The sequence below is a fragment of the Gopherus evgoodei genome, chromosome 1, assembly GCF_007399415.2.
Source record: "Gopherus evgoodei ecotype Sinaloan lineage chromosome 1, rGopEvg1_v1.p, whole genome shotgun sequence".
Classification (NCBI taxonomy): domain Eukaryota; kingdom Metazoa; phylum Chordata; order Testudines; family Testudinidae; genus Gopherus; species Gopherus evgoodei.
This window is the reverse complement of record NC_044322.1, coordinates 210312247-210449094: the sequence shown is the minus strand read 5'-3', so window position 1 is coordinate 210449094 and position 136848 is coordinate 210312247. Positions and strand designations below refer to the sequence as shown.

The 136848-nt window shown below is 46.8% G+C and overlaps 1 protein-coding gene and 1 long non-coding RNA gene across 18 annotated transcripts; one reads left to right on the top strand and one right to left on the bottom strand.

Annotated features, from left to right (window-relative positions):
- The first annotated feature begins 21961 nt into the window (after positions 1–21961).
- On the top strand, positions 21962–89227 carry CD58 (CD58 molecule). 14 transcript variants are annotated; one of them, XM_030533912.1, is made up of 15 exons: positions 21964–22125; positions 43607–43915; positions 51416–51661; positions 53090–53188; positions 54502–54543; positions 57035–57106; positions 58519–58569; positions 61398–61475; positions 70075–70146; positions 71639–71674; positions 73237–73305; positions 74778–74813; positions 76363–76434; positions 79389–79456; positions 88985–89227. In XM_030533912.1, exons 1-14 carry the CDS (start codon positions 22071–22073, stop codon positions 79418–79420), a joined length of 1269 nt encoding a protein of 422 aa, XP_030389772.1. In that variant the 5' UTR covers positions 21964–22070; the 3' UTR covers positions 79421–79456; positions 88985–89227. The 14 variants fall into 14 exon arrangements, with proteins under 14 accessions (XP_030389790.1, XP_030389819.1, XP_030389838.1 ...); XM_030533920.1 differs by lacking the exon at positions 88985–89227 and adding an exon at positions 81289–81328; XM_030533939.1 differs by lacking the exon at positions 79389–79456 and having other exon boundaries at positions 21963–22125.
- On the bottom strand, positions 41696–68090 carry LOC115635390. Of its 4 annotated transcripts, none has more exons than XR_003996582.1 (4): positions 65356–68090; positions 58513–58583; positions 49784–50259; positions 41696–41734 (listed from the first exon to the last, which is right to left on the bottom strand). It is a non-coding gene; the product is annotated as an uncharacterized LOC115635390 (long non-coding RNA). The 4 variants fall into 4 exon arrangements; XR_003996584.1 differs by lacking the exon at positions 41696–41734 and adding an exon at positions 41788–41829; XR_003996583.1 differs by lacking the exon at positions 41696–41734 and adding an exon at positions 54561–54689 and having other exon boundaries at positions 48490–50259.
- Positions 89228–136848: the final 47621 nt, after the last annotated feature.

Genomic DNA, 136848 nt, shown 5'->3' with positions numbered 1-136848 from the left:
TCATGGGCTGATAAGTTCCCTGATGCATCATCTGCCATGTCTGGAAGAAACTACAGAACCAGGGGTGCCAGAGCAAGGTCATGGCTCTGCACTTTTTACCGGTCATAAGGGTGAGCGACAGGTGGGAGGGGTAGAGAGGAGTGAGCAGGGAATGGGGCCTCAGGGGAAGAGATGGTACAAAGGCAGGGCCTGGGAGGGCATGGCGCTGGGGATGAGGCCACAGTTTGGGCATCTGTGCCCCCGCACCCTTTTTAGGGCACTTCTGCCACCTCTGTACAGAACAAACAAAAAAAGTTGTTAATATACGGACTGGGCTCTGGCTAAATGATGATATATGTCTCATCTGGGAGAGTAAATTCTACCCAGGTGATTTGATGGCAAGAGGTTTGGAGACTGGAAAATCCCCAAACAGGGAAACAAAAAACAGGTGGTAGTGCTAGCTTTTAAAAAGAGGCTGAGCGAGGGGGTGGAGAAGGCACAGGCTGTTGGCGGGAGATGTAGGAGCAGCCCACGTCAAAGGAAGCGAAGAGAGACAGCAGACTCCAAAATCCAGACGGGAAGCCCAGAGGAAAGAGCTCCAGGAGAGGGGACTTGGAACCTTGAAAGGACGCTGTCCCACATCTTGAACACTGAAGCAGAAAATGGCATATAGAGGTCTTATTGTCTTGTCTGGATCTGTATATATCTTGTGGTGTCCACAGTAAAGAGTGATTGTTTTTTGGAACCCTTACAAAACCTGTGTGTCTATTTGCTTCAGCTACCAAGTGTTCCTGGAGCTGTAACTGTAAACCAGAGTATGCACAAGCTTGGAGCTCTGGAAATAGGTGTGATACGCTACTGGGGTGTCTGGGCGCGTGTGTGTCAGCACCGGTCCTGGGATTCTAGGACAACTGGGCTACAAGGCCCCACTCCTATGAAGGGGTAACAGTCTGTGTGCCCAGAAAACATGCCAGAGAAGCCAAAGAGACAGCACTGGAGCGTACCTATATTCAGGGAAACTTAAGAGGACACAGGTGTAGCATAGTGGGACCCAAACACAGCAAGTCTGGTGAGTGTTCCATAGGGGGAGTTTGACTGGGGCTGTGATAGTCATATGCTTAAATTTAATCCAGTGGTTCCCAAACTGGGGTTTGTGAACTCCTGGGGGTTCGCAAAATGTTACAGGGGTTCTTGGGGAAAAAAATCCCTAATGGAAGACAGAACTGTCCATAGAGACCACAGGTAGCATGGGGCCATCAGCCCAGAGCCCCTGGACTTCCAAGAGCTAAGCAGATCAAAGCAAGCATCTCTATCACAGTGAGTAGATTTAAAACTTCAAGACTCCTTATAAGAGATTGGAAAGGGAGGTGGATATTTTTTGCTATTTTTTAAATTAAATAGGTAGCTAGCATTGTTTTTAAACTTATTATGAAGAACAAGTTAAAGTTTTGTTATAATGTGCATTGTTTGCCTGGACTGCTCAAGACCTGAATGCTTCTGCAGGAGGAACTCTTTGAGTTGGCTTCTTAAATACCTTCATGCTGTTTCACATCTGATACTCCTTGATGAAATATAGAAGCTTTGTCTTATAACAGGCTTATTCAAAGTGATAGAAGCTACGAAAGTGAGATCTTGGAAGAGTGTTGCTGTTTTCATAATGTAAGAAAAATTCTGCAATAATAAATAATACTTAATAATAAATAGTATATAATAAGCATGTCATAAAAACAAATTTTATATTTCCAAGATCACCGCTTTTATAATTTATGCTCAGGTAAAGGAGAAAATCCCTGGAAATATTCATTTTTAGGAGGGGCTTCATGAGACTTGACATTTTAGTGAAAGGGGTTCACAGGTTGTTAAAGTTTGGGAACCAGTGCTTTAATCTAATTTAACTTCCCCAGGCAATTCTTGATTCTGTCAGCCTAATTGATATCACGGTACCAAGGGCAATCACAGAAAGCCTAGGGCTGCTCTGCACTTACAAATTCTACCAGTAGAACTATTTTGGTTGGAGGTGTGATTTTTTCCTCCCAACATAGAGTAGTAAAAGCTCTCACGTGGACAACATTACATCAGTATAAAGGTGCCTTTATCTGTAGAACTGTCTCCATGTGAGACACTTTTTGCCACTTTATCATTACATTGGTATTGCAAAACTTTCTAGTGTCAATAAACCCTTACAGTGCAACATCACAATGCAAACTCCGACCACCTGAGACCAAGCTAAGGAGTGTATGAAATGCAACCCCCCCCACTTTGGCTTTATGCAGATATTTCATATATAAAAATGTCACACTTGTGCTCTCTAGACACGTGCAAGCAAACTATAAAAATGCATCTAACAGCAGAAAATGTCAATTCCTCACCTGTTAAAAAAACTCATTAGGTGCCCTGAAGAAATATATATCCCCTTGCAATGTGCCCAGCTCAGTATATTGGGGTTCTGTCAGAGTAAGAAGAGGGAAGCAAATAATGTAGTCTGTGGAAATCAGCTAAGATTTGAAAGCTGCTATTTCGTATGGAAACTGCTCATTGGGGAGCTGGAAGAGACTGGTTCTGATCTGAGCAAATTATGACCATTTAAAAATTCTGTACTGTGTGCACCTGAGGGACAGGGCAAGATTCACGCACAGCTAAATTAACTATGCATTTAAGACCTAAATCCTCAAAGGAATTTAGGCTCCTTGTTTCCACTGAAATCAGTGGATTACCTCTGTGGATCTGACCCTAAACTCCTACATCCCCTTCTAGTTTGAAGTGATTCAGGTTCAAATCTTGATGTGCCAGGTACATAAGCTTTTCCACACAAACTGGTTGGAGTCCAGTATCACTTCAACTTTAGGTTCCTGGTGCCTATTTTCTGCATTTGTTGGTTTCAGCTAGAATGCCTTCCCTGCTTCCTGCAGCTTCTCAGCCAGCCTGCCCTGACAGACCTGACTGGCAGAGGTGCTTCACATTCAAACCACTTTGAAAATCACAGTCCTTGTCTAGAAAATGAGTTTCTAAGGAGCCCAAGTGATCCAATTTCTTAGGATTCTTCAGCCTACGTCCCTAGGGCTAAATAGTTGATAGCAGGAAGCAGAAGGGAATTGAAATCTGGGGCTATGGCACTAATGGAGATTCTGAGGGAACATGGGAAAGGGAGGGAGTTACAGGGATGGAGTGAGGAGGATAGTGTAGCCTCTGTTTAAACTGAATGGACAGTTCTGTTTTAAACTACAGTGTCCCCAGAGAGTGAGCTCAGCTCTTGTGTTGCTACAGCCTTAAGATCAACACACTGAAAGTTACTGTTAGTGATTTTCTTAGATTGGGAGACTCTAGGAACACACAAAGAATGAGGGCTGTGACCACACAGTCACAAGTAAGGAATCTTGTTGTATTATAAGTTTTATTAAGCAGATGATCAAAGTTACAGTCACTAACAAATACATAAAATCTAAGAAAGCCCCTGCAATAGCTAATGCAGTATTCATACTCATATCCCCAAAAATAGCGTTGAGTCTGATGGCTCTCTCAACAGGTGGTCAACAACAGAGGAGTGATTCCTGCTACTGTCTTCACACCTATCTGCACCACGGAACTTCTTTTATCCTGTTCTTATGACCAGTCCTAACACCTTATGCATATGCATGAAGACTCCACAACCCTTCTTTTCCTTATCTATACTAACACACTCCAGAAATGCTGGGGCGACCTTCTTGTCAGAGGTGGTTTTCTTAGTTCCCCTTATTCTCATTAGCATCTTATTAATATTCGCTTCAACCTGTTTCCAGGATTACCTGCGATAAGAGCAGAACTTTCCATGATGTTACAATCAGGTGTCTTGTGGTTTAGATGAGTACATTGTGGTCTACTTTTGCAGAACATCAACTGTTGGCACATTCTTTACAGTAATCTTGTAATTTTCCTGGCCCAGGGTTATTCTTAGGCCACCCACTTATGCCAAGCCTAGTGTGACTAAGCCTTCACCTGTAGGCCTTGCATTACAGCCATGCTTTACTTATATACCTAATACACACGTATCACTCCTGAATACTTGTATGCTGCCGTGTCGGTCCCAGGATATCAGAGAGGCCAGATAGGTGAAGTAATATCTTTTATTGGACCAATTTCTGTTGTTGAGAGCATAGGCACTGACTCTGTGGGTGCTCCGGGGCTGGAGCACACATGGGGAAAAAGCGGTGGGTGCTGAGCATCCACCAGCAATCCCCCTATCAGCTCCCTTCTTCCCCACAGCATCTCCTGCCTGTCAGCAGGCCCCGTCAATCAACGCTTCCTCCTCTTTCCTGTGCCTCCCACCTGCTGCGATCAGCTGTTTTGCAGCTTGCAGGAGGCTGTGCGGGGAAAGGGGAGAGAAGTGAGGGCATGGCGCTTTAGGGGGCAGGGGTGGAATAGGGGAGAAAGAGGTGGGGTGGGGGTGGAACGGGGACAGGAAGAGGTGGGATGGGGGTAGGGACTTTGGAGAACGGGTGGGGTGGGGGCGGGAAGAGGGGGAGCAGGGCTGGGGCCTTGCGGAAAGGGGTGGGGTAGGGGAGGGCCTGGGGCAGAGCTAGGGGTCGAGCACCGCCCAGCATATTGTGGGTGAGAGAGACAAGCTGTTGAGATACACAGAGCTCTTCTTCAGGCCTGGGAAAAGTACACAAAGGCTTTGTCTACACTATCACTTTTGTTGGTTGGGGTGTGAAGAAACACCTCCCGAATGACATAAGTTTAATCAACAAAAGCACTGGTGTGGCCAGTGCTATGTCGGCAGGAGAGAACATGTCGACATAGCTAATGTTGCTCGTTGGAGATGGTAATTATGTTGGCAAGAGAGCTCTTGCCTGCTGGCAAAGAGTGGCTATATGGGAGACTTTATAGTGGCACAGCTATAGCATAGTCTGTAGTGTAGACATAGCCTCAGGGCAAGTCTACGCTATGGGGCTAAGTTGACCTAAGTTACGCAACTCCAGCTATGTGAATAACATTGACATATAACTGCAGCCAGGGGTGAAAGTAGGCCGGTACAGGATACGGTAAGAAGCTGGTATTGGCCCATATTCAGCTGTCGTTAAAGCGCTGTGGCGATTTAAAAGGGCCCAGGGCTCCCAGCTGCTGCCACTGCTACTGCAACAGTGGCCAGAGCCCCAGGCCCTTTAAATCGCAGCTGAAGCCCCAGGTGACATGGGCCAGGCAGCATGGATGGGCTGGCTGGGGGAGGCTGACCCCCTGCCCCACCCCTTTTGCCGAAGGCCCCACCACTTTCTAGGGGCCTGGAGCCGGGCCCCCATATGGGTAAGTGTTTAATATTACTTTCACCCCCGGTTGCAGCAGTAATTAAATTTCTTTTGCGTGTCCACTTTACACGCCTTGTATTGGTGATGCATGTCCTCACTTGCAGCACTTGCACTGAGGCAGAAAGCAGTGCACCATGGGTAGCTATCCCACCGTGCAACTCACAACCATCTAGCACAGGGTATTTTGACAAGGTTTGCAACGCCTCTTGGGGCCAAATGAGTCATGCAACGGTGAGTGGGAACATGACTTCAACATCCCATAATGCAGTGTTCTCCATCCCATAATTTCATCTGCATCCCATAATGTTTTCTGTCTCTTCAAAAATCGCTGCAAACCTGCATATCCCTCCTCACTGTCTGCCATCTCTGACAGAAACATGGATTCCCCTGCAGCTCTGCACTGCTGTGATGAGCTTTGCAAGCACGGATCCTGCAGTATCTGCTAAGCAGCTAGAGGAGCCTTGGGGAACATCATGATTCCATGGGGGCTAGATTGCTGTGTGGGATGTAGAAAGAAACAATTCAGTCATTGGCGGTGTTCACAGAGCAGCAGGAAATGGTGGAGTGCTGGGTCTGGGCCTGAGAAACAAGCACTGAGTGGTGGTGTCAGGGACTCTAACCCAGACGGCAAAGTTCGTTGTCTGACCGCGAGAGAGACAGGCAACACCAGCAAGGTCCGATCAAAAGCTCTTTATTGACAAGTGCACGCATCAATAGAGAGCAGCTCGTCTCCAGAGAGAACCAGCCCGCCCTCTACATCTTAGTATAAGCCTATATAGACAGTTCCGTCGCGTCATAAATTATTCACTAGAGCAAACCACCCCCTTCTTCTAACAACTAGAAACTAGACACCTTTAGTATACATGCATGCCTAAAGTTAGAAATGTAGGGGAGTTAAAAACAAACAAAGAACAAAACCAGGGAGTGAAAACAAGGAGGCTGGGAAACTAGGGCTCTTATCAGTTCTTCGAAGGAGCTGCCCGAACACAGCACATCTGGTACCATGCCAGGAATGCAGCTTCTCTCTTATCTCACTTTTTCCCAGCGCTTGTGAGACATGCTGCTGCTTCTCAGTGTTTTCCACTCAGGGATTACCCACAAACCTCTGTTAGCCTGACTTTGGTCAGGTTGGCATACCTGGTTTTGTCTGCTATATCTTTATTCAGGCCTAACAGTGGGAACACATTGTAATGCAGTTTTAGGATGAAGAGCAGTGACTGCAGAACTTTCTGATGTGCAAAGTCACTTCCTGGATCTATGTGCTCAGCTCACCCCAGGCCTCCAGTGCAGGGACACCAAGATAAGATTGGCATTGACTGGAGAAGTGAGTGGTGACAGTTCTGTGGAAACTTGCAACACCCAATTGCTACTCAGCATTTGGGAATCAATTTGGAGTTGGGTTGTGGTGTTGCAGATGTGCAGGGGCGTTAATTGCCTCCTGCTACCCAGCACTGTGACTCTGGGCAGTGTGCAGGACATAGTGGATAGTTTTGCAAGAATAGGGTTCCTGAACTGCAGTGGGGTGACAGATGGCACAGACATCTCTATTTTAGCACCAGACCACCTTGCCACAGAGTCCATCAACAGAAAGGGCTATTTTTCTGCGGTGCTGAAAGCACTGGTAGCTCACTAGAGATGCTTTACCAACATCAGTGTGGGCTGGTCAGGGAAGGCGCATGACACACGCATCTCTAAGAACACAAGGCTGTTCAGCAAGCTGCAAGCTGGGATTTTCTTTCCAGCAGACCTGTGGATTACCACTGGGGATGTTGAAATGTCTTAGAGATCTGAGAGACCCAGCCTTCCCTTTACTCCCATGGCTCAGGAAGCCGTACACCGGCCACCTGGACAGCAGCAAGGAGCACTTCAGCGACAGGCTCATCGCATGCAGAATGGCCATTTGAAAGGTCACTGGCGCTGTCTACTCACAAGACAGGATCTCAGTGAAAAAAATCCCAATGGTGATAGCTGCCCGCTGTGTCCTGCATATCTGCACAGCAAAAAGGGGAAGGTGAAATGACTGTCTTCTGATTTAGAGCAGCTGAATACCAGGGCTATAAAAAAGAGCTCAGCACAGAGCTGCATAGCTCAAGGAGGCTTTGAAAGACCATTTCAATAGTGAGCCACAGTAATATGTGGCTGCAGTGTGCTCTATGAGACATTGCTCTTTTGCACCCGGATATGAACCTTGTAATGAGTGCTGTATGTGTGGTAATGAAACATTTGCAAATGCACCTATTACTGTTATCTGTGAATGATGTCAACCGCAGCCTGCATATGTTGTGAACTCAAATGATTGATTAAATTTCCACACACAAAAAAAGACTTTGATTCCACACTCATGCAGACACATTTATAACCAAATAAAACTTAATACATAAAGAGAAGAAAACTTTTGAAGGGGGGAAAAAACAGTCATTTCCATTTCAGAAACACATACACCAACCGTGTTTTTCACAGGTCATTGTATGTGCAGCTGTGATGGTCTGTACTCTCCTCTGGGGTGGAATGGTAGCGACTCTGGGGGGTTGAGATGTGTGTAGGAAGCGCCCAGAATGCAGTTCTCTGTGGGCTGCAGAAGGAGGCAAGCATGGGATTGTTGAATCTGAAGGTCAACAAGAGTCTGCAGCATGTCTGTGTGCTGCTTGAGAAGCGCTAGCATCTCCTGCTCCATGCATCTGTCCTTTTCATGTGCCTTTCTCATCCCTGCTCTATCCCTGTCCATGAGGGTGTGCCTCCAAGAAGTACTGGGTTTACAGTGGTGCCAATGATGCTGTGCCCCACACTCGGAAGGGGCCCATAATCCCTCCCCTGACACGTAGAGGGTGAGCCCAGCAGGCACTGGCCACCCAAAGGCTGAACAGAGCCACCTGCAGGGAGCAGCCCCCCAGCACTGCACCCTGGGCTCAGTGAAGTGGCTGAAGCTGCCGAGGCATGGAAGCAGGCCAGCCAGGAGCAGCAGCAGCAAGTGTTGCTACAGGGAGGGGACCCCCAGCCTCAGGCATCTGTGCCCCAACTCATGGTGCCGGAGGTGCTTCACTGCAGGGCCCATGGTCCACTCTCCGGGGCACGGCTCCCTTGGGTACTGGCTCCATTTGCAGTTGTGGGGCACAGATCGTGGCTCCGGGCCCCTCCCTCTTTAGCTCAGCCTCCTCCCAGCCTCTAGTGGGGCAGTCATGCCCCCTCCCCTCCCCCGGGTCCCCTCTGCCCTGGGTAGGGGCTGCAGTCCCTTCCCTGGATTAGTCCGAGGTAGGCGTGGGCTGAGCTCAGGCACCCGCTGCGACTGGGGATCCCCACTGCTGGGATCAGCACTAAGCCCAGACACTTGCCCCAACCCTTCCTGCTGCACTGCCCCTGCCAGTGCCGGACAGCCTGGAGGTGAAAGGGGAGCAGCCAGGCCTCCAGCGAGTGGAGTCACAGCCCCCTGGGCACCGGGGATGAGTCTGGTGAATGCAGCTGTACCAGGCTAAGCTGCAGCCAGATGAGGTCTGGCCTGATTTGGAGAACAGGGGTGGATCATCAGCAGGGGGTGAATTGGGAGTGGGATGCCTCAGAGCACTCCAGCTGGGGTTTCGAGGTTGGGAGGTGGTTTGGGAATAGAGATTTGGAAGCCAGGAGTCTGGTAGGCAGTGGGAAGATTCGGACTGAGAGGGATCGGTTCACAGAGGGGTCTGATCCAGTTTGGGCTGGACGGGGGGCTGGTCCAGTTTGGGGGGTTTGGTCTGGGAAGAGATGTGGGTCTGGTCCAGTCCGGGGGAGGAGTGTCATTGTGGGAAGGGATGTGGGTCTGGTCTGGTCCGGGGGAGGAGTGTCATTGTAGGGAAGGATGTGGGTCTGTTCTGGTCCGGGGGAGGAGTGTCATTGTGGGGAGGGATGTGGGTCTGGTCTGGTCCAGGGGGGAGCGTTGTGGAGAGGGATGTGGACCTGGTCTGGTACGGGGGGTCATTGTGGGGAGGGATGTGGGTCTGGTCCAGTCCGAGGGAGGAGTGTCATTGTGGGAAGGGATGTGGGTCTGGTCTGGGGGAGGAGTTGTTGTGGGGAGGGATGTGGGTCAGGTCCAGTTTGAAGACTCCTCTGAATCTTTTAGGTGCACAGCTGGTCCTGATTCTAGTGTCTTTGCCTCTCTATCTGCAGGAAAGGGCTAGAAAGTAGGGTGACCTGATGTCCCATTTTTAAAGGGACAGTCCCATTTTTTTGGGACTTTTTCTTATATAGGTGCCTATTACCCCCCACACCCTATCCCGTTTTTTCACAGTTGCTATCTGGTAACCATACTAGCAAGTCTAGTAGGAATAATGATGCTATAAGAAAAATGTATTAAAGTTTTTCATATTTTGTGTTTTTAAAATGTTTGAAAGAGTTTTAAATCTGCCCCAATTTTATACAAAAATTTAATTGAAACCCTGATTGTTCATATATGAAATGTGAAGGGTGAGATAGCGTGATGGTTCCCTTTTAGTGGGAGCAGCACATGGCTGGTGGTTTTGGCCAGCTTTGGCTTTTGTTAGCTGTTTTTACCCACTATATTTTATTTTGTATGTTTTAATGTATTTATTGTACACGTGCGTGTATTCTTTTTGCCCTAAGGCTACCATTGCTGGTACTCTCAGGGCAGACACCTCTATCTGTAACTGAAACTTTTTTTTTTGTAAATAAAACCTTTGCAGCTGTGTGCTGTGTCAAAAACAACTTCTGTGTCAAGCGCCTGTCTTTTACAATTGTACCCCCTTGGGGTCCACAAATGTTTTGCTCCAGGCTCACGAAAGGTTAATCCGGCCCTGCCTCCAAGCCCTCTGCTCAGTATTCGAAGCAGCAGAAGCTTGCAGGAGCTCTTGGAACAAGTCATCTCATCTCCTCTTCTTTCTCATACACTTTAAGGTCAGAAGCAGGGCCGTTCTTAGGATTTATGGTGCCCTAGGCAGGATTATTAAACTGGTGCCCCTGTGCCTGTCTTGCTCTTAGCAACACAAACATAAGCTTACAGTATTGGAAAACTTGCCACAGGCATGTTACTAAAACCAGTTTAACTTAATTAAGCACACTGTAATGCTGATGAACTAGCACTAAAAAGTAGCACTATAGAAAAAATTCTAATTTGACAGAATGATGCAAATAATATAATTTTTTAAATTTGTCAACATTTTATTGGAATTTTATATGAAGAGGTATTGAAACAAGGATTAGTTTTTAATTAAAAGCAATCTTTCTGGCTTTTTTGGCTGCAAAATCAGTAACAATGTCATCGTATGACAAAGACAAAGTGATGTCTTGTTCGACTGTAAGAATAGCAAGACCAGTCAAGTGTTCCTGACTCATTGTAGAGCGGAGATAGTTTTTAATGAGCTTTAGTTTTGAGAAACTCCGTTTTCCTGATGCTGCTGCTACAGGAATTGTCAGTAGAATATGAGTGGCAAGTTTGCTGCTATGAATATACTGTACAATGTCCATCAATGATTTTGCATGTGGCAACAACTCAATTCTTCGTATAGTTCAAGTCCATTTAAATCAAAATGATCCCCCTGCTTCAGGAGGCTCTCTAGGTCAGGGGTCCACAACGTGGTGCCCGTGGGCACCATGGCGCCCACAGGGGCTTCTCAATGCACCTGCATACTGGCCAGAGGACGAGCATCTGCCGAAATGTTGCCGAAATTTGGCGGCATTTTGGATCCAACGCCTCTGGATGACACTGCTTGCCGCCAAATTTCGGCAGCATTTTGGCGGATGCTCGTCCGCCACCATGGTCCTTCGTCTGGCACCCGCCAGATGAAAAATGTTGGGGACCACTGCTCTAGGTTCTTGCACTTTGTCATTAGTTGCTCTTGTTTTCCTATTTCGTTGAATTTAGTCCCGCTCAGCCCGTTGCCAGCTGAGTGAATGGAACCCCAGGCCGACAGCAGGTTGAGTGGCTCAGTTGGGGTCTCAGCTGCCAGCCTGCTCAGCCTGCTGCCAGCCTGGGGTTCCTTGGGGGTCTCCAGGTCAGCAGCGGGTGCTGAGTGGGGCTGGCAGCCGGGACCCCAAGTGGCAGTGGGGCAGCAGCCAGAATCCCAGAGCAGCGGTGGGCTGACCCATTCAGCCCACCACTGCATGTCATCAAAAATCAGCTTGCATGCCACCTTTGGCACATGTGCCCGTAGGTTGCCGACCCCTGCTCTATACACTAGTAAGGAGATGAGCACATTACAGTTGTTGGAGGGCTCTATTTAGCAGTAACTGGGCTATAGGAAAGTCAGTCAACATTTTTTGTTTTATCTGATGAAAACTGGCCCACTCCCTTCCTCGTACCAAACTTGTCACAAATAATTGTCAACAACTTAATTTTCTATTTTTGGCTAAGATATTGATTTTTTAAAAAATATATATATTGAAATTGAATTCAGGATTCTTAGTAAGCATTTTTGGCAAACAAATTTGCTCAATGACAATCAGAATGGCAACAAAGTACTGCTTTCAGGCTTGGCTCACCCCTCCAGCCTGCTGGTTCAACAGCTGCAGTAGAAGAGGAGATAGGTGGAAAACTGCAGGACCTCAAAATCCACATCTTGAGGTGCAGAGTGACAAAAGCAGCAGCAAACCCTCAGGTCCAATCACACACCAATGGGCACCACCGCCAGCTCAATGGACCATGGTGAAGTTAGTACAGCATCTGATCTCAGGGACGGGGCACCCATGGAGCCACAGCAGCTCATCCTGTCCTGTGCAGCTCCCCCCAGATGAGATGGATCACTGCCAGTCCAGGGGAGAGATGCGCTCCCCAGCTAGGGTGACCAGATCCAGATGTCCTGATTTTATAGGGACAGTCTCGATATTTGGGTCTTTGTCTTATATAGGCACCAATTACCCCCACCTAGGGTGACCAGACAGCAAGTGTGAAAAATCAGGACGGGAATTGGGGGGCAATAGGAGCCTATGTAAGAAAAAGACCCAAAAATTGGGACTGTCCCTATAGAAGTGGGACATCTGCTCACCCTACTCCAACCCCCGTCCTGATTTTTCACACATGCTATCTGGCTATCCCCAGCCCAGCCGTGTGTGACCATTCCAATCCTGACAGCCTGCTAGGAAGTGAGTTACTTTCACTGTCATTCCTCAGCAGGTAGGCAGCCAGCCTCACCTCCCCGCAGCACCTCACCCAACACAGCCCTGACAGCACTCACACCGGAGGAAAGAGAGTCACACTCACAGGTGAGTTCCTTCCCCTACCCCTTCCCAGAGACTTCCCAGCAGCCAATCCCCTCCCTCAGACTGTGCTGCATTCAGCTCTCTCTAGGACCCAGCAGCCCTGCTCTTACATTCTCCACTGCTTCCCGTCTGTCCAGGCTCCCAGCAGAGTGGTGCCCCCAGAACTTCTGGTGCCCTAGGCGGCTGCCTATTCTGCCTATGGCTAAGGACGGCCCTGGTCAGAAGGGACCATCATGATCATCTTATCTGGCTGAGCTGCTCTGCTGGTGTGGATGGAGAGACCCCCAGGCCACATTTCCAGCTGTAAAAGATACAAGGCACAAAGGTACTACTGTGAGTGTATTTGTGAGATAAATGGAAACTAGGTATACTGAATTCAGTCCCATTGACCCACACAATTTACAAGCACTACATTTTCAGTTCTCCTTGGGATTCATAGGGTATGGCAGCAGTCCCAGCCATGGTGAGTACATCCTGGGAAGGGAGGGGACGAATTGGGGAAATAAGTGGGGGATAGCTCACAGGCATAAGAATAGGTGTATAAATAAGATCCTACTTGAATTGCAGGATGTTCTCTAAAAAATTGTGATTGAGCTGTGGACAAGATGTGGGAAATCACAGAAAAGTAATGGACCTTTACTAGTAATGGTAGTTTGGAAAAGCCTATTTTTAGCTTGGAAAAGAGACAGCTAAGGGGAGATATGATTGAGGTCTATAAAACCATGACAGGTATAGAGAAAGTAGATAAGGAAGTGTTGTTTACTACTTCTCATAACACAAAAACTAGGGGTCACCAAATGAAATTAATAGGCAGCAGATTTAAAACAAATAAAAGGAAGTATTTCTTCACACAACACAGTCAACCTGTGGAACTCCTTGCCAGAGGATGTTGTGAAGGCCAAGACCATAACAGGGTTCAAAAAAGAAGTAGCTAAATTCATGGAGGATAGGTCCATCAATAGCTATTAGCCAAGATGGGCAGAGATGGTGTCCCTAGCCTCTGTTTGCCAGAAGCTGGGAATGAGCGACAGGGGATGGATCACTTGATGATTACCTGTTCTGTTCATTCTCTCCGGGGCATGTGGCACTAGCCAGTAGGAGGACAGGATCCTAGGCTAGATGCACCCTTGGTCTGACTCAGTATGGCTGTTCTTATGTTCTTATTTGTTTAAGAAAAATTTGCTGGAATGATATAAACACACAAGTATTATGTTATGCCTGCTATTTTTTTTGATAACCAGACATTTTTCTGCAACTATATTATATACTTTTTTTAAAAAAAGTAACTGGTAAAATATATAATTCAGAAGACAATAAGTCTTAACACAACTGCTGTAGAAATGAGTCAAGTCACTTTAGCCTTTCACATGTTATAGGCATTGAATATTAGTGTAGTACACCCCGCTACAGGGGTCTCCTTCATAACTTGTCTTTGCATTGTGAAGACTTGCCTGTACCGAGATACTGCACACTCGGCATCCACAGAATTAGGCAAGATTGATAGTGATCACTTAGCAGGGACAGCAAACTCTGGAAAATGCTGCAGAACTTTAGGTGAATCCCAAAACAAGATCATTTCATCCACATTCACTTGCAAAAAATGTGTATGGGACAAGCTGTACTGTAGCTTCAAGCCAAACACAGGGATTGCCTCCAGATGGAGTGCCTGCTCTGATAACCTGTTCATTTGTTTCACATCAGATACCTGAACTGCTTTCATAAATGACAGTCCAGGCTCCGTGAACTTTGATCCTCGTTGAGCAGGTCTAGCAACACTTTCCTCAGTGTTACAGTAGTATTCTTTCAGTTGGTCTGCTGTTTTCTTGAACACTTGTAAAAAACACATTATGCTCTACATCTTCTTTCTTTTGCATTGGAGTCTGCCCAGTGTGTCAAATCCATTACAGTGTTTTACGATTGATGGACAGAAACAGAACACATCTTAAAAGATGTGATGGTTTTCATCAATGGTTTGGCATTCCGAAATGAACTGTAGCAAGTTCATGGTCTTTAAAAGCGAGATTATGTTGTCCATTATTTGAGTATCAGGCGAAATCATCATTTCACTTTCAGTAAAATCGCCGTAGTCACTTACATGCTCAGCGCAGTAAAGAACTGCTTCAAAGCACAAATTCCATTGTGTCACTACGGGTTCTGGAAACAGAGGCACTTGGTCAGGAGGATTAAGCTTTTTTTTTCTTCAAAGAAACTCTGGAAACACAGTTTGCAAGCTGTGCAGTGTTTAAACTTTTTTTTCATTGCAGCAGTGAATTTCTTGACTTTAGAAAAATGAATGCACCACTGATTGTTGCCAGACTTACAATATGCTCATTGCACTTAACATGCATTGAATTAGGAAGTAGCCCCTGCAGAACCTGATTATATGTTTGAGTACAGTATGTTGTTTGTCATATCCCGTACATCTTGTTAAAATCTATATCAGAATTGGTCAGGAACTTGCCAGCCAATGGGAGCTGTGGAGCCAGTGCTCGGGGCAGGGGCAGCGCGTGGCGCCCCCATGGCAGCCCCTGAGCCAGAAGGACATGCTGGCTGCTTCCTGGGAGCTGCGCAGAGCCAGGCAGGGAGCGTGCCAGCCCCACTGCACCGCCACCACTAACAGGACTTTTAACGGCTGGGTCAGCAGTGCTGACTGGAGCTGCCAGGGTCCCTTTTCGACCATGTGTTCCAGTTAGAAACCAGACACTTGGCAACCCTACCCAGCTCCAGTGTGGCTGAGGGGCAGGGCCTCGGGGAGGAGGATGAGCAGAGGCTCCCCCATCTCTACCCAGGTGCCAGCGCTCTTGCAAGGGCCCCAGGTTAATCTGCCACTTGGAAGAGGGCTACAAGGATGGAGGCAGGAGAGTAGAGGGTTGATGGAGATAGGGGGCTATGGGAGAGGCAGAGGGATGGAGGGGCATCTGGGGCCAGGAAAGAGGTGGGGTGATAAGGGCAATGGGGGAAGAGAGGAGGGTGTGGGTTGGAGGGAGGGGGTTGGGACTGTCTGGGGAGATGGCTGGTGGAGCAGAGGGGTGCTGGGGTGTGGTGGGGAGCCAAGTCCTGACGGGGGATGCTGCAGCGGAGTAGGGGCTGGACCAGGGATTTCCCTACATCCTTCCTGAATTCTCTCTCCTCCTTCCCCCCATCTCCGTTTTGTGAACTGTTTACATGCAGTGTTGCCAATTTAGTCATTATTTGGAAATTTGAATTGAAATTGAAACATGAATACACACTTTAAAAGCATATAAAGTACATAATAAAATACATGTATCTGAAAAAGTATAATAGATTTGAAAAGTATGAACATAAACTAGCTTCCATATATAGCTGTTGTTTTTTATGACAATGTCAGTGCATTCATTTCGGTGATGTTGGCCAACCTAAGAATTTCAAATTATGATTTGTAAGCAAAGTCTAAATGAGCTCTCCCTGACAGCTAGTGATGAGCTGGGGCTGAGGGGAAAGGCTTCAGGACCAAATTGTATTTACATTCACACCTAATCTACCTTTGCATCCAGCTTGTGCCACGAAACAGCTGTTTTGTAGGGCAGGGAGGGAGGGGGAGGAGGGGGAATGTGGTGCCCTGGGGGAATTGGCGGGGTGGGGTGGGGATTTGGGGAAGGGATCCAATAGGGGCAGAGAGGGGGTGGAGTTGGGGCGGGGACTTTGGGGAAGGGGTTGGAATGGGGGCAGGGACAGAGACAGGGAAAGGGTGGAGTCAGGGTGGGGCCAGGGATGGGGAGGTGTGAGCACCCACCAGGGCTGGAGAAAGTGGACGCCTATGTCTGCTACAACAGTAGTAGATCTTTGTCCAGTACTATAAGCTTAAGTGTTTAAGACAACTGAAAAAGTACACAGACTTGATTCTTAAAAATCTACAACAGTGACTTCTAGATTCTACTCAACCTCTACGTAGCTTTTACAGATCCCTGTCCTATAAAACACGGACAGTTGAGTGGAGGGAGGCACTACCAGCAATGGGGCTCCCATGTGCTCAGGACAGAATAGAGAATTTGAACACAGAGTGGAATATACAATGAATGAATGAAGATTTGACTTCAACTGCTTTTTTATCATCACTAGTGGCTTGACCTGACCTTTGTACTATGTTTCCTGGGATAAAATAATCAGGAATTTATCTCTTGCTACTCCCAGTCACAACAGCTACAGCTGAGGGCTTGGCTACGCTTGCAGGTGTGCAGCGCTGGGAGTTACAGCTGTCTTTGTACAGCTGTGTAGGGAAAGCACTGGAGTGTGGCCACACTGACAGCTACCAGCGCTGCAGTGTAGCCACATTTGCAGCATTTGCAGCGGTGTTGGGAGTGGTGCATTATGGGCAGCTATCCCACAGAGCAACTCGTCCCATTTTGGTGCTGTGGGTTGTGGGAAGAGGGCGGAGGGTGCGAGTCATTCTGCTTCCTGTCCCAACGCCCCGTGATGCATCGCTTCACATCCCAGCAATCCTTTTTTTCTGTCCACATTTGGCACCATCTTGACTCTCTCTCAACAGTTTCTGTGCAGTGCGATTTGTGTGGGAAATGGAGCCCGAACTGCTGAGGAGTATGCTGATGAGTCTTGTCAGCACATCACGTTTGGCAGTTGAGCTATTGCTTAAGATCCAAAGTGATGAGGAGTCCGACGATGATAGCGAGTTGCCTGACGTGTACGACACGAAATTGCTTCTGGCATTCACGGAAATGCTCAGCACCATGGAACGCCGCTTTTGGGCTCAGGAAACAAGCACTGAGTGGTGGGATCACATCATCATGGAAGTCTGGGATGACGAGCAGTTGCTGCAGAACTTTTAGATGAGAAAAGCCACTTTCATGGGACTGTGTGCTGAGCTCGCCCCCACCCTGCGGCGCAAGAACACGAGATTGAGAGCTGCCCTGCTGGTGGAGAAGTGGGTGGCTGTTGCAATCTGGAAGCTGGCAACTCCAGACAGCTACTGATCTGTCGGGAACCAGTTTGGAGTGGGAAAGTCAACCGTTGGAATCATGTTGATGCAAGTTTGCAGGGCCATTAATCACATCCTGCAAAGAAGAACCGTGACTTTGGGGAACGTGCAGGACATTGTGGATGGCTTTGCACAAACGGGTTTCCCTAACTGTGGAGGGGCGATAGATGGGACGCATATTCCTATTCTGGCACCATCCCACCTAGCATCTGAGTATGTTAATTGGAAAAGGTATTTCTCTATGGTTCTCCAGGTGCTTGTGGATCACTGTGGGCATTTCATTGACATTAACACAGGCTGGCCTGGAAAGGTGCATGATGCATGCATCTTTCGGAACACTGGCCTCTTCAGGAAGCTGCAGGCAGGGACTTTTTTCCCAGACTGGAAGATCACAGTAGGGGATGTTGAAATGCCCATTATGATCCTTGGAGACCCCGCTTACCCGTTAATGCCTTGGCTTATGAAACCGTATACAGGGAAGCTTGACAAGAGCAAGGACCAGTTCAACTACAGGCTGAGCTGGTGCCGAATGACTGTGGAGTGTGCTTTTGGCCATTTAAAAGGGCGCTGGCGATCTCTGTATGGGAAGCTAGACTTGGGGGAAAGCAGCATCCCTGCGGTTATATCCACGTGCTGTACCCTCCACAATATTTGTGAAGGGAAGGGTGAAACATTCAGTCAAGCATGGACCTCCGAGGTTCAATGCCTGGAGGCTGAATTTGCACAGCCAGAGAAGCCCAGCACAGGGCTGCAAGGATTAGGGATGCCTTGAGGGAGAAATTTGAGGCTGAAAACCAACAGTAATGTTTGGTGCCTTGCACGGGAGTGAAGTGCAGTGGTTACAATGTTAGTAGGAAACTGTGTTTCCTAAGCTGATTTGCAATGCCTGTTTCTTTCCTGGACTAAGGTAGCTTTGACTTTCTGCAATAATAAAGACTGTTTGCAAAGCCAAGAATTCATTTATTGAAAAGAAAATAACTGTATTGATAGAAACACAACATTTTGGGAACCTAAAAGGGCAGGGGGGTGGGATGGGGTGGGGAACTGTACAGTCAGAGGTTTGAATATGTCCTCTCTGGAGTGCTGTGCAATGACTGCTGCACTTCAGGATGCCTATACTGCATGATGATGGGGGTTGAGTGCAGAGGCTAAGGGTCATAGTTCTCAGGGCTGGTTGGTGAAAGTACAGGTGTTGGGGGCAGCTGGTGGTGGTAAGAACCTGGATGCTGGGGAAGGGGGTTTTGAGCTGACATTGGGGCACAAGGGAAAGAGCTTTGGGATGGGGGGGCGGGGTGGCATGGTAGTGCTCTGCCTGCATGGCTACGAGTGACTGGATAGAGTCCGCTTGGCGCGCCAGGATGCTTATCAGCTGCTTTGTGCTTTTCTTCCTGGCCGCTGCGTTTCTCTGGCGAATCCTGCTTTCCCTTTCCCTCCAGCCCTGCAGTTTTTGATTCTCTCTGGCAGAGTGATCCATAACTGCTTGCAGCAGGTCGTCTTTGCTTTTTTGCGGCTTCTTCCAGAAGTTTTGGAGTCTTTGAGCTGTTGATAACATAGGCAGCCGAGAACTCAAGGTTACTTGTGGAAAGGCAAAAAAGGCAACACTTAACAGAAGCAGCATTGTTTATATCTCAGACAGTTATTCCCACACAATGAAGGCATTTACAGTCTTCACTTTAGCATATAATTTTCCCATACCAAAGAGAGCGCACATAACCCACAGAAGTCCCGAAATGGTGAGTAAGGGGGACTGAATGCTTCAGGGCTGTACTGGGGTTTCTGTGCGTTGGGGAAAGCAAACAGCTGCAGGGGGCGCCTACACTGAACACTCCCCCAACATTTTCCGCAGAAGTTAATCCTGGAAGATATCTCGCTGCTGCGGGTCACCTGAGAGGAGCGGGAGGGTCTTCTACAGCAATGCGGATTCTGCCCTGGCCCCCATGCAGCTTGCCTGTGTGCAGCAATGGTCCCCCCACCCTTCGCGGCACAGTGGCGCGGACGCATTAGCCTGACTGGGACAAGGACCACAGTGGCTCTCCCAATAAACTTGCACAAGCGCATTGCCCACGCTCTGGCTGAAACTTTTGAAGAGATTACCGAGGCCAATTACCGCGACGTGATAGACCACATCAATGGGCTATTCCACATCTAGGCATGCATGCATGCAGCCCTAACCCTCCCTCCTCTCCCGAAACATTTCCATCCTGAAAATAAAAGCTGTTTACTGGGAACCTGCTCCTCTGCTTGTCCTTCACCAAGTACCAGCTGCTGCGACTGGCTGCCTTCCTCCTGGCTTGAGAAGAGCTCCTAGCAGCATGCCTCCTGGGACTCCGGGGTGTCTTCCCCCACTCCAGTACCCTTACTCTCGGTTTCCTCCTCTCCCCTCCTCCTTCTCCACTCCCCCACTCTGAAGCGTCCATTGTGGTCCTCGGATTGGCGGTGGGGTCACCTCCAAGTATTGCGTCCAGCTCTTTGTAAAAACGGCAGGTTGTGGGAGCAGCACCGGAGCGGTGGTTTCCCTCGCGGGCTTTGCAATAGGCACTCTGCAGCTCCTTCACTTTAACCCTGAACATTCAGCGCATCTCGGTCATGGCCCCTTTCCAGCATGTCCCTTGATATCTGCCCATAGGTATCGTAATTCCTACAGCTGGAGTGCAGCTGGGACTGCACAGCTTCCTCCCCCCAAACACTGATGAGGTCCAGCAACTCACCATTGCTCCATGCTGGGGCTCGTTTGGTGCATGGAGGCATGGTCACCTGGAAAGATTCACTGATTGCACTCCACACCTGGCTGAGCAAACAGGAAGGGGATTTTTAAAATTCCTGGGGCATTTCAAGGATAGGTCACCTGAGGCCAGGGCAGTAGAGTTTGAACTGATGAGCAGAGAGGCTGAATAGGCATTCTGGGATACCTCCGAATAACAGCGCTTTTGGTGGCCACACTGGCAGAGCAGCGCTGCATCACCAGCACTATAGTTGTTATTCCCCAGGCAGAGGTGGAGTCCAGCCAGCGCTGTAGCCAGCGAGATACAGCGCTGGATGTGCCTTTCAAGTGTGGACGGTGAGTGAGTTGCAGCGCTGTAAAGCCACCACCAGAGCTGCAACTCTCCAGTGTAGCCAAGCCGAGTGTTTCTTTTCATTATTGAATAGAATTTTGTGTTCTGAAAGAAGTCGCCTTCATGTGAATGAACTAATGAGCACATCAATTGAAGGAATGGAAGTACCACACACATGAGAAGCCACCAAAGATGAACGCGTTGCATTCAAAAAGTTAATCATAGGTGTGTGCAGCACATTTCATTAGGGTGTGCACCCCAGAAATTTTATTTTATTTTTTAAAGGCAAACATCATAAAGGTTGGGATGTGGGAGGAAGTGCGGGGTATAGGAGGGGGTGCGGCATGCTGGAAGTGGCTCAGGGCAAGGGATTGGGGCAGAGGAGGGGTGCGGGGCATATGAGGGGGCTCAGGGAAGGGGGTTGTGGTGCAGGAGAGGTGTGGAGTGCAGGAGGAGGATCAGAGCAGGGGGCTCAAGGAAGGGGAGTAGGTGCAAGATACAGGAGGGAGGCGGGGTGCAACAGGCGGCTCAGAGCAGGGAGTTGGAGTGCATGGGGCGCAGAGTGCAGCGGGGGCTCAGGACAGGGAGGTTAGGATGCAGGAAGGGTGCAGGGTGCGGCAGGGAGCTCATGGCACGGAGTTGGGGGGCAGGGGGCAGGAGGGGGCTAAAGGCAGGGGGTGGGATGTGAGGTGAGGCAGGGGGCTCAGCGCAGTGAGTTGGGGTGCAGGAGGGGTGCAAACAGGGGGCTTAGGGCAGGGAGTTGGGGTGCAGGAGAGGTACAGGGTGCAGGCAAGGGGTTGGGGTACAAGAGGGGTGCAGGCAGGAGGCTCAGGGCAGTGGGTTGCAGAGCAGCAGGGGGCTCAGCACAGGGAGTTGGGGTACAGGGTGCAGAGGCTCAGACTCCTGCCCAGCATCACTTACCTGCAGCGGTGCGCGCCCTGCCTGCCTGCCTGCCCTGGCCCCCCCTTGCCACGCCTCCAGGTAGTTCCCCCAAAGCTCCCATTGGCTGTAGTTCCCCGTTCCCGGCCAATAGGCGCTATGGGGGCGGTGCCTGGAGCAACACATGCTCCTCCCCCATCCCTGGGGCGTGCTGCCTGCTGCCTCTGAGAGCAAATCCCGCGGGCCAAGCCAAACCCCTGAGGGGCTGGATCCGGCCCGCGGGCATTAGGCGTGCCTGGGAACACCTGGGCACAGGCCTGTGACGTTCCTTAACAGAGCTGTACAACAGTGTAACAAGAAACCAAGGGGAATGTCGATGTCACTTGAGTAGCCAACTTCAGTTCGTGGGAGTTTTCCAAACATGAGTTAAATCTAACAAAATGGTCATGAAACGTTTTTAACCCCGGTGCCAGACAGCCCACCTTCCCCTGCGCAGTCTCACCCCTCACCGGCCCGGAGCCCCCCCCACAATTCTAACACCTCCCGCCCATTTCAATTCTTGGGGGAAACACCGGGCCGGACCATGGGCGGCTCCCGACTGCGGCTGCGCGTCGCTGCCACTTGTTTCGGTTTCGGTCTGCGGGGCCGCACTTCGCTCGAGCGACGCCATCTGGGTTGGTGCCGCGCGGCGGCTCCGGAGCAGAAGGGAGCGAGCCCACCCGCCGTGCCCCTTCCCCCCGGCCCGACATGGGGCTCGCCTGCCGCCTCTCCGCGCTCGGGCTGCTGCTGGGCGCCCTGCTGGGTAAGGGCGGCTGCTTCCTCCCTCCCTCCCCGCCCCGCCGCCGGGACCGCGCGCGAGAAGCTCCCCGGGGCCCCGGCCCGCGGCAGCGCTGCGCAAAGGGGGTTGCTTTGCCCCGGGGTCCGGGCCTCGCTTGGGCGGGAATTGCGAGAGAACTGGAACTGCTGGCGCCGGGGCCCGGGGGAGTGAGACTGGGAAGCCGCAGTCCGAGCCCGCCCTGGACCCGGACTAGCTACTCCTGGGAGCGGCTGGAGGGGTCTTCCTGGAACTGTTCGTTATCAACCGGGAGAGGTGCTTTTCAGTCAGTGAAGGGCTGGGCCGGCGCCCAGTGCAGTTACAGGGGCAGCCGGGATGCGCCCAGAAGAATGGCTTCTTGCTTTGCCTAGCTGCTCCCCTGCCTGAACCAGGGCCGCCCGGTGGGGGGGGGCAAAAGGGGCAATTTGCCCCGGGCTCCGCAGGGGCCCCCATGAGAGTTTTTCGGGGCCCCTGGATTGGGGTCCTTCACTTGCTCCAGGGGGCCCGGAAAACTCTTGCGGGGCCAGGCCCCAGAGCTTCTTCCGCTCCTGGTCTTTGCCGGCGGGGGCGAAGTGCCCCGAAGACCCGCGGCAGGGGTCCCCCGCCACCGAATTACCGCCGAAGAGCGGGCTGCACTTTGGCGGCGGGACCTGCTTCGGCGGTAATTCGCCAGCGGGGGACCCCCACCACGGGTCTTCGGGGCACTTCAGCGGCAGGTCCCGGAACGGAAGGGCCCCCCGCCGCTGAACAGGGCCAGCTCAAGAATTTCGCCGCACAGGTGGCGCCCTGCTGCTTGCTGGTCCCGCGGCTCCGGTGGACCACCCACAGGCACGCTTGCGGATGCTCCACCGGAGCCATGGGACCAGCGGACCCTCTGCAGGCACGCCTGCCGGACGTCCACTGGAGCCGCCTGCCGCCGATGGCCCCAGGTCCCCGGAATCCTCTGGGCGGCCCTGGCCTGTACCAGTGTCTTATCTGGTGCCAGTTGTGCAAAAAAAGAAGTTTATGGCTCTGGAATCTGGATGCTTGCCAGCCCCACGGAGGCGACATAACTGCGAGCTGAAGTCTGTTCCTCTTTGTGTCTCAGGAACAAAATTGTTTGCTAAGATCTCAAATCTGCAATTGACGGGGCAAACCCAGGCATTGCCTACTAATTTCACTGGGGGCGTGTCTACATCACAAAGTTGCAGCGCTGGTGAGGGGGTTACAGCGCTGCAACTTAGGAGGTGTACACATCTGCAGGGCATCACCAGCGCTGCAACTCCCTGTTTGCAGCGCTGGCCGTACTCCCGTTTTGTCTCGGGTGTAGAGGATCCAGCACTGGATCGTAAGCAAGTGTAGACACTTACCAGCGCTTTTCTTGACCTCCGTGGAATAAGCAGATATCGCAGCATACCTGAGGAAGCCTCTGGTAATCAAGCAGGTCTCCTTCCCCGGTTTGCTCTGGCGTTCCCCGAACCCCCGTGCAAGCAGGTCTCCTTCCCTGCGGTTTGCAGGGGGGTTCGGGGAACGCGAGAGCAAACCGCGGCGAAGCTGGTCTCCTTCCCCGGTTTGCTCTCGCGTTCCCCGAACCCCCGTGCAAGCAGGTCTCCTTCCCTGCGGTTTGCTCTCACGTTCCCCGAATCCCCGAGCAAGCAGGTCTCCTTCCCTGCGGTTTGCTCTCGCGTTCCCCGAATCCCCGAGCAAGCAGGTCTCCTTCCCTGCGGTTTGCAGGGGGGTTCAGGGAACGCGAGAGCAAACCGCGGCGAAGCTGGTCTCCTTCCCTGGTTTGCTCTCGCGTTCCCCGAACCCCCCTTGAAGCCGCCCAACAGCGCTGCAGTGTGGCCACATCTAACACCACTTGCAGCGCTGGTTGCTGTAAGTGTGGCCACTGCAGCGCTGGCCCTATACAGCTGTACTAATACAGCTGTAACAACCAGCGCTGCAAAATTGTAGATGTAGACATACCCTGGGTCTCAGTGTGGGTGTGTGCACACATGGAGTCATTTGCAGGATGAAGGCCAAGGTCAGGAGTAGTTGGTTATTTTCTGACAGGGTCCAGATTTCATGGTCAGGGTATAGTCAAGGTCAAGACTCCAGAGAAAGTAATAATAGTTTAACTTCTGTGCCATGGAAGATAATGGAGCAAGTAATTACAGACATCATCTGCAAACACTTGAAAGGTAGTGAGGTGATAGGGAATAGCCAGCATGGATTTGTAAAAGAACAAATCTTGTCAAACCAATATGATAGCTTTCTTTGATAGGCTAATGAGTCTTGTGAATAAGGGAGAAACGGGCAGGGCTGGCTCCAGGCACCAGCCGAGCAAGCTCGTGCTTGGGACGGCAGATTCTACGGGGCGGCATTCCGCCCAGACCTAGGGCGGCATGGCTGCTTTTTTTTTTTTTCTCCCCGTTGCTCCAGCTGCCCTGTACGGGGGTGGCAGCGCAAAGAAGGGGAGCACCCTGCAGCAAACTTGGCAGGGCAGCTCACATCCTTCCCTCCCCACTGACTGGAGCAGCGCAGAGCCCTCCCAGCAGCAGTGCGGCAGTCGGGGTTGTGTGGCGAGCACCCCACTGAAGCGCTGGCCGCCCCCCTTCTCCCTCTCCCCCCTGCTCCATCCCCTTCTCCCTCCCCTCCACTAGACTGGGCACACACTCTGCAGCATAGGGAGTCCCCCTGCTCCCTGGCTCCGGTTGCCCTGACGGGTTTTTTGTTTTGTTTTTTTCCCCTGATTTGCCAGCCATGCCGTTGTGCCCCCCCCCCCGCCGCTTTTCCGGCCGCACCGTTTTTGTTTTGTTCCCCCGCCCCACTCCAGCCACACCGTGTTCCCACTCCGCTTTGCCATTCCAGGCCCGCCATGTTTCCCTCTGGCCCCCTGGTCTGCCGCTCCAGCCACGCTGTGTTTTTTTTTTTCTTTTTTTCCCCTGCTTTACCGCTTTGCCTGCCCCCTTTTTTTTTTTGGCCTGACGTGGCAAAAAAACCAGAGCTGGCCCTGAGCAGTGGATGTGGTATACCTAGACTTTAGTAAGGCATTTGATACAGTCTAGCATGATATTCTTATCAATAAACTAGGCAAATACAACTTAGATGGGGCTACTATAAGGTGGGTGCATAACTCACTGGATAACCATACTCAGAGAATAGTTATTAATGGTTCACAATCCTGCTGGAAAGGTATAACAAGTGGGGTTCCGCAGGGGTCTGTTTTGGGACCGACTCTGTTCAATATCTTCATCAACGACTTAGATATTGGCATAGAAAGTACGCTTACTAAGTTTGCAGATGATACCAAACTGGGAGGGATTGCAGCTGCTTTGGAGGATAGGATCATAATTCAAAATGATCTGGACAAACTGGAGAAATAGCCTGAGGTAAACAGGATGAAGTTTAATTAAGACAGATGCAAAGTGCTCCACTTAGGAAGGAACAATCAGTTTCACACATACAGAATGGGAAGAGACTGTCTAGGAAGGAGTACAGCAGAAAGGGATCTAGAGGTTATAGTGGACCACAAGCTAAATGAGAGTCAACAGTGTGATGATGCTGTTGCAAAAAAAGCAAACGTGATTCTGGTATGCATTAACAGGTGTGTTGTGAGCAAGACAGGAGAAGTCATTCTTCCACTCTACTCTGCACTGGTTAGGCCTCAGCTGGAGTATTGTGTCCAGTTCTATACGCCGCATTTCAAGAAAGATGTGGAGAAATTGGAGAGGGTCCAGAGAAGAGCAACAAGAATGATTAAAGGTCTAGAGAACATGACCTACGAAGGAAGGCTGAAAGAATTGGGTTTGTTTAGTTTGGAAAAGAGAAGACTGAGAGGGGACATGATAGCAGTTTTCAGGTATCTAAAAGGTTGTCATAAGGAGGAGGGAGAAATCTTGTTCATCTTAGCCTCTAAGGATAGAACAAGAAGCAATGGGGTTAACTGCCCTTGCTGCAGTTTTAGGTTGGACATTAGGAAAAAGTTCCTAACTGTCAGGGTGGTTAACCACTAGACTAAATTGCCTAGGGAGGTTGTAGAATCTCCATCTCTGGAGATATTTAAGAGTAGGTTAGATAAATGTCTATTAGGGATGGTCTAGACAGTATTTGGTCCTGCCATGAGGGCAGGAGACTGGACTCGATGACCTCTCGAGGTCCCTTCCAGTCCTAGAATCTATGAATCAGATTTCAGGGTCTGTTCAAAAGCGTCCGGATGTCCGGATTTGGCCCATCAAGTGCTGATTGACTACCCCGGCTTAGGTTTCTATCACTTACACCTCTGTAAACCCACTGAGGAAAATGGAATTACACAGATATCGTTAAGGGCCTATCTTGGCTCAAGAGAATTTTAGGTGCTGGTGATGATGAATGTGGCAGAAAGAATCCAGCTGGGGTTTTGCAGGGCTGACCTTTAGGAGGAAAAAAAAATTGACTTGTAAACTGAGCATATTTAATCTGGAATCACTGAGGCCTGGTCTAGACCTAAACTGTAGGTCGACGAGGGCTGGATTTCCAATCAGGAACATTAGGCACATGCATAGGAATGCTGTTCTAATGGCGCCTTACCTCTCTAAAACCGTGTGCAACATGGAGGTCAGCTGTAGGCATCAGGCGGCTGAAGGTGCTGTGCCTAGGGGTGGGTAAGGTGTAAATCTGACCCTGTGGTCAACCCAGCTATGTTGCTCAGGGCTGTTAAAAATTTCACTCTGAGCATAGTAGTTAGGTTGACCTAACTCCTAGTGTAGACATGGCTAGGCAACGGAAAGTTTCCTTCTGTATTACCTACATTGACGAGAAAACCCCTTCTGTTGATACAGGGAGCATCTACAGTACAGTACTGCAGCTGTGCTGCTGTAGTGTAGATATACCCTGAGAGACAACAGGACCCCAGGATGTGAATTTTTCAGAGCCACTTTTCAGATCAGAAACACACTTTAAATAATTGCACAGGTTCATAAGTTTTGAGCTTTTTCCAGCAGAAGAAATGCATTGGTGATGCAGTGCAGCATCAGTAATGTGGTGATGTCACAGATCTTATGATTATATGTAGTGATGTCTCATAAACAATCAGTGTGAGGTAATCTGGTGGTGTTCATTCACATCCTCTCCTCTCCCAATTGCATTCAGGACAGTAAAAAATATCCTTTACACAAAGTTGTTGTGTACTTTACATTTTGTCTGTCAACAACTCTGGGGAAGTGTTGAACCTCACTGCCTTTTGTCGATAGAAATTCTAGACATATTTGGCATGTCTTAATCAGAGCAGGATGAAAATACTGAATGTCACAGAATTATTCCTGGCTGCTTGGTACCAGCATTTGCAGGATGGCTCTAATAAATTCAGGATGACCCCATAAAATTGGTGGCAGATGGCAACCTTGCATGGTTTCTTTTAGGAACAGGTGAAGGTTTGTTGTGATCATAGTAGCATTGCAGAGGCTGGCAAACTATACTCCATGCCTTCTACTCCATGCCTTCTATGGCACTGGCTCATTGGCTTTAGCTAGATTTGGTTACGGATAAAATGGTGAATGTTTTGTATTCTAGGTTTTTACTTTTCTTTGAAAAACAAAAATTATCAGTCAGAAGAGTTCTGTCTGGTTTACCTACTTTAAAGTACGATTTGGAATTTTGGCAGGAGTTTAACTAGTAATATTTCTCATTAAATATCAGAGAGGTGACATTTTCCTCCCTCTGCCTGGAGAGATACAAACTGTTGACATAACTTGTCAGGATAAGGAATATATATCAGGTGCCTCTCAGGTTTTTACTTGATTATTGTTGAAGGCTATCTATACTGATAATTACCCATTTGAAAAGATTTGTCAGATGTTAAAGAAAAGGGATCATTGCTATCAGAACATTTTAAGGTAATTTGACCAAAATAGATGTTTTGTTTTGAAACATGAATTTTGATTCATGATATGTATTAATTTAATTATTTAGCGTAGGAGACTTGCTTGTGGCTTTTTGTGTTTAATTGGGAGTTTCCTGAGTATGTAAAATGGGATATAAGAACAAAGTCACCTTTTGTTATGATGTTGTCTTTGCTCTATTACTGTTTCAAACCATCCCTTGAGATTACCTTCCCTGGGCTCCATATAAGGTCTCTGGAGATAAGCCTCTCATTTAATAACCATTGTGGGCTCCTATTCTGCAACTGGATCCCTATGTGGCTGGACCCCTGCACTTGCACCAAATAAAGTCAGTGGTGCTCTGCAGGTACTCAGGAATCCACCCTCATGCATCTAATTGCAGGGTCAGGATCTTGGTGTCTGTACCCTAGACATGCAGACTTGATTTTCAGCAGTTTTTTGGGCAGTGATCTAGATCTGGGTGTGTGTCAGCGTCATATAAATTATATTCCAGTATCATATTGTTTTTAGTTATTCACTCTTTGAAAGATAGCAAATTATCTGAATACGTAAATATTAATTAAAATAAATTGCAGTGGCACGTACAGGCCAACCAGGTCAGGGCCCCATTGTGCTAGATCCTGAAGAAACATATAGCAAATGATGTTCCATGCCCCAAAGAGCTTACATTTTAAAAGAGCACATAACAGATGGATGAGGTAAATAAGGGGATCAGGGTGGGGGTGACAGGGTAACAAAAATAGTAGGATGGGCACAATTCTTAGCTAATCACAAACTGAAATCACAGCTCACCAGCTGCCACCTCTCTGGCCCACCGCAACATAGTATCTAAGGCCTGGTCTACACTACGCATTTAAAACGATTTTTGTAGTGTTAAACCAACTTAACGCTGCACCCGTCCACACAACGAGGCCCTTTATATCGATATAAGAGGCTCTTTAAACCGGTTTCTGTACTCCTCCCCGACGAGAGGAGTAGTGCTGAAATCGGTGTTACCATATCGGTTTAGGGTTAGTGTGGCCGCAAATCGATGGTATTGGCCTCCGGGTGGTATCCCACAGTGCACCATTGGGACTGCTCTGGACAGCAATCTGAACTCGGATGCAGTGGCCAGGTAAACAGGAAAAGCCCCGCGAACTTTTGAATTTCATTTCCTGTTTGCCCAGTTTGGAGCTCTGATCAGCACCGGTGGCGATGCAGTCCCAAATTCAAAAAGAGCTCCAGCATGGACCGTGTGGGAGATACTAGATCTGATCGCTGTATGGGGAGGCAAATCTGTTCTATCAAAGCTCCATTCCAGAAGACTAAATGCCAAAGCATTTGAAAAAATCTCCAGACAGAGGCCACAGCAGGGACTCAGCACAGTGCTGCGTGACAAGCATAACGGAAAGCCAAAGAATCAAATGGACGCTCATGGAGAGAGGGAGGGGGTACAGAGGACTCCAGCTATCCCACAATCCCCACAGTCTCTGAAAAGTATTTGCATTCTTGGCTGAGCTCCAAATGCCTATAGGGTCAAACACATTGTCCGGGGTGGTTCAGGGTATAGCTCGTCAATTTATCCCTCCTCCCCCCATGAAAGAAAAGGGGAAAAAATCGTTTCTTGACTTTTTTATATGTCACCCTATGTCTACTGCATGCTGCTGGTAGACGCGATGCTGCGGCACTGAACAGCAGCACCCTCTCCCCTCCCCTCCCCTCCCCGGTGGCAGACGGTACAATATGACTGCTATCCATCGTCATCATCAGCCCGTGGGTGCTCCTGTCTGGTCTCAGGTGAGGTTGGCCAGGGGCGCCTGGGTAAAAATAGGAATGACTCCTGGTCGTTCCTGGTAGATGGTACAGAACGGCTGGTAACAGTCTTCATCATAGTAACTGGGGGCTGAGCTCCATCAGCCCCCCCCCCCTTTCATGTCTAAAGAAAAGATTCTGTACTGCCTGGACTATCATAGCAGTGGGATGCTGGGCTCCTCTCCCCCCACACCGTTTAATGTCCTACCTGGACTATCATAGTAGCTGGAGGCTGCCTCCCCCTCATTTTATCTCACTAAGAAGTCAGTGTTTCTTATTCCTGCATTCTTTATTACTTCATCACACAAACGGGGGTGGGGGACACTGCAACGGTAGCCCAGGAGGGTTGGGGGAGCAGGGAAGCAACGGGTGGGGTTGTTGCAGGGGCACCCCCTAGAATGGCATGTAGCTCATCATTTCTGTGGGATCTGACACTGAGCGGCTGTGCTCTCTGCTACACTGGTTCTCTAGCACACTTGCTCCATATTCTAGGCAGGACTGACTCTATTTATAGATACAACATAAAGGAGGGAATGACCCGAGGAGTCATTCCCATTTTTGTCTTAGCGCCCCAGGCTGACCTCAGCCAGGAGCACCCATGACAGCAGCAGACGGTACAGAACGACTGATAACCGTCATCTCATCACCAATTTACAATGGCATGGCAGATGGTACAGAACAACTGATAACCATCTTTATCTTGCAAAGGCAAATGAATGCTGCTGTGTAGTGCTGCAGTACTGCCTCTGTCAGTGGCATCCAGTACACATACGGTGATAGTGACAAAAGGCAAAACGGGCTCCATGGTTGCCATGCTATGGTGTCTGCCAGGGCAATCCAGGGAAAAAGGGCGCGAAATGATTGTCTGCTGTTGCTTTCACGGAGGAAGGAATGAGTGACGACATTTACCCAGAATCACACGCGACACTATTTTTTGCACCATCATGCATTGGGATCTCAACCCAGAATTCCAATGGGCGGGGGAGACTGCGGGAACTATTGGATAGCTATGGGATAGCTACCCACAGTGCAACGCTCCAGAAATCGACGCTAGCCTCGGTACATGGACGCACACCACTGAATTAATGTGCTTAGTGTGGCCGTGTGCACTCGACTTTATACAATCTGTTTTACAAAACCGGTTTATGTAAAATCGGAATAATCCCGTAGTGTAGACATACCCTAAGTGCTTCCTCTTTTAAAAGAATTTAAAGCCACACCATCTCTGCTTTGTCTTCCTGAGTCTGTCTATTTTTGTCCCCTGCCCTTGCCAGTGTTTGCCCAAAACAGCACTGATGATGAAAGTAGCAAGTTGATAGGCAAGGTGATAATGTTCTAGTAATGCCAAGTACACACAGTAGAAGCATACTGGCATTTCTAGAGCAAATAAGGCCCTGTTCCTAGCACTTGTTCATATACAGGCTGTTGCACACTCGCAGAACCCCAGTGAATAAATTTTACTCTGCATGGGTGCAGGATCAGGGCTCAAATGAGTATATCAAGAGTGAAATCCTGGCTTTATTGAAGTCTCCCATTGACTTCAGCAGGGCCAGAGTTCCATGCCAGGATTACAGAGGAGAAGTAAATAGACATGTTGAAGAAATAATGTTTCCACACACTCGCACTGCGACATGTGGACACATTGGCTGGTGGATGCTGTCTCAAGAGTTAGGAAACTCTTCTCCATTGTTCCTGGACCACTTTACCTGTCTTTAACCTGACATTTAAAACCTTAGTCTTTTCCTAAGCTCATTTGAATTTTGCTATATTTTCTCAGTACTTAGGTTTGGGGAGGGAGGGTTTCCTTTTGTTTCTCTTTCGTTTGGAGAAGAGGAGATGTGAATGTTCTTTAAATGGATGCAGCCTGTATGAAAGAGAGAGGTACTTTATTCTTTGTTGATAAGTGGACAGAAGGATAGTGGTGGGCAGCTCTCATGGTAGAGCCAAACACACTTTCTTTCCCCACAATTTAAAGGAGACCTGGAAAAAAAAATGTTTTCTGCCCTCCTTTGACCTTTTATGATAGGTAAGGAAAACCTGATAATTTTTTTAACAAAATATCCAGTTGTGTTGTTTTAATTATTGTTCCACTTGCTTTTACCTTACAAATATGAGGAACATGTGTCTTTGATTTTGTTGAATATTTCCTTGGCTGACTCAGATCTATTGGGAATTGACTCTTTAATAAACAGATAATTTCTTTCAACAGAATTAAATAGGTGTTAACAAAACCAGATTGTTTTAATGAAAATTCCTTTCCCTCTCAATTATTCCAGTTTCACTGCTTCATATCTATGATGAAGTAATCCCATATAATCATCAATTCTCCATTGAGTTCTCCAAGATAAACTGGGCAGACAGGACCTGAATTTCTAATTTAAAAAATTTGGGGAAAAAACAAAAAACCCTAAACAAACAAACAAACCTTTACAGCCCTTCTTTATAGATTAAAAAGTAAGCAAAAAGGGGCATAAGTCCTTGTTTCCCCTTTGCTGGATGACAAGGGAGGAAAACAACCTAATTATTTGGTTAATATGTCTATTGTCAAACTAACCCAGTCTTTCTGGAGTAAGTTGCTATGGGCCAAATTTCTCTGTGAGCTGCACATATAGCTCTTTGGCCCCTGTGGTTCACAGTGTGGTTAAAGCTCTTTGCCACAAAAACATGGCTTTGGCCACTTGATATGTCTACTATCATTTTGGAGTGAGCAAAGCGAGCCTCCCAGCCTGGGTTGACAGAATCGGGCTATTGGCACGTGTGTTAGTGTTCTAAAAATAGCTGTATAGATAGCGTTTGAAGCTGTGGCTTCAGATCTGAAGCCCACTCCCCTTCCTAGACTCTAGAGCCCAAGCTCCAGCCTGAGCCACAGCTTAAAAGAGCTGTCTTTATAGCTACAGGCATGAGCCCCGCTAGCCTGAGTCTGTCAGCCTGTCTGCGAGGCTTGGTCGCACTTACTGCAAAATGCAGTGTAAACACACAAGATAGGCAATCAGGTCCTGGGGAGTAGCTATCTGCTTAAATGTTAGCAGCATTGCGGTAGCTGTGCTGGTCCCAGGATAAGACAAGGTGAGTGAGGGAATACCTTTTGTAGGACTGTCTGTTGGTGGAAAGGACAAGATTCTGCATTTCACAGAGCTCCCTCTAGTATGCGGGGAGGGAACTATTACATCAATAATTTCTAATTGATTGTGAATGAATAACAAGTAATAAGGTTGCAATGAGGTGCAGCATCTTACACAGATTTTCTGGGTAGTGAGAGCATGAGGTAGAGTACGCAGGGCTAAAACTCTCTTGTCATAAAGATACAATGTAATAATGTGATGGTTTTTAGATCAATCAGGCCTCTGTTAGAACTTTAATAATGGGTGACTTGAAGTGTAGCTTGTTCTAAGACAAACAAAGGAGATACTAATTTTGGCTTAATTCTGCTGGGGCTAGCACTGGGGTAGCACTTCCAGGGATAGCATCAATGAGAGTGCTAGCGTAGACCAACATTTTAGCCCTTGTGTCGTCTAACATTGCTCAAGTGTCTAGACATCACAGTGGCTAAATGCTGTCAGCTGCCTAGAGCCTTGTCTCACACTGCTAGTGCTGCTGGAGTGGAACTGGTGGTAACAGTGAGAAATTTCAGATTGAAAAATCCATAATGTATGCAAGACCCAACAGTGGTTATGCCCAGAGGGTAGACTAGAGCACTGAGCATCAGGAAGGGGATTTTTAAAATGAGGGCAGCTCAGAACAACTAGGAAGTAAAGGGTGGAGTTCCAGGGCAAAGGCACAAGAGTTAATCTTATGTTAAAAACTTAAATTTTTAAAAATTTCCTAGATATAAAATTTTAAGCACTTTGCATTCTCAATTTGGATAAAAGCTTTCTCTGCCCCTCTATCCAGTCTCCTCTACCATCACCTACCCCATATCACCCAAGCTCAAATCCCTCCCACCACACCCCCTCCACTTCCACTTCCACTGAAATGGTTTGGGCTGGAAGTAGCCCATCATGTAAAAGCCAATGTCTTTGCAAGAGATGTAATGAAAAAATAGTTACTATTCTTATACAGTCCCTAATTTTAATATCTTTTTTAAAAGCAACATTTATTTTCTGTGCTCTCTTTTAAATTGATTTTGCGGTTCACCAGCTCCTGGTTGAAGGCTGGTATGGGGACAATGCTCTGCTGACATTTATGGCATTAAATAAATGCTGATAAAAATAGTATTCTACAGAAATTGTCCTAAAACTGCAGTGTCAGCAGGAACTTTTTCTCCTTATTTGTTAGTAAGGCATTTAGCACACTTTGGGCATGGAGACCCTGACCTGACAAATTTTGGCAGGTAGATCTCTGGGGGTGCATGGAGCCCCTTATCACCAAGGCATACCTCCCCACCACCCAACCACCTCCTGTGGACTTGCTAAGCATAAAAGCCCAGTTTTTGCATCTCATAAGGTTTGCAGAGCAGGAATCCTCATCTGATTGCCTTTATACACCAATCCAATTTAAACTTTTGGTACTCATTAAAATAAACAGAGAAATTCACAATAAAATTGCTGTTTTTCTTGAAGACCTGAAGAAGAGCTCTGAGTAAGCCCGAAAGCGTGTTTCTCTCACCAACAGAAGTTGGTCCAATAAAAGTACCTCACCCATCTTGTTTTATTTTTTTTTAAGTTAAAGCCAAAAGTGTGTTTCAATGGTATCTAGATAACATTCCCCCCAAAATTACACATCAGAAAAAAAATCCATCTACACGTGTGTGTGTGTGTGTGTGTGTGTGTGTGCGCGCGTGTGTGTGAAGAGAAAAAAATAGCACACCACCACACACATTAGAATAGCGGTTTTCAAACTTTTTGAGCTGAGCCCGTCTTTGAGTTACAATTTTGGTTGTGCCCCACCCCCCCAACCAGACAAAAATGGTGGCCTCAGTGGAGGTTGAGACTGACCCACAGGCTAGGTGGCCTGCTGAGGTGAGTCAGTGGTGGAGGTGGTGCTCCCTCCCTGAGCTGTGCCATGTGGGGTTGGTCTGAGCCTGCCTGGTGTCACCACTCCCCTCCTCCCACCCTGAATGTTCTTCTGTGTCCTGTTAGGGGGTGCATCCCACTGTTTGAAAATCTCTGTGTTAGAAGGGCTAGAAAAAGAGTTAGTGGCTTCATTTCATCTGTAATAGAGAAGTTGACCAAGATAGAAAATTTCTACTGATGTATAAACAAATAGAAATGGGCAGTGGTTCTTCTGTGGAAAATTTTGAAATGCTTGATGTAATGTACTGGATGTTAGTAGATCAGTCATTTCTAAAGGGATTTTATGCAACATCTCTGTATTATATGTTGTTTGTCTTTGGAAAGGGGCTGGCAGGAGTGAGTGGCCGGTTTTATCCCCTCTCCCTTTAAGGATGAAAGAGGCAGTGGGAGGTGGAGGGCAGAAGTGGGAGATCTCTGAGGGTGAATAGAGATTTCCCAGCTAGTATCAGTGCTTCTATATCCTGGGAAATTTCCCCAAATCTGGGAATTTTCATTCAAAACATTTTACTCAAAAATTCCCAGGTTTGGGGAAATTTCCCAGGATATAGAAGCACTGTAAAAAACTTTATCTGGGAATTTTTTGCCAGATTTGGGAAATTTTTAGTGCTAGGTTGAGAAACGTTGGCATCACAATATAGAAGCACCGGTAGGATGCCATCTTCCCCAGCTTGGTCCTGTTGCTAATTCAGCCACTGGCAGGAAAAGTTGGAAGCCCCAGACACTCCCTCTGTCCCTCCCCATTCAGATTCCCCTGCCTGGTGAGTCTTTCTTTCACCAGCCAAGGAGAAGAAGGAGCTGTGAGGAGAGCTGAGCTCCTGAAGGCCAAGGAAGGGCCATGGAGAGAAACTGTCCCTCTGCTTTTAGTCTCTCTCTCTCTCCCCACCCCCCCATTCTCCCCCTTTACTTTAATAGGTCTCATGGAGGAGAAGGAAGTTGCGTGGCGGGGATGGACTCAGGACAAAAGGAGAGCTGGCAAATACAATTTACTGAGCTTTTCCCTACCCTTTGTCTGTGTTGTCTGCTTAAATTATAACTCTTCAGGGCCGTAAGCGTCTACTATGCTGTGGGCATGTCTACATCACAAACTTAGGTCGACATACAGCCACCACAGTAATAAATGACTGTAGTTTTTCATGTCCACTCTATCCCCCTTCGTTGGTGGTCTGTGTCCTCATCAGGAGCACTTGCACTGACTTGAGGGTCAGTGTGGGTGGCTAAGAGCTTGGGCTCTCAGCTCCCCAGCAGCCAGACTCCAGGTGGTTAGCTCCATGGCAAGCTGAAAGCCTGGGCGGTAGCCGGGCTCACAACTGGAGTCCCCATCCACCCTGGGTGACAGCTCGAACTGTGAGCCTGGCACAGGGTTCACAGCACAGCATTTACCAGCCTTTCTTGTCAATATCACAGCTCCAGCTGTGAGCCCCCTGCTGAAGAGGGGAGCTATGAAATTGACAAGAATGACAGCCAACAGTGGATGCAAGTAATGTGGTGTCTACATGGACACTGTGTTGCCCTGACTCCCTGACTACACCTACATAAGCACTACACCTCTTGTGGAGGTGGAGTTATGTCGGTGTAGTAGAGTACTTACATGGGCAGGAGCAAGGCTGTAGTGTGTTCACTGCCATAATTAGGTTGATGTAAGATGACTTGGTTGAATGAACATTTTGACTCAGTGGGCAGCATTGGTCCTTGAAAACAAATAGGATGTGAAAACCATATGAAGGGGATGGAGAAAAATATGGGAAATGTTATAATGGCATGGGATTAATCAATGGCATATACTCTGCCTGTGTTCCGAGTTAGTCACCTCGTCTTAAAAAGGCCATAGGGGCAGGGTGGATTTGACTGAATCAGGAAGACTCAATTTAGTCATGGATTTATACATAAAAGTGCATTTGTAAAAATGTTGTAACCTTAATACATATTCTTCACAACTCCGAGATAGATGTAGGTTTTATTTTTAGAAGGTACACACTATACATTTTTAAAGTGATTTATTTTGAAAACTTTTCAGATTAGTTTTACAGCTATATAAGAAAATGAATGATTGTTTGATTATTTCATTTACCAAAGGTAATTGAAGCAGATATTTATGAACTCATTGGGAGGTGAACTATCTCCAATTCAACAGATTAATCATTAATATTTGGAAGATTTTCTTGCCATGCTGTGTTAGGAGGAGAACATCACCAGACAGACATGTAAATTGTTTTATTTAACTAAAAACAACCACTTTATAAATTCTGGATTTTTTTTCTTCAAAAGCAGACATATAATATTGTAACAAAACAAGCATATGAATTTTTGAATTTAGTTAAACATTCAAGTTTTTTAAAATCAGGTTTGTTTTTGTTAATTTAAAATAGTTAAATGAAATTAAAAAAAGTATTAAATCTCTTATGTCAGCTAGGTCAACATGAGAAACTTAAAATATTGGCTTCTGCAGCTAACTTAGTTGTCTTCACCTTCATTTTCCTGTTTGTTCATAATCTGGAAAAGAAAAACAGGCTTTCCTGCTTTTTCAGGTCCCAACCGATTTCTCCATTTGGAATGAATTAGTCCAAAGGAAGAAAATATTCTTTCTACACCGTCAGAAGAAGCTACTGCTGTTAAAAGTGAGATTATCACTTCGACAGTCTCTGAATCCAAGTGCTTAAGTGACATCCACCAGTTTACTGTGTAACTTTCTTTAAAACGTCATCAGAAAACATATATTTCTTGAATGGTTCACCATTAGCTCTGAAGATTATTAGTATGGAGGGATCATTGCTGGATGTCCATATCACAGTCAACTCCTCTTCTTCAGCAGTTAAGGTTTGACCCCGGTACTAAGTATTGAGAATATTTGCAAGAAAATGAGCTGGAGATAGTGCTTGTCTTATTCGGTTTTTTAATGCTTGTAATTTAACTCTGTCATTGCATATTTCTCTTTTTAAGGTCTCACTCAGTTCCTTCCAAATTTCAACAGTGTCGGCAATAAAACAGCTATTTTCCTGCATTTTGTTCAAGACCACAGAAATAGGCTTTAGGGTACTCAGCATGTGTTCAACATTTCTTTTAAGCCCAACTGTCTGTGACAGTGCCATCAATTTTTTCACTATTTTGTTCACAAACTCATCAGATTAGGCCAGTTCTTGATATAGTGCTCAAAACAGTCCACTACTGAGTTCCATCACACGTCTTGTGGGAGAGTTAGCTTGGCTTCGCCCACTTTTTTCAGGGCAACTGCTGCAAAGTGGTTGTTACGGAAGAATTTTGCGATTTCAACAACATTAGCCTTTATTTCTGGAACACTGAAGTCTTTGGTTAGGAGGTGCATCAAATGAGCACTGCAACTGTATGTTGTTACCTTGGGACTCTCTTCACACTCTCCTAAATAATTTCTTCTCATCTTGGATACATTTGCAGCATTGTCTGTGACCAAGCTGCATACTAGACATTTTGAAGTTTTTTTTCACAGTTTGTTATAACTTTTACTGCTACTTCTTGTAAGTATTCTGCTGTGTGTGCATTTCCTGATGTATCAATTGTTTCTGTAAGGAAGACATTCCCTTCTTCTGTTGTCACCACAAGCACGTACAACAGGATCTTTGTGGACATTGCTCCACCCATCAAGACTCAGGTTAACAATTTTACCCTCTAGACCTTTTGCACACTGCTCAATTTCTCTTTCATACACTTTATCCAGCAATTTGCCTGTGACATCTGCTCTGTTTGGTGGACTGTATCTTGGTCTTAATGACTGAACCGTGTTAATGAAGTGTGAGTTCTCAATCATACGGAAAGGAGAGTTTGTTGCATAAACAAACTGGGCAATTTTTTCATCAATTATCTCTCTGTAATCTCCTGGTTCTTATCACAAACTTATCTATGGTTGTTTCTGGATGATGGACTTTTTTTTCTTTTTGCTACAGGTGATATATACTGTAGCTGTTTGACATACATGATGTAACTGAAACACTGTCATTGGCAGATAACTGAAACTATAGAAAATGATGATGATCTTGAAGGTGGATAGTCTTCAGAATGCTGTATGTTGAGGATGGATCCCTCTAAACAAAATAAGTCAATGCAGCTATTTAGTATTATTACCATAGTGTTCATTTAGTATTACTCATTGCACTCAGTACTACTTTAAAGATGAAATTGTAAAAGAAAGATTTGCCTATTTCAGCTATTTATTTTTTATCACAACTGCATCTAAAATGACAGGACCATAGAGTAACAACTATATTTTTTGCTCAGACATGAGAATTCAAGAATAGTCCAGAAAGAAGACAGGCAGTCTTTAAGAAAGAAGTATGAAATAAAAAAAGTTTACCAACCTGAAGATCCTGCATGTTCAGACCTGTTCCTTTCATCATCTTCAACGCAGCTTCCTCCTGAGAAGGAACACTTCTCATGATGTTGTTTCATTCGGGCAACCAGGGCTTGCAATCCTTTGTTGCACTGTTTGCATTTTGCATGCATGCCTGTCTTACCTATGAGTAGAGGAACTTCATTAAAATATTCCCAAACTGGATCTCTTTTACGACTTGCTGCCATTATAGGTTTTCCCTTCTAGTGAGAGAATGCCATGGTAGTCCTAAAATCAATGATGGCTATGCTCAGAAAGACCTCAGTACTTCTGGAATATGCTGCTCAAACAGTTTGACTTTTGTTTCTACTCCCTTCCTTCTCATATTTATCTCCAGACTTTTCCTTGTCCAGATCTATTCTGCCCCCAACAATCTTCTGTTCACTGAACTTTTTGAAACTTTGCACGTTTACAGGGATTGACTCTGTCTACACAAATTTGCAGAGGAACAATAGGGTTGAGGTCTGTTATTTCTCACCTCTATATATTTATTTATGTATCAAAATTTTTTTTTTTTTTGCTGTTAACAAGCATATTATCTCTGGAGACACAAATCCACAGTTTGAGAACTGCAAAACAAAGCATCTCTGATGGTATCTTCTAGTCTGAGGACTGAGTTCCATTGGGTAGATAGAAAGATTAACCTAAACAATCTATACAGAAGCCCCCAGAATGCCATAAAATTGTGTCCCTAATCCATGAACTATTGGAACTCATTTACCAAACTTTTCTTAAACATTACATGAATGTATTGTCTCATACTATAGATTTAGAATTTATAATCCTTGTTCCATGATGAGATATCTGAGCTATAATGTATCTTAATTACAACTGTCTTTAGACAGTTTTTTTCTTTTAAAAGCATTATCAAAAAAATCCGATTTAAATAAAAAAAATTGATTTAAAAAAAATCATTGATTTTTATCCACCCTGCATAGCAGAAATATGAGGCATAGAGAAGGGAAACAGAAATGCACAGGCAAACCAACTACCGGAACCATGATTGTCTGCCAGAACTGAGCATTGAGAGGGTTCTCTCCAGGCTGCCTCCCATTCCTTGCCTTTCACAGTAGCCAGCCCATGGGACATGGCATGGAAAGGGCTTATGGAGTTTTGGCAGTAATGCTATGGGCAGAAGGGGTGGGGAGAGCTGGGGGTATGCTACGCTTAAAGATGTTGTCCTCCGCAGAATTCTAAGATTCGGAGTCATTTGTTCTAACCATAATCGCAGTTAAAGGGGAAACTTCCCCATTGTGCACTGGGAGTCTTAAATAAATGTTACTTGGTTACAATAGAGCCTCATTTAGATCTTGAAGTCAACGACAAAACTCCTATTGACTACAGTGAAGCAGGATCAAGTCCTTGATGCACACAGGATTTGAATGTAGTATCAACATTTATATAGACATATGCTATTGCGGTACTCCTGTGACCCTAGTAGTCAGTGCTACTGTCACAGGTGGGGGAAGAGGAAGAGATAAACATGTAGCTATTGCTGAGGCAAATATTTTTTTTCTCTTCTCAGTTTGTTGTTTTTGTAACTGTTTTATTTATTGTTGTATTTGCCCCTGAGGTCACATTGGGGACAATTTAAATACATTTAAGATACCTCTTAATGGGGTGAGAGGAGGAGAGCAGCAGGCAGCTGGATGCACACCCTGATCCTGCAAACACTTCTCCATGTGGGCTCAGTGGGACTGCTTGTGTGTGTAAAGTTAAAACCTCTACATAAGCTTTTGCAGGATCTGGGCCTGGACGTGGAGCCTGGGATTCTGTCTCATTTGTGGGAGAAGGCAGCACGCCTCTAGTCAGAGCTGTCCTGTTCATAGGACGGATTGGAGCAACTGCCCCAGGCCCCATGCTTTGGGGGGGCCCTGTGCTTTGGAATGTGGGGTCCCTGGTGCCGGCAACAGCGAATAACCCGGCTCCAGCCCGTCCCGCTCTGCCCCGCCCCCTTGGCATCGCTCGGGGGAGGGGGTGGAAGCCGGAAAGAGGTGGAGCAGGGGCTTGAAGTTGTGATAATGCGGTTCTGGCGGGACCCAACTGAGAGTGCCATTTCAGGACTAATTGCTTAAATGGCAGTTACAGCCCAAGGCTGGGGTTTTTCCACCTCTAAGGCAAACCAAACCAGCCAGCCAAAGAGGACTTTGGTTTCACCCCACTGGCTAATCACAAGTCACAAAAGCAATTCCCTTAGACACTCCAGTTTCCCAGTATCGCCACTAGTGCCACTCGTCCTGGGGATGAATGGTTATGAAAACCAACACCCCAATAAAGGAAAAAGGTTCTCTTGATCCCAAAGAATCAAGCCCCAGACCCAGGTCAATATACACATTAGATCTTACCCACAAATCAGGCTGTCTCCAATTCTTTAGAATCTAAAATCAAAAGGTTTATTCATAAAAGGAAAAAGACAGAGATGAGAGCTAGAGTTGGTTAAATGGAATCAATTACATACAGTAATGGCAAAGTTCTTAGTTCAGGCTCGTAGCAGTGATGGAGTAAACTGCAGGTTCAAATCAAGCCTCTGGAGTACATCCCCCGCTGGGATGGGTCAGTCAGTCCTTTGTTCAGAGCTTCAGTTTGTAGCAAAGTTCCTCCAGAGATAAGAAGCAGGATTGAAGACAAGATGGAGATGAGGCTTTAGTCTTTTATAGGCTTTTCCAGGTGTAAGAACACTTCTTTGTTCTTACTGTGGAAAATTACAGCAAAATGGAGTCTGGAGTCACATGGGCAAGTTCCTGCATACTTTGCTGAGTTACAAGGCGTATCTGCCTTCTCTCAATGGGTCAGTTATGTAGCTGATGGTCCTTAATGGGCCATCAAGCAGGCTAGGCAGAGCTAACACCAACTTGTCTGGGATGTCTCACTGAAGCATAGCATAAGTTTGAAGTACAGACAGTACAGAGCCAATACTCATAACTTCAACTACAAAATGATACATACATATAGACAGCATAATCATAACCAGCAGCCCATAACCTGGTCTTAGACACCTTATATGACCCCGTTTACATAAGATTTGGTGCCACTACAGGACCTTGGTTGCAACCATGTTCTATATGGTCCCAGATTATATCAATAATGTCACAAGGGTGGAATAGGGGTAGAGCACAGGTGGAAAGAGGTGGGGCGGGGGCAGGGGTGGAGTGGGAGCAGGACCTTGGCACCGGGATGGGGGGGAGAGGAGTGTCACAGGCCCTGCATACCCCTAGGGGCAACCCTGCCTCCAGTAGCCTTCCCATCTGCCCCTCCTTTTACCTGCTCTAGCCATGTGGCAAGGAGTGACTGTCACTAGCTGTCTTACCAAACTGCTACAGAATTGATTTTGTAACCACTGCCACGCATCTTCTTTTTGTTACAATGGTGAACAAGGTAGGTTTTTGTGTCTCTTTTGTAACACTTTTCAGCAACATATGGGGAAAATCTCCCATCTTCTCTCTTTCAGCCTTGTTTTGGTTCAAACATGTTCCAGGAAATTTTAGTATTTAAATAGAATTATAGGCAGGTTTGAGAGCATGATCAATTACTAAGGTTGCCACACATTTCCCATTATAAGATCCTGTTTTCAGTTGCTTGTAACTTGGCCAAACTTTAAGCATTCAGGAATTTACCTGATGGGTGTCTGCTTCAGACTGAAAATTTTTGGAACATTTTAGCCAAAATGGTTCAGATGTTTCTGAGAACAAGGCTAGCGGGGGAGAATGCATCGTTTTGCCCATATTAAATTCTGGCGACCTTTTCTTTGAACAGAGCTGGTGCCCCATGCTTTTGGAGCAGGGACTTGAAATTTGGCAGGAGAGAGGGTGGCCTTTGTGTCAGGGATGTGCCTTTTGAAAATCAGCTTGAATTTGGCCAAGTTATAAGCCTTTGGGGGGAAAAAAATCACAATTCACTCATGCTCAGTACAAACTTGATAGAGCTTTGCAACTAAAAACTCTGAAAATTCCATCCATGCTGAGCATGCTTCAGCCAGGGGCTGAGCAGGACTTTCCCTGCAATTGCTGCTGTGTACTTGGGCCAGAGCAGGCCAGATCTAGGTACTGGAACTGAGAGCAGGGGTCTCTTCTGTGCTCTCAGTGCCCCCTTGTTGGCACCCAGGAAGCATGGAGGAGTAAGATGCCTGATTTGAGTGTAGAAGGGTGAAGAGCTGAACTGTCTGTCTGTCTTTAGAAGAGTAGATTGGGACAAGAAGCTGAGGGGACTGAAGGCTGGCTGCAGAGGAGACTGGGAGTTGGGGAGGAAAATGGAGACCGTCTCGTAATGCATCTTCACAAGGAGGCTGAATTAAGGTGGCCTGGGCAACCTTAATTTGAGGATTTCCTAACTTTTGTGTGCCTGACTTTGCAGTCTTAATGTTCTTTTACCATCATTTGTGTGTGTAATATTATATATAATGGATACAGAATGACTCGAACAATAGTTTAGATAACTGTGACTGATTAAATGTATTTTCTTTTTTGACATAGTATGCACCCAGTCTCAAGAGCAAGAGTCTGTGTTTGCCATTGTGGGAGAAGATTTTACTTTTTCACCAAAAGTTAATGGAACTATAAGAGAAATTACCTGGATGAAAAGAAAAAATAAAGTGGCTGAATGGGAGCGTGATGGGTTACCTATGTATTTTAGTTTAAGAGAGAGAGGAGAGCTTGAGACGTCTTCTGGCAATTTTACCATCAAAAAGTTAAACACTGATGATGCTGCAGAGTATGAGGCACAAGTTCTGCCTATTCTTGATGACCAGCTCCAATATACAAAATTTGTACTTGAAGTATTGGGTAAGTAGTGGGTAAGCAGCAAAAACAAATTTGCAACTGTTAACTTTTCACTTTAAGGAGACAACTGCAAACTATCATAATGCGAAGGAAAGAGAAGAAGAATAGTAAGAGGCCAATGTGGCTCCAGCAGGAGCTCTTTAATTACCTGAAAAATCAAAAAAAGAATCCTACAAGAAGAGGTAACTTTGACAAACTGCTAAGGAGGAGTACTAAAGAATAGCATAAGCATGTAGGGACAAAATTAGAAAGGCTAAGACACAGAATGAATTATACCTAGCAAGGGACATAAAAGGCAATAAGAGGTTCTTGAAATAGACAAACAAAAGTATTTCCCTTGCTCCTAATGTAGGTCCTCTTGGGGGAATTCTGCAACAAAAAATTAAATTCTTCCTATTTTAGTTGTCCTGATAACAAAATCACGCCAGTTTCAATTATTTTGGTAATTTTATTTCAAGATACCTGTCTGCAAGTATGTTTGTAACAATATAGATGACAAAAAAGTTTCAGATGTTTTTTAACAAACAGATTCCTTCCTAGGCATATTAATACAGATCTTTGAGTAATAATACATTTAAACTACAATACAGAAACTTATTTCCCTCACCCCTTAGAAGCAGTGCAAGGCTCGGAGTCAGGTGTGACAGAGGAGTTGAGGGGGAGGGAAGTAATTGCTGGGAAGGAGTCTGGGTGTGACCTTGGAGGGTCATTGGGTGTGAGAAGTATGGAACATGGTTCTTTTTTCCGTGTGTGTGTGTGTGTGGAAATTGTTAGGGAGCCTCTCCCATACAGAGTCTGGCTGACCCCTAACCACTCTCGTTCAGTCAGACATAACTGCCCCCATCCCCATGTGTCCTTGCACCTTCCTGTTCCCATGTTTCCCTGCACCTGCACTCAGCCGCCCTCCTCCCCACGTGGCCTTGTTGCCCCCACTTGCCCTTCTGAACCCCAGTCTGTGACCCTTCAGTAATCCCATATGCCTCACACTGTCTGTCCTCTCCCCCATCCCATGCCTCCTGACCTGGCCCCATGGGCAGGGTGCTGTGAGGAATGGAGCCTCTTCTCTTCCCTATCCTGCTTGGGAGCGGCTGCTCTCTGCTCTAGCACCCCACCAACCCCTGATGGGCGAAAGGCATAACTGCAGCACCTCTCCGACAATGCGTTTTCTGCAGAGGAAAAAAAACTTCTGCGCGCGGGATGAATTCTGCACATGTATAGTGACACAGAATTCCCCCAGGAGTAGTCCTCTATTTAGCATGAAAGGAGAGCTAATAATTAATGACATCAAAAAGGCCAAGCTGTTTAATGCCTATTTTGCTTCAGTCTTCACTAAAAAGGTTGGTGACCAGCTACTCAACACAATTAATATTAACAGCAAGGGGAAAGGAATGCAAGCCAAAATAAGGAAAGAACAGATTAAAGAATATTTAAACAAGTTATTTGTATTCAAGACAGGGCCTGACAAAATTCATCGTAGGGTACTTGAAGGAACTAGCTGAAGAAATCTTGGAAACGTTAGCAATAATCTTTGAGAACTCTTAGAAGATGAGTTAAGTTGTGGAGGAGTGAAGAAGTGTAAACTTAGTGCCTATCTTTAAAAAAAGGAATAATGAGGACCTGGGGAATGATAGACCAGTCGTCCTAACTTTGATACATGGAAAGATATACTAGAACAAATTATGAAACAATCAGTAACTGAAACTGTACTATAGTATCTCTATAGATTGAAGTTCCATGCTTGAATAATAAGTGTATAGCAGTAGGAATATGCTATCAACCACACAAAGTGACTGTTTCTTGGAGCAGCTTGTTCTGGAACCTACAAAGGAAGAGGCAATTCTTGATTTAATCCTAACTGGAACACAGGCTTTGATCCAAGAGGTGAATATAGCTGACGTGCTCAGTAACATAAGCATAATGTACTTAAATCTAACATCCTTGTGTGTATGTGGGGGGGAAATACCAAAGAAACCAACCAGAATGGCATTAAAAAAGGAGTACTACACAAAATGAGGAAGCTAGTTAAAAGGAAATTAAAAAGAAAAGTCACAAGGTGTGAAATGCCTGCAAACTGCACGGATACTATTTAAAAACACCATAAGAGAGGTTCAAACTAAATGTATACCCCAAATAAAAAAAATTGTGAGAGGACCAAAAAATGCCACTAAGGTTTAACAGAGTAAAAGAGCAGTTAGAGGCAAAAACGTATTCTTTAAGAATTGGAAGTCAAATCCTAGGGAGGAAAATAGAAAGAATTAATAAACTCTGGTTGGTCAGATGTAAAAGTGTAATAAGGCAGGTGTAGAAAGAATTTAGAGCAACTAGCTAAAGACACAAACTAAGAGCAAAAAATTTAAGTACCTCAGAAGCAGGAAGCCTGCCAAACAGTCAGTGGGGCCACTGAACAATCAAGGTGCTAAAGGAGCATTTGAGGAAGATAAGTCCACTGCAGAGAAGCTAAATGAATTCTTTGCCTCAGTATTCACTGCGGAGGGGGAGAGGGAGATTCCCACACAAGCCATTCTTTTAAGGTGACAAATCTGAGGAACTGTTCCAGATTGAGGTGTCAATAGAGGTGGTTTTGGAACAAACTAATAAATTAAACCGTAGTAAGTTACCAGGACCAGATGGTGCTCACCTGTCATAGAATCACCTACCACCGGACTGTCACCTCTTCCAGGTTTCTCTGGAGATTAGCTTGAGGTCGATGCCCCTGTCAGTTGTCCCGCACCCCCTCACTCCTTCTCTGCAGTCCTCCTGCAGCCCCCTTGCAGCATCAGGAACCACTGTCTGTGTTTCCCCCCTTCTGGAGCAGGTTTAGCTCCTCAGTAGTCCAGCCACTTCTCCAGTGGCAACTGTGGTCACTTATCCTGCCACTTCCCCAGTGGCAAGTGGGGGGCACCCAGACCTGACCAGTACTCTGGATGCCAGTCCAGTGACCATGTGGATTGCAGCCTCCTGCTACACCCTTTTGACTCTATCGGTGCATTTCCCTGAGCTGCTTCCCTGCGGCCACAGCACCCTCCTCAGTTGCAGTACCCGGTCTGGAGCTCCTTCTCTTCTCCCCAGGTTCCTGCCTGCATTACTCTGATCCAAGGTGCTACAGCGTTGCAGCCTGTTCCAGGCAGCTACTGACTCTGCTCTGCCTGAGGCTCTTCTTATATGGGGCTGCTGGGCCCTGACTGGCTGCTCCTCACAGCCCCTCTCCTATTAGCTGCTTTTCAGGCAGCCTCTCTACATCCGTATTAATCCCTTCCTGCCAAGTGTAGGGCGGATGCCCATCACATCACCCAAGAGTTCTGAAGGAATTCAAATATGAAATTGCAGAACTACTAACAGTAGTATGTAGCCTATTGCTTAAATTATCCTGTGTACCAGATGACTAGAGGGAAGCTAATGTAATGCCTATTTATAAAAAAAGGCTCCAGAGGTAATCCTGGCAATTACAGGCCAGTAAAAACAAAATTTTCAGACACACAAATGAACATGATATTTTGGGGAAGTGGCAACACAGCTTTTGTTAAGGGAAATCATGCCTCACCAATCTATTAGAATTCTCTGAGGGGGTCAACAAGCAGATGGACAAGAGTGATCCAATCAGTATAGTGTACCTGGACTTTCAGAAAGCCTTTGAGAAGGTCCCTCACCAGAGGCTTTTAAGCAAAGTACGCTGTCATAGAATAAGAGGGAAGGCTCTCTCATGAAGGTCCATACTTCTGGAAAGACAAGCACAAATTGGAGGGAGTCCACAAGATAGCAATAAAAAATATCAAAGGTTTAGAAAACCTGACCTATGAAGAAAGGTTAAAATCATGCTTAGTTTTGAGAAAAGACTGAGGGGAGCCCTGATAAGTCATCAAATATGTTAAGGGCTGTTATAAAGAGGATGGTGTTCAATTGTTTTCCATGTCCGCTTAAGGTGGGACAAGAAGTAATGGGCTTAATCTGCAGCAAGGGAGATTTAGGTTAGATATTAGAAAAAAAATTATAATTATAAAGGTGGATAAGTTCTGGAATAGGTTTCCAAGGGAGGTTGTAGAATCCCCATCGCTGGAGGTTTTACAGAACAGGTTGGGCCAACACTTGTCAGCGATAGTCTAGGTGTACTCGGTCCTACCTCAGAGCTGGAAACTAGACTTGGTGATTTCTTGAAGTCCCTTCCAGCCCTATATTTCTTTGATTCTCTAAGAAATAGAGGGGCAACAATATTTATTGGTTTGTCAAGAGAAAGAGAATTGCTCAAATATCTGAAGAGGGGAGAGTGTGCTAATTGAAGTAGCAGACTGAGAGACAGAACTCAAGAGATTCAATTTCCAGCTTTGCCATTAACACACCGTGCCATCGCGACAAGTCACTGAGGCCCAAATTTCCAAAAACAGCCTCTTATTTTATGTGCCTTAATTTTTGGGTGCCTATTTCTAGACTACTTGGGTCTGACTTTTAGAGGTCCTGAGGAACCACAGCTCCCATTGACTTCATCAGGAGCTGTAAGTGCTCAGCACTGCTGAAAATCAGGCCCAAGTAGTCTAGAAATGAACACTGGAAAATGGAGGCAAACAAATTCAAGGCCTCTTTTGGAAATTTAACCTTTAATCTCTTTGTTCTTCAGTTTTCCCCTGTGTAAAAAGGAGTTTAACACCGATCTCAGAGAGTGGTTTTGAGAATTAATGTTTGTAAATCTCCATAAAGATGAAGGATCCAAACAAAGTATTATTATTCATAGTGTAAGGAGGTTTAAGACCGACAGGGACCATTAGATCATCTAATCTGACCTCCTGTATGTCACAGGCCAGAGAATTTCAGCCAGTTACCCCTGTATTGAACCCAATAACTTGTGTTTGTCTAAAGCATAACTCCCTGAAATGCATCCAGTCTTGATCTGAAGAGATCAAACGACACATGATCCACCACTCCCCTTCATAATTTGTTCCTAAATAAGTCACCCATTGTGAAATGATATATAACAGAAAGTCTGAAAATCTTAAAAATGAAAAAAAAAATTAAAAATCAAGAAAACTTATCAGTAGCAAAAACACTGTAATAATCCAAACCCATGGAAAAGGTGAAAGTGTCAGTCTATTATCTCCAGCAGATTCATGTCTTTATGTTGTAATGAGGTACAGCAATGGGTCTATGGAACAAAATTCACTTTGAAGAAAAAAAGCTCCTCACCTTATGTTCGTTATTTAGTTGCAAGGCTGTTAGTTCAGCTAGCTAGGCTAAGCATGGGCCATATACAGGGCACGGCATTTTCTGAACAAAAACTAATATTTCACTGGTATTTGTGTTACAGTTAAGTAAGACTAAGGACCAACTGAAAAGCAGCCCTCATGAACCCTGCTGGCCTATGCAGCCATGGCCGTTGCTTCTGGTTCAGAGGAGGGGTACTCCTATGTTAATGGAGGCTATGGCATAAGAAGATGCTTTCCGCCCAAGAGCAGATTCAGTGGGACAAATTCAGAGGCTATGTGGTGTTAAGATATAGGCCAATAAGAGGGAAGTGTAACTAAATAGTAAACCTTGCAGACGCAGTGGCTGGAAGATAGAAGTACAGCAGGAAAAACAACTAACAGGAGGGTGTCAGAAGGTGTATGTAAATGTAACCCCTCTCCCCCACTACACACTTCAACTTGTGTCATGTCCGCTCCTCCCGCAAGTGTGTAAATTACCTACACCCTTGTAGCTTCCTTACACCCATTTCCTGGTGTGTAACTTGTACCACTTTCTACAGCATCTCTGAATTTGACCCATAAGCTTTTCATTTCTTGTTTTCCCATCTGTCTGTTATCTATAGCTCTGTCATAATTTTTGTTGCAAAAAATAATCTGTTTCAAATTGCTGGCTGCTGGGCCCAGAAAAGTTACTTATTACCTTTGTATCGAGTGGGTTGAGTTTCATAATCAGGCAGTCTTGACTGAGACACCCTGTCGCTGGCGCTGGAGAGAGGTGTGACCAAAAGTGAAAGCAATTCCTCTTGTGATTAATTTGCCAAGAAATCTGTTTCTGTGATTGCTGATTTCTCACTTGCTCCATTTGTGCAGTCTGCAGCTAGGACATCCTCACAACAGTGACTGCCAGCGTTTTGAGCACCGCTGGTCATAAAGTGCTCCCACCCTGCTTTCTTTATGGTAGCTGTCTAGAAAGTGACTGAACTGCCCGTGGGTTGTTTTTTTTTTTTTAATTTAAAGTCCTGAGTGATTTTGTCTCTAACTGTATTCAAGATCACTTCCTTGATGCATCTACTGATGGGTATTTGTACTCACATACGCAACCTGATTTTTTCAGTCCCACTGTTGTGACTTAGATCGGTGGTGATCACACCTTTGCTGTTGTAGTGAATCCTTACCCTGTGGACAAGAAACAAACTGAGCCAGTTTGTGATCTCAGATACACAGGTGAAAATCTGTAGCAACTAAGCAGAAGTTACTGGAATTGCTCTGAATTACAGTGATGTGACTGAGACAGAAATTGACTGGATTTAATAAATAAATCATACACACATGCACCTGAAGAGCTTGGTTCATCAAGTCCACTTGAACTAAAGAAAGTTTATCTAGATGCTCGTAGCAGTCGATCCCCTATCCTTTTTGTGGACCCAGGCACCAGAGGGCGGCAGCAGCAGCACTCTCACACTTTTGTACCTGCCGTTCTCAGCTACATGCTTAAAATGGTGGGTGCCACATTTTGTGTTTTGTTCTGACGGTGCTATTCCAGCATTTAAAAAAAAAAAAAAGTTTATAAAAATAGTGTTCGATCATTAGCATCCAAGAACTGCAGAGGTGTTTTCTCCTCATTGGTTAGTAAAATATTTTGCACACTTTGGGCCTGGAGGCCCATATCCTACAAGTTCTGTGCAGATGGTTCTCTATACCTTTGCAAAGCTCGTTGACTTTAGTGTCTGCTGCGCAGATGCAGGGGTTCTCCTCCAAGGATCAACTTACAGAATTGAGGCCAGTAGAGGTAATAATTTATAATAATAGTAGTTTCTAGTGTAAGATGTCTTGGACCTATGCTATATACCATTACTATAGAATGTTGTCGTACTTTTTCATTAGGGAAGCAGGGCAGAGAAGCAGAGTCTCACCGTAGTCCTTTAAAGAGTGGAGGGTTGATCCATTGAGGCCTCCCTACAAAAGAATTCCTATGGAAATCATTGGGAATGCTGCACAGTACAGGAGACTGCACTTTCCACAGGTTGGAAACACTTGTAGGATTGGTCCTATTGTGAAGTTAAAAATAGTGACATCTGCACTTGAATCTGCTACCTTGAAAGCTGATGTCCTGTTAAAAGAGCTAGGCCCCCGATATAGTCTAAACACTTAAGTTTATTGTGTGTGTTTCCGAACTGTAAGTATCGTTACTGCTGCTTGGTGACTGAACCAAATATCCCCTGTGCAGCTGAACTATGTTTTAAACTTTACACCCACAAACAGCTAGAAAAAGTGCTCTTGAAATGCAAAACAATGTGAAGTCAAACTAATGTAAATTTTTTTTTTCACCCAGCTCCTCCTCCACCATCAGTATTAAATTGCAGCGTTACTGATGGTCAGATTAGAATATCATGTGCAATACAGTTCTCAAAGGATGTGCGCTACAGTTGGTATCGGAATGACAGAAAAATTGACGGTAATGGTTCTGTTCTCGAACTTGAAGAAAATGCAGACCCTTCAGGGGAAGTTTTGTGCATCAGAGAAGTCTCCAAAACAAAAATCAACGACTCAATCTCTCTGAGTGCATGCTTCCGAAAGAGTAAGTATGTGGGTAGAAAGGTGTATGTAACAGTGAGAGGGGACCAGGGACTGAGCTGGGAAATGAGATGTTCATTGGACTGCAGGGTTCCTCTTGATGTCTCGGAAATTATGCATAGAGTATAGAAGGGAACAAAATGCAAAAGTCACTATAGCACAGTCTGTATGGTGTTAAAAGTGACTTTAGAGCTGGTGAAAGGTGCTAGATTGGTAGTTAGCCCATTGCACAGAACATATAATGCAGGGATAGCAGTAGTGTAAGCTGTCAGCTGCTACTGGGAATGAACTACTAAGGGAGAAAGGTGAGTTCAGTCTCTGTGGACAGAGTAAACCTTGGCCTCTCTGCTGAACCTGCCAATAAGGGGGTTTATTAATGTCGATTATGATGGTGGTCTTGTGTTGTGGAGCCTGTCCTGTAAGAACTGGACAGAGTCTATCGAATCATTTCACATAACCTGCCAAGCAGTCATGAGAGGCTAATGATTTCAGTCACTACTGACCTGGTCTGGATTTGCACTGGTGTTTTAGAAAATTGGAGATGGAAATATTTTCTCTCATCGCCGCATTGGCAAATTCGTGTTTTAATTAACTTGTGAAACTCAGGGCCACAGAGTGTCACACGGGGTTTGTCTACACTACAGAGGCACAGGTATGGTGCTGCAACTATACTGTTGTAATGCAGACACATGCTGCAGCAATGGAAGAGGTTGTCCCATTGCTGTAGTAAACCCATCCCCTCCAGAGGTGGTTGCTCGGTCAATGGGATAATTCTTTGATTGGCCTAGTGGTTCCTACACCAGGGCTAAGGTCAGCTTAACTACGTCTCTCGGGAGTTGACTAGGCCTGAGGCCAGGATTAAACATTTATAGGAATAAAAAGAATATCTACAGTTATATTGGATAGAATGAAACATGTATATAGAACACAAACACTCCTGCTTTAGGGGCATACGCCAATTTCTAACTGACAGGAGTTTGGAAGAAACTTCCTTTATGGGCAGGTTATTCCATGGCTGTCCAGCATGATGATTTTTGCCCCTTCCTGTGAAGCATCAGGAACAAGCCATTGGTAAGACAGCAGGCTGGACAGTGTACTGTGATCTGGCATGGCAATTCCTACATTAAAAAATAGAAACTTTTTTGTTAACTTTTTAAAGGTAGGAAGCCTTTAAAAAAGCTTGAGTATAATGTAACATACCATCATTGGGCCAAAGTCATCCCTGATGTAATTCCACTGGAGCTAGTGAGGGTCACACCAGAGACTGAATTTGGCCCAATACTGTTTTCAAATTATTCCTTTTTTAAAAAGTTTTACAATTGTATGTGCCTTTTAAACACACTTTCTCTATAGACTTTTGACTCAAATGAGGTTGTTTACAGCACACTGAAATGTTTTTTATTAGCTAATTATTCATTTTTTTTTCTTTAAGGTGATGAAAGTATTTCAAGAGGTAGAGATGGTTTAATAGCAATTGTTATTTTTCTTCTCATTCTGTTCATGGGCGCACTCTTAGTTCGGTGGAAAAGAGGTATGTAACACTTTATTTGTTTGCATGTGCTATGTGATTTTGCTGCATTATAAATTTCAGTAGGATGAACATAAGCTTTTGTGCATCAAAATGCATTTTAGTTATGTAATTAATAAGCCCAGCTTATTATATCTCTGTTGGGCTGGAGGACTTGAGAACAAATTCACTTTAACTTTCTTAGGGCTAAATCCTGGGCTCTGTATGCATCCCACAACAGGTACATCCTAACAGTGTGTGTGTGAATAGGTGCAGTTCTTCTGGAGCTGCTGCTTTACCAGAATCTGTGGCCACTCTTTGTTCTGTCTGCATGCGTGTCTGGGGAGTCAGCCTGAAGAGCCAGGTAGTTGTTATGCCTCTGTCCGCCATTGTCCCTACAGGTGTTTTTGTGTGGAACCTGACGTGCAGGGGGTTGAACACCCCCTTTTGGTAGAGGCTCCCTGAGTCCTGTACAGAGAGACTGTACTGGTTTTGCTCCCAGTTAAATATTACATGTCTGTGGCAGAAAGGGCAGGACTTGGCCATTAGTCACTGCCCCCCCCCCCCTTCTGCTAATTACTTTTCAATTAATACTATGGGCTGAACTGGCTTGGAAAAAAGAGACCCATTCCCCGGCCACCCCTCAGAAGCAAGCACAGACATAGCGCCGATCCTAGAGGTGCTCTGTGTGTAGAGCGCTCATTGACTTCAGTGGGACTTCAGCATGCCGAGGAGCGCCAGAGCTGAGCTCATTGGTTGCAAAAGCAGCACAGAGCACTGTTCTCATTATGTCTGACAACGGCCTCAACAGGGGCACTCTCCATGCAACTTGCTCCTAGGAGGAATCAAATGATCAATGTGTGTTTGGAGCAGGAGCTCTAGGTATGGATCTGCAAATACAGTATGTAGATATTTATTATTTATGGACTGTATGCTCTCTCTTGATCACTGCCCATTTTGGGTCCTTTCTCTTTACAGAAATGGAAGCCCCATGGAGATGTCTCTATGTTTACTAGCTCGACCCAGAATTAAGGCAGTTATCATCTGCTCTGCTGCTTCCAGTCAATTATATTTTATCTGATGTGCACTTATTAAGACAGAATTTACCCTACTGTACGTGTGTGTCTCATTTACAGCCTATTCTCTGTACACACACTCCTCCACCCAAAATTAGATTGTGAGCTCCTTGGTGCAGAGGCTACCTTGTTGTTCTGTGTTTGTATAACACCTAGCACAATGGGGTCCTGTTCCATGACTAGGGCTCGTAGGCACTACAATAATGTCAAGAATAATAAGAAATGACACATCAGCTTTGTTTCTTTCTTTTCCCCCTTAAGGTTTGCTTTCCAGCATTCTCTGTCGGAGAGGAAAGCACTCAGGTAAACGTTACACTAACCTTATGGGCTCGTTATACACTGTGTGCAGTTCTTCATAATTGAGGGTTCACAACAATATTCTTGCTGGGAACAGAATGTGTTGATGCACTGTTGAGGGTTTCTTTGTAGGCCCTTGGGCTCTTGTGTTCCTGTTATGAAGAGCGTGGAGAGAGATTCCTGAGACATAGACTTATAGTTTGAGTACTTTTATTTTCCCTATTGAGCCCATCAAGGGTTTCATCTTGGGAGGACAGGACACTGGCTGGCAGGAACCCTACTCTTTGGTTGATGCTTTTTAATGTGTGGTCTGTGGTTGATAAATGCCCTTCACAAACCCTGGCTGGATGATTCAGCTGGCTCTTTGCTAGCTCAGCTCGCCAGACAGGCGTTCAGTGCCTGCTGGGAATGAATGGTAGGAATGAGTGTCACTGTTTTTGTTTTTATCGGGTTTCAGGTTGGGAGGGGGTCACTGGTGGGTGTGGGCCTAACTGACGTGAAGGAAAGAGAGAGAATTGTTTGGGGTAGAACATGAGAGGGGGTGTTAATTTGGGAATAGGTGTGGTATACAGGGTGCCTCATTGGACTTCTGAACTTTTTCCTGAGCTAAGAGAGTTCTTGTCTGCTCTGACCCTGGAATTGCCCAGGCTGCTTTTGTATTTGAAAAGCAATGGGTTGGGATTATAATTGAATCTTGAAATACGAAAGCCATTCTAATGCTTCTAGGGTAGCTAGATTGATCCCCCTTATGCCACTCTGTGCGTGAGTGGGGCCATTGTCTGATGTATTGCATGGTTTGTACCTCACCACAGTCACAATTTAGTTATTCTTTGATTTTCCATTTGTGGAGGAGATACCCACACCTTCTGTGTGTTTTCTGAATGTGGTTGGGTGCTGTCCACTGCCTTTGTGGAAGGCAGAACCCCAGGACTTTGTTCATTAGATCTTCAATCAGGTCTTTTTGAGATGTGTCAAGCAGCTCGTGATTCAAGCCAGCAAGAACTAGTGGTTTTTTTCATTGGCTTGTAGTGTTGATGCATCAATCCAGAAGGGCTTCTTGGAGTTGAGTCAGGAGAGTGGCAGTGAATTGAGGTCTTGGTGTATCAGCAGGTCTGGAGTGGCCAGGGTCTTGTACTCCCAAACAACCGCAGCGTCTTGTGTGATGTTGGCTGCTGCAGTACCCACCCTACTGAAAGCCACGGTATTGGCATTGATTTGAGAGAGCTGCTAACAAGACATATGTCTTAGGTGACTTTGCTGTCCACATTGGTGATGACTTTTGTGGGCTTTGCTGGAATCTCATGCTTGGCATGTCAATCATAGGCCTCTGTCATGAGATTTTGGCTCTGCACGTGGGGCTGGGCACTTTGGATCCTGTTTGGAGATCGAGGGTGAAAGGTAGTCCTTTGTTAGGATCAGACCATGACCATGTGCAGTTTGAGTTCAAGGCCAATCCATGTTCCCTTCAGATCCATCAGAAGCTGATGGACCCTGCTAGGTTTCAGGTTTTTCTACAGGAGAATACTCCATATCTAGTGGCTCACTCTAGCAATGTGCCAATAGGGTATTATGATCACTTTTGTCCTCACCCATTAGTACTGAGTTTCCAAAGCATCCTCTTTCTTTGCATTATCTGCTCAGATCGTCTTGACCTACACCAGAAAAAATATATGAAGTAGGTGTTATGGCATCAGGCACAGAAACTGCACACTGTTCCATTGCATCACTGAGAATGTCTGAGCTGCCATGGTGAGGCTGGAATGGAGACAGAGCTTTTTCTCAACCTTCACATTCATCTGGCATAACTGTCCCAGGTGGTTGAACCCTGGTGGTTCTCGGTTGCCTGCATTACAATGTTGTGAAGAATTTTCTAATTACTAAACAGTCAAGTTTGATTGGATTCAAACTGGGTGGGTTGCTTTCGGGGGGCAAACGTGTGTCTGAAAGTCGCTGATGTCCTCAGCTCCACATCAGGGAAATGGAGACAGTTATGTCCTACCTCAGAGAGGTGTTGCAAGGATAAAGCCATATTTGTGAGGCACTCAACTGTTACAGTGATAAAGTACATAACTAAATGGACGCTCACGCCTCTTTCTGTGAACCATCATGGCAGTTTAGATCAGCTAGCGCACATGAGTTAAAAATCTGTAGAGTTTAATTATCTGGGGAGGGAGGGGCTTGTTCTTAGTGAATGGCCCTCCACTTCCTCTGGTCTGACAGAGCCTAAGTTTGTTGGTGCAAGATCCATTTTTTTACTCTGCTTCTTGAGGTTGAGTTAAAGTGGGTTAGAGGTGGTTTTGTTTTGTTTTTGGATCTTCTGTTTACTTCTGTATTAGTGTAGTATTTTACTGAATTATGAGTTTGCTCCTTGAGTTGTATAATTGGTTTCATTTTGTGAATAGAAAATTTAAATAATTATCTGAGATTTTTGACATTTTTATGCTGATGTGCTTTGGGATATTTTTTACACATGCAAGTTTGTACTTCATTTGTTTAGCTGTATATAAGCCTGAAGAACAACACCTTACAGATGATAACAGATTCCCGGAAGAAAGTGACCAAAAAGAAGGTGAGAGTGCTGGAATATAATATATTTGTACTGACCACACTGCTATCATTAATCGTCTGTTAGCATTTTTAGTACAAACCCTGTAGTCTAGGGATTTGTACATCATCTGTAAAAACTGCTCCAGGCTGGAACCTGACATACAAAGGGCCTCATCTGCCTTGTGTCAGAATTGACTTCATTGTGAGCAGGTTCAGTCCCAGTATCTCAGCTGAGGAGCAAATATAGTTTAAAAAAATTCATACAAATCTGTTTCACTGGAATTTTGAGTTATAAATCAGCCTACAGATCGATATTTAGATGTTGGAATTGCCAGGCTGGATCAGACCCAGTTTTGGTGCTGATCTTGTTCAGAATGCTGTCTCTGGCAGTGGCTGGTACCAGATGCTTCACAGGAAGAAAGCCCATAATGGATGATTGATTACAGAATACTTGCCCATGGGGGAAGTTACTTCCTGACGTCATAAATCAGAGGTTGTCTGATGCCCTGAAGCATAATGGTTTATATCCCTTCTAATTTTTATCTTACCTAATGTAACTATAGATGGTCTCATTATTTATAGAAATATATTCATAGAAATACAAACTCTCCCTTTTGAAAATTCTAATAATTATTAGTATTAGATAAGAAAAATATCTACAGCTAAATTGGGTGACTTGACACGAAAGTACAGGACCACAGTGAGCTTTGTCCTTTCCTGAAATGTCTTATGCTATAATTGGACAGAATTAACTCTATTAATGTTTAAACCAGAGACCGGGTTTTCTCCTCCACATGAGAGATTCCAAGGCCCAGTAGCTTTCAACAAGATTTACTAGATTTATTTCCACTGAATGACTAGCATACACAGAGAGAGGCATATAGAGAGAGAAAATACTGTAGGGAGAGTCCTTTCTCGGATCTATGCTTTCTCAGTTTCTCCTGACCTGAAACCTTTCCTGGCTCTTTCTTTTCTCCTTCTCACTTCTCAGTTCCCTACTTACATTCTCCTGTCCTTCATTTATTATTCACCCCAGCTCCTGTTCACCTCCTAACTCAGCACCTGAATTCTTCTTTCCTCCTCCCCCCCCACAACATTTTCCAACTACCCACTTTTGGCAGATTCCAGGCCCCCTATCTCTGGCACTGGCTCTTCCCCCTCCAGGGCAGCATTCTGAGCGCTGCATCACAGCTACTGCAGGTACTGGTGTCGGGGTCAGGGTTACTACATACATGGGGTTTGAGAGGCAGGCCTTCGGTTGTTTTGGTGGGCTCACCAAAGTTGATAGACCTGCGTTTTAAACCAGTGGAGATCATTCCCTGGTGTTCCAAACCAGAGAGTTTGCTCTGAAGAACCTGGCTATATCTTTAACACTGATAAAGCTTGCTAACCATTGTATCTTTTTATTTTTTTGTCCATGTTACATACCTGCAGATCCTGAATGTGAAAATTCACGTGATTTTGAAGTTGCAGTTCATCAATCAGGTACTGAGGTTGTGCTATAGAGGAGTGAAAAACAAGGGCAGTCAGAGTGGGAGTTGGGAGACTTGCATTCTATTGTCAGCGCTGCCATTGACCTCCTGTGTGACCCTGAGCAAATCCTTCCCTTCTCCGTTCCCCAATTTCTCTGTCTTTAAGATGAGGATAACAATACTTAACCTTCTTTGTAAAGAGCACTTTGCATCCCTAGATCTCAAAGCCATGTAAGAGCAAAGTATTACCATTAAGACACTGTATGAGAAACTCTGACACATGAACAATTTTCCAGTGACACCCTCTGTAAACTCTGAGAAGAATGCACAGGGCTGCTTTCAAAACGGTTTCCACACAGATTATCCCAGCCAGGCCGTGCAGTCATGACAAAATTGCATACTCAGCATTGTCATGGTCACTGCAGACAGATCTAAACTAATCACCGTAGATGCCTGACCTTTGTCCATTGCTAGGAGGGAACCCTAAACAAAGAAGACGAGTCTCTATGCTGGACCCAGCGCAAAGTCCCAAAAGATTGAGGAAATCTGAGGATTTCTGATGGCTGTGAAGTTGCCTCACCATCACCATGGTTCCAAAATGCCACACTGTAGCTGGCTGAAAGTTGGGATTTCCAGTTCATGAGAAATCTCAGCATTTTGAAGTTTCTCATGAATCAGGAATTTTGGTATGATTTCAGTTCAGATACAAAATGAAAGTAACTCCCTGGGATGGCAGCTGCAGAGTGAAATTGACATTCTTCATAGCAGTTGTGAAACTGACAAGTATGTCAGTTTCCATTAGCAGCTCCTAGGGCTCTCGGGGCATATCTACATAGAACAAAGAGACCTGCGGCAGGACAGTGGCTGGCCCAGGTCACCTGACTCAGACTTGGGCTGCAGAGCTAAAAAATTGCTGTGTAGATGTTCTGGCTTAGGCTAGAGCCTGAGCTGTCAGACTCTCCCCCCTCACAGAGTGCCATAGCTCAGGCTCCAGCCTGAGCCTGAACGTCTATACAGCTGTTTCAGCCCCAAGCCTGAGCCCTGCAAGCCTTAGCCAGCTGACCTGGTCCAGTCATGGGTGTTTTATCCATGTGTAGACGTACCCTAAGGGTTTGATGCTCTGGAGCAGCTGGCCCAAGATTCTGGAAGCTCTGGGCAGTCTGTATCCTGGAGCCACAGTCCCTGGGTGGCTGTCAGAGGACCCCCAGGCTCCCTGCTGCATGACAGGGAGCTTGGAAGCCCTGAGAGCCCACAGGTTTTTCAGGCACCTTTCTGAAGAGCTAGGAACCGAGCCCCAGTTAGTCGACTCTCCCAGGGTTTTCAGGCTTCTGGCTCTATATGAGGGAGGCTGGAAACTCTGGGGTTGTGGGGCTACCCTAGGGCCATGGACCCCAGAAGCCTGGAGTCCCCTGTCCTGGGGCAGACGGCCATAAAGGAACTGACATAACCAAGACAGTCTGTCCATTCTGACTGCGTTCTGGGGCTGCCCTATGTGCCACAGCACGCCCAAAATTGCCCCTCCCCTAAAGCATCAATCCCACCACTTCGTTCCCTATGCTGGGGCCTGAGAGAACATCATTGAAGGATGGCCTAAAGGGGTGTGGGCTCTGGGGTTGGGCCAAGGATGAGGGGTTTGGGGTGAGGACTCTAGGGTGGGGCTGCAGGAGAGTGTCTTCTCCTCTCCAGCCCCCCACAGCAGCTCTGGGGTTGGGGCCAGGAGAGAGGCTTCTCCCACTGCTGCAGCAGCTCAGTGGCTGGGGCTGGGGGAGAAGTGTCTCTCCCTGTCACTGCTCTGAGGCTGTGGGGGAGAGGCGTATTTCCTCCCCACGCCGCAGCTTCAAGGATGGGGGAGGTAAGTGCGCGGTCCTTGGTGGCATTCTGCACAGCCTCTCAAGCACCTTCGCGGGAACTTAGCTGGAAACTCTGGGGTTGTGGGACTACTCCGGGGCCGTGGACCCTAGAAGCCTGGAGTCTCCCGTCTTGGGGCAGATGGCATAGTGGAGCTGACATAACTGAGAGAGCCTGTCAAACATGGCTGCATCCCCGGACTGCCCTGTGTGCCACGGTTCTGCTCCAAATCGCCCCTCCCCCAAGGCGTCCATCCCACCACCTCAGCCCCTTTGCTGGGGCCTGAGAGAACATTATTGAAGGAGGGCCTAAAGGCGGTGATCTGAAGTGCCTAGGCCGGGACAGTTCTCCCTCCAGTGAGAACTAGGGGGTGTAGGGCTCCTTTACACCGGTCTAGCCCTGCTAAAGAGGGGCTGGTGCGAGTATCAGGATCTCACCCAGTGCCCTTGTCATGTAAAATGAGAGGGTTTGATTAGGAATCTTTAAAACATGGAACCCAAAATGCCATTGTTAGCTGCTCTGTAGAAGAGAACTACACTTTAAAAGATCCTCGGGCACTTCTGGTAAGAACAGGGGTTTGCTCAGGTACACTAGGACAGAATTTCCCGTGCTTCCACAACTTGTGCAATATGTTGTGTGCTAACTAGTTGCCACTCTCCACCCCAGAGGTGGCTACATTTCAGTATATGTGTAGTTTGTGAAGTGCTTTGGGATCATTCAGGCATGACAAATCTAAGGTTTAAATGTAGGTATAAAATAGTAATGGCTCCCATTGTCCAAATTATTTCATATAAACTGCAGGAAATGGCCGACTGCAGCGGAGATGATCAAGGGCATTTGCTGGGAACTGAAAAGTAGGAGAGATTGGTGGGTTCACTAATCCCAACTAGTAACCAGTCCCCAGCAGGTGACCGGAGTAGAATTCATAGTTGCCATTGAAACTGTTAGTGTTCTATACTTCTGAAGTTTATATCATTGTCGTTCCCCTTTCAGATGAAGCAACGAAGTTGGTGCAGATAGAAGGTGTGCCAGCGATCTTCCACTGCGTTAATGAAAGCCAAACTGAGAAAGGTGTGTGTGGCTGTCAAATTCTGGCCAGAATTGAGGCACAGAAGTGATGGAATGAACAGCCAGAGAGAGAAGCCCAGGGTTGTAAAGATAGAAACAGGGTCCTTGTGAAGGGATGGGAGGGGATGAAACTATCACTGTTTCGAAGCGGAGTGGGAGGGAGGGTTTGGGCTTGATACACAAAGGGGCTTAGGTGCCTGTAACTAGTGTTTACCCAGCTAAGTTCTAGTTTTCGGTGTCACTTCCTCTGAGCATGTCAAGCTCCACTCAGAACGGGTGTGAGGAGGAAGTGGCAGTGTTCTTCCTGATAACCTTTAGCCCAGTGGTTAGGGTACTCACCCAGAACGTAGGAGATTCTGGGTCAGGGCCCGCCTCTATCTGCCACCTGTAGGGCACCTAAGCCATCTGATACTAGAAGAGGGGTGGTTCTTCTAGTGCTTGCTCATATCCATTCCAATTAGGTGGGCATGCACTGTGTGCACAGCTGTTGGAAAGTTTTTCCCCTAGCAGCATCCGTTGGGTCGGCTGTGGAGCCTCCTGGAGTGGCGTCTCCATGGCACTCAATATATGACCCAGCCGACCTGGTGCCTCCTCATTTCCGTCTTACCGCCTGTGACAGTCGTTGGAACTGTGGTGTCTTGCTCTGCAAGTTCTTCACGTTTCCCTAGTGTTGTAGATAGTTGTTGTTTGCTTTTGTTGGTAGTTCTTTGTTTTTGTTGTAGTAGTTAGTGGTAGTTGGGTTGGGGGGGTTTACCTTCCCAAAGGCTGTTTTCTTTGGGGATCTCATGCCCAAGTCACCAGGATTCAAGTCCTGCACATCCTGCTTTATGTCCATGCCAACGGTCAACCGCCATGACTCTTGTCTAAAGTGTCTGGGGGAGGCTCACCAAGCCAAGAAGTGGAGGATCTGCAAGGATTTCGTCCTTGGACTAAAATGGAGTGGGACTTTCACCTGAAGCAGCTCCTTACGGAGGCGGCTCTTAGTCCCCAGCCTCCTTCGGTGCGGCAGGACCCGGCACCAAGCTTTTCAATGCACAGTGCCCCGGTGGTGGAGGCAGCACCTCGGATGGACTCTGGGCGAGACCCACGGCACCTCCGCTCCCCGGCACCAAAGCCAGCGACATCAACCCTTCACAGAGACCCTCCCCCCTGGAACCAGTCACCAGGGTACGGCTCCGGGGTGAAGGTAATGGACTCAGCACCGTTGACTTTGGCCCCGCTGGGGGACCCATTGAGTCAGGTGCCACTGGACTCCCCAACCCACAGTGTTGTGGAAATCCAGCTGCCTTCCACCCTGGACACCTCTGTGGCTGTAAGGGACGTCATTGCCATGATGGCACTGGGTCTCCTCTGCTCCACGCCAAGTCTCCAGTGCCTCAGCAGATGGCACCATCTCGAGGCAAACTGGTGTTGATCTGACTGTCACATTGCAGGCTCTGTTGGCTGAGCCTCGACACTGCTTGGAGTCTCGGCACCGCTCCCCATCACGGCGCCGGTTGTACTCATGGTGCCGGTTCCCGATAGCAGTGCCGCTCCGCCTATTGGTCGATATCACGGAGCAGGTCCTGGACCCAGCACCGATCCCGGCACTGTTCACTGCCCCGGTGCAGCTCCAGGCCAGGGTACGGCTCCAGCCTTGTGGGACTGCTCTCCTTCTCTTTGATGCTGCTCCCTGGTGCAGCTCTGCTCCACACAGCCCTGGCCCTCATGTTCTGGCTCCCGTTGCTCGAGTTCGGAGACGGGATCACAGATTTTGAACCATGGCCATCCTGATGTGAGGGCAGGATCGTGGCAGGCGCATAGACAGGGGCCCACCTAGTGACTGTTCTGGTCCCCGTGGGCGTACCACCAGGCTCAAGGTGCACAGTCTAGAGCTTCCTGGTTGACCACCTCTGAACCGCGATTTCCGGAAGCCTCAGCTAGTAAGCCCATTCCTGGAGGTGTGGAGAAAATGTCAGGCCCTGTCCCTACCTTGGGGCCCCCTCCGACTCCAGTTCCTGAGCCTGCCCCTGCAGTCAGCAATGTGGGGCATCAGGCCTCTATAGAGCAGGGGGTTCAGGATGACCTCCCCCCCTTGGCCTCTTCATCCTCCTCCCCTGATGAGTCTGTGGCGGGCACCTCTATCTCCAGGCCACCCCCAATAAATATCTGTGCCCATCAGGACCTCCTACTTCTGGAACAGCCTTCCAAGAGGAGCAGTGGAAGCAAAAGACATATCTGGCTTCAAGAATAAGCTTGATAAGTTTATGGAGGGGGTGGTATAATGGGATAGCCTAATTTTGGCAATTAATTTGTCTTTGACTATTAGCGGTAAATATGCCCAATGGCCTCTGATGGGATGTTAGATGGGGTGGGATCTGAGTTACTACAGAGACTTCTTTTCTGGGTGTCTGGCTGGTGAGTCTTGCCCACATGCTCAGGGTTTAGCTGGTCGCCATATTTGGGGTTGGGAAGGAATTTTCCTCCAGAAAAGATTGGCAGAGGCCCTGGGAGTTTTTCACCTTCCTCTGCAGCATGGAGCACAGGTCACTTCCTGATGGATTCTCTGCACCTTGAAATCTTTAAACCACAATTTGAGGACTTCAGTAGCTCAGACATAGGTTAGGGGGTTGATACAGGAGTGGGTGGGTGAGATTCTGTGGCCTGCGTTGTGTAGGAGGTCAGACTAGATGATCCTAATGGTCCCTTCTGACCTTAAAGTCTGTGATTCTATGATTCCTGTGCCAAGTGAATGAATCTACAGGATGAGGAGGTCATGAAATCTGAGGACCCAGTGGTTGACATTTTTATCCCGGTAGGTTTGTCGAGAGTGGCCTTGCCCATCATCAAGACCATCCAGACCAATTCCAAAACCATTTGGCAAACCCTGGCATCCATTCTCCCTACGGCCAAGGGGGTTCAGCATAAATACTTTGTCCCCTTGAAGGGGTACGGCTATCTGTTCATGCACCTGCAGCCCTGCTCGCTGGTGGTTGCAGCCATAAATGAAAAAGAGAGGCAAAGACCGCTGGCCCCAGCTCCCAAGTTGAAGGATGCCAAGTGGCTGGACTTGTTTGGCCACAAGGTGTACTCCATGGGTGGGCTCCAGATCAGGATTGCCAATCGACAGGCTCTCCTGAGCCTCTAAGACTTTAACTCCTGAAACTCCATGCTGAAGTTCAAGGAGCTTGTGCCTCCTGAGTCCAGGGAGGAGTTTGGGGCCCTTGATGAGGGCAAGATAGTGGCACGGGTCTCTTTGCAGACCTCACTGGACACTGCAGACTCAGTCACGGGCACCTTGTCCTCAGGGGTTGCTATGAGGCGCATCTCCTGGCTACAAGCCTCTGGCCTGCCTCCTGAGGTGCAGCAGACACTGCAGGACCTGCCCTTTGACAGGGAGGGCCTGTTTGCAGAGCAGACCGACTCTCGGCTGCACAGCCTTAAGGATTCAAGGGCAACGATGAAGTCCCTGGGTATGCACACCCCAGCAACCCAGCGGAAGCACTTCAAGCCGCAGCAGCGCACCTACCCTCCTCGGCCGAGGCAGGACTTTTGCAGGTGGTGGGGGCGGAATGGCAGGAGGAAGCCCTCCAACCCCACATCTGGGCCAGGCCAGGGCCCAACCGAACCATCAGGGGGTTCCAAGCAGGCCTTTTGAAGGGACACCCAAGAACAGCATACCAGACTTACCCCCGGATCCTTCCCTGCCCTTTTTGAATCATTTATCCCACTTCCACTGTGCATGGTCCCAAATAACCTCAGACCGCTGGGTCCTCTGCATGGTGGAAGCGGGATACTCTCTCCAATTCTGCTCCTACCCGCCCTCCCACCCCCATTCCCTGTCTCTCTTCAGGGAGCCTTCTCACGAGCAACTCCTTATTCAGGAGTTTCAGTTACTCTTCACCTTGAGAGCGGTAGAGGAGTTTCTGCAGGAACTAAGGGACAAGAGGTTCTACTTCCCATACTTCCTGATTCCCAAGGCCAACGGTTGCTTACAGCCCATTCTGGACCTTTGTGGGTTCAACAAGTTCATGGTAAAATTGAAGTTCTGCGAGTTCTCCCTGGGCACCATTATCCCTTCCCTGGATCCTGGAGACTGGTACGCCACCCTTGACATGAAAGATGTGTATTTCCACATAGCGATTCATCTGGCGCCCAGGCACTTCCTGCACTTTGTGGTCAACGACTAACTTTTTACCAGTTTATGGTCCTTCCATTCAGCCTTTCCACAGCCCCACGAGTGTTCACCAAGTGTATGTCAGTCATGGCTGCCTTTCTCCATCGACGGCAGGTGCAGGTGTATCCCTACCTTGACAGCTGGTTGCTTCGGGACTGCACCAGAGAGCAGGTGCAGTCCCTCTTCCTCTCGGTCAGGTTTACCATTGAATGGCTGGGTCTCCTCAACGTGCCAAAGTCTACCCTGGAACCAATCCAGAGGATCAAATTCATCGTGGTGGTGCTGGACTCTGTTCAGGCAGGGGCCCTCCTACTGGACTCCCGTTTCCAGGCCATTATGGGCATCATTTGAGGCCTTCAGTGAGTCCTGACCTTGACAGCAAGGGGATGCCTGAGCCTCCTTGGCCACATGGCTTCATGTACATATGTGACCCAGCATGCCAGGCTCTGGCTCTGGTTGCTAAAAGCTTGGCTTGCCTCCATCTACTGCCTGGGGCACGACAGCCTGAATTCGGCCGTCACTGTCCTGAAGTGGGTCATCGCCTCCCTCTGCTGGTGGCTCAACCCCCAAGTGGTGTGCGAGGGAGTCCCCTTCCTGAACCCCCAGCCTTCCTTGTCTCTGGTCACAGATGCGTCGGCTATGGGATGGGGGGCTCATCTGGAGAACCTTCAGACTCACAGCCTGTGGTCGTGGGCCGAGCTCTCCTTCCATATGAACATCAGGGAGTTAATGGTGGTGTGCCTTGCTTGCCAAGCCTTCCAGGAGCACCTGCAGGGTCATTGGGTGGTGGCTTTCATGGTCAACACCATGGCCATTTTCTACATCAACAAGCAAGGGGGACACGTTCCTCCACTCTCTGCCAGGAAGCCATTCGGCTGTGGGAATTCTGCATAGCCCACTCCATTCACCTGGTTGTGTTCTTTCTTCCCGGGATCCAGAACATGCTGATGGACCACCTCAGCAGGTCCTTCAACTCGCATGAGTGGTCTCTCTGAATAGATGTCGTCCACCCGATCTTCCAAAGGTGGGAGTTTCCCCAGGTGGACCTGTTTTCCACCTGCAGCAACAAGAAGTGTCCCACATTCTGCTCCTTCCAGGGTCACTGCCCGGGCTCCCTCACGGACGCTTTTCTGCTTCCTCGGATGGGTTGCCTACTCTACGCCTTTCCTCCGTTCCCCCTTGTGCACAAGGTCCTGCTCAAGATCCACAGAGATGGGGCGAGGGTGATTCTGGTGGCTCCAGCGTGGCCTCATCAGAGTTGGTACACCACGCTGTTAGAGCTGTCGGTGGAGGTTCCAGTCCCATTGCCTCTTCTTTCCGACCTGCTTACTCAGGATCACGGTTGCCTCTGTCATCCCGACCTGCGGTCTCTCCACCTCACGGCATGGATGCTGCATGGCTGAACCCTATGGAGCTTTATGTTTGGACCCCGTAAGGCAGGTCCTGCTGGGCAGCAGGAAGTCCTCTACTAGAGCCACATATCTGGCGAAGTGGAAACACTTTTCGTGTTGGTGTGACCATCGCTGCACACGCACCCTCCAGGCATTAGTGCCTCTCATTCTGGAGTACTTCCTGCACCTGAAACAGCAAGACCTGGCGGTGTTCTCCATGAGGGTTCACCTCGCTACCATCTTGGCCTTCCACCCGAGCGTGTCTGTCAGCCCATCCCCAGCACCAAGAGGAGCTGTTCTAGGTGCTGGCTGTGCTCCAAGCCATGTGAGATGTGTGGTAGGTACCAAGTTAAACGGAATGTTGCGCACAGCTTAAAGGGAAGATGAGTTACCATACAGTCTACTCCAGCCAGGCTCCACAGTTGAGACAAAACCTTATAGTCAACAGCATCAAAGCTATAGCATAGACACTTGAGCTTTGTCTATTGCTGGGAGGAGACCCAAACCAGATCCTGAACAAAGCCACGAGAGGATTCCAGATGGCGCCCAAGTTGCCTTGCTGTCACCATTAACACAACCTTGCCCCACCTTAGAGTCAGGATGATAATTAGCAACACTATCGACATCAAATGAGAAGTTGTATTTTTTTTGAGCACGTTTTTGTTTGAGGGAATCTAGCACCCTACACTCAGGTTTGGAGGCACCAACAATGGATCCAGTACCTCCCCCCTTGATTTCACTATCCATGAGGTGTACAGGGTACAGTTAGCAGGCAGCAGCCCAGCACCTGTCATGAGCTCAGGCTGACTGAAATGCCAAGAGTTGATGCGGTGTGTCTCTCTGCCAGACACTCACCTGCCCCCACAGATGCACTGGCAGCTGAATCTGAGCAGTCACGTCAGCACAAAACTGTTCTCTGCTTTAAAGCAACCAAGGATCTTTCAGCCTACTGTGCTCTCCGGCTGCTTGATAGCTCCTTTAACTTCCTCCCTCAGCTGTGGGCTCTTGCTGAAGAGTTCAAGATACAGGGAGGGGAATAGGAACTGCTGAGCAGCGATAAAGCCTGCTGTGCCCTAGCCAGAATGCTTAGTGCGGAGGAGGGGAAAGCTGCTTGGTTTGTGCTGCCAGGCATAGCGATCACCTTTGTCTTTAGAGAAAAAGAAGTTATTCTCTGTGGTGGTGGTGGTCAGATCCAGAGTAGTGTGGAAGGTAATGGGCTTGATTCTTCACTCTCTTGCACCTTAGAGTAGTTATTTGCATCTGTGCAAAGTGCCTGTAAAACTATCAGTCAGAACAAATAGTACTTTACACCCACTGTGCACAGGTGTAAGTGGTAGCACAAGGTGCAGAGAATCAGGTCCTAGCATAGAGTGGCTGCTTAGGCTTTCTAGAGGCAGTAGATCATAGATTGCAAAATTAATAATATAATTTATTCTTATGTCAGGTTATTACAAACTTCCCGGTACCTTTCCTGAATATTAAGAGATATGTACATTTATTTTTATACACGTCATTCTTGGAGAATATGAGAACTTTCATGTTTGTTTGTTGCTTATTTAATTATGTGAAATGTTCACGATAAGGAGATTCTTAGGAAATCTGCTTTCTGTGAATTAGTAACAGGTTCCCAGAGTGTCAAGGGAAAATAACATGGTGTTTATTACCTCAAACGTGTTTACTCAGGCTTTGAAATGCCACTTATAACTTTTATTTTGTTTTAACACGCTATACTTTTTATACTATATTTTTGAAATATGTATATAAGTGTTTCGTGCTTTGTACAGAATATTTGATAGAAATCTTTAATTTCAAGGTGTAAATGTACTATTAATGGTAGATGTTAAATTTAAGGACCTTTTGGTCTAAAAGGCAAACCACACTAACAAGATTGTCTTATCAAAGACCAAGGCACCTCCCTCTGGTATGAGCTACAGGTCTGGCATAGAGATAAGACTATCTCAGGCGAACAAACCTTCAAATGAGGGTGACTAGAGCAGTGTCTGGTTAAGCTTTCCTACACCTATGGCACCCCTAGCCAGGACAGACTTTGTAGGATATATATTTTAGAAAGAGTCCTGACTTGAAAAAGTAAGGATGCTGTATTCAGAATACTTCAGAGAAGTAATGTTCTGGGATGTGCTACCAAGAGCCAAAAACTACATAATAAAGTGGACTTTTCTTAAACCACCCCTCTTTGCTAGGTAAAAGCCTGGGTTTTAAACTCTCACATAAATAAGAAGTGATTTGGGTATAAAATAGTGATATTGGGGAATAGTATCTGGCAGTGCTTACGGAAGTCAGAAAAACCAGAGTCATCTCTCCAAGAATTGTTAAGAAGAGACAGTATTTTATTGGGTGACTGTTTAAATTTAAAGACTTTCTTTAATAACATTTACAATTAAAAATTGTCACTTTGAGAGCCAAAAGACCACTATATATGACATAAGGGTGTTTGGACTCATCTGAAGCAGAATTTCAACTCCTGTTGAACTCTGGTGGCACTAAAGGCATATGTCAGAAAATGGATTAAATCAAGGAAAAAGGTAAAATTCTAAACTTTAAAAATATACTGAGAATTTCCTGCCACAAAGGCAGTTAGAATCCTGCTGTAACTGCTGCAGCTGATTGCATGTATTTCCTGGATGCCCTAGCTCAAAATTCCTTCTCTGTACCCCACTGCTGTACAACTAGCTGTATGCTGATGGGCTGCTGCTCTCCACCGCAGAGGTGGCAGGATTTCAGCAACTCTGCACAGAGATAGTTTGTGAAGCTGGTCGGGGACTATCAGGCACGGAAGTTGTAAAATGTAAAAATATTCACAGCTCCTTTTAGCCAGATAATTTCATATGAACTGTCCAGAGAAGATCCAAGTGAATCAGTGCTGGTTGGGGGCATTTGTTGGGGACTGAAACCACCTGGGCGAAGCTGATGGGTTCAATAATTGCAGATGATAAATAATGAGCAGCAAATGGCCTGGTAGAAATTATTTATTCCTGTTGAAATGTATAATGTTATGTACACCTGAAGATTATACAATTATCTCTCCCCCTTGTAGAGGAAAAGAAGAACTCAGAAGAGACTGTATCAACGAGCCAGGCTGATCTTTCCTCCAATCCAGAGAATCCAGGTGTGTGGCCATCACACTCTGCCAGAGTTAAGTGGGGGAAGTGAGGCACATGTGCTGCATGGCAATGACTAGCTGCTTGCCAGGGAGGAAGACGTGCATGGCTGTGAAGTGGCCAGTGGAGGGAAATGGTCATGAAGTGTTGGGAGGGGATGAGGTGCCCATTGCACACACAGGAGAGTAGGACAGAGACACTATCACGGGAGTTGGGGGAAGGAGGGAGGGTCTCTGGCTGGAGAGTCGCTTGTTGTTCACAGGGGAAATGAAGGGAGCATGAAGGTTGCTGCTGTAGCTGGAAGTGAGGCCTTTGGGTGTGGACTGGAGGTAGATTTCCTGCAAAAGCAGAATAAAGACAATTCTCTGTGAGGCTCCTACAGACCAATTTTAGATCTTTCTTCTCCAGCCAGTCTCAACTTGCTCTATGCTCTGGCGTAATGACTTGGTTACTTGTTGATGTGCTCCTCCTCTGTGCACACAGGGCACTTGTAGAGCGCTACTGCCCTGCCCATCAGCCTGTGCTTTACTGTTCCGTTTGTAATCATCAGCATGTCCATCCTCAAACACTATCCAAACATTACTGCATAAATCCTCGTTGTGCCCCTTTGAGAGTGGGTGTTATTTCCTACTTACATTTGGGGAAATGGAGGCACAGAGAGGTGAAATGGTTTGTCCAGAGCCACACAAGACCCGAGTCTCTACTCGCATTGCTGTCAATCAGGAATCACCCTTATGGCATCAAGTAAGCTACAGGAGTGAAATGGGTAGAGAATCAGGCACAGAGTATCACAGAGAGAATAGAGCCCAGGCGTCCGTATTCTCAGTCTTGCGCTCAGAATACTAGCCTACCGTTCTGTATCTGTCATCTTCTGACAGTACCGCACTTCCCAGACGCCACGTCAGACTAGATGTATGATTGCTGCCCTGCAAATTTCAGGCAAAATGTTCAAATGAGGGTGACTAGAGCAGTGTCTGGTTAAACTTTCCTACACCTATGGCACCTGCACCAGGACATACTCCTCAGCCCAGATCCTGAAAGGTATTGAGGCACTTATTTCAGTGGCAGTTGGGAGCCTAAATTCCTTCCAGGACCTGGGTCTTGGTGCTCTCTTGAAGACTAAGGGAGGGGCGAGTGTTGTGCTGTTCACAGTGCAATAGTCACAAGGGTTTTGAACAGCTGGCTGGGGTACACAGCAAGCCCCTTGGCCCCCGGCTGGATGCTGCAGTAAGCAAGAAGTCCTGGGAAAAGTGGTGAGGGTAAGACATGTGCAGCTACCTTTTGGAGTAGCAGTAAGGGGTGCATTTTAGCACATTGTGCTTCAGCTCTCCCATGACCCATCCTGCTCTGTACTAGGGAAATGGCAACTAGCCATTACCCTCTGTTCCCCCAGGGCTCCTTGGGTAGGTTAGGAGAGAATTTTACCCCCTAAATGATGACCATGAATGATGTATGCAATAATTGGTTCTAACTCCAACTCGTTTGCAACTTACTTTTCAGACTATGAAAATATCTCCAAGGAGAATCAGAAGCCAGGTATGGAAAAGAACAGGAACGTTTTAGACCCCTGTATGACCATGTCTGGGGAAAGTACGTTAGATTGCTAGAGCTTGTCCCCAGCTTAAAGCTCCAAACATCCCTGAACATTCAAGACCATGCATGTGACTTGTGCACATAGCTCCTCAGGTTATAGTACTCACGGCTGGCGTGGCTTTCAGTGGTTAATGCTGTCTGATGAGGAGTATCTCAAAGGTGCCAAATGGCCCTGATTGTTAGAACTGTAGATAGCAGATTAACACAGATATCCATATAAGGACTGGTATAGGTTGGCAAATCAGTGATTATAGATGAAGTGGTTAATGTGTCTAATTGTCCTTGGCTTCTCAGGTTCCAGTTCCAGATTTAATCAGGGATGGAATTCACTAAAAGTTGCACCTTTCAGTGCTTGAACATGTTGTGTTTCACTGTTGGGCTGGCTCAGGACATGGCTACACTCGAAACTGAAAAGCATTGTCACAGGAGTGCTCCAGTGGCAGCTCTCTGAAGTGCGAGTGTGGTCGTGGAGCGAGCGCTGGGAGAGAGCTCTCCCAGTGCTGCCAGTATTCCACCTCCCCGAGGGGATTAGCTTGCAGTGCTGGGAGCATGGCTCCCAGTGCTCGGACACTTTTTACACTGGTGCTTTGCAACACTGTATCTTGCTGCGTCCGGGGGTATTTTTTCACACCCCTGAGCGAGAAAGTTGCAGCGCTGTAAAGCACCAGTGTAGCCATAGCCTCAGTTTGGTAACAGTATTGCTCTAGCCATAGATGACTCATGTCTCCTGATCCTGGGGGACGGGATGGGGACACAAATCTAAAGGTGAGGACATGTGACTGCCCCACATGTGTCCATTGTGCAGCGACCTCCGCCCTCTCCTGCCCTGTGCCCAGCCCAAGCCCTGCACTCTCCCCACCACACCAGAGTTACCTGCAGAGGAGAGGGGTCTCTGTCTTCCCACTGCGTCTCTGCCTCCCCCACGGCCCCGGCATGTTCAGCCTCTCCCTGGCAGCCGGGCCTGGGTGGGGCTCAGGAGGGAGACGCTTCTCACACCAGCAGAAGCTGGCCACTCTGGGTCACTGACTGTGCAGCACGGCTGCTCCCTGAGAGCCTGTCTGGGGTGGCAGCCTCCACTACTCCCTCTCCTCCCAGCCGCAGCTCAAAATTTCCCCTCCTTACTCCACTGTTGTACAACTAGCTATATGCTGATGGGTATCTGCTCTCCAAGCCGGAGGTGGCTGCGTTTCAGCAGCTCTGCATAGAGATCCTTTGTGAAGCTCTTCGGGGACTATCAGGCACGGAAGTTGTAAAATGTGAAAATATTCACAGCTCTTTTTAGCTAGATAATTTCATATGAACTGTCCAGAGAAGATCCAAGTGAATCAGTGCTGGTTGGGGGCATTTGTTGGGGACTGAAACCACCTGGGCGAAGCTGATGGGTTCAATAATTGCAGATGATAAATAATGAGCAGCAAATGGCCTGGCAGAAATTATTTATTCCTGTTGAAATGTATCATGTTATGTACACCTGAAGATTATACAATTATCTCTCCCCCTTGTAGAGGAAAAGAACTCAGAAGAGACTGTATCAACGAGCCAGGCTGATCTTTCCTCCAATCCAGAGAATCCAGGTGTGTGGCCATCACACTCTGCCAGAGTTAAGTGGGGGAAGTGAGGCACATGTGCTGCATGGCAATGACTAGCTGCTTGCCAGGGAGGAAGACGTGCATGGCTGTGAAGTGGCCAGTGGAGGGAAATGGTCATGAAGTGTTGGGAGGGGATGAGGTGCCCATTGCACACACAGGAGAGTAGGACAGAGACACTATCACGGGAGTTGGGGGAAGGAGGGAGGGTCTCTGGCTGGAGAGTCGCTTGTTGTTCACAGGGGAAATGAAGGGAGCATGAAGGGTTGCTGTTGTAGCTGGAAGTGAGGCCTTTGGGTGTGGACTGGAGGTAGATTTCCTGCAAAAGCAGAATAAAGACAATTCTCTGTGAGGCTCCTACAGACCAATTTTAGATCTTTCTTCTCCAGCCAGTCTCAACTTGCTCTCTGCTCTGGCGTAATGACTTGGTTACTTGCTGATGTGCTCCTCCTCTGTGCACACAGGGCACTTGTAGAGCGCTACTGCCCTGCCCATCAGCCTGTGCTTTACCGTTCCGTTTGTAATCATCAGCATGTCCATCCTCAAACACTATCCAAACATTACTGCATAAATCCTCGTTGTGCCCCTTTGAGAGTGGGTGTTATCTCCTACTTACACCTGGGGAAACGGAGGCACAGAGAGGTGAAATGGTCTATCCAAGCCACACAGAACCCGAGTCTCCACTCACATTACAGTCAATCAGGAATCACCCTTATGGCATCAAGTAAGCTACAAGAGTGAAATGAAAAGAGAATCAGGCACAGAGTATCACAGAGTGAATTGAACCTAGGAGTCCTTATTCCCAATCTTGTGCTCAGAATACTAGCCTACTCGTCTGTGTCTCAGTCATCTTCTGAAATACCACACTTCCCAGACACCATGTTGGACTAGATGTGTGATTGCTGCCCTGCAAATTTCAGGCAAAATGTTCAAATGAGGGTGACTAGAGCAGTGTCTGGTTAAGCTTTCCTACACCTATGGCACCCCTAGCCAGGACAGACTCCTCGGCCCAGATCCTGAAAGTGGCAATTGGGAGCCTAAATACCTTTCAGGAGCTGGGCCCTGGTGCTGTCTTGAAGACTAAGCGGGGGCGGGTGTTGTGCTGTTCACAGTGCAATAGTCACAAGGGTTATGAACAGCTGGCTGGGGTACACAAGAAGCCCCTCGGCCCTTGGCTGGGTGCTGCAGTAAGCAAGGAGCCCTGGGAAAAGCGGTGAGGATAAGAGGTGCGCTGCTACCTTTTGGAGTAGCAGTAAGGGGTCCATTTTAGCACATTGTGCTTCAGCTCTCCCATGACCCATCCTGCTCTGTACCAGGGAAACGCCAACTAGCCATTACCCTCTGTTCCCCCAGGGCTCCTTGGGTAGGTTAGGAAAGAATTTTACCCCCTAAATGATGACCATGAATGATGTGTGCAATAATTGGTGCTGACTCCAGCTCGCTTGCATCTTATTTTTCAGACAGTGAAAATATCTCAGACAGGAATCTGGAGCCAGGTATGGAAAAGAACAGGAACATTTTAGACCCCTGTATGATCGTGCCTGGGGAAAGTACCTTAGGTTGCTAGAGTTTGTCCCCAGCTAAAAGCTCCAAACATCCCCGAATGTTGAAGACCATACCTGTGATGTGTGCACATAGCTCCTCAGGTTATAGTACTCACTGTTGTTGTGGCTTTCAGTGGTTAATGCTGTCTGATGGAGGGGTTCTGAAAAGTGCTGAATGGCCGTAGATGTTGGCGCTGTAGATAGCAGATTAACACAGATATCCATATAAGAGCTGGGATTGGTTGGCAGGATTTGTGGTAGGAAATCAGTGGTTATAGATGAAGTGGTTAATGTGTCTAATTATCCCCGGCTTCTCAGGTTCCAATTCCAGATTCAATCAGGGATGGAATTCACTAGAAGTTGCACTTTTCAGTGCTTGAACATGTTGTGTTTCACTGTTGGGCTGGCTCAGGGTATGGCTACACTCGAAACTCCAATGCGCTGCCGTGGCAGCACTTTTACAGTGTGAGTGTGGTCGTGGCGCCAGCGCTGGGAGAGAGCTCTCCCAGTGCTGCAGGTAATCCACCTCCCCGAGGGGATTAGCTTCCAGTGCTCGGGCACTTTTTACACTGGCGCTTTGCAGAGCTGAAACTTGCTGTGCTCAGGGGGGTATTTTTTCACACCCTCAAGCAAGAAAGTTGCAGTGCTGTAAAATGCCAGTGTAGCCATAGCCTCAGTTTGATAGCAATATTGCTCTAGCCATAGATGACTCATGTCTCCTGATCCTGGGAGACGGGGTGGGGACACAAATCTGAAGGTGAGAATACGTGACTGCCCCACATATGTCCTTTGTGCAACGACCTCCGCTCTCTCCTGCTCTGTGCCCAGCCCAGGGCTGCTGCACTCTCCCCACCCCACCAGAGTTACCTGCAGAGGAGAAGGGTCTCTGTCCTCCCACTGCGTCTCTGCCTCCCCCCTACCCAGCATGTTAAGCCACTCTCCTTGGCAGCCGGGCCTGGGTGCGGCTCAGGAGGGAGACGCTTCTCACACCAGCTGAAGCTGGCCGCCCTGGGTCACTGACTCTGTTCAGCATGGCCGCTCCCTGAGAGCCTCACTGCCATGGCAGCCTCCACTACTCCCTCTCCTCCCAGCCCTAGCTAAAATTTCCCCTCCTTACTCCACTGTTGTACAACTAGCTATATGCTGGTGGGTGTCTGCTCTCCACACCAGAGGTGGCTGCGTTTCAGCAGCTCTGCATAGAGATCCTTTGTGAAGCTCTTTGGGGACTATCAGGCATGGAAGTTGTAAAATGTAAAAATATTCACAGGTCCTTTTAGCCATTTTAATTTCATATGAACTGTCCAGAGAAGATCTAAGTGAATCAGTGCCGGTTGGGGGCATTTGTTGGGGACTGAAACCACCTGGGCGAAGCTGATGGGTTCAATAATTGCAGATGAATAATAATGGGCAGCAAATGGCCTGGCAGAAATTATTTATTCCTGTTGAAATGTATCATGTTATGTACACCTGAAGATTATACAATTATCTCTCCCCCTTGTAGAGGAAAAGAAGAACTCAGAAGAGACTGTATCAACGAGCCAGGCTGATCTTTCCTCCAATTCAGAGAATCCAGGTGTGTGGCCATCACACTCTGCCAGAGTTAAGTGGGGGAAGTGAGGCACATGTGCTGCATGGCAATGACTAGCTGCTTGCCAGGGAGGAAGACGTGCATGGCTGTGAAGTGGCCAGTGGAGGGAAATGGTCATGAAGTGTTGGGAGGGGATGAGGTGCCCATTGCACACACAGGAGAGTAGGACAGAGACACTATCACGGGAGTTGGGGGAAGGAGGGAGGGTCTCTGGCTGGAGAGTCGCTTGTTGTTCACAGGGGAAATGAAGGGAGCATGAAGGTTGCTGCTGTAGCTGGAAGTGAGGCCTTTGGTCTTGGACTGGAGGTAGATTTCCTGCAAAAGCAGAATAAAGACAATTCTCTGTGAGGCTCCTACAGACCAATTTTAGATCTTTCTTTTCCAGCCAGTCTCGACTTGCTCTCTGCTCTGGCGTAATGACTTGGTTACTTGCTGATGTGCTCCTCCTCTGTGCACACAGGGCACTTGTAGAGCGCTACTGCCCTGCCCATCAGCCTGTGCTTTACCGTTCCGTTTGTAATCATCAGCATGTCCATCCTCAAACACTATCCAAACATTACTGCATAAATCCTCGTTGTGCCCCTTTGAGAGTGGGTGTTATTTCCTACTTACATTTGGGGAAATGGAGGCACAGAGAGGTGAAATGGTTTGTCCAGAGCCACACAAGACCCGAGTCTCTACTCGCATTGCTGTCAATCAGGAATCACCCTTATGGCATCAAGTAAGCTACAGGAGTGAAATGGGTAGAGAATCAGGCACAGAGTATCACAGAGAGAATTGAACCTAGGAGTCCTTATTCCCAATCTTGTGCTCAGAATACTAGCCTACTCGTCTGTGTCTCAGTCATCTTCTGAAATACCACACTTCCCAGACACCATGTTGGACTAGATGTGTGATTGCTGCCCTGCAAATTTCAGGCAAAATGTTCAAATGAGGGTGACTAGAGCAGTGTCTGGTTAAGCTTTCCTACACCTATGGCACCCCTAGCCAGGACAGACTCCTCGGCCCAGATCCTGAAAGTGGCAATTGGGAGCCTAAATACCTTTCAGGAGCTGGGCCCTGGTGCTGTCTTGAAGACTAAGCGGGGGCGGGTGTTGTGCTGTTCACAGTGCAAGAGTCACAAGGGTTATGAACAGCTGGCTGGGGTACACAAGAAGCCCTTCGGCCCCCGGCTGGGTGCTGCAGTAAGGAAGGAGCCCTGGGAAAAGCGGTGAGGATAAGAGGTGCGCTGCTACCTTTTGGAGTAGCAGTAAGGGGTGCATTTTAGCACATTGTGCTTCAGCTCTCCCATGACCCATCCTGCTCTGTACCAGGGAAACGCCAACTAGCCATTACCCTCTGTTCCCCCAGGGCTCCTTGGGTAGGTTAGGAAAGAATTTTACCCCCTAAATGATGACCATGAATGATGTGTGCAATAATTGGTGCTAACTCCAACTCGCTTGCATCTTATTTTTCAGACAGTGAAAATATCTCAGGCAGGAATCAGGAGATAGGTATGGAAAAGAACAGGAATGTTTCAGATCCTGTATGACCACGTCTAGGGAAAGTACATTAGATTGCTAGAGCTTGTCCCCAGCTAAATGCTCCAAACATACCTGAACGTTCAAGACCATACCTGTGACGTGTGCACATAGCTTCTCGAGTTATAGTACTCACGGCTGGCGTGGCTTTCAGTGGTTAATGCTGTCTAATGGGGGCGTGTGTCAAAGGTGCCGAGTGGTCATAAATGTTAGAGCTGTAGATAGCAGATTAACACCGATATCCATATAAGGATTGGGATTGGTTGACAGGACTTGTGATAGCAAATCAGTGGTTGTAGATGAAGTGGTTAATGTGTCTAATTATCCTTGACTTCTCAGGTTCCAATTCCAGATTTAATCAGGGATGGAATTCACTAAAAGTTGCACCTTTCAGTGCTTGGACATGTTGTGTTTCACTATTGGGCTGGCTCAGGACATGGCTACACTCAAAACTCCAAAGCGTTGCCACGGGAGCGCTTTGAAGGGCTAGTGTGGTCGCGGCACCAGTGCTGGGAGAGAGCTCTCCCAGCGTTGCACGTACTCCACCTCCCCGAGGGGATTAGCTTACAGTGCTGGGAGCATGGCTTCCAGTGCTTGGGCACTTTTTACACTGGCGCTTTGCAGAGCTGTAACTTGCTGTACTCGGGGGTAATTGTTTCACACCCCTGAGCGAGAAAGTTGCAGCGCTGTTAAACACCAGTGTAGCCATAGCTTCAGTTTGATAACAGTATTGCTCTAGCAATAGATGACTCATGTCTCTCGATCCTGAGGGGTGGGGTGGGGACCCAAATCTAAAGGGGAGAACACATGACTGCCCCACATGTGTCCTTTGCTCAGCGACCTCCACCCTCTCCTGCCCTGTGCCCAGGCCGTGGCTGCTCTGCTCTCCGCACCCCACCATAATTACTTGCGGGGTAGAGGGGACTCTGTCCTCCCACTGCATCTCTGCCTCCCCCACTCCCCCAGCATGTTCAGCTGCTCTCCCTGGCAGCCGGGCCTGGGTGGGGTGCAGGAGGAAGACGCTTCTCACACCAGCTGAAGCTGGCCTCTCTGGGTCACTGCAATGCGGCCACTCCCTGAGAGCCTCGCTGAAGCTGCAGCCTGCACTACTCCCTCTTCTCCCTATGCTAGCCCAAAATTTCCCCTCCTTACTTTGCTGTTATACAACTAGCTGTATGCTAGTGGGTTGCTGCTCTCCACCCCAGAGCTGGCTGGCTTTCAGCAACTTTGCACAGAGATAGTTTGTGAAGATCTTCAGGGACTATCAGGCATGGAAGTTGTAAAATGTGAAAATATTCACAGCTCCTTTTAGATGATAAATGATGTGCAGTAGATGGCAAGGCAGAAAGTTGTATTCCTGTTAAAATGTATCATGTTATGTACCCCTGAAGTTTATACAATTATCTCTTCTCTTTGTAGAGGAGGAGAAGAACTCAAGACTAAATCAATGAACCTGCCTGACCTTCTCTTCAGTCAAGAGAAAACAGGTGTGTGGCGATGACACTCAGGCCAGAGTTAAGTGAGGGAAGTTGGGCACATGTGCTGATGGCAATGACTAGCTGTTTGCCAAGGAAGAAGACATGCATGGCTGTGAAGTGGCCAGTGGAGTGAAATGGTTGTGAAGTGTTGGGAGGGGTTGAGGTGACTCGGGTATTGAATTCACTAAAAGTTGGATCTTTCAGTACTTGAGCATGTTGTATTTCACTGTTTGGCTGGCTTAGTTTGGTAACAGTATTGCTCTTGCTCTAAAGATTGCAGATTGAAAACCTGCCCTGGGAAAGGGGCAAGGCATAAAGTGATATTAGGACATGACAGCCATGTGCCAAAATGTTTTGGTTAATACTAACAACAACCAATTTTAAACAGTCTGGGGGAAAAAACTCTCTTCTAATGATCAGATTTCACTTCCATGGTGTCTGTGATGCCATAATCCTAATAGTTCTTCCACCTGAATTTGCCATGTGAATTAACAGGTGGAATTAAAAAAAAATCAGGCCCCCATTATACATCATAATGGAGTGAGAAAGGGCACAAACTTGTTACACGCTCTGGAAAGTAATAATTGTAAAAAATTATGAAACCACCAAGTAACTGGCATGTACTTTTTGCTATAGTTCTTTTCTCTCACTTCTGACAGCCTGCGTATTTCTGTGCAATTACTGAAGATTGTTCCCTAATGAATCGAAGGGAAGGTTAGGCTGCTTAGCAAAGAAAGAGCAGTTACAGGAACTCCTCGCTTAACGTTGTAGTTATGTTCCTGAAAAATGCGACTTTAAGCGAAATGATGTTAAGCAAATCCAATTTCCCCATAAGAATTAATTGAAATTGGGGGGGTGTTAGGTTCCAGGGAAATGTTTTTCACCAGACAAAAAACTATATATTACAGTGGTTCCCAGCCTTTACAGTGTGGCGGGTGTCTGATGACTAGCCGTCAAAATGCCTCCGAAAAGAGGCAACACTCTCGAAATGCCACCGAGATGCTGTGTCATCAAGAGGCGTTGCTGCCAAAATGCCACCAAAAAGCAGTGGCATTTCGGCAGCAATGCCTCTTGATGTTGCAACTTTTCGGCGGCTGCTTGTTTGGCGGCCACACTCCTCCGCGGCGGGGTGCTCCCTTTTCAGTCGGCGAGCGTACATAGATGCCCTGGCGGGTGCCATGACACCCATAGGCACCGCGTTGGGGACCACTGATATATTGTGATGGGGCAAGGCCAGATGGCTACAGTAAAGTACTGAGAAACAGGTATGTTAGCCCCAGGCTAAACAAATCCCTAGTACCCTAGTAACCAAATGGCAGTTGCTCCAGGTTAATCAAGTATCAGAGGGGTAGCCGTGTTAGTCTGGATCTGTAAAAGCAGCAAAGAATCCTGTGGCACCTTATAGACTAACAGACGTTTTGGAGCATGAGCTTTCGTGGGTGAATACCCACTTTGTCAGATGCATGTAGTGGAAATTTCCAGGGGCAGGTATATATATGCAAGCAAGAAGCAGGCTGGAGATAACGAGGTTAGTTCAATCAGGCAGGCTGAGGCCCTGTTCTAGCAGTTGAGGTGTGAAAACCAAGGGAGGAGAAACTGGTTTTGTAGTTGGCAAGACATTCACAGTCTTTGTTTAATCCTGAGCTGATGGTGTCAAATTTGCAGATGAACTGAAGCTCAGCAGTTTCTCTTTGAAGTCTGGTCCTGAAGTGTTTTTGCTGCAGGATGGCCACCTTAAGGTCTGCTATAGTGTGGCCAGGGAGGTTGAAGTGTTCTCCTACAGGTTTTTGTATATTGCCATTCCTGATATCTGATTTGTGTCCCTTTATCCTTTTCCGTAGCGACTGTCCAGTTTGGCCGATGTACATAGCAGAGGGGCATTGCTGGCATATGATGGCGTATATTACATTGGTGGACGTGCAGGTGAATGAACCGGTGATGGTGTGGCTGATCTGGTTAGGTCCTGTGATGGTGTCGCTGGTGTAGATATGTGGGCAGAGTTGGCATCGAGGTTTGTTGCATGGATTGGTTCCTGAGCTAGAGTTATTATGGTGCGGTGTGCAGTTACTGGTGAGAATGTGCTTCAGGTCGGCAGGTTGCCTGTGGGCGAGGACTGGCCTGCCACCCAAGGCCTGTGAAAGTGTGGGATCATTGTCCAGGATGGGTTGTAGATCCCTGATGATGTGTTGGAGGTTTTCAAACCTCCCTTGTTTTTCACACCAGAACTGCTATAACAGGGCCTCATCCTCCCTGATAGAACTAACCTCATTATCTCTAGCTTGCCTGCATATATATACCTGCCCCTGGAAATTTCCACGACATGCATCTGATGAAGTGGGTATTCACCCATGATAGCTCATGCTCCAAAACATCTGTTAGTCTATAAGGTGCCACAGGATTCTTTGCTGCTTTTACAGGTTAATCAAGGCACCTGGGGCCAATTAAGATCTTTCTAGAAGGCAGTGGAGATAGCTACTTTAAGTAGATCACCTGCAGCCAATCAAGGCAGGCTAATCAGGGCACCTGGGTTTAAAAAGGAGCTCATTCCAGTCAGGCAGTGGGGAGCCAGAGGAGAGGGAGCATGTGTGAGGAGCTGGGAGGAAGGAGCTGAGAGTGAGAGAGTGTACTGCTAGAGGATTGAGGAGGACAAGTATTATCAGACACCAGGAGGAAGGTCCTGTGATGAGGATAAAGAAGGTGTTTGGAGGAGGCCATGGGGAAGTAGCCCAGGGAGTTGCAGCTGTCATGCAGCTATTACAGGAGGCACTATAGACAGCTGCAATCCACAGGGCCCTGGGCTGGAACCCGGAGTAGAGGGTGGGCCAGGTTCCCCCCCCGCAAACCTCCCAACTCCTGATCAGACAGAGGAGGAACTTTGTCACAATATGTTTTAAACAAACAAGGTAATGCTGTTCACAGCTATGATGATTGTGAAGCTTGGTTGAGGTGGTGGAATTAGGGTGACCAGATGAGAGGGAGAAGATATCGGTACACATGGGGCGGGGAAGTTGTCCGCCGGCGGAGCAAAAAACAAACACCGAGTGCCGCTAACGGAGAAAAAAAAAAAAAGAGTGCTGCCGGCAGAGCAAAATATCGGGACAAATTGCGTCCTGACCACAGATCGGTTGGGACTCGGGACAAACACCTAAATATTGGGACAGTCTCAATTTTATCGGGACATCTGGTCACCTTAGGTGAAGCCAGAAGGTGGAAGAGGGGGGGATATTTCCCAGGAAATGCCTTGCTGCTAAATGATGAACTAGCACTCGGCTGAGCCCTCAAGGATGAACACATTGTTGTTAATGTAGCCTGTCACACAAGGCAGCATGAACAGGAGGGAGGGGAGACAGTGTAGCAGACAGACACACATCTTGGGTGTGGGAGAGATGCACACTGCCCCTTTAAGTAAGCTGACCCACTCTTAAGTGCATTGTCTTTTTAAGTGGATCAGGAAGTTGAGACGGGGTAAGTGGGGTGCAGGGGAGGGGGACAACCTGACATTAGCCCCCGCTTTTCCCCTGCACAGCAAACAGGAGTTTCTGGGAGCAGCTCCAAGGCAGAGGGAAGGAGCAGCACATGGCAGTGTGGGGAGGGACAGCTGAACTGCCGGCAATTGATAGCCCAGGGCACTTGCTAGCCTGCTGGGCAGCTGCAGCACAGGGAACTTAGGGGAGTGGGGAGCTGATGGGGTGGCTGCTGGTCCACCCTGTTTCCAAGTCCCCACCAGCTAGCTGCAAGGGGTTGCTCTTCCTGCAAGTAGTGGACAAAGCAGGCGGCTGCCAAATGATTTTAGAAGGGAGCATTGCACAATTTTAAATAGGCATGTTCCCTAATTGATCATCAATGTAACAACAAAACAATGTTAACCGGGACAACTTTAAGTGAGGAGTTACTGTTCTCTTTATCCATACTAATAACCTAGGTTTCAGCAAGGAGTGGAGATTCAGGAATGAGAGGAGGTTTAAGGGTTATTGGGGTGTTTGGTTTTTTTTTATGTGCAACCTGTTATAAATGTGTGGTGCTTTATGAAGCAGCATTCCAAAGGTTTATTAACAGCACTTTACAATTCTGTGGCACCTTAGATTAGACTCGGATAAGGCAGGCAGTGTGTCTGGGAATCAGCGAACAGAACTGGGAATCAGGAGACCTGGGTTCTCTTCCTGACTATCACTTGCTCAGTGTGTGCTCTTGTGAGGTAGGTTACTACTTCTGGGTGTGCCTCACACTCCCAGTCTGTAAAATGGGGATAATAAAATGATCTTTATGAAATGCTTGGAGAACGTCCAGTTAAAGAGGAAATTATAAATATGAAGTATTATGCTAGATCCTGGCTCCTTGTCCAGTGCATTAGCCATGCTATGCTCTCCCTTTTTGGGGGGTACATCTATGGTGCAGCTGGAGGTGTAATTTCTAGCTCAGATAGACGTGTGCACTTGCTGTGATCGATTTAGCTAGCTAAAAATAGAGTGCAGCTGCAGTGGCCTGGGCAGTGGCCTGGACTAGACTCCTGAGTACAGTACTGTCTGAGAGCCTACCTACGTACTCGGGGCAGCTAATTCATCTTTCCGCCTACACGGCCACAGTTGTGTTGCTATTTTTTAGTGTGCTAGGTCAATCGGAGCTCTTGAGCTCAATCATATCTACCCGAGCTGGAAAGATACATCACCAGCTGCAGTGCAGACATCACCATAGAAGTTTCAGAAAGAGAAAACTCATCTTCACCACACTAAGTGATAGCTTGAGAACATTGCTGGAAAAGGGTGCTGGTGAGCTCCATGAAAGTTGCCAAGCAGACTTAGAAAGGAATGTATTTATTTTCCTTGTTTTTTGCAAAGCATGAATCAAAAATCAAATCTGTACCATATGCAATATGACATCACCTAAATAAGGTATGTCAATAATGCAGTAAAATCTCTTCCCTTCAGTTCTAACTTCATGCCCTTTGACACACTGGGCCTGATTTTTTTTTCTTTTCAAATGCACTGAGTACCTGGGCTCCCATTGAATGTTTGTTGAGTTGCTGGTAATCAGCACTTCTGAAAATCTGGCCCTAGTTGGGAACCTAAAAATTGAGGCATCTAAACTTAGTGGCCACTTTTTTAAATGTAAGCCAAAGTGACTTGCCAAAGTTACACTTAAAGTCTGTGACAGACCCAGAAACAGAATCCAGATTTCTTGACACCCATAACCAGAAAACTTTCTTTCCTCTTGTGATATTGGATACTAAATCCCTTAGCATTCATTGAATGATACATATAACTATACAAACTAGGTAACAAAGAAGTGTAACAAGCACATAAATTGTATGAAACCACTTTAAAAGCAAGGGGCCAGATCTCAGGTTGGTTATAAATCAGCACAGTTCTACTGAAGCCATCACTGCTTATCTGGCCCAGCTGCTGGGATCCTGCCCTGACTAGAGGGAGCTGCACCTGGAGGTATGATGGAGGTGTAAAAGGCAGGCCAGCATTATGTTCCAAGAACTCTCCTGCCAGTGCAGGGCACGGTAGTTGAGGTTGTGGTCGTGTATTGTCTTGCACATTTTGATACTCCTTCAGGGGCTGATCCAATTCTTAGTAAAGTAATTGGAAAGATTCCTGCTGCCACCAGTGGTAGTTGGATGGGCCCTTAAAGGGCAGTTGGAATTTACTGTCTCTGTGACTCTATCTTTTGTTAAGACAGTCACATGCTCTTGTTATGAGTAGCTGGTTTTCGAGAGCCTCCTTCAAAGTCTCATCTCTCTTTCCTTTGGGTAGAGTAGCACCCCCCACCCTTCCTGAACGCTGGCCTCTTCAGTCAGTGTCTTACAACTGGGCATCAACTCTGATGGGCTCAGGTTTTTGTGCAGTCAGGTTATATCAGGGGTAGGCAACCTATGGCATGCGTGCCGAAGGTGGCACACGAGCTGATTTTCAGTGGCGCTCACACTGCCCAGTCCTGGCCACCAGTCTGGGGAGCTCTGCATTTTAATTTAATTTTAAATGAAGCTTCCTGAACATTTTAAAAAGCTTATTTACTTTACATACAACATTAGTTTAGTTCTATATTATAGACTTAAAGAAAGAGACCTCCTAGAAATGTTAAAATGTATTACCAGCATGCAAAACCTTACATTAGAGTGAATACATGAAGACTCGGCACACCACTTCTGAAAGGCTGCTGACCACTGGGTTACATTAATGTAGAACACTAATGAGTCAGGGCTGGTTAATTTTCTGTCCTGCCTTTCCACTCAATGCAAGTGAGATATGTAGCAGTGCACCAAAACAAACATGTCCCATGCATCACAAAATTGCTGATTAGGTTGCCACTAAACCAGGTTTCCATGGGATGCTATCCCTTGTGTCACATTTTTTATCTCTTTTTACGCAGGAGTTCCTGAGTGTAAAGAAGGGGTTTATCATTTAAAAAAAAAATTGCCTTCCCAGTGTTGTTAAGAAGACTTTGGAGTTTGAGGTTTTAGTAATCAAGGTTCTCTTCTCCATTTACTTTGGTGGTTTGTTTTGTGCATTTTACTCCATTTGGACAAGAAGGGCTTGTCTCCATTAGAAAGCCTTAATGTTTTAACTATACTGGCACACTTAACATATGCAAAAAAACAAAACAGATCCTTAATGTGGATGCAGTTATACCAGTATAAAAAAGCTCATACTGATATAGTTTATTCTGGTTCACAAAACAAAATAAATGATATTGGTATCAGGCACCTATATCTGTGCATAACTACATCCATGCACAGGCTTATACTGGGTCTACAATATTAGTAAAGAATCAGCCTCCTAATCAGTAGTTATGCCAGTAAAACATTTCTAGAGTAGAACATGTCCAAGAACAAACTAATGAGTTTCACTCATATATCTAATTAGTGTCACATTCTGATTACCAGGTACTAATCCAAAGCCACAGTGCTTGGGGCTGAAAACACTGAGCCCTGGTCTACACGCACAAGTTTTGCTGGTTGGCAGGAAAGTGAGAAAATCACACACCCTAACTGACATAACTCTGCTGGCAAAAGTCCTAGTGTAGATGCAGTTATACTGGCACGTTCCTTTTGCCTGTATACGTGTTTCATTCAGGGACTTGTTATAAGTGGCGTCTCCACTAGTCGGATTTGCCAATATTGGTAGATCTGTCTAGCTATGCTAGCAAACCCTTTTTGGTGTATATAAGGGGGAGATATAAGTCCAATAAAATGGAGCGAATGGCTTTGGGGAGGGGTGTTATTTCACAAAGTATTTGTATTAACACTAGGTTTTGTAATAGCAACAGCTAAAGCCTAAATGTGAGTTCTAAGCAGCCTGACCGTGTCCCAGAACGTGTAACTCTTACTCAGGTGAACTCCCATTGATTCTGCCTCAATAAGACCCGAGTAAAAATCTGAATAAGTTGCTCAGTATTTAGCCCTTGAGTAGTATTTATATAGGACCATATAGATACATAGGGCTCTCCAAAAACATGGGAAGAAAAGGGCTCTGCTGCAAGGAGCTTGCAATCCATTTTCAACAGAAACAGTGCAAACAGTTAAGGGTACTAGAAGAGAGCAGTCTGGGAGTGGATCAAAAACACTGAGGTTTAAAAAGGTGTTGCTGAGTTCATACTAGAGGGTTGCACTGTTTTTATGGTATTGGAATAGTTAAAGTGGTAGAGTATATTTGTGTGTGTACACAAGCCTTGAGTACTGTGGTATGTTTTTTTAATAAGTGTTTCTCCCTTCACATAACATTGATAGTACCTTAAAGCTTCCTAGGCTCCACAGGAATCTGGGTGGAGGGGCTATCAGAAATATGCAGAATTTTTCTCCTCTATTTAATACCAACCAAGCCATGTTTGCTGGAGACCGAGAGAGCAGTCAAAAGGGAATCTTAGGAGGATAGCTAGTGAGGGGGAATAGAGAGAAATGAGAGTGAAGGTGTAGGCAGGGCTGAAACAGAGGCCATGGAAGTCGAACTAAATTTGAGTGCAGACCAGGCCTAAGTGAGGGACAGGATGAGAAACCTGAATTTGATGCAGATGAAGAGAGGCAGCAGTGTGACGATCTGAGGCAGGCCAGTGACATGGTCCAAGTGGCTGGAAGGGGAAGCTGATCTAAGTAGTGTCAGTTTGAATCAGCTAGAAGGGGACCCAGAGGCTATCAGTGAGCCTGATGCGTGAGGCTGAAGACGTAAGTTTTTGTGAGGTTTGCTGGCTGTTGCTAGATCATGGGCTATTATGATTTTCTGTTCTATACAGGATGCTTTATTTGGCCATTGGGGTTTGCCATGGTGTTTGAGCCATGTTCGGGGGTTTGGGGATTTGTAATATACAATTGCATTATTTGTATAAGCATTATTGTTACATCTCACCACAGAGGAACGAATCAGTAGCAGCAGCATTTGATTCAGTGCTGTTCACAGGTTATGTGACCTATGTCAGAACTACCTAGGGGAGTGTAAGAACTGACCCTGTCTGTCACAGCTGTAGGCTGGAGAAGTGCATTAGTTCCATGTTTGGGAAGGGATCACCACCCTACCATCTGGGCCTTGAGAAAACAGCCGACACCAGAAACACCAAGTCTGACGTTCCCACATTGTTGTTTTGTTATGCTGCTCCATCACCTTCTTTTGTCCTGTGTTCAGACTGGCCTCACCAGAACACAACAAAAGCAAGCAAAGCTACTATGGATCTGGGATACTAACTTTTGCAAAGAAAATAATTTAAAATGTTCCCTTTTGAAATTTTGCCCTCACGGTCTCACCTTTGGGGGGGTTTCCCTTATCTAAACAACCACAGTCCCCACCAACACCAAACCACCCACCCATACAGTCGGATAACATCTCAGACACAGGCTGCTTTGGAAATGTAACAAACACAGGAGTTACTTCCCCTTCTTCAATGTAGCATAACTGAATTCAACAAAAAGTACCTGTGCAACTGTAGAGTTGTGCCAGCTGCTTCAGGTCTCCATGCTGCTAGACAAGCTCCCCTGCTGGGGTCTGGAGTGGGTGGAAATGGTACTGGGCTGAGATTTTGTGTGGGAGGAGAGACACCATCTGCCTTGGTGCCTACAGACTGGTCTCCCCGTGTTGCTGGTGTCCGGTGTACTAAGAAGGAAGTGTTGACTTAAGTGGCAGTTAAGTATCCCTTCTGAAAATCAGCCTGGTTTTATTTAGATGTCCATCACGTGATGTAAATACTTTAGATATTCTGTTCTGACACTTTCTCATTATAATTTCTCTGTGCCTCAATTTCCTTATCTGCAAAATGAGGATAATGCTTACCTGCCTTAGGAAAGCTCTGAGATCCTCAGATGAAAGATGCTTCAGAAATGCATAATGTTACCATAGGAAAAAAAAACCTGCAGCATTATACCCAGGAGCGACACCGAGTATCAACTGGTGCTGCTATGAACATAGACCAAAGACTTCATAGCAAAATGCTACAGTATCTTATTAATTCATATTTATTGTTTGCTAGTGTTTAAAATCTGCAGTGGTCTTGGGTAACTGATAAAACATTGCAAACTAAAATAAAATATAATGAATTCATCTTTTATTCCAGATCTTAAACTGCAAAGTGAGGCACACTAACAACACAATGGGCTAAACTTCATTGCGGCATGACAAAAGACGCTGAGAGAAGAACTAGCTTGTGGATGTTGCCCATGAGTGCTGGAGTTCTCCCTAGCAGATGTGTTTTGAAGATTCATTCATTTGTTCTCAAGCATCATAGACTATCAGAGTTGGAAGGGACCTCAGAAGATCATCTAAGTCCAACCCCCTGCTCAAAGCAAGACCAATCCCCAAATTGCCCCCTTAAGGATTGAACTCACAACCCTGGGTTTCGCAGGCTAATGCTCAAACCACTGAGCTATCGCTTCCACCAATGCCCACTTTTTATCTTTCCAGGATGTATGTCCTGTTTCTGCATTGTCAGTTATTTTGAAAATGGATGGAGTGAGTCAAGGAGCAAATCCCTTTGCATCCGTGCTCCTTTTTGTGCTTTTGTTTTACAAGCAAGCGAACATGAACCTTAGGCGCCAGGTTTATGTATGCCAATGTTTCCAGACATTAACTAACACAAGAGAATGGGGACAAATAAAAAACTAATGGATGTGATATAAAACTCTGTAACATTATTTAAATTCAGAAGAGAAGAGTGTTCAGAGGGTGACTCTCATTTTCTCCGCCTCCCCATCTGAAAGAAAACGCTACAACGACACTGTCCATGCAGAGATGAGCAACAGCTTTCCTGGCTCTTGTTTCTATCTGTCCTTCCAGAAAGCACCACCATCACCCTCCTCCACCACCACCACCACCAAATTCTGATTCTTTTTGAATAGCAAAAGGCAGATACACCTTCTTGCTCAATGGAGATGGTATCAACTCTGCTATTTACTCTAGCCAGCGGTTCTCAATCTGTTGGTTGGACTCAAAAGTGGGTCACGACCCTGTTTTAATGGAGTCACCAGGGCTGGTGTTAGACTTGAAGCCAAAGTATGCGCCCCTCCGCCCAGGAGGGGGGCTGAAGCCAAAGCCCGAGGGCTTCAGCCTTGGGCAGCAGGGCTCAGGCTTCAGCTTCAGCCCTGGGCAGCGGGGCTCAGGTTATGGTGCCCCCACACCCCCACCCAAGGGCAGGGCTCAGGCTTCGGTCCGTCTTCCTGGAGTCCTGTAGTAATTTTTGTTGTCAGAAGGGGTCGCGGTGCAATGAAGTTTGAGAATCCCTGCTAGCCAAACAATGTATCCTCAGACTCCTGGGTAAGTGTCAAGAGCAATTGCATCTGTGGCATCCACAACTGTGTCAAAACAGCTGATCTAAAAGCATCAGCACAGACACTTCATTCACTATCAGAAGGAGATTATCAACCAATGAAACCAGTAGAGTCTCTGTTCCAAACCCAGGTCTCAAACTCGTGTGACCAGAGTCAAGGCAATTGGAGGACTCCAGATACTGAAAGTCATTTTTCCCTCTGTGATCTTCTTCCCAAAGAAGGAAACTGTTAACAGTCACTTTCTCAAGAGAGAGTGGCACCCACTTGCATAGGTCCCTCCAACTGGCTGTTGTGCAAAAAGTAAAAAAACAGCAACTGACCAGGAGAAAGGCATTCCATTTTTAATATTGTTTCATTGTATTACTTTAAAATGTTTTTGGTAACACTGATAAAGAATTTTTAGAAATGGGGCCAGATTTATTGGTATGTTCCAGCTATTTTGCATTATAGCCCATGAGTTTTAACTTGACGACAAACCAAATTAGTGTCCAAATTGATATGATATTGACGTTACAAGAGAGAGTCAAACTCATAGTGCAGATCTAGGTTATCCTTTCCTATGAGCAAGCCTTTCAACTGCTAACATTCTAGGAAAAGTGCACATCTTACCTTTCATGCCATTAGGGTGCCCAGGTTTAATAACCAGATTGTTTGATGCACTCCTTTGTGATTATAGAGCTGGTTACTTAATGCTCACCCATTTTTTCACAACACTTGAAAATCTAGAGATGCTATACAGGAATTAGATATTATCCCCTTTTTACAGATGGAAAAAGAAAGGCAAAAAAGTTTAAAACTCTCTGTGTTTTCAAAAGACCCCGCAAATTTAGGGTATCCTTTTGAGATATTTTTCAGATGTGCTGAGTACCCACAGCTCTCACTTCAGCATCTCTGCAAGTCAGGGCTTTGACGTATGAAGTTAGCAACCCAAAAAATCTACATACTTTAGGGAAATGGTTCTCAAATATTTGCGTGGCTCCACTAATTAGGTGTCTGGCCCTTCATTCTCCCACGTCTGGCAGCCCAGGCCCACACCTTAGAGGGAACTATCCACTGACCACCTGAATGGAGCCCGCGGACCAGAGTTTGAGAAACTCTACTTTAGGGGATTCTTGCACAAATGACTTACCACAGGTCGCACAGCAGATTGGTGGCAGAGATGGAAACAGAGTCTAAATTTGCAAGTCAAAAATTGAGAATGAAAAATTGTCAAAAATATGCAGTGGAAAATTGAGTGGCAAATTATGAATGAAAAATTGCACTATAGGGGAGAGCTAGGCCATTTGGATATTTTATGGCTGGACTTTCTTACTCCAGGGAAGGCCTTTGCCAGTTAGGTAGAAAGTGTCCTTTAAAAACTGAGCAGCACCCCGAGTTTGGCTGCATAGGAATGCATTCTGGCAGGTTCTCACAGCAACAGAGCCCGCATTTGACCTATTAACATGGAGGCATGGTGCTTTGTCTTTGCAAATATTTCATACTACGTACTATTTCAAGTCATGTGAATGCTCACATCCCAGCTGAGGGCTTGTTGAAATGCAGTGGTTTTGATTTACGTGTGTACCATACAGATATGCCAGTACAGCAGTGGATGAGTTTTATGTGTGTACCACACAGACATTGCTTGCTTTTGGGAAGCAGTTGAGATCTGTAACAAATCATGTCAAACCAATCTGATAGCTTTCTTTGATAGGATAATGAGCCTTGTGGATAAGGGAGAAGCGGTGGATGTGGTATACCTAGACTTTAGTAAGGCATTTGATACAGTCTCGCATGATATCCTTATTGATAAACTAGGCAAATACAATTTAGATGGGGCTACTATAAGGTGGGTGCATAACTGGCTGGATAACCGTACTCAGAGAGTAGTTATTAATGGCTCCCAATCCTGCTGGAAAGGTATAACAAGTGGGGTTCCCCATGGGTCTGTTTTGGGACTGGCTCTGTTCAATATCTTCATCAACGACTTAGATGTTGGCATAGAAAGTACGCTTGTTAAGTTTGCGGACGATAACAAACTGGGAGGGATTGCAACTGCTTTGGAAGATGGTCAAAATTCAAAATGATCTGGACAAATTGGAGAAATGGTCTGAGGTAAACTGGATGAAGTTCAATAAAGACAAATGCAAAGTGCTCCACTTAGGAAAGAACAATCAATTTCACACATACAGAATGGGAAGAGACTGTCTAGGAAGGAGTATGGCAGAAAGAGATCTAGGGGTCATAGTGGACCGCAAGCTAAATATGAGTCAACAGTGTGATACTGTTGCAAAAAAAGCAAATGTGATTCTGGGACGCATTAACAGGTGTGTTGTAAACAAAACACGAGAAGTCATTCTTCTGCTCTACTCTGCGCTGGTTAGGCCTCAGCTGGAGTATTATGTCTAGTTCTGGGCACCACATTTAAAGAAAGATGTGGAGAAATTGGAGAGGGTCCAGAGAAGAGCAACAAAAATGATTAAAGGTCTTGAGAATGTGACCTATGAAGGAAGGCTGAAATAATTGAGTTTATTTAGTTTGAAAGAGAGAAGACTGAGAGGGGACATGATAGCAGTTTTCAGGTATCTAAAAGGGTGTCATCAGGAGGAGGGAGAAAACTTGTTCACCTTAGCCTCTAATGATAGAACAAGAAGCAATGGGCTTAAACTGCAGCAAGGGAGATTTAGGTTGGACATTAGGAAAAAGTTCCTAACGGTCAGGGTAGTTAAACACTGGAATAAATTGCCTAGGGAGGTTGTGGAATCTCCATCTCTGGAGATATTTAAGAGTAGGTTAGATAAATGTCTATCAGGAATGGTCTAGACAATATTTGGTCCTGCCATGAGGGCAGGGGACTGGACTCGATGACCTCTTAAGGTCCCTTCCAGTCCTAGAGTCTATGAATCTGTTTTTTAGGTATTTGGAAATCAGACACACTCTATCAGTTGATAGTTTGACAGACACTTTTCACAACAGGCACAATTTTGGGCAAGTAATAAAACACATCACCTCCCAAGCTTTAACTGTACAGCTGTCTGCAAAGGAACATCTTCGCTTTTCCTGGAGAAAACTCTGGAAACCAATCAAAGATGCATGAATTTTCAGTCCACCAGTCTCAACAACTTCAGGATTTGAACTCCAGACATCTGAGCCTGGGGGTGAGAACCATGCTACCTGGCCTCCAGCCACTTGCAGGTTCTGTCTACCTGAGATGAAGGCTTTTGCCAGTTTCAAACAAACTTTGCCAGCATCCAAAGTTTCACATACTCACACAAACTATCCAGTTTTCTGCTACGGTCTTGCACCCCAATGCCTGACCCAGACGCAAATACCACAATGATGTCCCTTTTTCATTTGCAAGGAAAAGCATTGGATGATATATTGTGTCACAGAGATGGTAGTCCCATGAGTACTCTCATCCCAGCGGAGGGCTTGCTGAAATGCAGTGGATATCGTTTATATGTCTACTGCACAGACACCTCTCTAGAGCAGTGGATGAGTTTTACACGTCTACCACAGAGAGGAGGCATCACCAGCTCTCCCATCTTCAGCTGAATCTCAAACCTCAGCTGAGATGAAGCAGGCTCAGACGTTAATAACAATACCAGCCCATCTCAGCTAACAACTTCTCTTTTCCCCAGAAGGACAGTTATTACCATTTTTGATACCATCTAAGAGACTTGGGGGGGGTTTTCCTTCTAAAATCCTTTTCCAGCTGAAGGGAAAGGGAGCAAAGGACATTGAAATGTAATTTTAAATAAGGCTTTTGTTTTAACAAATGCTTTGTTGCTTTTTTCCTTCTTTTTATCTTGAATAAAAGGCTAGAAGAATTGTTAATGACGTGTTTGCTGTGGTATGAAGCAGGCTGAGGTCTCTGTTTATAAAATCCCAAACTTAGTTTAACATGGTTTAATGTTGGACAGTGACTGGGTTATTTTAACATCTTTTGGGCCCTATATTCCATCTCAATTAATACAGCAAGTTCTGCAGACAACAGCCACTACCCACTATCGCTGTCCATCCCACGCACTGAATGAGCCAGAGTTTCCTTTGGGAAAAAATAGCTTGTGACCATGCAGTTAATGCTAACATGGAGGCTGAATTAAAGTTTCACAGGCAATCTCAGTGCTGGCATTTCCTAACTTTGGATTCTTTGACAGTGCAATCTTAGTGCTCTTGTAGGTGTCTTCAGGAGGTAATGTCTGAAGTTTTTCAAAACAACAGAAATTCCATCATATGGAAACATATTGACCCCCAGTTTGGGTTATTGAGGGGGTTGAGACCTTTAGAGCCACAACATAAACCTTGCCCACTTGAGCTGTCAGCGTATCTGGTAGCAGCAGTAGGCTGAATGTACAGATCAGGCACTAGAGGATGAGCTACACACATTGCCGGTGAGTTTCACAACTATTTGCTGACAGCAGTGGGTTGCAGAGACTCAGGACTACTGGGTTCTGTTCCAGGTTCTGTAGGGCAGTGTGTTCAAGAGGTTGTAGACCAGGGGTCGGCAACCTTTCAGAAGTGCTGTGCGGAGTCTTCATTTAGTTACGCTAATTTAAGGTTTCATGTGCCAGTAATACATTTTAACGTTTTTAGAAGGTCTTTTTCTATAAGTCTGTAATACATAACTAAACTATTGTTATATGTAAAGTAAATAAAGTTTTTAAAATGTTTTAGAAACTTCATTTAAAATTAAACTACAATGCACAGCCCCCCAGACTGGTGGCCAGTACCTGGGCAGTGAGAATGCTATTGAAAATCAGCTTGCGTGCTGCTTTCGGCCCGCATGCCATAGGTTGCCTACCCCTGTTGTAGACCCTTCTGTCCCTGTCCCCCTTAAGCCCCTCAAGTCTGTCTCTATTCCCTTATCCTTCCCACTGTCTGGCTCCTGCCCCTAACTAGCCAGAGGCAGACACCCAGCACGGAAAATTTCAGCTTGATGTTAAAAGTGGTTACAATTATACGCAACTAACAACAGGGTCTTTTAATTAAGACTATGACTCTGTCACTGGTTTTTTTTAATAAAAATCAATAAACAAAAATTCACTGAAGCCTGGGACCTCTCCCTGACTTTTACTACAATACCCGGGAGAGGGGGTAAACACTGCTGCTGGGGCTTGCAGATGCTCCAGCCCCACCGCTGCTTCTGTGGCAGGGGCTGATGACTGCTGCTGCAGCCCCAGGGGGGCTGACCCAACCCCAGTGGCTTCTCTGGCAGGGCAGAGACCGCTGTTCTGGCAGCCCCAGGGCTGGCTGCCGGTCAGCTGTTCTGGCTGCCCATGGGAACAACTGGCTGGCAGCCAGCCCAGGGCACAGGACAGCAGACCGGAAGACAGCCCCTGGATCACAGAAACAGCAGACTTGCGGCACCCTGGCTGGCCGCCAGTCAGCTGTTCCTGGGGCTGACAACTGCTCCAGCCCTGCCCCAGAAGAAGTCACAGAGGTCCCAGAAAGTCATGGACTCTGTGACAGAATCATAGCCTTACTTATAATGAAAAGTGTCAGACCCCTTTTACTACAGGCATTGCTACCCGCACTGCCTATAATGTAAAATGAGGCAGCGTAGTCCAATGATAGGGCACTGGAGTGGGAATCAGGAGAGATTAATTCTGTTCCTAGTTCTGTCCCTCACAGGCTTCTATCTCTCTCCTCTCTGTGTCTGTCTTGTCTGTTTAGACTGTAAACTCTTGGGGGACAGTGACCGTCTCTTTCTGTGTCGGTACATCACCCAGCATGCTGGGACCTTTCAGTGCTATGGTACTATACACTGATGTTCAGCCATTTTTGTCCTCTTTTATGATGTCATGAAGTAGACCACACGTGTTTCTCCAGTTGTCCATATTTAAATTATCCTGATGTTCTCAGGTTTAGATCAAAGTGCAGTTTTTAATCCCGAGCCAGGCTCCATTGTTCTCTATATCAGAGTCATCATAATGATTTTTTTGTTCTCTCTCATAAGATAGTTTGTGAACTTAGGCCATATTTGAGGGTATCTTCCCATACTTGTTCTTTTCTTGTATGTCACCTGTTCCATTTTTTCTCATTAGGTGCATAACAACTCTTCATTTGGTTGTTAACAGAGGGAGAGATTCAAAGGCTCCAACATCCAAACGTTCCCAGCCATCATGGTTAGTATACGTAGCTCTGGTGTGGCTGGTATTTCAATACCTGTCATTTTTTGTTAATGTGGCAAAAATCTTGGGCAAGATTTTCAAAAGTGACTAGTGATTCTGGGTGCCTTGAGATTTGGGTGCTCAGCTTGAGACTCTTTAAAAGGGCGGGAGTTCCAGAAACTGCTGAGCACCAACCCTCTGAAAATCAAGTCTCTTTAAGGTGTTTCAAGCAGAGTGCCCAAAATCACTAGTCATTTTTGAAATTCTTCATCATATTTGTGGTTATGTTTGCATTGCATATGAGTGGAAAGATTTGTCTACCTGTATATTGCATTGGGGACAGTATTTAGAGTTTCCTCCATTGATTTTTGCCAGTTTCCTTAGTGTCATGTACACTTGTTGTTTTATAGCATAGAACCACATGACATGCATTAGTGGAAATGGGGAAACCAACGCACAGAGGTGATGTGACTTGCCCAAGGTCATGCAATGAGCGAGCCAAGAACAGAATTCGTCTCTCATCATGACTTCTTATCTTCACTGGACTGGCTGCCCTGTGCTGCTTCCCTTGCAGGGAGGGGTCCAGAGCAAAACAAAATGATCAAAGAGGTTTTGTAAATGGCTAGCAAAGAGGCACCACAAAAATAACTTAACACAAAATAGGAATGTATTATTAATTACTTCATATTTTATATAGTGCCTTCTATTATCAACACACTTTAAAAACATTCACCGGTTAATCCAGTTAAATATTAGTATTTCCACTTTACAAATGGGGAAACAGAGGCACAGAGAACCAACATAACTTGAACACAGAAGTCTTCTTGTCTTTGTTGTTAGTGACGTCCAAAATAATTACAATTTAAAGCATTGTAAAATGCAGTCTGTGTTTCACCACTTGTGCTGTTTTTTAGGGTGTGTTCTTACTCTGTTTGGACAGTGCAATGGCTCAGTTTCACTTTCTGATGTTCATAACTCCTGCCCTGCAATAGCAGCTGCAGTTGTGTTTGGGTTTGTAAGCATTAAAAAAGAACTCAGAACAGTATTGAAACGCCGGTCCTGCACCTCCGCTGCTATAAATCATCAGTGTTCCAGCACAATCAGTGGAATTACCCCAGTTGACACCAGCTGCAGGGCTGGCTAGTTGGCAACGTCGCTTTCATAGCCTGTTGGGTGGCAGTGTGTGTGCTGTAGTAATATGCATGCATAATGTATCTAGTGCCCCCTGGTGACAGGTGCAATTACAGCACTCAAACTGAAAGCCTGTTGGACTACACTACTTAGAATCTTGTACAGGAAGTTGTGTTACCAACGCCTTCAAAAATCATGTGACTGGCTTAAAAATCACTAGATTTTCTTTTAAATGTTGGGGATGGGGCTTATTTACATTCTGGTATTTGAGCCTTTAGGGTACTGGAGCTAGAAACATGTTTATTCTTTTTAGAGGAAGGCTGAGATCCTTGTGGAGGACTCCAGGAGCTGGGGCTTTAAGAAAAACACCATGACCCTGGCACTAAAATTGTGAGAACTGCTTGCACCATATGTGTGTGTGCCAGGAGTTTGAAAATATAAAGACGGGTGGGTTGTTAGTAGCAAATCTTAAACTCTGTGGGGTTCTTATACCAAAATAAAATCCCACATGTACACTAATGCTTAAAGATCCTCATTGCAGGCACAGACTGTTGTAAGTAGGTACCATAATTTCTTTACTCTAACTGACCTGTGCATAAACCAGTCATGCAGACTATAACTTTTAACACTATTCGTCTAAGTTTCTCAGCCAGAGGGAAGTGAGTTCTCGGGCTCTGAGCACAGTGTCGGATGCTAGGAACTCCCAGAAGTTAGTTCTTCTTTGTTTCATGGTAGCACCCAGAGGTCCTAGATGAGATCAGGGCCCTATCACAGGGCATTGTATGCTAAGTTCCCTGTAAGCTGTGCAGCTGTGTGGCCACGCAGTCACGCAGCAGACTATTTAGTGCCATCAGGGGTGGCTCTAGGCACCAGTGCAGCAAGCACGTGCCTGCGGTGGCAAGCCACTGGGGGCGGCCTGCTGGTTGCCATGAGGGCGACAGTCAGGCGGCTTTCGGCAGCATGCCTGTGGGAGGTCCGCCAGTCCCGTGATTTCGGCGGCAATTTGGCGGTGGGTACACCAACGGCGCGGGACCGGCAGACCTGCTGTGGGAGGGGTGCCTATTCCGCAGTCCCAGCCCCGGAGCTGCCGTGGCGAGGAAAGGCACCCCTCCCCCCAAGCCCAGGTGCTGCTGTGAGAAGAGAGAGCTGGGGGGAGTCCTCTCTCCCTGCACTCCAACCCTCTGCCCCAGGCCTGAGCCCCTTCCCACACTCCGAACCCCTCGGCCTAGGGTGACCAGATGTCCCGATTTTAGGGTCTTTTGCTTATATAGGCTCCTATTACCCCCCACCCCATCCCAATTTTTCACATTTGCTGTCTGTTCACTCTACCTTGGCCCCACCCCGACCCCGTGAATTTTGTTATGTGCACCAGTACGAAGGTGATGTGTCACAGCTCACCTCCATATTGGTGCATATAGCAAAATTGATTCTGCACATGTAGGGGAGAATTAGAGGGGTATGTCCACGTAGTAAGAGACTGTCCCTGCCCTTAAGAGTTCATAGTATAAATGGACAAAGGCAGTATTATCAACCCCATTTTATAGATGTGTAAATCAGCCCCAGAAAGTTTAACTGAGTTGTCCCCAAGGTTACACAGGGCACTTGTGTTAGTTGGGAATTGAACACAGGTCTTCTGAGTCCAACTTAGTGTCTTAATTACAGGACTATCCAGTTCTGAATCTAGCCCTCTGTAGCCTTGGGTGAGGGGCTTAACTTCTCTTTCTCACTTTTCCCATCACTAAAATAGGAACAATACTTAAGTACTACATCTGGTTGGGCAACGCAGCGTCTGCTAGCCAGACCCCTGGAACAGAGGTCACCAGTAAGTTACCACAGCAGAGATTTGAGCTGGGAGTAACCCCTGGCTGAGTAAATAGAAACCATGCTGAGTTGTTCTGAGCCCAGGTCCTCCTTTCTTTGAGCAGGTAGGAACTATAATGAGCTGATCTCTGGCAAGGACTGAACTGGTGTCAGCTAGAAACCGGCCTTTGCAGCTCTTGCAAATTTTATGCCAAATTAAATGGAATTTGTTCATAAATTCAACCATGAGTTCGTGCACTTCTGTGTGACTGTGTTGTGTGATGCTTATAATACAACTGACCACAAGGGGTCTCACTGGTATCAGTGATTATTTTGCAGCCATATCATAGCTGGCAAAAGACAGCTCTCTAATGTGAGAGGCTGTCTGCTGTAGTTTCTCAGGACGGAGTGGTGCTGTTTTTCATATAATTACTTGGCCACGCAAACTTTGATTTTCTCTTGTGCTAAGCTCCTTCTTAGCTCAGAATGAGAGCGTACCTGGGCAGCTCTGGGATGTGTGTCTATCGGGTGCTGCTCTGAAGGCAGGCGTTTGTGGGGGGATTAAACACAAATGTCATTGAAGATTCCTGCACTTTTGTGTTTCAGGAAATAAAAATAACACCTGTGATTTTAGGAGAGCTGGGATGGGGATGGATTTAATTTTACAGACCAGTTTTTAAAGGTTTCCTGCTAAAAGGTCCCAGTACCGGATCGGTCAGAGAACTGTGGCAATACATTTGCTGGAGAAGGCCCTTTCATGTAAAGAATAATGTTTGTGCTTCTATAGCGCTTTCAATCCTAAGATCCCACTGTGCTTTACATGTCTACACACAGGTGGTGTTCCACTTTATATTGTATATTTACAGGGCTAAGAAACATCGGTGTAAGCACCTTTATACCAGTGTAACAGCATCCACACTAGGGGGTTGTACCACTTTAACTATATCAGCTTCACAACCTGTCTACTCAAAGGGGCACAAAAACTGTGTGTAGACCGGCCTGAATTAAACCTCCCAGCTGCAGAAGCAGTTAAAGGAGGCACTGCTGCCCTGTCAAAAACCCAGTCAGAGTTATTCCTCCCCCTCCGTTGTTCCTGGTTCCAGCACTGTGCAGAGGAAACCTCCCCTGAAAGCAGCAGGGCCCAAGTGGCATCCTCCCCACCCCCACCCCCACCACATAGCTTTGAGGAAAGGAACTGCAGGCAGGAGCCAACCAGAGACTGACATGGGCAGAACTGTGGCAGTTTCGGGAGGGACTGTGGGACACAGTCTAAAGTTTTCAATAGACATTCGCTGCCCTGTGCTGATTGGCTGTTTGCTCCTACCTCCTCACAGTCTCTTTCCCCCCAGTCCATACCTGCCTCTCATACCCTCCTCCCTGGCCCTTGTTCCCTCCCTCCCTTCGACGTCCCCTCTGCCTTCCCTTGGCTGTGTCTACACTTGAGCTTAGGATGTCATTTCCAGCTCCAGGAGACAAACTTGCTCTAGTGCTGATCAAGCTGGAGTGCTAAAAATAGAAGTAGCGGCAGCAGCATGGACGGCGGCACAGGCTAGCCACCTCGAGTACAGTCCCATCCACAGGCCTCAGCACCTACTCAGGGTAGCTAGCCACTCATGCTGCCATGGCAACACACTGCTTTTAGCACCTTTTGAGTTTGATTAGAGTTAGTGTGGGGATCTGGAAATCGCATCTCTAGCTCTCGTGTAGACACATGCTTTGTCTTTTTGTTTAGCTAATCCCCTCCTCGCTAGCCCCCGCCCAAAGCCTTGCAATAACCAACACAAATAAAGCTGTGGTCCTACCAAGGCCTTTGCAAATCATCCCTCTGCTCACTCGGCTTGTAGGTTCTACCCCTTTCTTTCACCCTGCCTCTGTCTGTCTTATATATATTGTAGCTCTTTAGGGCAGGGACGGGTTCTTGCTATATCTGCGGGCCGTGCCTCACTAAATAGGGCCTCATTCTCAGCTAGGCTCTAGGCACTGCCATAATAAAGTAAATAATAATAATAATTTTCTACTGTTTGGTAGTTTAGTCAGTATCATCCCCATTTTACAGGTGGGAAAACTGAGGCCTATCAAGGGTGCATGATGTGGCCAACACCCCACACTGAATCTGAGGTACAGCCAGAGATAGCATCCACAAGTCCTACTCTCCTGTTCTAACTGCTAACCACTCACTGTTTGCCATTGCCACCTCTTTCATTGTAGGCTCTACTTTCAGTAAGGTAACTGCACACATTGAGCCAGGCTGGAAAACGGCCATGTGCAAAAGAAACTAATTGCAGACAATGGAGATGTCCTCTGCCAAATCCCCCATTACACGAAGAAAAGACCTGCTTCAGGCTTTATAGTTCAGATGAATTATTACTGACTGTCTGGATCACAAAAGGCAACTAATGCATTGCTTTGGCCAACGGAGCAAACCGAATGCGCTGCCAGAGCCCCAATTGCCAGAGTGATGATAAGCAAAGAAATGGACCTTGAAAACTGTCCCCTTTATTTTTATCTTAGAAATATCAGAGATATCTGACATTCCCATGTTTTGCTGGGAGATCTGTTGGCGTTCTCAGGAGGACTTAAATATTGGGAGCCCTCATACCCTATGTGAAAGGAAGGTAGTGTCGAGTCTTTTAATGGAGACATCCTTTCTCACTGGTGTTGCTTAGGTATTGGGGTTAAATGCCATTTACAAAACAAAACAAAAATAAGAGTTTGGCAGAGTACAATTCCCTCTTCTCGCTGTTGCTTAGCTTTCACCCTTGTCTCTCATTTTGATACAATTTTAGGAGTTTTCTAGGCTAGATAGACTGAAGTCTTCTGGGCTCCTTAAGTCCTGCATTTCTCATGGAAGAAAGCAAACAGAAAAATACAACTTATTTTTTTAAACAAACTCCTTTCAGACCATTCTAGAAAAACAAAGAAGGGCACAAGCTCAATTTCTTTAGAGGCTGCCTTGAAGGGAGGGAGAATATCTAGTAGCATGAGATCAAGAGCCAGAACTCCTGGGTTCTCATCTCAGTTTTCTTTGGTTATTTGCTGTGTGGCCTTGGGAAAGTCCCTTAACCTCTCAGTGCCACTACTTACTTACCCATCAGTACAATAATACCTGCTGCTGCTGCTGTTAGGATTTTTCTCAGGTTTTTGCCTAAATGGGGTGATTACAGGGAACGTAACATGCTTAACGTTGGGCTGGAGTCACTGTAATGTTACCATACGTTATGAACTTGTGTGTATTGTTTTACATTTTGTATCTGCCCCAAAAGACAGTGTGGTGGGTGCACAGGATAAAGTGCAAAATATATACAAGAAAGAAATATTTGTCTGCCTCCTTTGGATGATTTGAGGATTAATGGATGTTTGCAAGGCACTCAGATCCTCGAGTGAAAGGTGGTCTCCAGGGTAAGAGTATTATTAATTAATCGGGATGGGGATGAGTCAACACCCCCCATCCAGCTGCCTTCCTGATCCCTGCCCCCCAACCCGCCCCAGCTTTGGGGAAGATCATCTCTGGATCTGAAATGTCTAACTCAGGCGCAGTGCCAATTATGTAATAATGTAAATGAAAACAACCTTCTGTTTGGTGTCAGGTCTTGCAATTGGAAAATGATTTTATGCAAAATAGAAAATAACAAATGGAGGAAATTATATCCTTTCAGATGCCTTCTTCTGTCCCTATGGAGATATGGAGGCTAGGGAGGAATCCCTGAAAGATATTGGAGAGAGAAGAGCAACAATATTTCTTCTTGTCATGTCACATGTGGTAGAGAAGAGACATGACTCAGATGCAACAAATATAAAGGAGATTCTTTGGTGGGGCACTGGACACAGACAGACCCTCTGGTTCTCTCTGGCTCTCTAGCTCAGCTCCCAGACTAACACAGCCTGTGCTGCCCAGCAGTGTCCCACATAAGATCTCCTTGGCTGTTTCTAACCTTTTCTTCTTAAAATTTTCCACCACTTGTACAGCTCTAGCACTAGTGGCAACAGTGGGTAGCACAGCCATGTTGACCAGCCAGCAGAATTTGAAGCATCATGTCATTTAAGCCTGCACCCAGGAAGCCTAGATGACATGGTGACTGACATGCCAACAATAACCTGCAACCTGTTTATGCTAAAGCTCTGGTAGTCTCAGAACCTTGATTTCCTCACTGAGGGGGAAATTTTAAGGGGGAAAAATCTTGTGTAGTTACAATGCGTAAATCCTGGCCTGGACTCAGCAGTCAAGGAAGAACCTTCTGATTGCATGGCACTGCTCTCTAATCTGCATGGAGGATTTTCTGCAGGTGAGGCTGTACTTCAGGAATCTGCTTAAGAACTATTTGGATTCAGCCATCTTGCGCTTGTTTGAATCTGCTAGTGGCAGGCAAGTACTAGGCACTCGGGCAAGGTTTCTGCTGTGTGGGAGGAGCACAAGCAACCCAAGAGATTCTTAAACACAATGGCTGGGGGTGGCAGAGTGGGAAAGAATTTCACATTGTCCTTTAAGAATTCCTGGGAGTTGAAACACGAGGGGGGGGGGGAGCGACTCTCTGTGGGGCTTTGAACTTCGTTCTGAGAATACAGAGCAGAAGCTGGTGGTTTGTGCCAAGTGACTGGGACCTTGAACCAAGGTTGACAGTCACTAGTGAAATACAGAGCTATCAGCATTATTGGTCTTATCTACGTTGCAGGGGCATCCCTGCAGCACCTGGCTGAGCTCCCAAAGCCCTGCCCAGCGTAGACTGAGCTCAATGTAAAATCCAACCCTGGGTTGGGATGAATGCTATGGATCTGGAGGTGCTTCCCTAGGACGCTACTCTCCCTTTGAGGTGCTCAAAACTTGAACCAAATCCTGGGGTGCCCTCTGTGGGCAGTTAAGACCCAGTAACATCTTAAAAGCCGTGTCAGAATGGGCAGAGGGGGCAGGGCAAAGCAGCTGAGGGGAGATTGCCACAGAAATGCTCCATTGCTTCTTGTTGAGGGAGAGAACATGGGCAAGCCAGGAGTCTGGCCAGTGGGTCTCTGAACAGTACAGATCTGCCAGGCCACACCCCTATGTAGGGCGGTGGCAGCAGCAAGGCTCATCTGCTACCCCAGCCATTACAGCCGCTCGCCATCTCTCAGGTGACTCCTGGCAGCAAAACTGCAATAGCCGCACCCAGAGCCTGGCTCCAGAATATCCACCCATACGGCAAAGTCCTTTCTCTTGGCTTTGCTCTGTTCTTGCAGGTTTGACCCTGAGAGTGAAATCCAGCCAGAGCCCTAGGTAAGAGAGAGGACCAGAGTTTTCAGGCAGAGATAGGGTGACCAGATGTCCCGATTTTATAGGGACAGTCCTGATTTTTGGGTCTTTTTCTTATATAGGCTCCTATTAGCCCCTACCCCTGTCCCAATTTTTCACATTTGCTGTCTGGTCACCCTAGGCAGCGATAGCTGAGCAGAGGCCCTGAGCTGTCTGAAGTTCGATATAGAAAGGAACAGTGGGTTTAGCAAGAGCTGGTTGAGCCTTACCTGTCACTGGGAACTTAACTCAATCTGAACCATTTTTAACGTTAGAAAAAGCCCAAGTTAACCTTCTTCAAGAAAAGCACCAGTCACATGGGTGCTAACAATACCAATGGCACCAGTAATGCAAAACTAGAAGAGAGGCTGTCTGCAAGACTGGCTGTGCTAGACACACCAAAATCTACCCTGAGGTTGTCAGCCAGGGTTCCTACAGCAAAGGGGGTCTCAGAGAAGCTACCAAAGCAAATCTTGAAGCCTTATGAAAATCCCTCCTCAGATTGCTGTCTGCCTCCATGAGGCCCATTTAATCACCTTGTCTCCTTTGTGTCTCTGCTAGGGATAAGTGACAGCATGTAGACAGGCCCATCTCAGGCCCATGTCCTTTTATGTGAGCATACCCCATCTGAATCCTGTCCTGGTGGTCGCTTCCCTGGCTGCCCCATGGTCTCGCTCTTCTCTGTGGTGGCCCCCTGCACTGAGGTTCCCCCCTTAGTATCCCAACGTCCCCTTCCTGGTGTGGATATGCTGTCTGGTTTCTTCTCTCCCTCTCCTCTCCTAGGACAGTGCCCCAGGCCATAGGCAAACACATTCCTGCTAAGGGTCCTTTGGAAACAACTACAGGTAGCCCGACGCTCAGGGCTTCTGGAGATGCATGATGTCAATACTGCACAGCCAGACAGAGGGAGGCAGAGGCTAGGACACAGAACTGGGAGATGAGACCTGGCCCTGCCACTGACTGACCTTGGGCCGGTCACGCCTGCTCTCTGTGCTTCAGTTTTCCCCATCTGTAATATGAGATGAGTGATACTGACCCACCTGGAAGAGTGGCAAGCTGATTTCTGGATGGAAAGAGCTACAGCAGGGCTAAGTGTTACTTTGTTATTTGTTCCTATCTAAGAAAGAGTGAGAAACTGAGAGATGGGGAAAGATAGAGAAAGGAAAGCAAAGTAAGATGGAGAGTGTGCAGGAGAGAGGAAGAAACCCAGAGGGAGACAGAAGGAAAAGGAGAGAAAGAGGACTGGGGAGACTGAATAAGAGGAGGAGAACCACCTCAGCCCTGCGGAGTGATGGCAGCAGCAGACACGTGGTTGTCTATGAGAAGCTTTCTCTGCGCAAGCTCCATTTTCTTGGAATCTCTGATTTTTCTCCTCCAGGCAGCCATTAATCTAATATTAAGCCCCTTAACCTCTCTTATTATTCTCTTTCAGTGTCAGCTGGTTTCCTATTAACCTTTCAATCTTTCTGTAATGCAGTTACTGCTGACTCCAGCCAGCCCTGGCTCTAAAGATTTACCTCCGGCAGTGAATTTTTCCAAGCTTTCACCGCCCCGCTCCCCCCTTTCTTTTCTTTAATGATTATTAGTGCTGTTAAGGAGCCAGTTTGAGCTAGAATCTAAATGCACAAGGCTGAACAAGTGGCCATCTATAAATAGCCCTTCACTACCCATGCTCCTTATTTCATTAAGTTGATTGGCTTCCCTCTCCCCACTTCATTGCATCTCATTCCCCGTCCTATCCATTATTGATGCTGGTTTTTTGTTGCCATCTGAGACACCTGCTGTTGATAGCAGAGTTAATTGGCCCCAGGTTCTCTCTGCTGAACAAAATAGGCATTGTTTCTAGGGAACATCATTAGAGTGTTTCACAATACAGGAAAAGCATTGTCTTGGGTGGATCTGGCAGGCCTGGAGCAACAGGTAATGGCAGACTGGCGCTGTGCTCACAATGGAAAAACAGTGCAGCCAAGCAACAGATGCGGGGCCACCATCTGCCCTGAGCTGTGCTTGTGCAATTCTTCCTGAGTGCAGTGGGGTTGCACTGAGAGCAGAGCATCACCTGGGATTTACACCCTGACAGTGCTAAAGCAAAGGTGCCGAGAGCATGGCCAACAGCAGTGTTTCTCAAACTGGGGCCACTGCTTGTGTAGGGAAAGCCCCTGGCGGCCTGGGCTGGTTTGTTTACCTGTCCTGTCCGCAGATCCAGCCGATCGCGACTCCCACTTTCCTCAGTTCACCACTGCAGGCCAATGGGAGCTGCTGGAAGCGGTGGCCAGTAAGTCCCTCGGCCCGCGCTGCTTCCAGCAGTTTCCATTGGCCTGCAGCGGTGAACCGCGGCTAGTGGGAGCCGCGATCGGCCAGACCTGCAGATGAGGCAGGTAAACAAACCAGCCTGGCCCGCCAGGGGCTTTCCCCACACAAGTGGCGGCCCCAGTTTGAGAAACACTGGCCAACAGGCTGCACACAGCCCAACAGTGTGGCAGCCCTTCAGCTTTAACAGAGAGGTTTTGCTATGGAAGATTCCAGATTCCAGCATGCAATGCAGCCTAGAGTATTGTATCTCACACCTGTAGTTGCTGAGGGCTGCATCTCCATACTCAACACAAGTGCACAGCCTGCCTCTAAAACTGCAGACTATAACTCGCCCCACTCAGGGCCAGATTAATGCAGGTGCTTTAGGCAGGGCAGCTCCAGGCACCAGCTGAGGAAGCAGGTGCTTGGGAAGAGCAAGGGGAAGGGGCGGCATGTCAGGCTCTTCGGCGGCAATTCGGCGGCAGGTCCCTCGGTCCCTCTCGGAGGGAAGGACCTGACGCCAAATTGCTACTGAAGAAGAAAGCGGTGCAGTGTGGAGCGGTGGAGCTGGCGCCGATCGCGATCGTGGCTTTTTTTTTCTCCCACCCCCGCCAGCGCTTGGGGCAGCAAAAACCCTGGAGCCAGCCCTGGCTTTAGGGGCTGCAGCCCAGGGCCTTGGGTTTTGATGCCTCCCCCAATATATATCGATATGTTGATTAATCACAGTTAAGCAATTAACTCAAAAAAATTAATCGTGGTTAAAAAAATTAATCACGATTAATCGCAGGTTTGATCGCACTGTTAATAGAATAACTGAAATTTATTAAACGTTTTGGATGCTTTTCTACATTTTCATATATTGATGTCAATTACAACACAGAATACAAAGTGTATGTTATTTTTATTACAAATATTTGCATTGTAAAAAGATAAACAAAAGAAATAGTATTTCTCAATTCACCTCATACAAGTACTGTAGTGCAATCTTTTTGTTGTGAAAGTGCAACTTACAAATGTAGATTTTTTTTTGTTATATAACTACATTCAAAAACAAAACGATGTAAAACTGTAGAGCCTACAAGTCCACTCAGTCCTACTTCTTGTTCAGCCAATCGCTAAGACAAACAAGTTTGTTTGCATTTACAGGAGATAATGCTGCCTGCTTCTTATTTACAATGTCACCTGAAAGTGAGAACAGGTGTTCGCATGGTACTTTTGTAGCAACATTGCAAGGTATTTACATGCCAGATATGCTGAACATTCATATGCCCCTTCATGCTTTGGCCATGATTCCAGAGGACATGCTTCCATGCTGATGACATTCATTAAAAGAATATTGCTTTAATTAAATTTGTGACTGAACTTGGGGGAGAATTGTGTGTCCCCTGCTCTGTTTTACCCAAATTCTGCCATATATTTCATGTTATAGTAGTTTCGGATGATAACCAAGCACATGTTGTTCATTTTAAGAACACTTTCTCTGTAGATTTGACAAAATGTAAAGAAGGCACCAATGTGAGATTTCTAAAGATAGCTACAGCACTCGACCCAAGATTTCAGAATCTGAAGTGCCTTCCAAAATCTGAGGAGGATGAGGTGTGGCGCAAGCTTTCAGTAGTCTTAAAAGAGCAGCACTCAGATGCAAAAACTACAGAACCCAAACCACCAAAAAAGAAAATCAACCTTCTGCTGGTGACATCTGACTCAGATGATGAAAATGAACATGCATCAGTCCATACTGCTTTGGACTGTTATCGAGCAGAGCCTGTTGTCAGCATGGACGCACATGTTCTGAAATGGTGGTTGAAGCATAAAGAGACATATGAATCTTTAGCGCATCTGGCCCGTAAATATCTTGCCATGCCGGCTACAGCAGTGCCATAAGAACACCTGTTTTCACTTTCAGATGACACTGTAAACAAGAAGCAGGCAGCATTATCTCCTGCAAATGTAAACAAACTTGATTGGCTGAACAAGAAGTAGGGCTGAGTGGACTTGCAGGCTCTAAAATTTTACACTGTTTTATTTTTGAATGCAGAGGGTTTTTTGTACATAATTCTACATTTGTAATTTCAACTTTCATGATAAAGAGATTGCACCACAGTAGTTGCATTTGGTGAATTGAAAAATACTATTTCTTTTATTTTTTTACAGTGCAAATACCTGTAATCAAAAAAAATATAAAGTGAGCACTGTACACTTTGTATTCTGTGTTGTAATTGAAATCAATATACTTAAAAATGTAAAAAACATACAAAAACTATTTAAATAAATGGTATTCTATTATTGTTTAATAGTGCAATTAATTTTTTAATCGCGCGATTAACTGATTAATTTTTAATAGCTTGACAGCATATATATATAATGTAGTCATTTATTTTATATTATATATACACACATATATAAATGACTGCAATGTTCTTCAACTGGCACTCATGGGCCAGATCCCATGCAAAGACCTTGACCCACTGCTAGGCATCAGCTGTTCCTTCCTGACTCCTGGGAAGCAGCAGCCAATCAGAGCTGCCCAGGAAGCAGCAGCGCTTTCTCCCCTCCCCTTGGGAACCCAGCCTGTTCTCAGCGGGAGGGAAGAGCAGAGGAGCTGTCCCTGCTCACAAGAGGGGAGGAGGGAGCAGAAAGAGCCCAAGAGCTCAGGGTGGTTCCATTCCCCCTTCCCCACCCTGCTCCTGTGAGCAGAGATGGTGCCTCCCCCCTCTGCCCCTCCCTGTACACCTGGCTGCAGAGGGGAATGAAGAACCCCTGGAGGTACCCCCCTCCTGTCTGGAAGGGGGATAGGGGGCCCACCCCCCTAGTCTGACAGGGGTGAAGAACCCCTGTAGGAGCAGAGATGAGGCTGGGCAGGGCACAGATGATGGGGGGCTGGGCAGATGTGGGGCTGGATTGATGGGGGCTGGGCAGAAGATATGCTGTTTATTTCCTCTCTGTTTACCATCATGCTGTGTATTTAAGTTGGGAACTCTTCAATTACATTGAAAAAGTGTTTCTCAAAATGCAGCCACCATGGCCGCGCATGGCCACCAGAGGCTTTTCTTGCTGCCACAGTCTTCTGGACAGTGATGGGGGAGGGGGACACACGAGCGGTCAGTAGTGGTTGGGTCCTGCCCCCCTCTGGAGACAAAAGCTGGAGGAGCAGGCTGCCAATGAGTTCTTCACCTTCCCCAGGGCAATGGCGTTGGGCTTCAGCCCTTGGGTGGTGGGTAGCAGGCTCTAGCCATGGGGCTTCAGGCTCCATTCCCTGGCCATGTGGTGACAGGCTGTGGCCCTGATCTCATTTCCCCTCCATCACCCTGGCCTCTGCTGCTCCCTTAGTGCCCCATTGTCACTGGTCTTTGCTGCCACCGTAACCACCTCCCCATCCAGGGCTTAATTTGTCCCCAGGCTTGCTGGGACTGAGTAAGTCTACTGTGAAAAGTGTTATTTGTGTTTGTTAATAGCACGTTTCACAAGAGACTTACACTCTAGCAAGTCTTTAAAAAAGCAACCAAAAAAGAAAAAGAGAGAAGAAAAAAGGCAAAAAGGGGAGGGATAGCTCAATAGTTTGAGCCTTGGTCTGCTAAACTCAGGGTTGTGAGCTCAGTCCTTGAGGGGGCCATTTAGGGAACTGGGGTAAAAAAACTCTTTGGGGATTGGTCCTGCTTTGAGCAGGGGGTTGGACTAGATGACCTCCTGAGGTCCCTTCCAACCCTGATATTCTATGTTCTAAGAACATGCAAAGCACCTTATTTGTGTTTCTGTGCTGTTTAGGTCCAGTAAAGAATAAAGACAACTGAACATTATTTTTAATATTGAGTCTGCAAAAAAACCTAACCCTACATAAATACATTACAATGATTTGGACATGTAGATGTGCATATGTGTTTGTTTTTCCTAAAGTTCATTAAGTATTTTAGGAAACATTGTGAGCGTGGCCACCAGCAAGGGTTGATGGCCACACTCTGAGACCACCAAACACGTTGTTGTGAGAACCCCTGCGCTAGATTTTGTGGGTACATTTCAACTGACAGTGGTACCTAGGGTGACCAGATGTCCTGAATTTATAGGGACAGTCCCAATTTTTGGGTCTTTTTCTTATATAGGCTTCTATTACCCCTCACCCCCATACCAATTTTTCACATTTGCTGTCTGGTCACCCCAGTGGTACCCTTTGAATCAGGTACTTAATCACATGCTTACACAACATAAAGCGATGAGCAATCGAAGTGATTTCATTAGTTAACTTGACTGTGTTCTGCGCAATACTTTTAGGTGGGGGTGGGGGGAAGGCAGTGTGAGCGAGAGTCAACATTTCAGACAATTAGAAAGGGAAATTAGATGTCTGTTCATTTCCTGGGAGTTTAACTTCTGACATTAATGTTGTGGTTTTATTAGATTAATATTAATGGCATACTGTTTTAATAGCAGTGCTGCGTATTTGTATAATTACTAGTTTGGAAGATTTGCTGGAACATTATCTGCTGGCACGCTCAACTTCTTATTTTAGATTAATAAATATAATCCATCTTGAAAGGTTATGACCTCTGACCAGTGGCAGGCTCACGAGAGAGCAAACGCCCCTTTGGCCCTAGAGAGAGCTAAGCATTGGGCATTGCCTTATCCAGCCTGCCAGCAAATGTAATTGAATACCATTGCTATAAGTAATTAGGTGATTAAAGCCATGCCATCACTAGGTGTATTGCCACGAGTTATGAGCCCAAATTAAAATGCTGTTCTTGCTTTTAACTTGCATCCAGCTTTACAATTGGCACATCACATTTAAAAACCAGAATTGAAATAAACAATAATTCAACAATAGTGGGTTTGGCATTGGGCATGGGCGGTGGTAAAACAGCAAAGGGGATGTGCAAAAAGCGGTTCCCAAAACTATGACAGCCCCAGGCCCTCATGAGACTTAATCCAGCCCTGAACGTTGGCCTCCGATCTCATCTTCCCAGCTCCCAAACTACAGCACTTTAGTCTTTTCCCATATCCCCTCTTCAGATCACCTCCTCCTTTTAGCTCTGGGACGATGCACAAACTTTGCTCAACTGAGGGGTGCATTGGCCACTTGCCAGGAGCCTGAGAGTTTCTTTTCTTTCACGAAATGAAGCGACAAGCAGCATTCATATGAAGAGCATTGCATGCTGTGTCTTCCATCTCTGCAGCTCGCGTCTCTGCATTATGAGGATGGCTGTGAGCTGCAATTTGAAACTGCCTTCGTGCAGCCATGAAAAGGCACTGAAGAGCCACTGATGCTTCGAGAAACACTGGATGCTATTACACTGCCAGAGTATTTTTCTTCTGTGGGCCTTATAGTGTTTTACAAACACGAGTAGATTAACCCATGAGGAAGCATAGCTCATTAAAGCAGGGAGTCAGGATTCCTGCATTCTAGTCCCAACTCTGCCACAAACTGTGTGCACTTTGGCCAGATCCACAAAGATACCTAGGCACCTAAATCGGGTCTAGGTGCCTAAATCCCAGTTAAAAACTCCTGCTGAACCTTGTAGGCACTTAAACTCAGTTTTCAAGGTTAAAAGTTCCCTAGGTGCCTATGATTCATGGAAAGGGGGTGGGGGAGGTCGCTCCCTTTTATGGACACCCAGCCAGCCAGTAGCTATAAAATCCCTCTTAGTAGCTGTTCTCTAATTGCTCTACCTGTAAAGCGTTAAAAAATCTCACTGCTATGCATAGGTAAAAGGAAGTGAGTGGGCACCTGGCCAAAAGAGCCAATGGGAAGGCTAGAACTGTTTAAAATTGAAACAAGGCTCCCCTTTTGTTGGTCTGTTGTTGTTCTCCTCAGGAGAAGTGGACAGGGCAGAGCTATGCTGTGAGAAACTTGGGCCAGGTATGAAAAAATCATCAGTATGATATCTAGAAACTACTCATTTAAAACCCCAGATATGTAAGTAGACCAGGAAATGTCTAGGAAGATGCAATTAGGTTTACCTCTTTTATTTCATTATAGTTTGTGGATTCCCCTGTGCTAACCTCAGGTGCTTTTGCTTTGCTTGGAACCTTTAAGCTGGGCCTCAAGAAAGCTATTCTTGGTGCTTAATCCTTGTAATTGCTCTTTTAAAATCTAGCCATAGCCTGAGTTCCCAGATGTATTTTCTTTCTTTTTTTTTAATTAATACAATCTACCTTTTTTAAGAACAGAATTGGATTTTTCTGTTTTAAGAGGTTTGTGCACATGTTTAATTAGCTGGTGGCAACAGCTGATTTCCCTTTTTTTCCCTGCTCAGCTCTTTGTGTGTGTGTGAGAGAGAGAGAGAAAGGGCTTGAGGGTACCCCGCATGAAGGAAGTCCCGAATGTGCCTTCCTGGGCTCTCAAAGGGGCTTTGCATCTGGGTGATGGCAACACCTACCCTTCCGAGGTCAGAGAGCAGCTGTAACACTGGGAGTTTAATACAAGCCTGGAGTGGCCAGTATTATTTTTTAGAACCCTTGCAGGCCCCCACCTTCTGCACTTAAAGCACTAGAGTGGGGAATCAGTCTTGACAGCACCTATGCCTCTTGTGACCCAAGAACCTCATAGTGCCAACCTCATGAGCGTGCAGAGCAGTTAAGGGGTCTCCCATATACTTTTGAGCTCACTAAAGCGTTGTGTGAGGTCTCTAATAAAAGCTGGTGTCACACTGGTCACTGATATTCTCACGAAACACACGTTACATACCTTGTGTAAGGAGTTGTGTGTCTACACTGAAACTATGTTCTTAAAGTCTGTTTCTAGGGACTGATCATGGGCAAAGGTGAAAAGCAGGTTTTCTGTCAGACTAGCAATGTTTATCTGGCTGGGTGTTGACGTGTAAATTAAGTATTGTCTAGCTCACCAGTCTGAACTGAATTCTAGTGAAAGATTGTGATACTTTTTTTTCCTCCTTGAAGTTAACAGGCAGAGGCAAACAGCAGGGGAGAGCTTGAGGTGTACTTCAAAGGCTGACTGTCATCTATTTGGGAGACAAAGAAGACACCCCGTCATTCTTCACTGTGGAAGTAAATGGACAGACAGTTTGCTTTTTGAAAAAGGGCTCCTCAGCTGGGGTTGGTTGAAAATGCTGCAGAGCACTTTGGCTCAGATAAGCTTCTTTAGACAGGAGGTTAACCTGTTAGTTTAGTCTCTAGAAAGTGTGTGATGATTTGTATATATGGTCCTGCTTTGAGCAGGAGGTTGGACTAGATGACCTCCTGAGGTCCCTTCCAACCCTGATATTCTATAACCATTTGTTTCCAGTAGTCTTACTATCTCTTGAATCTCTGTTGTTTGATATTAAACTAGATGGCAGGGAATGGATCACTTGATGGATGTGGGAACTGGATGACAGGAGATGGATCACTTGATGGTTACCCTGCCCTTTTGAAGCCCCAGGGAACTATCTCATTTGTGTGGCCCAATCCAGTAGGTGTGTTGAGGCTGCCTATTGGCTTGGGCCCATCCAAAATCTGACAGGGGGTGGGAGCAGTACCCACCTTATGTCTGTTAGCCCAGTGATTAGTGCTCTTGCTTGGGATGGGGGAGACCAGGTTCAGTTCACTCCTCTGCCTACAGTGGAGTGAGGATTTGAAAAGAGGTCTGCCACCTGGGTTCCCTAACCACTAGTCTATAGAGCTATGCAAGCTCAGTGGCCCAAGCTTTTATCCAAAGTGGAACAGCTTAAACTCCAAAGCATGAGGTTTAATATCCCTTCCAGAACACTGATCGTTATGGCGATGCCAAGATCTCAAAGCATTTTTATATTAGGCATCAATGAATTAAGTACTGCAACAGTCAATTCCAATCTTCATTGCAGTATTAGTCTGAGCTAGAACTTAAACTGTGCCCTTAATTTGACTCCCATTCGCTCTCAGCTCGTGTCTGCACTTCTGCAGCTGGGAGATTGCTTCCCTGCTTGTGTAGACAGACTGGCTAGCTCTGCTTGAGTGAGTGCACTGAACATAGCAGTGTAGGCTGGGGCAGCCCAGGTGGCAACTGAGGATAAATACCCAGAGCCCCTGGGTAAATACTCAGGCGATTAGCCTGAGCCACAGCTCTGGTTGCGCTGCCAGTTTTAGCACTCTAGTGCCTGTCTGAGCAGGGAAGCACGTTCCCAGCTGCAGTGTAAATGTACTTAAACACCAGCTAGCTGGCCTGTCAGGAGAGGCTGGGTTGGACCTCAGCTGTTGTTGATCCTGGAGCAGGAGTTAGTGATGCGGTGGAGATGCTGCAGCTCAAATTACAACTGGTCAACCTCTAAGCTAGTCAGCCTGCGAAGCTGGAGTGTTGCTTTGCAGTGTTTTCACTCCCACTTGAGCTAGCCTAGTTCAAGTGCAGTAATTCAAGTGTAATTAACTCAAGCTAACTGTTGCTGTGAAGACAAGCCCAGAGCCAATTTCCAGTGGATGAAGAGGGCCTATCAGTCTCATTACAGTGGCTGAGCTGACACTGATTTACATCATTTCTACAGCCCCATGGGTAGGTAAAGCACAGACTGCTAGCACTCACAGATGGGGAAACTGAGGCACAGACAGGTTACAATGACTCCCTCAGGCTCACTGCGAGTCAGTGGCAGAGTTAGGAATAGAAACCAGTTCTGCCTCCCAGGTCTTAGTTGATTCTCTGGGTTCTCGACCAGTCCTTTGTGATTATCAAGTGACTTCGTTAGTTAGTTTGCTAGAGAGGGCCATCAGCCAGCCACATACCTCATCACGGATGCTTGGCTGCCTGAATCTTTGTGTGAACAATGCCATCTCTGTCCTCCCAGATTAGCAACTGAGTCAGAGCCCAGTCCCTGTCACATGTTCTCCGCCCTGATGAGGGGATCAGTGAAGAGTGTGTGTGTGTGTGAGAAAAGTGAGGCTGTGAGATTAAAGTAGATTGGAGCTGCTGCCATCCCTCCTGCCTCTGTGCTGATGGTCCCTTTATGGTTTAACCTTTCAACTGGGAGCAGAGGGTCATAAATGCCAGGCCCAGACAGAGGGTCCTGCTGGAATCCTGGTTAGTTTTCAGCAGAGCTTTTCTTTTTCCCTTCTCTTGGCACAAGGAAACATGGTATAGTGGTTAGAGAAGGAGACTAGATACCCTGGTGGCGGGTGCATGCAGAATATCTAAGGGATTAGGACTAGGAATCCAGAGCTTGTTTTCTGGCTCTGGGAAGGAGTGCAGTCTAGTAGTTAGAGCAAAGAGTGTGGGATCACAGGTTTCTCGGTTCTACCCTTAGCTGTCTTGCTGTGTGACCTAGAGCAAATCACATCACTTCTCTCTGCTTTGGGTTCCCCAGCTGCTAACAGGAAACAATAATGACCTCCTTCTACAGGAGGTTGTGAAGTTTAATTAAAGTCTATCCTGCCGCCAGACCGTCAGCGGGGAAGGGCTTTAGCTGGGCAAAGGCCTTAGTAACGTGAAGTGCACTGGAAGGGAGACTAGCCACTGAGCAGCCCCGTGCAGTTTACGCCTGTGGGACCTGCCGACATTGTGGCTTTCCCGTTGCTCTGGCACCAGAGTGAGGAAACATGAACAAAGCTAGCCTTGTCTCTGTTCACCAGCTAACTATACATACAAGCTGTGTAACCTTGAGCCTTGTCCACTGATGAGACAATGGCTTCTTTTAGAAACACGTCCATCAGCTGGGCCAATCGCTCAGGTCTGCCACATATAGACACATAGACTCTAGGACTGGAAGGGACCTCGAGAGGTCATCGAGTCCAGTCCCCTGCCCTCATGGCAGGACCAAATACTGTCTAGACCATCCCTAACAGACATTTATCTAATCTACTCTTAAATATCTCCAGAGATGGAGATTCCACAACCTCCCTAGGCCATCCCTGCTTTCCTGCCCTAGTCAGTAGCTGGGTGTCTCAGAGGCCTTGTCTGCACTAGGATTTTTCAGGGCCTCTCTGATGTAGCCCAGTGGTAGAGGGTCAGTGTAGACAGACATTTGCAGCCATTGATGTTTTTACCAGCATCACCAGTGCCTAACCCTGCTCTGGTGACATGATGGCACAAAATGGCTGTGTCCAATTAGTTCCTCCACCATAGCTACCACTGGTGCAGCTGCATCCCCAGCAGGTTTCCTGAGAAAGTCCAGTGCAGACACATGACTATGTAGAATGAGTTGTGCTTCCTGTGTGCATGGGGCATGTTTGCTTGTGTAGTATTGTTAACATCCTTCCTCATTCGTGCTGCACGGGTAGGGGAATGTACTTCAGCCCATGGCTCTGCACTCTTATCATGCTGAGCGTCACAGCCGGGAGGCTTGAGGCAGGGCTCTAAGGTCACTAGATGGATTAAGACAAGGGCAGGATTGCTATTTGAACTGAAGCCATTGCTGTCTGCTGAATAATCAGGTGGAACTGAAAATCACAGAAGCTGGTTGAGTGAATTGAGCAGCCAGATGCCAGATAAATCCTCTGGATGAGTTACCAGAATACAGGGTTTGGTGATCTAAGGCAGGCTGGACGGAATTTCTGTGGGCTGGTCTGCACTTAAGTTACACCAGTCTATCGGTGTCCCCTGAGAAGGTGGTTTTACTCATACAATTATACCAGTAAAAGCCTTAATATGGGCGCACTTATACAGGTATCAAGGTGCTTTCTACCAGTAATGATTCTCCTTCCCTTACAGGAATAGCTCCACCAACATAAGCACCTTTATTCTGATGTAACTGCATCTTCACTAGGATAGTTGAACCACTTTAATTATACTGGTAGACTAGGCCTGAGATAGTGGTATTCAGGCCTGTTCTACATTACACAGTTAGGCAGTAAGGCAGCTTACGTCAACCTAATTACGTCAGTGTCTACACTACAGCCTTCCTCCCGCCTATGTAAGTGCCCCATACTTTGACATAATAACTCCACCTCCACGAGAGGCACAGGACTTATGTCGATGTAGTTAGGGTGACGCAGTGTCTGTGGAGACACTGAGATCCTTACATCGGTTCCCAGCTCCCCAGCCAGGCTGCTGCCTGGTCTCCACTCCAAGCCTGGCTGCCATCCAGGCTCCCCACAGGGAATCCTGCTGCCTCCTACAGTCCTGGCTGTATGCTGGGAGTCCTGCTGCACCGAGGCTCTGGACTCTTGGCTGGGAGCCCACCTGCACCCCGGGCTCTTGGCTCCCCACTCCTCTCCAGGAACACGGCAGCCAACAGGACTCCAGGTGCAGATCTCCCCACCAGAGGTGAGAAGCCCGGGGTGGCTTCCCCCAGCTCCTGGCTGGGAGGGGAGAAGGTCAAAAGCCCTGGGGGAAGCTGGGTTCCTGGTAGGGAGCTGCACAGAACTGAAAGTCCTGACTCTCAGCACCCCACACTGCCCCTCTTCAGTCTGTGGAAGCACCCTTATGAAGGATTTTAGTCCATGAAAGCTTATGCCCAAATACATTTGTTAGTCTCTAAGGTGCCACAAGGGCTCCTCATTGTTTTTGCTGATACAGACTAACACAACTACCTCTCTGAACTCTTAGTAAAGACAGAAGGAGGGTAGAGTGGACATCTGCCACTGCAGTAATTATCTAATGTAATAATATACCTTGACTTAAGATTGTACAGTAGACCTGCCCTCAGTTTCAGAAAGATAACAGGCTCAGTGAAGACAAGATTGCCCATTAGCACCTCATTAAGGAAATGCTCTGAGCTCTGAAGGTGGCCAGAACCCCCTCCACAGTGGTGAACCAGCTGGATCAATGGCCCAGAATGTATTTATGGGTGGAGCCGACTGAAAATGGTGTTCAAGGAGAAATACTGATTTTAAATCGTATTTGATCTTGTATCTCCACTAGAAGCATACAGTGCAGCTCCAGGTGTTAAAATTCTTCCTTTTGTTGCATCCATGCTAACCTACTTTGTCTGGCTTCTCCAGTCATTCCTCCATCCTTATTCTCCTGCAGGAAGCCTCACTGATCAACCATACATTCCCACTGTAGCAGTGTAAAACAGTAACTCCATATCAGTCAGATTATCTTGGGCCTTTGACCTCACTCCTCTTATTTCAGGAACAACTTTACACAGCACCTGAGCATATTGCTCTGACCTTGCCTAGGACTGTTCTGTCCATGGTATCTAATGTACCTAAATCTAAAGAGAAATAGTAACAACAGCAATTTCTATGGTATCCATGCCATGGTTTCCAATCTGTCTTCGCTGGATGAGGAGTTTAGCCTTGGCCAATACGCTAGGGGGTAGCAAAATCTTTACCTTCCTACCTGTAAAAATGACTCACAGTAAATGCAGTGTTCTCAGCTGAAACATTTGAGTGGTGCTTTTTACTGACGAATCGCAATCCAAATATGCTTAAGTGCAGCTGCACGTTTCTCCCATACTTCAGTTGCTGCTGTTCCAAAGGACATGTGCACTAGGGAATGGAGTGTGGTTTGACAGAAGGGCCATAGGCAGCAGAATTCCTAAATCATGTAATTTCTTCTATCCAAATATCACTTAAATGGTGCCCTAAGTCAATCCCTTCCTCAAGTTGGAGCAGGGCATCTCATACTCAGTGGTACAACACTTCTCCAAACTGGAGCTGGTAGGGAGCAGACCCCAACACTGATTTATATAAATGCTATACACTAAGTACATCGTCTAAAGCAGACTTCTGTGCCATAGGCCTTCCTGTGGGTCCAGGAGGTCTCCCTGGAGGAGTCTGATTCAATGTAAATGTCTGACACATATAACCCTGTTCCCATCTGTTTCATGGTGTTTAATGGGAATTAGATTAGCTCTCTGAGCTAAAAAAAGACATGGACAATTTAATAATATTGGATCTAAATAATAAATATGCAATTGTGTAACAAAAGAAATTGAACACCCCTGCACATGCAAAGAGACCTGCAGCCAATCATACCTTCTGCCCAAGGGTCTCAATGACTATAGGGGATCCTGAATATATATTAAGGTAAAGAACTGCCTGGCTGGATGCCTACACAGAACTGTCTAAGTGCTGTCAAAGTGGCCTGTCCCAGCTTGTTGCTTCTTCAGCATCTCTCTCTACTTTAGATTGTCCAAAGTCCTGGTGAGGAACCGAAGACTGAATCTTCCCAGGGTTCAGATTCCAAGGCCAGAAGGGACCATTCTAAGCATTTAGTCCGACCTCCTGGAGAACACAGGCCATAGAACTTCCCCCAAATAATTCCTTTTGCACTAGTGCACATCAGTGATGGAGAATCCACCCCGACCCTTGGCAAACTGTCCCAGTGGCTAATAGCCCTCAGTGTATATGACATGGGGTCAGAAGAACCTCACTGTTTGTCACAGGGATCCAGTGGGATGTGGTGAGTGACCAGTGAGGTTGGTAGGGAGGACTTTTAAACTGGTCATCAGGTGAGTCCTCTTCCTGCCCCTCCATTCTCTGACATATACCGTTGAGAGAGTCAATCATTATAATTTCTATACCAGTGTTTTGTGCCTTCTTTTAGCTCTCAGCTGTCACCCATCACTGCTTCAGATGTGCTGGTGGAAGACTTTGAACATCCTCAAGGTTTTGAACTTTTATCCTCCTGTAATCTGCATCTTTACTGTATTCTGGAAACTGATTAACCTGGCAGCTTCCATCCCTGGAAGGAAATGTTCCTCCAGCGGTTAAATATTCACTCACCATTACCTACAGAATAGAAATGACAGCCAGCCAGGCTACCAGTGCATGTAAAGCGGATCAAAACACAAGTAAAAATGGCACCACAAACCAGCTGCAGCCAGGCACTGCAGGGTGCCCAGCAAGTATTAACCTCGAAACTCTGTCTGCCATGATAGCCCAAGGGCTAGATCGTCAGCTAGTGTAAATCAGCACAGTGCTGTTACTTCACTGGAACTGCACCAATTCACACCAGATGAGGATCTGGCCCCAAATTTATAAGCTTTCTGGTTCCTCCTTTAAGATGCTCCCCTTGGCACCCCGTGCAAATACCTTGGTTCCAACATATATTTTCAAGGACCAGCAAGTGCTGCATTCCTAATAATCTGGCATTTCTAGGTTACACAAATCCAGTGCTTGCAAAAGCACTTTATGTAGGACATCTCTAACTGTTGCACTAGCCCCAGCACAGCTACTGAAGCCTAAGGTAGACATAGTACAGGTGTTAATCATAGAAACATCATTCTATGAACTTACTGAGGGTATGTCTACATCTACAATTTTGCAGCACTGGTTGTTACAGCTGTATTAGTACAGCTGTATAGGGCCAGCGCTGCAGAGTGGCCACACTTACAGCAACCAGCGCTGCAAGTGGTGTTAGATGTGGCCACGCTGCAGCGCTGTTGCACACCGCGGGGAAGGAGACCTGCTTGGAGGGGGGTTCGGGGAACGCCAGAGCACACCGCGGGGAAGGAGACCTGCTTGGAGGGGGGGTCGGGGAACGCCAGAGCACACCGCGGGGCTGGATACCTGCTTGGAGGGGGGGTCGGGGAACGCCAGAACACACCGCGGGGAAGGAGAGCTGCTTGGAGGGGGGGTCGGGGAACGCCAGAGCACACCACGGGGAAGGAGACCTGCTTGGAGGGCAGTGGAGTTTACTTAATTACCAGAGAGGCTTCCTCAGGTATGCTGGGATACCTGCTTATTCCACGGAGGTCAACAAAAACGCTGGTGAGTGTCTACACCTGATGACCAGCGCTGGTGATCCAGCGCTGGATCCTCTACACCCGAGGCACAACCGGGTGTACGGCCAGTGCTGCAAACAGGGAGTTGCAGCGCTGGTAATGCCCTGCAGGTGTGTACACATCCTAAGTTGAAGCGCTGTAACCCCCTCACCAGCGCTGCAACTTTGTAGTGTAGACAAGACCTGAGTAACCAGCGTCACTTTTTGTAACCCCCTGGGCTTCTCAGAGCAGCCTCACGTCCAAGGGCTGAGTGGGCCTGAGCCTGCTCCACTTGTAGGTGCTGATGAGAGCCCAGCCTGATCAAACCAGTCTGCTCGCTCCTCATTGCTAATAGTCAGCCAGGTGATATTCCTGTGTCCTCCGGCTCTCTTTTATTCCTGGCGCTGCCACAATAGAATTTCATTTATTAACTTCTTGAGCAGCAAAAATATATTCCATTGTGCTGCACTAATCCTCAGGCCAATCCCACGCCAGCGCATGAGAGGTGGAGGCTGCGCTCACGTGAGCTTCCCAGGGCCCTGGGCAGTTTAAATTTCTCAAGCGCCGCTCATTAACTACAGAGATGGCAGTTATGTAAGGGTCCCATGAGAGAGGCAGGAATGTGGGCAGCCTTCGCTCAATGAAGCGGTTAGACGCGCATCACTGAATTTAACAGGCCTGGGAGAAAAAGTCTCAAAACCTTTGCTTGTTCTAGGACTTAACCAGGAAAGGTTTAGCTATAAAACCTTAATGCCCTGCCAGTAGTGCGTGGGCCTGCAGTGTCAGCTTTATGATTGGCCTTGGAAGTTTACATGGTTGATAAATAGAGGCAGCTCTTTGGTAATATACAGCAGTCCCATGGAGAATAAAACCTGCAGCAGGCCTTTCAAAAGCAGGGCAGTGGGTTGGGGGTGAGGCTTAGGGGGGTCCTTCTTTTCTAGGCCACTTCCTGCAGTTCTCTTCTTATTCTGGCTGCCACCTCTCCCCCTGTGGTTTTGTGAAAATAGGATTCTGATCTGGCCCAAAACTAAGCCCCCAACCAAAGACATTTTTCAGTAACAGAATCAAACCGATCTTTGGTTCTGTCCCTCCTTATCTGAGCCTGAGCTGGAATCATTTCTCTAACCTCCCCAAAAAACACTGGAATTTTGGCTCCTGGCTTTACATCATTCCTGGTTTGGGGTGAAATGAAACCCCAGCTGATGAGGTTTTGCAGAATGAACCCCAACCAGTCCCAATTTCACTTTCACTTTTTACCATGCATCCATCAGGCCCCAAAATCTAGACACAGAATAACCTGCTTCTGTCTATTGAGCTTGTTTGGTAGGGCAGTGATGTTCAGCTGGCAGCACCCCAGAAGCGTCAAGATATAGGGACCAGCACCCCTGACAAACAGTGAGGGGGACCCAAGGGCCAGAAAATTAGCAGGGATGAGGGATCTAGCTAATAGGTCCAACGAAAGAGAAAAAAATGTAAGTGGCGGGGGTTGGCTGGGGGAACCGGTGCTTGGAGAATAGGAGCAGGTGCAGGGTTGTGTGGGCAGCATCAGCCCAAGTTCATTCCACAGTCATTGATCTGGGCTGAGTTTTGAGGTTCCCACAGCATTAGAAATGCACCCATGTTTGGAGTGGGTTTAGAATCAGCAAATTTAATGATGCCCCTGTAGCATACCCTGCTTGTGGTGAGAGAGCAGTACTGGCAGAGGTACCAGATGGTATCTGCTTGGATTGTTTCTTTGTTTCCCAGTGGCAGTAACTCAGTAGCAAATCTGTTGGACTGAGTGGACAATTTCCATGTGGAATTACATTACTGGCAGGATGGGCTGTCAGACTGTATTTTTGGTGAGGGTGGTGATGGGGAGATGTGCAGTTGACAGAGGTCAAACACATCCACTCTCCTTAACCGGAGAGCATCACCACAGCTGGAGGAATTGTCTGCAGTACTTGTAGCACAGAGCCTTGGTGCTAGGTTGTTCCTCTTCATGTGTAATCATCTCTGATTTTGTAAGCTAAACAGGCCTGGGCCTGGTTAGTACTTTGCTGGAAGACCCCATGGTGGTCGCGCTAATTCAGTAGAAAACTGGTGGCCTCCAGGGGTGCTGGTGCCTCTGGAAGCACATTCATTCAGAAAAGGTAAGATATTAAGACAATGGTCACAAGGGTTATTAAAAGTACTATGGAGTTTTGGGCACGAGTAGTATTTAGTCCTGGTTTTCTTGCAAGATTCCTATTTGGCTGATTGAATTCTTCCTCTCTAAAATTCCCCCTGTGGAGTGCACTGGATAAAGACGCAGCCCAAAGGTGGCTGCATTTGGATTCTGAGCGGTTCTGTAAGATAATACTCTGAACATATGTAGTGCTTTACACGTTCAAAGCACTGTACAATGCTTCTTCATGAGGCAGGCAGGTGTTACTATCAATCCAATGTTACTGATGGAGAAACTGAGGCAGGGGCAAAGTGACTTGGCCAAGGGCATGCAGCAAGTCAGCAGAAGAACCAGGATTAGAAACTGGGTCTTTGTGACTCCCTGTTCTGTGCTTACCTCTCCAACTCCCACTGCCTTATACTCAGTAGAGTCCTTCGGGGTTCTCCTGAATGAATGCTGCTAGGTAAATGAACAGGTTGTCCTTGATTATTTACAGGGAGATTTAATTATTCATCCCATCCTTGTAATTTGATCTCCATACAAATCTGCTGGGGAGCAGAGATGAGATCCCTGCGCAATAGGAACACGTAAGTCCATTTACCGTGACCTGATTTCCTCCTGCTGGGAAGCTGCCTTGAGCTGGGACAGTTTGCACTTTGCCGCTCCCTGAAGCTGATTGAGTAACCAGATTAGTCTCCATAAAAGCAGAGACTGGAGCAGCCAGATGAAAATGATACAGATATGCAAATGACATTGATTTTCACAATTAGTCTCCTGAGCTGTTATTCTGGGTACAGAGCCATTTCCTTATCAGAAAGTACATTCCTAATAGGAGCCTTTATGAGCCAACCAGGGAAATATTTTAAACCTACCTTTGGCATTTCAAGGCTAACTCAAGTTCCTCTAGTCTCAAGATGAAATATTAACTTCTGTATTGGGTACAAAGGCCCAGGCAGGCTGTAAAGCAGCAATCTTGCAGGGAGAATGAGAAGACAGGCTGCAGGGTGGAGAAAGGGAGAAGCTGCACAGGGGCCAGCAGCTTTCAATCTAGTTTAAGGTCTTGCACTTTTTCTTTTCTCTGTGTCAGCAGGGGTGAGAGGTTACAGATGGGTAATACCCACCTAGGGTGGCCGTTTCTGGAAAGGATTTAATTCCTTAGGACTTGTGTTATGAGATCCTTGGATGACCAGCTCTATGCACCTGCAGAATTATTGTGCTGGGCTTCCTGGGGTTTTTTGGTAGATATTGCCAAGCTTAACTAGCCCTATGCCTATAATCTGAGGCGGGCAGAAGAATCATAGATGAGTGACACAAAACTGAGATGCCCAGGCCCCAGGATACTGTGTTGAGTAATGCCAAACTGAAGTGGCCCTGTGCTGGTGTTCTCAAAGCAGAGGAATATCCTATGGGTGAAGCCAAACTGAAGAGACCCCGTGTTGTGAGGCTGGGAGAGTCATGGAGGTGACCTCAATTATACCCCGACTGACACTGCACCTCTATGTAGCAAACCTCACGAGTGCCTTCTGAGCTGGGCAGGGATTACTACCAGCCTGGTGCCATAGAAGGGAAACAGAAGCGAAGAGAGGCGATGTTACTTGGGCAAGGTCACACAGTGGCAGAACTTGCCTAGGGAGTTTGTGGAATCTCCATCTCTGGAGATATTTAAGAGTAGGTTAGATAAATGTCTATCAGGAATGGTCTAGACAGTATTTGGTCCTGCCATGAGGGCAGGGGACTGGACTTGATGACCTCTCAAGGTCCCTTCCAGTCCTAGAGTCTATGAATCTATGAAAAAAAACCTCAGCATGGAACCCAGGTGTCCTGATTCCCAGGTCCCTTGATCTAACCACTAGACCAGCTGCTTCTCTGAATTTTATGGAAATTGCCAATACACAGCATGCGCTTGAAGCTGGTTTTATCGATGCTGGGAGAAGAGCTCTGGGAACACTAAGTCTGGGCTGTGTTAGGCTCTGAGGGCTTTCTGTGCAAGCTTGATTGAAAGTGTTCCCTACTGATTCATTGGTGCCCCACAGCGCCTTCATGACGGCTCGGCTGCTGTGAAGAACCAGCCTTTGTTCAGTGTGTATTTCAACAGCTGGTGTTGGCAATAGATCTAATTTGCAGGTACTGACCTACTGCTCAGCTAGCCAAGCACCAACTAAAGGTTCAAAGGAAGCCCTTTGGGCCTCTTGAAAATGAGTGCAGAGAGTTTATACTGGGGGATGAGTTGTTCAATGGTTACTTTGTTCCTGTCTTTAAGGAGGCAGCAGAGGAGCGCTTCCTCAGGGAAGTCAATAACTGGCAAGCTAAGCAGTGAACAAACACCCAAGCTGGTTCTAAACAGGTTCACTGCACTGAAAGTGGAAAATGCACCACGTCCTGGTAACACCCACCCACAAAATGAGAAGAACAAAACTGGTTAATCTTTAATGGACATTTAATATGCTGTCTAAAAGGAGGGAATGCTGGTTGGTGGTTAGAGATGGGAGGGCCAGGACTCCAGAGATATCTCTACACAGCTGCTGGGAGGTGTCATTCCCATCTCAAGTAGAGGCCCTGCTTTACCTTTGCTCTAGCTAACACCTAAAAATAGCCGTGTGGCCAAGTCGGCACGACGGTGGGCTGGGCTAGTCACCTGATTACATACCCAAGAAGCTGAGCAGGATTGTCCTTTGGCCATGAGCCCAAACCACTGCCCATGCTGCTGCTGACACATGGTTTTTTTTTAGCCAGGTTCAAGCTAGCACCTAGCATGTATACGTCTACCCAAGCTGGGAACTACACTTCCCAGTGGCTTCAAAGATACACCTGCTGTGAGGTTATAAACTCAATTTGATGAATCTTGTAGACTTAGAATTTCCACAAGCGAGATCAGCAGCTGAGGTGAAGAGCCTTGGTTGGGAGAGGGTGTTGCTTTGGGGTAGGGTGAACAGATGTTTATAGGGTCAGTCCCAATTTTTGGGTCTTTTTCTTTTATAGGCTCCTATTACCCCCCAACCCCCATCCCGATTTTTCACGTTCACTGTCTGGTCACCCTAGTTTGAGGAGAGAACTGTTTTACGAGCACAGGGCAGAGGAAAACCAAATTGTTCATGCTGGAAATGGGAGTATAGGGAGATATTAAAAACAAGGCCTGGAGGTAATGCTAAACCTGGTGACAAAGCACATAATGAGGGACAGACAGTACAATCGGATTCCAAAGGATTTGGGCTGTTTGGAGGATTAAGCAGCATATGAAAAATACAGTTCAGCCTAGACCAATAGTAAGTAAATAGCCTGTGGGCTAGGGATTAATGTCTAGGGGATATTTGGTGAATACAATACAGCACATGGTAAGTTTGAGTAGTGCTTTGGGTACGAGCTGTATGCCTCAATGGTTTATGGAGTTATTACAGTGAGGACACTGAAACTACTAATCCACTGCACAGAAGCAGTGAAAAAGGCTGAGCAGACAGTATGATATGAGCAAAGGGGAGCATACAGAGCAAATTAGCTAATGATGTTACTGATCTGGGGCCCATCTGCAAGACTGGATTTGACATGCTGGGTCACAGATTGGGTGGAGGGGAGTGTAGAAGGAAGGTATGAAACAAGGCCTGCAGCATGGCAGACTACACAGGCTTTTTCAGGCTCTGCAGAGTCACCTGTTTCTGTTCATCTGTTCATCCTTTTGTTTCTCCTTCCCCAGCAGTATGATGGAGTGAGCCCGGGCACAAAGCGCTGTACGCATCCTGTTTCCCTGCTCGCCAGGGCACGGGTCTTAGATTTATCAGGGGCATTTGACAGAGCTATGAATCTCACCAAAGAGTGGAAACGGCAGAAGCAAAGGAGAGTAAGTGATCCTGCCTTTCCTGAGTGCTGCACTGTGGTGGAGTCCAGGAATGGGACTGAGGAATAGATAAGCTGGTAGTAATATTACCTCTGCCCACTAACCACTGTATGTCTACTTTCCAAGCTGGAGGTGTAAATTCCAAAACACTCGGTAGATAGGGTGGTTAGCCCTTCCCACCGCTCACTCCTCATGGCTGTGCTCTATTTTTAATGAGCTGGCTCGATTGGGTGGCTCTTCGAGCTGGGAATTGTAGCTCCAGCTTCAAGTGTAGACATCCCCAGAGCGGGAGAGAGAGAGGAGAGCTTAAGAGACCTGGCCTCTAATCCCGCCTCCCAGTTGAGGGGATCCAGGGGCCCCATAAGGTTTCCTATGACAAATGTTGGACATTGCGTTGGGATGCGGTGAGGCTATTCAGTATGCAAACAGCACAGAGTGGAATAAAACTGTGTACACTTGAGCTCCCCTTTCTCTTTATTTAGGGTCTCTAGAATTCCTTAGCTTCGGGCACTGTATACGCCCTGTTCATTCTGCCCAAGTGAACAGAAAATATCTACACTGCAATAAAAGGGCCACAGCTGACCGTGGTCAGCTGACTTGCATGTGCAGGGCTCAAGCTGCAGGGCTATCAAATTGCAGCGTGGATGTTCAGGCTTGGGCTGAGGCCTGGGCTCTGAGACTCCTGTGCCATGGGTTTTATCACAGTATAGACATACCCTGAATGGGCGATGGGAACAGTGTCTTGTTCTGGCTTGCATATATAATGGGCCAAAGTTAGCCACAGTGTTACTCCCATGACATCTGTGGGGTCACTGCAGTGATCAATCTGGCCCAGTGACCCTCTAATATGGTCCTTTCACTAGCCAGAAATGGCAGGAACAAATATTAGTTTGAGCTGATTATGAATGTCTTCCTCTCATTGTGAGCAGTGCACTATACTTGCAACAATGCCATGCTTCACAGGCTCAGAGCCCTGCCGTTCCTGCTTCCTGCTGGCTCCTGGAGGGCTGCCAAGTTTTGCTCCTGCCGATCTCTTGCTATTAGTGAAGGAAGAAAGAGCCAGTGCCCCGCTCAACAGGACTTTGCCCTCCCAAAGTCAGGGTGCTTATGAAACACCAGCCGCTGCAGATGCTGGAGTGGCACACGGGCTCTGGTGAACTCAGTTACGCAAGAACGCCCCCAAATTAAGGGTCTGCTGAGAGGGCTTTTCAGCGAGATTTCATCATTTGTGAACAGAGCCACAGGGGTGGGGTGGGGCTGCATGGAGTGATATATATTGGCTATGGGTGCGATTTTGTTTGTATAGAGCAGGGGTAGGCAACCTATGGCACATGTACCGAAGACAGCACAGGAGCTGATTTTCAGTGGCACTCACACTGCCCGGGTCCTAGCCACCAGTCTGGGGGGCTCTGGATTTTAATTTAATTTTAAATGAAGCTTCCTGAACATTTTAAAAACCTTATTTATTTTACATACAACAATAGTTTAGTTATATATTATAGACTTAGAGAAAGAGACCTTCTAAAAAGGTTAAAATGTATTACTGGCACGCGAAACCTTAAATCAGAGTGACTAAATGAAGACTCGGCACAGCACTTCTGAAAGGTGGCCTACCCCTGGTGTAGAGAAATACACAGAGTTTTAACCATCCACTGTGCTTTATGCATTCGGTCTACGGACACGCCCAGCTGCACTCCCAGGATTCTGGGTGCCGTAGTGTACAAACTGAAAACTATTTCCCCATGTTAATTTCCCCCCTACCTTCTTGTCAACTGTTTGAAATGGGCCACCCTGATTATCACTACATAAGTTTTTTTTCTCCTCCTGATAACAGCCCACCTTAATCAATTAGTCTCATTAGAGTTGGTATGGCAACACCCATTTTTTCATGTTATCTATCTGTCTATCTATCTATCTCTTCCTGCTGTATTTTCCACTGCATGCATCTGATGAAGTGGGCTTTAGCCCACAGAAGCTTATGCTCAGATAAATTTGTTAGTCTCTAAGGTGCCACAAGTGCTCCTCATTCATAGTGCAGTAGGCGTTTCCTGTACTAAGAAGTGCTGTAATTAGCACTACCACTAGCGGGCACTCCATACAGCATGCCCCTGCAGCTGGTATGTCATGAGATCCCTGTGTGCTGCTTGCATGGGCAACCGTTGCATGAACTCATGAAAAAGCCTGAAAAGACGTACGGATAAATGCAACTAACCTGCCTCCAGCCACAGGCCTTTCCCCATTGTGAGAAAACCCAGTTCTGGTTTCTGTGGTGTTTTAAGCATTGCCGTCACATTACGCAACTGAGTTCCAGTCAGCTGCCTCCAGGGCCAGCGCCCTTCCTTCCGATCACACGTTCCAACCACGGGACGTATCATTGTGTGTATGTAAGGATTAATTGTGAGGCTGAGATTGGAGCCGGGAGACCCACCTCTGAGGTCTTTCTGTGTTTACTGTTTGCAAAGGCACTCTCACTGTGATTTGAGAGAGGGAAGGGCAGCAAGCATTGGGGAGCTGCTGCTGGCAAGCGGGAAGACAATTTAGCAGTGTGGGTGTCGTTACTAGAGCCATGGGCTCCTGTGGTAGAAATCAAAGTGGAGGAGGAGCTGATATAGACAAGGGGAATTGTTTGTTCAGCTCAAGATCAGAGGCCCTTGTTTTCAAAGCTCAGTATTATCCGCTGCGTTATTCTCTCCATAATCCGTTAATTGCTGGTCTGGGGAGGTGGATATGGATGGTCTCCAGAGCTGTAGAGCTAGTTGGATGGCTTTTGGTAGCACGCTGTAAATAAGTCCCAGTGGGAATCTGCATATGTAAACAGCTTCTCTGCTGGCACCGAGGCCTGTTGACACAGCATCAGGGCAGGTCCTCAGTTTGGGGCAAATTCTGTTTGTAATTACCATCATATAACTCTGGAGTAAATCCACTGAGGTCAATCAATTGACACTGAATTTACACTGATATGGGCCGTCAGAGAATGGTTGGAAAATGGTAACTATTTTCCTCAAAAACATCTATAAGAAATTATTTTTTTAACATGTGTAGAGGTTTTATTCCCCCAAACATTTTCATGGCAATTTTTGGGGTGATTGTTGTTGGAAAAATGGGTAAAATTTGTTTATTTTTTGTCAAAAACCTGGAAAATGTGGGCCAAAATGATGATTTTCTATGAAAAAAAATCATTTCCCTAAAATAGGCCTTTTTCATCTTTTTTTTTTTCTTCAAATGAAAAAAGGCTGACTAGCGCCAGGGGCCAGGCAGGCTCCTGGGCAGTGAATAAGGCACGGATACTCCCCTAGACCAGCGAGGATTAAAAAGAAATGCTTCCAGATGGACAGGCTCAATGGTCTTTGCCCTCTCTGGGGACGAAGTGCACCTTCTGTCACTCCAGTCAGCAGGGGAGCTCAGGGACTGACTCAATGCCCTGACACATTCCTAATTAGCCAATGGCACTATGAGTATAGCCTGTTTCACTGGACTGAATGAAATACAATCAATTCAATACCCAGTGTCCAGGGATTCACATCACAAAAACACCCTACAACCAATATCCCCCCAGGAATCAGGTCTCCAAGCAGGACTGAAAAGAGCTGTCGAGAATGAGCTCCCCCTCACCCAACAGAGGATCCGCTCCAGGGAGGCTCGCCGGCGTGGGTGGTGTGTATGGGGAGATTGCTTTGCTACTGCCCATTCTGTCCCCTTTCTGTGGCTAAAGGTAGGTTGCTAATCTTCCAGGCTGTCAATATATGAAGACTTTCAGCCGTGCTAGAGACATAGAACATACAGAGAGACACACATGAGGGCTTGTCGCAGTGTTTATAAATGGGTTAGGTAATAATCCAATCTGGGCACCGTCCGTCTAGTTGGGCTTTGTTCTCCTGACGTAGCTTGAACACCGTCAGTCTGCATCGTGTTGCTTTCTGCTGTGATTTGCATTCATGAAAAGGAACTGACACTTTTACACTGAGGGAGTAGAAAAGCATGTGAATGGGACTCTGAGATTTACAGCATGGCATGTCCCCCGGGCTTTCATATGTAGCACTGGCACCTTGAGCTGTCTAGTGTAAATTTAGCTGTGGGTTTTACTGTGACTGTTAACCTGTGCTTGGACTAAGGCTATGTCTAGACTATTGGCGCTACAGCATCACAGCTGCAGCTATGCTGCTGTTGTCTAGAAACCTGTGATAGTGATGAAGGAGTTATTTTCATCACTGTAGTAAATCCACCCACTCAAGAGGTGGTAGCTAGGTCAGCAGTGTCACACTGTCTGGAGTGGCTCATGACCATGAGTACCAACCTCCAGGCAGACTGTTAAGAAACAGTGTATGAACCCCAAGCTGGTTGTGAGTTCTCTATTTAGATTTCACCAACCAAGTATCATCTGTGAACTCCTCAAGGGCTATAACAGCATAAACATGGAGTCAGAGACAGTCCACTCTGTCTTGACACCCAGGCAAGCCTGCCTTTGTGATAGAGAGTCCCTGACACCAAAAAACACACTAATATTCAGGTTACTCCCAGTCCCAAAGGACCAGTTGCTTACCCCAGGTCAAGTGCAACCTAGATCTCTCACCAAAGACAATCCTATAATAAACTAACTAAAGATTTATTAATTAGGAAGAAGAAATAGAGTTATTTACAAGGTTAAAGCAGGTAAACATACACACACAAATGAGTTACAGTCTTAAGTTCCAAAAGATGATAGTAGCTGGTATATATGCAAGCTAAACCTCTAGGGACCCCTTGCCTATGCTTAGAAATCTTCACCCCTCAGAGTTCAAGCAGCATTGGGATACAATTTCTCCTTGTCAAGGATTTTTATTCCCTTCCCCCAGCATTCAAGCTGTGATGGAATGAGGGCTTGTGCAGGTCCCTTCTTCATAGTTGTATGGGGATCAATCCACAAAGTCTTTTATCCACTGATGTTCCACAGTGGTTTGTCTGGTGGCTGTCGGCCTTCTTTTGTTGTGGAGGAGATGACGCCTCTTGTGGTAAACTAGTATTTTACACTTGGTGATGCTTGTCTCCTTGTGCGGGTGGTTTTAGTGGTTTAGCAAACACTTTAAAAGTTACAGAGCAAATCCTTACATGTTACCTTATACCATGGGATACAGGTATTGGAAGTAAGGTCAATGCATGCAGCATCCTACAAGCTTTTCATAAAATCTAAACAGAGTCTTATAACTCTAAAATCTATTTTAACAACACTAACGCACAGGTGAGCCAGACTGGTTTCCAGCTATGCATTTGTCAGTGTTCAGAGAGGCCCAATGGCTTTGGCATGAGCTGGCACCTGATCTGCCAGGGTCACAAATGGAAAAACTCTTCTGTGACCTCACAGTGCCTATATTGGGGCTTAGGTCCGTTTAACTATGTCTCTCAGGGGTGTGAAAACCTGAGCTATGCAGCTAGGTCAACCTAAGTGTTAGGTGTGGAGCCTGTCTTAGTCGTACCTAATGCTAAATGTTATGGCTGTTTGGATGGATTTTGTGGGTATTGGCTAGAGGAGGGCACTGGGAGGTAGGATTCCATTCCTACGTCAGGGGGTAGGGGGTATGTCACATAGGCTAGGCCAGAAGACTGGGAACTAACACTCCCGGGTTCTGTTCCCAGCCTTGTCTCTGGGTACATCTCCACTGCAGCTGGCAATGGGATTGCAGCCTGGGGTGGCACACGCACCCTAGCTATAATCCAGCTAGCACAGCTCAAAATAGCAGTGAAACTGGGGTGGCATGGAGGTCAGCATGGGCTAGAAATACCAGTACCCAGCTGGGGAGACTCAGTGGGCCTGTATGTGCTGCAGCTGGTAGGCACTTCTGACAGGCCAGGGTGCATGTATGGAGTCAGGCTCCTAGCAGGTGGACGGGACAAGATCCATAAACTTTAGCCTTGTTAATCCCACAGATTCTTGGTCTCTGTGCAATCGGCAGCCCAAAATCCTTCTCAGATTTGCATTGTCACAGCCTCTGAGAGGGGACAATATGGCAGAACAAAGCCAGGCAAGTAAATTCTTCCTTCCTGTGCCTATCCACTAGTAAGAGGAAGAGCTGGAGCCGTGTAAACTCTCCCCAGCCCATTGCTATAAATACCTCTCTGGGTCACACCTGTATCGCCAGCCCATCTCCCAGTAACCACCCCCCAAACATACCTTTTCCTCATACCCATACCCCTTGTCCTCACTGAGATTACAACCAGGTTTACAGTGCTCCTTGCAGACAGCTAAGTTAGCCCAACCATGCTGTAGATGATCCTTCACTCCAAACAGGCTCCAGATCCAAACTCCCCTATGGCGGGGAAGGGCAGATTGCTGATTTTTGTTTGGCCTGGTGCAGACACTGCTGCAGAATACAGACCCTGGTCTGACTATTTCTGGAGTTCTGGCTTGGTTCAGACCTATGTCTAGAAGGAGAGTAGCTGTAAACAAGAGGTGGAGGCTTCTCTTGCTCTTCCTGGACCAGTAAATTCTGCAAGCTATGGCAGATCCCTCCAGGAAACATCTCTTTTCAGCACCGCCAGTTGCAGCTGGCACATCTGTGCATTCTTGGATGCAAGTGGACATGTTATTACAGCTTCTGATGAGGCGCTGGCCAGCCCAGCCTGCCAGCATAACACAGGTGAGTGAAATGAACATGCCTGGGTAATTTCCGGAGCAGGAGCTATTGCTTCACTAAATACCTTCTCTCCCTCCTTTCTGCCTCTCTCTCTCTCAATGACCTCTTAGGTTTGCTTTTTGGACAACACGCTCTGTGCATCTACACCTTGCCCATCCCCAGACTGGTGACTCCAAGGACAGGGATCAAAGCCCCAAAGGGTTATAGTGCAGGCCAAGAGGAGAGAAGGAGCTATTGTACCATTGGTGCTGGGGTTTCCTGCAAAGGCTTCAAGGCAGAAAATGAGCCATCATTCCAGGTGCATGCATGTGCCTGCAACACTTAAAGTGGGTTGGGTCTTCTGGCATCACAGGTACAGCCCAAGAAAAATGATGGTTCTGAGGCAGCTCTACAGAGAGGAGGGGCTCGGTGCTCTGGGTCTGTGTGATGTGGTCAAATTGGCAGCAGCTGTTTCCTGCTGGCAGCCAGAGAATGTGGCCTGTCCTGCCCCAGTCCCTTAAGTTTCCTGCTCTATTCGGGACAGGAGACTCCTTGCATTGGTGCTGTAATGTCTCTGACTGGCCTGGGGCATGGAGATGCAGGTTCCGGGGATGGATCTGAGTGCATTTCAGAGAGGAAACCAGTCTCATGCATTGATGGTGGTTTGTCTTGATTGAAGATCTCTTGGGTGTGGTGTTAGTACTGAGTGCTGATCAGGGCTCAAGGCCACAGCAGGCTTGGCTTAATGGCTGCTCTAGGCCCATCCAAATACATGCCACCCCCCAAATGGCAGACTCAGACCACTCCACCATGGCAGTCCCTCTGCTGCTCTCAAATATTTTAAAAGGGGTTGTCCCTTTCCAGGAAGCCTTGGCAGTGTCCTTAAATGCGCTGCCTAACATTCTGGTCTGCACTCAAACCATTCCACCCTGGAGTAATGACAGACCCAAGACTTCTTTGAGATCCCAGTGAGCGCCAGTGTGCCTGTGTGCCTCTGTCAGTCTGACCCCATATGAGTATGTGTTTCAGTGCAAGTGCCACTCTGAATGGGTGGGTCTGTGTGTTTGTGTATGCCCCTGTCAGTGTGGGTACTTGTATGTGTAGGCCTGTGTGCACATGTGTCTGTGCATACATGCTGCATATGCATCTCTGAGCATGCAACTTTGTGTGCTTCTGTATATAAGTCTCTGAGCAGTCTTTCTGGGCATGTATACTTTGGTCCCTGTGTGCATTTGGGGGCATATGTGTTTGCGGATCTGTATCATATAGCTAAGTGTAATAAATAGTTTTAATACTTCTATTCCTCCTTCCTCTTTGATTCCATGCCATCAATCTGCCAAATTAAAGCACATGACAAATGTGGCTGGAGCAATCCTGTCTGTCCTCAGACGAATCAGAGCTGTGCAGTTTCCCTTCCTCCCCTAAGCACAAAGCAATGGTACTTGCAAAATAGTTGGGAGAATATAAAATAGGTCTGTAAATGTTCCCTTAATTAGTCAAATTTTGACACATTGACCATGTTCTCCATGTAACTGTATGTGCAGCGATTGGTTCATTAGCTGCCAACCTCAATCAGGCAGCAAAATCTCCCCTTTCCAAGGTTTGGTCTGAATACCAGATCCCAGCAAGGTCCCCATAGTGCAGCAATAACATTTACTCCTCTTTTCTGCTATTGCCTTCCTGAGAAAAACATTCTACTCAGCTATTGGCAAATGACTAAAAGTCCAGGTTCACACTTGTGTGTTGACAGTAGATCCCAGCAGGGTTCACAATGCAGGAAGCGAAGCCTCAGCTGTGAGCCACAAGGAAATGAAGAGCTCTCGTGCCAAGCCCTGGATTCTGGCTCTGTTGCCATGGTGTCCTTGAAACAGGACAGCCGCTCTCACTTTATGATAGTCTCCTTTGGCAGCTGTGCCAAAAAGGGATTTGAAGGTGGTGCCAGGGAGGTGACTAGCCTGCAGTACAGTGTTCACTTCAGGCTCCAATCTTGCGCCATGGGGATATGGCAGACTCTGAAATAATGACAGCAATGCATGGCACCTCTCCTCTGGGGATCTCAAAGCATTTCTTACAAGCATTTATTGAAATAAGCTTCAACAGACTAACCGTGAAATAGGTGTCCCTTAATACAGATGAGGTAATTAGGGCAATGAGAGATTAGGTGACTTTTCCAAGGCCAAAGAACAAGCCAGAACTCTTAAATCCTGACTTTCAGTCATGTGCCCTAACCACAAGAATATACTGCCTCCTGAATAGCCTGTTCTTCTGCCAGAAGTAGGGAGGAAACTCAGGCATTGTCCTTCAGGAGCTCCCTTAGCTGGGTTACAGGGCTGCTTAGCCATTTGAACCAGCCTTCACCCCATAGGTCAGGTCAGGATCTCTGTGCCACCTTAACTGGGCTTACTTAGCAAGCTCCACTGTGGTCAGTCTCAGATGCCCAGAATGAGGAGAAGCAGCTTGATGTTGAGAGGCTCTGAAGGACTGAGCCACCTATTTGTCCTCTTTGAGGACTTTCAAGATGGACTCAGGGGCCATGGCAGGGCATGGCCTCTCTCTAGCTGGAAGAAGGCATTTACATTACACATGCCAGCTTAGCCATGAGTCATCACGCTCCCCCCCCCCCATGCAGTGGTGAATGTGCATTTCAGCCAGGCCATTGCCATTTTGTGGGCAGAGAGAGCAGAAGGCTAGAGCAGCCACCTGGGTCTCCCCTACACTCGTTTGCACACACATCACCCTGAGGTTGGACATAACTGCCTCTTCTGATGCCATCTTGGAAGGTGGGCACTTTAAGCTGGAGTTAATAAGTAGCTGCAACGCTGGCTCCCTTGCTGGCAGAGGCAAAGCTTTGGCTTTGCAAAGTCTTATGTGGGAAACAGGTAGGGTGACCAGATGTCCTGATTTTATAGGGACAGTCCCGATTTTTGGGTGTTTTTCTTATATAGGCTCCTATTACCCCCCCCCCCCACCCCTTTCC

Excerpts from the sequence above, each read along its gene's own strand:
- CD58 (XM_030533894.1), top strand. The coding sequence starts at position 22,071 with ATGGGGCTCGCCTGCCGCCTCTCCGCGCTCGGGCTGCTGCTGGGCGCC. Across the intron at positions 51,662-53,089 it reads GAGTGCATGCTTCCGAAAGA|GTGATGAAAGTATTTCAAGA; the intron begins GTAAGTATGTGG and ends TTTTTCTTTAAG. Across the intron at positions 58,570-61,397 it reads AGTTGCAGTTCATCAATCAG|ATGAAGCAACGAAGTTGGTG; the intron begins GTACTGAGGTTG and ends TTCCCCTTTCAG.